Here is a 121,896-nt window from a genome sequence, read left to right on the forward strand (position 1 = left end):
GGGTCGGTTGGACCCCCCCCCTTGCCGTTTGGCCCCTGATCGAGCTAGAGCTTCGCGGAAAAAACGAGCGTGTTGCCCGTGACGAGAGGAAGCCGATGATACCCAATTTTAAGGTCCTAGGTCATTCACTGGCGGATCCAGGCTTGCATTTTGGGGGGGGGGGGCCAACTCATGCAGGAGCCAAACCTAGGGTACCCCCAAATCCTGTTTTCTCATCGGATTTAGGCCACTTATTTTTCGTCACAGCCCTGACACTATGAATTTTTTTAACTAAAAAGAAAAATATATAAATGGTAGCCCACCCGACCCATGCATTTATATTACTTTGTAAACACTTACCATTGTTTTTATCGACCAGTTTAAGGGACCCTCCCACCTTAACATTAGATTTGAGCTGAGATAGCCAAAATGGGGTCCCTGGCTCACAATTACCGGTTTCGGCACGCACTCACAACATCGAGAAATGCCTTAAATCGGAAATATTGAATTTCAAAATTGCAGCATTTTGATTCAGAGGGGCTAATGCTTTTGGATACCCCTCTGAATGTGTGACGTCAGCGGATATCTAATGATTTTTTAATATTTTACTAAAACGTTTGGTAGCATGCGGTGGTATAGGCTGCTTTGCGCGCAACAAATGCCGCACTTTCAAATAAAGTCGCTAGGAAAGGAACAGCAGCGGATATCCCAAAAAGTAAACAAAAATAAAAGTCTAATCTCTTGAAAACCGGTGAATATTTTTCGATAAAATTTGGTAGATATTCGTTTTCGCCCTTTCTGAACCTAGCGACATCACTTTCATGCCAATTCATTAACTTTTTTGAAGGTGGGAGGCAGGGTTGTGCTTGACTCATGAGTCGAGTCAGAAATTTGACTCAACTCTGACTCAAATGAGTCAGATTTGAGTCGAGTCGGATAAAATGTTGAGCTGTTGAGTTGAGTCAGAGTTGAGTCAGACAAAAATATTAAGTTGTTCAGTTGAGTCAGAGTTGAGTCAGTAAAATAACTTTTGACATTGAGTTGAGTCAAGAATATTTAGGAACATGAGTCAGCTGACTCAACTTTTTAGAAACAATATACCTATAGTACCTATCAGTTTTTCATCCTCTCCCCGCTTAACAACTTAGGCTTGGCCCTGCTGCCGGATTTTTTCACCCCCCCCCCCCCGCTCAACAACTTTTTTATCTGAGTCAATTTTGAGTCAACACACTTGACTCAACAAAAAATTTGAGTCAAGTCTGAGTCAACTCATATTTTCATTGAGCCGCTTGAGTCATGAGTTGAGTCAAGGGAAAAAATCAGCTCCTTGTTTGAGTCAGAGTTGAGTCAGGGTATTCTGAAGTTGAATGATGAGTCGAGTCGGCAAATTTTTTTGAGTCGAGCACAACCCTGGTGGGAGGGTCTCTTTAAAGGAAAAGGGCCACCTTTAACATGGGGATTGAAACTGAGATAGCCATCTTGTAGCCCGTGTCCGAAAACCTATCTGTCTACCTCCTTACGGCCGATTTCGGCCTCCATTCGTAGTTATCGGCAATTTTAAAAGAAAATACGCCAGGAATGCGTCCTTATCCCAGGAATGCGTTCTTATCCGACAATACAGCCACCCGCGGCGAGGCTTTGGTTTTTTACCAATCAGCTCCAACCAGCTCAGCTTTAACCAATCAGCTTATCTGACACAATCCGACGAGTCTGTCTTCTGAACGCTGATTGGCTTGAGTGTGACGTCATCGCTATGCCATCATACAGTAGGTGCCGTAGAGAGTATCAACATAGTACCAATATGTTATATAGTTTTAAATACTTTTTCGCGAATTGTGCACTTCTGGCACCATTTTTAAAAAGAAAATGAAAAATAATAATGTCAAAATGAAAAACAACGATATCTTCATATTTCACGAAGGTGGCCCTTTTCCTTTAACCCGCTTCGAGTCAGTGCTTGGGTCCCTTTGCGGGCCGGGAGGTGGTAAAACAGCCCTGTCTAACTCGGCTCCTGGGCCACGCCCTGATTGAACTATGTTTCATTATCGTTTGGGGAAGGGGGAAAACGGGCCACTTTAGGCCTCTGGGAAGGGGGCATGGCCCTAAATGCCCCCTCCCTGGATCCGCCAGTGTAAGAAGAGACCATTGGAGCTGCAGTTGGGTACCTCAGACATCAGGGTACGCCCTCAGATGTATGTATAGGACTCGCATGGAGACCTCTTATGCTATAGTGTACTGAAAGGACCCAAAGGAGCCTGTCTATATGGGCTCCCGGAGATAGACGTGGGCCCTCAGGAGCCCGCCAGAGCCCCAATGAGGGATAAGTGAGGGATACCAAGTGCCTGCAATTGCATATTGCATAAGCCATAACGCCTTTACAAATCAATATATTATGCATCAGTGGCAGATCCAAGGGGGGCCACATGGGTCATGACCCCCTTGGTGCCCGGGGGCACCACAGGCCTGTCAGGGGCACCACCGGCCTAGTAGGGGCACCACCAGCCCGCCAGGGGCACCACAGGCCTAACAAGGGCACCACGGGCCTGTGAGGGGCCCCACAGGCTTGTCAGGGGCACCCCAGGTCTGTCAGGGACACCAGAGACCTGCCAGGGGCGCCGCCGGCCTCGCAGGGGCACCATGGGCCTGTCAGGGACACCAGAGGCCTAGCAGGGGTACCACAGGCCTTACAGGGGCACCACCGGCCTTGCAGGGGCACCTTGGGCCTGTCAGGGGCACCACAGTCCTGTCAGGGCCCAGGGGCACCAGCGGCCTAGCAGGGGCACCACAGGCCTGCCAGGGGCACCACCGGTCTAGCAGGGGCACCATGGGCCTGTCAGGGGCCCCACCGGCCTCGCAGGGGGCACCACCGGCCTCGCAGGCATCACGGCATCACGCAGGGGCACCTTGGGCCTGTCGGGGGCATCACGGGCCTGTTGGGGGCACTTTAGGCTTGTCAGGGGCACCACAGTCCTGTCAGGTCCCAGGGACATCAGCAGCCTAGCAGGGGCACCCTAGGCCCGCCAGAGGTACAGCCCACCGCTAAAGTAATGTAGGGTTTTACCAAACTCAACGGTTGGCTTTGACTGGCGATTGTTTAATGCGAAGTGATTGAAAAGAAGATGTCAATAGCTAAAGTTGCAGCTGCAAGGGTGACGATACATATAAGCTACATTCAAAGTTTCATTGTAGTCTGGCTAATCGTTCCTAAGCTTCAGAAGCAGAACATACCCATGACTGAAACCCCACATTACTTCTGCTGTGGACTGTACCACAGGCCTGCCAGGGTCCAGGGGCACCACAGGCCTAGCAAGGGCACCACGGGCCTGTCAGGGGCACCTCAGGCTCCCGTGCCCCCCCCCCCCTCCCCCCCAGATCCGCCAGTGATGCCACACCACGCGAAACACCGCCAACTACCAGCTGCCGCGCCATAAACACGTGCCAACAACAGTCTTTTTTTTAAGGTCGACTCCGCTCGCGCAACTTTTGATTGACCCTCACTGCTACTATATTGCTTCCATATTATGCTGTGGAAAGCTTTACTTCACCAAGTGGCTAAAAACCTCCATCAAGGTATATTTTCTTAGCAATTTTTCTGGCGTTTTGGGGGGCCAAACAGGCCACTTTAGGCCTTTGGGGGGGGGGGCCATGGCCCCCGTGGCCCCCCCTGGATCCGCCAGTGAGGTCATTGGTTCACCTTCCAGGTCAGGTCAATGACCCAAAGTCGGGAAAATCGGGACCTGTTAGAAAGTCGTAAAGTGTGGCTGCTAAGGGGTTTGTCGGGGTGCTGATCACGAATATCGTGTTAGTTTTGATCACAGATGATGTCTTGAAGCATTTAGACCAGGTCGGGTCAGGTCAGGTCAGGTCAACCAGTAGGCGTCGTGACGGGTATTCGTAGTACGTGTCAACCGCCTCTGACAGCTTCGTAACATGTTACGAAGTCACCAAAACTACTTCGTAAATGTTCAAATGGTTGCTAAATTCGAATTCAGCTCCAAAAACTAGCCTAGAAACATGTAAAACTCGAAAAAGTGAACCGAGGTCACCCGAGGTCACCAAAGGTCAATGACCTGACCTGACCTTCAGGTGACCTTGACACACACGGGAGTAACATCAAATCACATGTTTGAACGTTTGAAACCACGAAAAGCTTGCAAACACGCGGCTAGTGCTAGCCGACATACGCGAAATCGCGATTCCGGCCAAACATGGTCTCTGAAAAGAGGTCACAGGTCAAAGGTCATTTGGGTCAGGGTCATGAAATTTTCAGGGTAGGTGTAAAATTGATCAATGCGAGGGTACTGAAAGTTTCGTCGCTATCGGCCGCTTTTTACGCGAGTTATTCGCGAAAAACCATGGGGGGGAGACCCCCCTACACATGCGAGGGTTAAAGAGCATGAAGTCCTCTCCTTGAGATAATTGTTAGGATTTTAGGGGCGCATGGGCTGCCTTGGTCACCAGCGCTGCCAGTCCGCTCCCAGGAACAATCATCGCAGCTGTATCCCTGGAATCCGCCTTTTGGCGGCACTCTACTGCAGCCCCTACTGACCACCGCCAGCCGACCGAGCCAGTGGAGAGCTCTGAGCTGCCCGCGGCGACAAAATCCCCGCTTTATCGCCACTAGCTCGCGAAATCATAACACTCCCGGCGGCGTCCACCAAAGACAGTGTCCCGCCGCGACGCTGCAGCTGTAATCTGCACTCAGACGCTAGTTTAGCCGTAACTTCGCTACTAATCCCATCACTGGCACCCACTTAAACGGCTCTCTGGTTCCTCAAACCTCCGTCCTCTTAGTATATCATCTCTCACTCTGTCTCTCGCCTGTTTCTCCTTGTGTTTTCTTTCTGCTGTGCCTTTGTCTTTATCCCTCTCCTTTGCCTTTTTCTCTATCCCTTTCTCCTTTTCTTTCTCTTTCCTCTCTCTCTCTCTCTCTCTCTTCTCTCTCTCTCTCATTCTCACTCTCTTCTTCCCTTTCCCAGATTTCATCCACCAATTACACGTTTCCCGTAACTATTTCTCAGCTTCCTCTCACTCCTCCTTTTTCTCCCCGCGTAACAGCGTGTCGCCCTCTCTGCTCTATTCCCGTCCCAGTAACAATACACGCCGACTGGCCGAGCGACAGCTCCCACAACGATCCATGGTGGACCTTCGCGACCTGCTGACGTCCTCGTATATTGGAATAATGCCTGCGGCGCGCCGGTCGGGAGCGGCCGACCCGCCGGCGCCACCCCAGGTCATGCGACCTTCCCACCGTCGACGGGGGGGGGGGGGCGAGGGGGCCGGATGGAGCGGATCGACAGCAGGACAACGGCGCTGGGTCGGTCGACAGCGAACGGCCGAGAGAATGGGTCAGTAGCTGGAGAGAGGAGCAGAGAGCGCTGGCAGAGGGGTGGAGAGAGAAAGAGTGGGGAGAGAGAGAGAGAGAAAAAAAGAGAGATGAGAGAGAGAAAAAAGAGATGAGAGAGAGAGAGAGAGAGAGAGAGAGAGAGAGAGAGAGAGAGAGAGAGAGAGAGAGAGGGGGGGGGCTGGGAGGGCGGCAGTTGATTAATTGGATCGTCCGGTATAGAAAACGAACGGACAGAACGGCCATGCAACGGCAATGAGCTCGGGACTGGCGAACACACGGTCATCGGGACGGAAGAACATACCAGCGCTGCTAAGTAGGAACGAAGTACGACCCGTCACTGCAGTCGGCAAATGCGTTCGACAGCCGACACTGTTACAAATCCTGTTCGCCGTACCGTGCTGACACCGTGACACAGGCCGCTGACACCGTGACACGTCCTGCTGACACAGAGGTCGGCAGCACGGCACGGCTCGCCCCATTGGCTGTGACGGAGACATCTTGCCCGGTGGCGGTGGCGCAGGACAGGCGCGTGGCGCGGCGCTGAACGGTGGCTGACCGGCACGCGACTCCTGCACTGGCGACCTTTACTGCGCTGACCGGCGGACGTGCCGCCCCTGGCTGCTGGCGTCTGGCAGAGGCGCGCCCAGCGTACGTACGGTCACCGCTCGTTTGTCACGGCAATGTGACACTATTGACCGCCTCGTGATGGAGGGAGTGTGTATGGAAATGCGCCGACGCCTTTATCAGCCGTGATCGATAGCTGGTGTGACGGCTGGGCCTCTTGCCCGCTGTGCAGCGCGCGGCCGCTCAAATCACAGAAGACTAGTCGTGGACCGTGACCTGCACGGCTGAGCGTCCCGAGCGTGCAAAGGTCAGAGAGCTGACCGACTTGCAGGGTATTTATGGTGGATGGCTTCATTCGGACCTGTCCGCACGAACGGCCGACGAGGTTCCAATGGAATGATTGTTCATGCTATTTAACGACGGTATTTCTGTCTTGAGAACTTCAACCTGTCCCGCGCTGCCTCTGAAGTGAATCGAAAAGCAAATGTTGGATTCAAACACGCTCTAAATGTCAGGCTGTTTTATTCACGTTCGCTTGTTATGCATAAATGAAGCTTATTACAGCTCTCAGAGCATATCTTGGATTTTTGCTTTGGAACGGCCACTATAACTATGTACACAGGGTGTTTTAATAACTACGTTACTAGTTTTAATAACTACGCTAGTTTCTGTTGGAACATCCGAGTCTCATTAGACACGAAAACCCGTTATTATCTGGACAATCGTCGCACAATAACGAGAACACTGGCATTTCGGAGGCGCCCTGCCATGATTATGGTCGAGCTGAGTGTATCGACTAATGACACGCGCGCGGCATAGCCGAGCGAGCTAGGTGAGCACTGCTGCGCTACTTGTAACTATTACTCTACTGTTTGTAAACGTTCAAGTTATTATTCTAACCCACTACGCCGCTTGAAGCCGATGCTTCGCTGTTTGTTAAGCCGTTATTCTGCTGTCTGTGGGCGTTAGTACGGTGTTTGAAGCTATTATTCTCTCTCTCTCTCTCTCTCTCTCTCTCTCTCTCTCTCTCTCTCTCTCTCTCTCTCTCTCTCTCTCTCTCTCTCTCTCTCTCTCTCTCTCTCTCTCTCTCTCTCTCTCCCTCTCTCTCTCTCTCTATCTCTCTCTCTCCCTTTTACCTCTCTTTCTTTTTTCTCTCTCCCTTTCTCCTTCTCTCCTTCTTTTTCGTTCTCCCTCCTTATCTATTAATTACATGCAAACCCACATTCCACAAACCTTTTTTTCACGGTATTGACAGGGGTGGTTTGTCGACCGTCGACCGTCAGCTCACTGCTCAGTGCTCCCGATATGAATTTCGGGTTCCTGTCTATGCATAATGCAGCGGTCGGCACCGAGCGACGGTGAATGGTGCACCTTGCAAGGCTACTTCCTCAATACTACGGTGCTTCAAGTGACGTTATGGACACACTGTCAATCATTTAGCCAGGTTTCTCAAAGGGCACTGCATTTGTTAATGAATTTTCAGTGATGCTCGCAGCACGGTTGCACGTCCGAAAAGCGGAACTGTGAGAGTATGGTCGTAAAACGAGGCGCCGCTGCATGCCTCGAGTACTTCGAACCGCAAACTCATGACAACTGGACTAATCGCCAAAAAAGCCACTGAAGCTGAACTGAATACTTCCAAATGGAATGCATTTTTTACATTTGCTAAATCATTGGTACCGGCTACTTATCAGGGTCGCCACATTAATCATTTTGATCAACTCATAATGTTTGTAATTCACACGGCTTTACTCATGACAAACTCTTGTCATTTTGAAAGAGCACTTAAAAGGCTTAAAGGCATAAACACTAGATATAGCTGCTAATTAACACACATCATTTCATGAAAAACTACTCAAACTCAAAGGCTTCCTCTTGCAAGCAATACAAATATCCAGGACTTTGCAGAATAAATGAAGATCACAGCCCTTCTTTAACAATTGACTTCATAATGGCCCCTGTTATGGCGCCTTTTCTCTTCGAAATCAGAATCGAGCAGCGCAGAATCTGCCAGTGTTCCGCCACTGTTCTTGTGGTGTTTGTTAAATCGACACCGACACGCGGCATGTGCGTGTCCGGTGGAGTTAGGTCACCCGACCAGTCTCTGCCATCTGTTTTTCTCGGCGCTGTTTTTGCAGCTGCCGTTTTCACACCACAAAAACGGGCACTGAGCGCAGCGGCCGCAGAGCCGCTGATCCTGAATCGCCGCCAGAAATGCCCCGGCACGGTACATTTGTAGCCCGTTTCCTCTTAAAGGGACCCTCCCACCTTCAAAAAAGTTAATGAATTGGCATGAAAGTGATGTCCCTTGGTTCAGAAAGAGCGAACACGAATATCTACCAAATTTCACCGAAAAATATTCACTGGTTTTCAAGATATTAGGCTTTTACTTTTGTTTACTTTTTGGGATCTCCCCTGTTACTAGCCAAGATTCCTTTACTACTCAGGTTGGTTCACTAGGGAAATAAAGGCGCCGTGGTGACGTCATCAGAGGAAATCCTTCACATTCAAATGAAGGGGTGATTTGAATTGCTGATTTTGGCTCGATATAGGCCTACTTTTTTAGTTTCAGTCCCATTTATCGTAATGAGGCCAATTCATTGTTACATTGGTACATCTTTTGATGACATATAAGCCTTGATTTTTTCTCCAGCTCGCCCGAAAGATGATGAAATTTGCATGCATGCCTATGGGTGAAGGGAGATTCTGCCGCCGTGGTGACGTCACGGTAAAGGGATTCTGGAGCTCGTGAACGGGGGCTGATTACTAGCGACTTTATTTGGAAGCAATAATTTGGCAGCCTTAACCTGCGAGTTGCTGGGGGGGGGGGGGGCGTTAAACGCCCCCACTTTTTTCGCCGGGCCATAGCATAAAAACGGCGCGCCGCAGGCGCGCCAAATTTTGGGTACCTGTAGGGAATTGATTGAAGCTTATTGTGACAAAGTTTCAAAAAAATCGGTCGGAAAATTTTTGAAATATCGAGGTTTTAGTGACGTCATGATTTCTGAGTTTTCGACCAAAAACGGCATATGTTCAAAAAATCATATAAAATCACAGAATAGACATACAGACATGCCGTAAACGCCATTAGACTGCCAATACCATGAACAATCAAATGGCTATCTTCGATTGTTGATTATCGTTCCGCATTTTCCAAAATCTTGAAGTGAATCTTGGCAATTTCTCGTGACTACTTCACGACCATGATACATGCATTTTTTAAATTGAACTTTTTTAGCCAAACACGTACACATATGGTAAAATGAATGTCACCATCGTGTTCTACGCCCCAAATTACCCATAAAACATGTGTCACAGGCTGCGAATATCAGTTTTGATTTTCGGGAATATGTGCCTGCCCAGTTGACCTGACCTTGACCCTGACCTATGCTTGACTGACCCCTACATGAAGCTGATACTCTTGTAGGCCTTATATGATGGATTGTGCACCGTTTTGACAGAGTTCATGACGAGAGGCGCCCTTTGCGAAGTCCTGAAGTCCATGCTACTGAAAGCCCGATTTCAGGTGTTTGACCTGACCTTGACCTGACCTGTGACCTCAAAATTCAACTTTTAAGTACTCATCTGAAGCGTCTCGTCGCGTTCTTTCGTTTGCCGCCTCGTGCGTTTCGCTGCGCCTATTGGTTCTCGAGTTATCGGCTGGGGGCGTTTAACGCCCCCCCCCAGCAAACGGTGGGTGGCGAAATACCCCAGCAACTGCCGGGTTAAAGTGCGGCAGACGTTGCGCGCAAAGCAGCGTATACCACCACGCGTTAACGATGGTTTTAGTCTAAGATTTAAAAATCGTTAGATCTCCGCTGACGTCACAAATTCTAAGGGGGCATTCCAATGCATTAGCCCCTTAGAATCCTAAAATCTGCAAGTTTGAAATTCCATATCTTCGAATTAAAGCATTTTTCGATGTTGTGAGTGCCCAAACCGGTATTTGCAGGCCATGGCCACCAATTTGGCTATCTCAACTCAAAACTAATGTTAAGGTGGGAGTGTCCCTTTAAACAAAACACAATGCGAGCATTTCGCTGTTGTCTTCTCAATTGTCTTTCCGAGTTCCAACTTGTAGCCTGGGTAAGTTTCTATTACATCCGTCGTCTGAATGTGCAGGGCTTCTCTTCCGTCCACCGCCTGGAGTAGCTAGGTCACTGCCGCGATTACCACTGGTCCTGGTCCTTATCGCTACCATCTACTCTGATTGATCGTGTGTCAATTAGCCCTCCCATGGGAAATGAGATTGCATCGATGGGACAGGGACCCGCCGGTACAGGTCACAGCGCGTGTGCAACGCTCAACTGGAGGCACAACTGGACGCATATTACTGATCCCCCAGCTGGACGCTCAACGATGCTTACACAAACCCGACTGTCAAAAGGTTTCCACCGAAGGGTTTCCTCTGGCGTGCCGTGGGTGGTGTGGGCGGTTTTCAGTCGAGGTCGCCGGCAGTCGCGTGCTGCCGCTCCAGTGACATTGAGGACATGGGTGGCGAGCGGCGCGAATGGGCGCGCCTCACTCGACTCAGCTAGATGGTGCGAATCGACTCGGCTGGATGGCGTGAATTGGGTCGGCTATGGCGCCAACAGCCGCCGTAATTAGGGTTGTGGGTGCTGATTGCTGGTAGCGTGACTGCAGCGAACGCGCAGCGGCCCGCCGCCGCAACAGTCCGAGATGGTGCCTGCCGGCGCGGCCGCCCGGTCAACATAGAGCAATCAGATTAAGTCCACTCACACCTCAGTTGGCAGGCAGGTCTCTGATGGAACCTGTCGGATGATTTTATTAATATCACTCCCATTCCGCTGGTTTTGTTTCCACTGCTCCGGTTTAATCATGGTGATGGCTGTGCGTGAAATGAGGCCACACAATGAACTTGGCTAATGGAGCCAATTTGAGTTCAGTGCAGACGTTCGCTCTTAAAAACATCGCTTCTATAGTGCTATATTCACAGTTTCAGGTTATGCAGCAGGTACACAATACTCCTATTGCCACCATATCGCTAGAATATCGCTGGAATGATGCTGGAATGATGCAATTATTCTGATATTTTCCTTTGTGGCTGTGTGTAAGTGTTTGGCTAGGTGTTGACAAGGTGGTTTATGTGAAGGTGCTTTCTTCACTGACTACATTCCAGAACACTTTGCACAGAGGCGATGAAAGCAAACAACACACAAAGTTTCTTAAAATGTCACATTTTGTGGATTTATAACGGTAAAGGAAGGGTAATAAAGGATTGAAATTACGACCAACGTTCCGCATCAAAACAACACTTGTGTGAAATAACAAAACAAAAACAAAAAGGCATGTACTATTCACAATGTAGTTTCTACTACGAGTATACCTATACAACGAGCAAGCTCACAGAACGCGGAACACACATTGACATGCGACAAAAAAAAAACTGCTGGGGCATTCCACGATAGATCGACCAAAAATAAATAAAATTTACACCCTAATATTTTATTTTTTGCTTAAAATTGGTCTAATGGGTTATGATGGGCGGGAAACCCAGCTGTGGCAAGGATTTTTTTCTTCGAACAACGGTTTCCGAGATATAGCCTCGGGCAGTTCCTGGAGGTCACACCGCAACCCTATGTTTGGCGGCTTATAACTCAGAAACTATTGGTTTTCTATGGTAAAAACTTTATATGGTTCAACTCGCAATCAACCAACAAACGTTTTGGCTATCTCGGATTTTCGTTTTTTGAAAATTTTGATCACGTGACATCTTGACCTTTTTTTCGAAGGTCAAGATGTTACATCAAGTGTCAATGTCAAGATGTCAAGATGTGACATCTTGACCTTGATATTATCCCAACTGAAAGTCGCAATTTTGTCTGATGACGATTAAAGCCTTATCAATTGTCATTCATATGCGATAATAAAAAAGTGGCTTTCGGCCTGCGTTGGCCTCAGGTCAGGTCTTTTTTATGACCTTCCCATAATTACGAGCGGGAGCGACAGCGAGATCTCGAGAACAAAGCAAGATAGCGACAAGTGGTAAACGGCACAAAGTACACATGGATAAGATCTACAACTTTTACTCAGGTCATTTTCAGGTCGAGTCAAAGATGACGTCACAGGGGTAAAAAGAAAGTCTAAATGGCGGCACTACATATATATGAAGTTTTTCTCGAATAACTTTCAAAGTATCACAGCTAGGAACAAACTAATAGCACCATCGTGATCCTCTCGTCGATCCACATCGAAACATGTGTATGTTGACCTCGAAAGGTCAAGGTCAAAAGTTGACCTTAGGTCACGTGACCTTAAGATCATCATATATATCATTCGATGGGCCTTGACGAGCTGAACACAATGAGCCTATCCGCACGGCTGTATCTCAAACCTGTAAGGAGTTATTAGCAAACAAAAACATTTGGTGACCTTTAATGACGTCACATGACCCAAGAGCAACGTCACAGTTGACCAAGAGCAAAAAAGGTCTCAAGGTAGTCAAAGTTAGTCGTATATGAAGTCACTCATGGTATATTAGGCAATTCCGACGCGTTTTAGTGTAAAAACAAGGGAGCTGATTTTTCCCCAAGTGACTTATAATGGGGTGGTCAAGAAATTGACATCTCAGGTCATCGGTATTGAAATTCAAAACGAACTGGCGCTAGGCGAAAGCAAACACAATGGTGCCTGTTTCACGTATCTTTCTTTATTAGATCAAAAGGTACAGCCAAAACTATTTTGACTTCCTTTTTACCCCTGTGACGTCATCTTTGACCTGACCTGAAAATGACCTCCGTAAAAATTGTAGACCTTATCCGTGTGAATCCTGTACCGTTTACCGCTTGTCGCTATCTTGCTTTATTCTCGAGATCTCGCGTCGCTCCCGCTCGTAATAATGGACAGGTCATAAAAATGACCTGACCTGAGGTCAACGCAGGGCGAAAGCCACTTTTTTATTTTCGCATATGAATGACAATTAATAAGGCTTTAATCGTCATCAGACATAATTGCGAATTTCAGTTGGGAAAATATCAAGATCACTCTTCGAAAAAAAGGTCAAGATGTCACGTGATCAAAATTTTCAAAAATCGAAAATCCGAGACAGCCAAAACGTTTGTTGGTTGATTGCGAGTTGAACCATATAAAGTTTTTACCATAGAAAACCAATAGTTTCTGAGTTATAAGCCGCCAAACATAGGGTTGCAGCGTGACCTCCAGGAATTACCTGAGGCTATATCTCGGAAACCGTTGTTCGAAGAAAAAAATCCTTGGCAAAGCTGGCTTCCCCGCCCATCACAACCCATTAGACCAATTTTAAGCAAAAAATAAAATATGAGGGTGTACAGCTTTGGTCGATCTATCGTGGAATGCCCCTGCTGCCCTTGTCACGTGCCAGACGAGGGCCGGTCACATTCGGCTCAGCTCGGACACGTTTCTCGGAGCGGCATGATCGGAGCAGATGACGAGCGTGTCATCTGACGACCCGGCGACGGGCCAAGACCGAGTGCTGACACCGGATAGCTCAGACATCCGAGAACGCTGGACAAGACGCTGAATAGTGAGGCGTCATCCGAGATCGCGAGAGAGAGAGAGAGAGAGAGAGAGAGAGAGAGAGAGAGAGAGAGAGAGAGAGAGAGAGAGAGAGAGAGAGAGAGAGAGTCACACAAATAGTTACAGTTACGAGTACACAGAAAGAGAGATGCTTCGCAGAACCGTCTGTGCAAAGGATCCAGGCTGAGAGCATATGTGCGCGTGAATTAACTACAAAAGGAGGCACGCTTTAAGATGTTAAAAGGCTTTTCCTCACTGCCTTTGATTGATTGATTTCTACCTGTAGTAAATGACTTGTTAACTTTGAAGGGCAATCAACAAGCCCATCAATATAACAATTATCCAGCCTCGCGTGCACCTGAAACATTAATCGCCGTGACGCGGCTGAAATATTTTTACCTGGATAAATTTCCAGTTTATGGCAAATGTTTCATTGTCGTGTTTTGTTTAGATCATAATTTTTTACAATCAGTTAAAATTCATCATGTTATAAGCCTTTCAAATCTAATTCTTTTTGTGGGTAAAATAAAAAGTTAAGAAATTTTATGCAGTCCTAATTTTTCCAAGAAGTTGTGAGATACAGAGCAGCAACAATATTGTCTACACTCAGTGAAGAACTGTACGTGTAAAACGACATTTATATCTCATATCTCGCCGCGAATCATGAGCGAATTTGCCAACATTTGCAAAGGAGAAACATGCAATTGCGCAATGATTTGCGTATAGGTCTTGTATAACTCACTGATAAACTAAAGTGTCTTGAAAGCTATTTTATACACTTCTCCTTAATAACGTTCAAATGCCACACTCATTTGATACTGTGTGACCCTTTCTTTAGCTGCCCTTGAGGGGTCATGTAGCGTTTTAGAGGCGCCCGCGCCCATTCCCTGAAATTGGCTCATACCTTTCAGTTGGATGGTGCATTGGCGGCGGGCCGAAATGTCTCCCGCTCGAAGATTGCTTCATGTCTAAAATTGCCAAGGTTAGCAGTGTTGATGGGATTTCAGTAATGGCCTTTGATGCCATCCCTTTCAGAGCCACTCGTTCAGAGGCAGACTACAGGATAAGATCAGCTACATCGTAGCAAGCCAGCGCCAAGTGCAGCGAAACTGATCGAGGGCTTCTTATTTTGGCTCGATTTTGATAAAGCAGCTCGGTTAAGGCGGCTAGAACTCGGCAGTGATCTATGTCGCACAAATCCCAATTGTTTATAAGGCGAGAAAAATATGTAAGAAAATCAGAATCACATGAATAACCATTTGACATTTTTCTAAAAGATGTCCATCATTTTATCAAAAACAACCATTTATCATTAAGTCTTTCTTTAGCTATCAGTTGAATATCATGTGAAAAATATGACATCTTTTAACGCTTTCTCAGGTGCATATCGGCGTCCAGTTATCAGCTTTCCTATGTACGAGCATCATGCTTGCACTGGACGTTGTGTGCACATTTAAAGGCGGCAAGGCTTAATTAACATCGCGAAACCTCTGCCAGTCATCCGATCTGACGTTATGCTCAGTTGAAGTGACCATCCCACCACATTACATAGTGTTGAGCTGAGATAGCCAAATTGGGGTCCCTGGCTTGCAATTACGGGTTTGGGCACTTACAATATCGATAATTGTTCTAATTCGGAGATACTTAATTTCAAACTTGCAGTTTTCATATCCTAGGGGGCTAATGCATTTGAATGCCCCCTTAGAATTTGTGACGTCAGCGGAGATTCAACGATTTTTAAATCTTATACTAAAACCATCGTTAAAACGTGGTGGCATATATTGCTTTGTGCGCATCATCTGCCGCACTTTTAGGGATGCCAAACTATTGCTCCCAAATGACGTCGTATAGGAACAGCGGAGGTCCCAAAAAGTAAACAAAAGTAAAATTCCAATATCTGGAGAACCAGTGAAAATTTTTCGGTAAGATTTGGTAGATATTCATTTTTGATCTTTTTGAACCATGGGACATCGCTTTTATGCAAATTGACTAGTTTTTTTTTTTTTACTTAAGTCCTTTCTGCGCAACGTATTGTTGTTTTAGCTCTCTCGATCCTAATTAGTTGTAATGCTCCCACAAGCTTCCATTCCATGTCGTTGTTCCTCAAGTTTGTTCCTGCCTCGGAAATTTCCATTCCGTGTCCTTACTCATTTATCAGTCTCAATTGTGTCAATGTTCTACCTGCCCCTACTCCGTGACCTTGCTAAACTTGTTCCCGTTACATATATGCTACACCTGTCTCCATCCTACTATCTAATGTTTACCGTCTCTTTTCAACCATTCCTTGTCATTGCAATGTCTACCATTCCTTCTTTTCTCCGCCCCGCACACACCACGTCCTTGCTCCTGCCTCCGTTCCCGCTCGGACAGACGTCGGCCGGTCGGGCCGCTCCTCGTCGATTGCGTCGCATCCGACGTGGGTCGTCTGTCGTCCTGTCCCAATGTCAGCAGATTCGGCCGCCGTCACGGTTGACCTGAGCCACTCTCGGCGGCGGACGTGACGCGATCCGACGGCAAGGACACGCCGACAGGGGTCCGATATCGTGCTGCAGCGAGTGGCGACAATACGGAAGGTTAGGAATTTGTCAGCGCTGGCCGGATTTTACGGCTCTCATATCAAAGATAGGCATCCCTTTTATTTATGCCCAGCTAATTTTGTCCGATGATTTTGATAGCGGGAATGATTATGAATGTTGCTTGAACGAATGAATAAGTGAATGTGTAACAGTTCTGAATGTTACCAAATGCCGTGAATGCACATTCACGGCATTTGGTAAGATTGGGCCCTGGTCCGCCGTCGAAGCCCCGGCTACTCTGTAACTCAGTATAGACATGTAAACCGGGTCCATCGCCGACGCCTCGGCTCCTCTGGAACTCGACACACTGCGCTGCAGACGCCTAGGGTAATCCGCAACACGGCATATACGCCCGTCGGCTGCCGACGCCCCGGCCACGCCGCAATACCACATGTACAGATATAAATGTCGTATTGCATGTCGGATATGCATGTCGTATATGCATGTCGTATATACCGGTTCGCCGCCGGCGACGCCTCGGCTACTCGGCCCGGCCCCACCAACCGCCTCTTGACCGGGCACGGCGGCACGCACGCCGGGGGTATTAGCGGACACACCGCCGGGGAAACGGGACACCCAGCCGGCCCGCCAAGGTCACCCGCGCGCCGGCCGCCCGGCAGCGGGGACAGGCATCGACACCGCGAGAGCCGGCAGCCGGGACCGGCGGCGAATGTCACCGCCGGGACAGCTCGGGCCCTCCAGCCAGGACCGTCCCCGGGGGCCACCGAAGCCTGTAGCGGGACCGCTACAGCCGGCCCCAAGGCGAGAGCGGCAGGGCGGCGCCGCCCGCCTCAACCCGACCCCAGTCGCCGCCGCGCGGCCCTGCTCCCCCTCCGGTCACACGCTGGCGGCGGCCGAGCGAGGCAGACGATGAGCGAACACCCGGGACACGGGCACGCTCCATCATCGGGTCGGGGTGCCCCACGCCGGTCGACAGTGATTCACTGGCGACACTGTGCGAGGCGATGGGGTCCAGCCACAGCGAGCTCAAGACGGGAGCCGACCTTGGGCGGAGGGACGCATACCGCCCCGGTTCACCCGCGCAATATCGGTCCGGCCCAATAATCACCTCAGGAGCGACTGCAGTCTATAAATCGGGCACAGGCAGCGGCACACTTGGGGACCTTTCTGCATCTGCCCGGATTCGTAGTTAACCCACCAGGTGCTAGTCAACAACCCGCACGTGGACGCTTGACGTTGGACCTCTCACAGCCCTCCGGGGGATCGGTAAACGACCGTATCAATCAAAATAGCTTTCGAGGCCACTACACCACCATCGCAGAAGCATGTTGACCGGTTCGCGCTCGATGGGCAGAGCGCGCTAGCAATAATATCCGGCCACCCTAAATTCCATTTGGTGCATTTGGCGTTTTGTAGGGGCTATCCTACCCTATAAACGAGCCGACGCGAGTGGTTCCGGCCACTGACAGCCAACTGGGGAGAATGACCGGTGAGATGGCGCGGGCATCGGGGTCCTAATCAACTCATAGCGGCGACGCGGCTATGGAAGGTTAGGACCCTGCCAGGGCGCCACCGAACGTGACCGTGGCTAATCGCCCCATCGACAGACGCAGGGCAGCCCTCGGAGGGGTGTCTGGGAGGGCGCGGGCCGCGGGACCGCCGGGCTGTCGACTGGAGTGGCACGAACGGCAGTCGTCGACGGCGACGGGCGGCGAAAGGGTCGTAGAGTGAGCGAGAAGTTTCCCACCCACCCTCACCAATTAAAAGATGCGATCTTAAAATAAGTGGAACCTTACATATCCTCAATCCAGACTACATCCCGTCGTTATCACTCCGGCGGTATCGTTTTGTAGGGGCTATCCTACCCTATAAACGAGCCGACGCGAGTGGTTCCGGCCACTGACAGCCAACTGGGGAGAATGACCGGTGAGATGGCGCGGGCATCGGGGTCCTAAGCTGTCTGTCTGCCGCCCCTGGCGTCTCGGAGGCTGCTAACGGGGCCCTCAGAGACCTCTGGCCGGCCACGGCGCTGGTCGTCTGTCTCTGGGGGCGCGGAACAGGTCATTAGGACACCCGCGGCTCGGCGCGGGGAGCCTGACTGCTCAGTACCGGCGGACAAAGGATACTCTGGGGACTGCGGACAGCGGACACCCTCATCAGAGCCGATTTTGTCGCCGCGCCGCTCGCCGCCGTCTCCGCGTGGAGAACATCGATTCGATGGCGCGCCGCGCGGCCGGTGGGCGGCGGCGGCGGCGGCGGCGGCGGCGGCCAGTCGGGTCCCGCCAGTAGCGCAGGCACCCGCCCCGAGGTCGTCAGTACGCTCCGCGCGACAGACAGTGCTGCACCTACATATACCGGGAGGGCTTATGATAGACAGTGTGCGTGAGACGGCAATTGTGATAAACGGAGCCACAAGAGCAAACGGTGATAGCGATTACTGTGACTTTGAGTGACCGGTGCTCTTGACTTGGACGACCGTGATCACGGTTGACCATGATTTTCGATGACCTTGATCTCTAGGACAGTGACCTCGGTGACCTTGACCTAGGCTCATGGCGTTCCAGAGTGACGTCATGCCGAGGTGTGTGTCAGTGTGAGTGGTGCTGCGAACGGAGTGAGGGACCGGAGGTGCTTCCGCTCCGGTGAACGGTGCAGGAAGGGAGCACCCCGGAATGGGGAGGGAGCACCGGCTCCCCCGGCCAGCCTCCATGGCTCTTGGGGTCCTGGTCGTCACATGGAGCCTCCTGCAGTGCGGTGAGTGGTGCTGTAGACGAATCACCCGTCTAGCAAAGCTCACGACAGTCTTTCATCGGGAGTAACAGACAAACCTCACGCAAACTTGTCGACTTTCAAACTGACTCGCATAACGCTGCTTTCCATGTTTACCTCTGAATATCATTATGATAAAAGAAGCATAAAGAAGGTTTCACATGCCTGACATACATCAGGTCCCAGGGAATAAATTTGTGCTCTCAGTTGTTAATGTGATGGTATGCGTCACGATGCGTACATTAGGATGCGGCGCGCATCGGTCCCTGTATTAGTCAACTGGCAGAACATTTGTCAACCAAACTACCGTAACCACGCGACAGTAACCGCTCACGTAGGAGTGGAACACTTCCAGAACTCGGATCATGCTCTCTGGTAAGGGAGAAACTTATGCCAGTGTGGGAATATTAGGTAATTTGCCATTCTACCTTTGGCATAAAATTGGTATTTCAGATAATTAGTTATAGGCGATGTCCTAGATGATTCTTGATGGACTTAATCAAAGAAAACAATATTCAATTATAGATCATTTTTTTTACTTGTTCTACACAGTGATTCACAGATATTCAACCACGGCGTTGTCCTGCAAGTCAGCAGAAGCACATTCATATGCCAACTTATTGAATGCTAGTACGTATCTCTTCCTTTGGTGCTGAACCGTTTGAATTAGGCTGATCATTGTTCTATGTCTTTTATAGGGAGAATACACCCAAATGCATTGTTCTTAATGCAATGTAACTATCAAAACGATTCATCAAACTATGCAAGGTGCATGACTTTTTTAAGTCTGGGTAAAGCCTTTCTTTTTTGCTGACCCCATAACGTAGGCTTGGGACATTGAATAAAACGCTGTGGTATATGCATTATGTAGTCTCCACTATTCAAAAATTGATGCCCATGCCTAATGCATATCATATTTTTTTTGACCATGGCACACATTAGAATGCTTAATCATCTTGCTCGTAATTTGCTAGAACTATATTAGAGCTCAATATTCGGGTCAGTTAAATTCATACATAGTCTGCGAAATAGAAGTGCCATGAATCAACATTCAACGCCATAGAATTACTGTTAAGGTAGGGTATGAAATGGAATAAACCCTTTGTTGATAGCAATAATATTCTGGTCTTTGATGAGGCTATTAGCAATTCCCAGTTTAATTTGACTGGGGCCTTGCATCAAGCAAGATATTTTCCATGTATGTTGGATGCATGTTTCAGAATATCGACATTCGTTGCACCTCATCCCTGCCTCCGGACACCATAGCAGTGCGTTTCCCCTGGAATGGCGTGCGTTCTCTGCGGGTCGTCTATCACTCTGTTTACCCACCGCCATTAAAATTAAATCGCTCTCATTAGTTCCACCGCCACACTGGTGGCTTCAATTCCATTGTTTTCAGCCGGTGATTAATCTCCAACTGGCATCCGTCCGGCTCTGTTCGCCCTGGCCAGCACCGCGCGGCTCTCTGTCCCCCCTCCCCCTCCCCGGCCCGGTGGCTTCCAGCCTCTATCTCACCCGACCAATGTTGACGCTCCGTGGCTCATACCATTATCGGCTGCCTTTCGAGGTGATCCATTTCAGAGCGCTCGCGTGTAAACGATCTGGGTGGCAAACAGCTCGGCCGGCGCGCGTCGGCCGCGGCGGCACTGATGGACGAGACGCACAGCCCCGTGTCCCCCCGACGGCGAGCGGCGTGCCTGGCACGGCGACCCCCCCGGACCCCCACCACCGTGTATCGGCGCTGCAGCCCAACAGGCGATCCTCGATTCCCCCCTCCCCTCCCCAGAGCTGAACGTCGATCACGATGATCTGACCTGCACCATTTCCGATTGTGTCCAATATGTGTCTGAAGGAAGGCGGGCACCGCTGTGACCGTGGCTCTCACGCGATCGTTGGACCGCCTCGAGCACGGACAATCTTCCGGGTCGGGGAGGCCTGTCACGCGTGGATCGACATCGCCCGTGTGACACGTGCTCCTTTCCGAGAGAGGTGGGCGTGGTGGGGCGTGACGGGCGACCGGCGACTGCTACAGAACGACCGTAACTAGAACTAGAAACTACTACAGGACGACCGTCACTCGAACCAGGCACTACTACAGAACGACTGTCACTCGAACCAGACGCTACTACAGAACGACCGTCACTTGAACCAGGAACTACCACAGGACGACCGTCACTTGAACCAGACACTGCTACAGAACGACCGTCACTCGAACCAGGCACTACTACAGGACGACCGTCACTCGAACCAGGCACTACTGAAGAACGACCGTCACTCGAACCAGGCACTACTACAGGACGACCGTCACTCGATCTAGACACTACAACAGAACGACCGTCATTCGAGTCAGACACCACTATAGGACGAACGACACTCGAACCAGGCACTACTGCAGGACGAACGACACTCGAACCAGACACTACTACAGGACGACCGTCATTCAAATCAGATACTGCTACAGAACGACCGTCACTCGAACCAGGCACTTCTACAGAACGACCGTCACTAGAACCAGACACTACTACAGAATGACCGTCATTCGAGTCAGACACTACTACAGGACGAGCGACACTCGAACTAGACACTACAACAGAACGACCGTCATTCGAGTCAGACACTACTACAGGACGAGCGACACTCGAACCAGATACTGCTACAGAACGACCGTCACCGGGACTAGACACTACTACTGAACAACCGTCACTCGAACCAGACACTACTACAGAACGACCGTCACTCGATGCAGACACTACTACAGAACGACCGTCATTCAAACGAGATACTGCAACAGAACGACCGTCACTCGAACCAGGTACTACTACAGAACGACCGACACTCGAACCAGGCACTACTACAGGAGTCACTCGAACCAGACACATCTTTAGGACGACGTCACTCGAACCAGACGGTACTACAGACGACCGTCACTCAAACCAGACACTGGCCACCTGAAGGCGTTCGTCTGGCCGTTAGAACGGCTAGACAAAGGCGCGCAGGCATAAGGCTGACTGATACCGTTATGTCACCGCCCTATACGATGTTTTGCAAAGGGTCCCCTGTGGTAATCCTCGGCCAAATAAAGTGACTTACCGCTTGCAAGTGCGATAAGCGTACAGTAATAAAACGTTGGTTGTTGTGCGTCGACGGTGACTAAGTCATTTATGACAGGCAGACATACTGGTGTTTGTCGCTTAAATTAATAATTGATGAGACACCACAAGTCTGAGCCGCTGGACGGAAATTGCTAGCTCCCCACTGGGGAAGATCTGGCAGGAAAGTCGTCTGGTAGATCCTTGCTCTTTGATGAGCCGGTCGCCAGATTTCCGTGCCCCGTCGCACCCTGCGGACTAAACTTTGTGAACTATTACACGAAATTACCTAACTTCAGTGGCCTTTTTGCCCCGGCGCACCATGCACGTTTTAGAGGGACGTCCGTGTCCATTGAAGCCGGACGTTCCGCACGTGTCTTGGCCCCGTGGCACGGGGTGGGGCGCCGGAAAGCAGTGCCGGCACGTGCCGCGGGTCTCTGAGCACGCACGAACGCCGGACGGCGCTGTCGGGGTCGATAGTACCTGTTCGGTCCGGCCACCGCCGCGACCTGACGCCACCTCGGCGCCGCCGCGCGACCTTTGGAGCAATAATGGGCCATTTTGGCCAGCACAGAAGAGGCTCCAGCCGCGTCACACATTGTTTGCATGGTCGTCTTCCCGCTGGCCTATTGTGTGAGCCATGTATGCAAACGGCCTCTATTTTGGTGCCAGTGGCCTTAAGCAGGGTGTGATTACGACACAACACATACAAAAATGGATATCCGCTGTCCATGCGCCAAACATTGGTTGGGTAACATTGCTTGATAGATGGTCGTGACCTACGAAATGTTGCCTGCTTCATAATTAATAACTAGCGGCTAGTTTTGACCATACACGACCATATGCGTGCATACATGTCTTGCAAGGATAATCAAAACATACGTATAGCTCAAGCCCAACATCTTTGTATCTATCCTCCAAGTCCAGCCTATATGTAGACATATTGATGCAGAAGTTTTTCGAAATTACAAGGCAAGTATAAGGAATGGCTATTCAACATCCATCTATTGCTAGCTTAATGAACGAACTAAATAATGGTAAATCATGTTTTGCTTGGTGAGTATTCATCAGTCTCCATCGCATTACTGCACGGTTTTGGTTGTTGGTACAATTTTGGTTTTGACACGCTTTTGAGGCTAAATGCACCCGCATGACCAGCGCAAACAAATATGCTCAAAACAGTTTTAGCCTAAATTCTGATTAGTTGTCTTACAGTCATTTTATTTGACACTAGCTGATTTTCAAGTCCAACAAATATAAATGAATTTCGTATGAAAAGCTTAGTATTCAAGGAAGTATTTCTGTAAAAGAACCTTATTATGTAAACCAAACACCTACGTCCTCCGGAAGGATGCAACTTTTCGATCAATCGTGTTTGGATCATGGTATCGTATGTATAGGATTCCATTACGTTTGTCTGTCTCTTTCGAACGTTGGCATTGTCGTTTCGAAAATGTGGCAACGGTTAAGTGCTTTGAACTATGATTCTATCCACTGAAACCGGGCAGGCTCTTATGCCTATGCGGGTACATAATGCTGTCGCTCTAAGGGAAATAAGACCTTTCAAGGGCGGAATCCATTCTAGTTGCTCAAGAAAAGATCAAATGGAATTATTAAAAAGCAATTAATAGCGACTATTTTGTGTTTTGTTGGCTCAAGAGTGGTTGATGCGCAGTATATTTCCTCAGAAACCCTGGAATTGAAGCACAACAATGTGGACTTGTCATAAACACAAGTTTCAGAGAGCCGACAGCTATATTTGTCAACGTGAAATGGATTTTCATTTTAACTACTCCTGCAATCCATTTATCATGCAGCTTAACTTATCAAAGACGTGCCAAGTTTCACCCGGCGTCTGATATGCGCTGTCGACTCCGATTTCAGAAGTTCCCTCCGGCACGGAACGAGAAAGAGCATCTTAAATCGCCCCCAAATCAGCTGGAGCCGGAGACGTCAAATCAAAGCACGCAACTTGGCCTGATTTCGGCTCCACCGGCCTGAAACGTTTCGAGTCTGCTCTGGCGGAGAAGCGAAAGTGCTCACCGCTCGGGCATGTTGTCAAGGCTCGTTTGTGCCAGTTGGACCGGGAGGATGCCTGGAATACCAATAACTCTTCCCATGACCGTGGCCTGTGAGCGCAGCAGCCGTCCCGCCGGGCCCTGCCACTCCGCAGCGACCGTTATCAAACCCGGAGAGTTTATGGTCGTCCGTTCCGGTACCCGGCTGGCCCAGAGCCGAAACGAAGCCCAATATAAATCACAACTGGCATCGATGCTAACTTTATTCATCGAGTGGCGGCCTTTAGAAGAGCGGCCTCTGGCACGGGCGGACGGCGTGTTTTCTCCTGTGTCGTCTTGGAGCTCTGCGAGTCGTCTCTGGCCTGCAGTTGACGGAGCGTCGTATACTGCAGGATGTGATTTGGACGTGATTTGGCTGGGTGTGACGATTGTGACGGCTGAATTCGGCGCGGCCAAAGCATCTGATGCTCTCGCCCACTCGGAAATCGAGGCCTTTTGTGCGACAGATCGACTCGATGACGACTGGACGCGACACTTCAGATGTGACAGACGGACACGATGTACGGGATGGGCGGCCGTAACGGCCTTGGAGGGGGGTGTACGGGGGGGGGGGCCGAGTGCCCCACTGGGCGGCGGCAGGTGCGGGTGCCGCCCGATCGATGCGTCGACGAGACCCGTACATTGATGCCACTGGGCCGTGCTAGTAGCGACAGTTTTACAGCCGGCCACCGGCGAGTAATGGAACCCAGGCCCACTATATGCCCGCCGCGGAGCCCGGCTCAGTGGCCGGCGCACAATAAAGCCGACATTTTTGACTAAGGTAGCCGGACCATTGGAATGGGCGCCACCCGGGTGCATGTCACCATAGCCCCACTGAGTAATGACCGCCCTTTGGAACGTGGCGACGCAACAAATCACGCATTCGAGTGTTGATGAATGGACAAACTTTGCGAGCTGATCTATCCACACGGTACAGATTGCAGTCATTATGATACATTGTGAGGCACGAGTAGCTCGGTTTTACCTTTTTACTAACTAGGCATCGTAAATACATGATAACGTGAGCCAGTTTTACACCATACAGTTTCAACAAACTGCACTGGGCTGGCATAGGTATGCTTGCATATTATTTTTATTTTTCGCTATAAATAATGTTTCATGCACTGTAGCTATTTTGTGACTTGGGATGCTCCAAATATTTTTTGGACGGTAGGCTTTTACTATCACGTATGACATGCTACAGTACGGTGGAAATCTTTTCTTTTTAAATAAAAGATTAAGCATCACTTAAACGCAATTTCATGCTTAAATAACATCACATTCATTGAGCAGAATAACAAATTGCTATCTCTCCTCTCTCTCTCCTCTCTCCTCTCTCTCTCTCTCTCTCTCTCTCTCTCTCTCTCTCTCTCTCTCTCTCTCTCTCCACTCTATTTGTCTTGTAACGTCTGCTAGTATGAAATTGCAAGCTGCATGATTCGTGTTGACACGCTTGCGTACTGGGTCATGTAATTACAATAATTATAAAAAAATACATATTTCAACAGTGCAGTGACCGGTTCTGTTTGTCATGCATTCGGTAGTAAGGGCTGGCCCTCGATGTGCTGAATACTGACCCGTGTCCTAACAGTAGGTTCGTTCAACAGTCGAGCTAGTTTCAGTGACAGGACGCACCTCACCGGTCGATCCACTGCATATTCACAGCCAGTCAGTCAACGGAGTGACACGGTCAGAAGCGGCATAAACAGCGTACTAGCCGCGCCGCCCACCGCCTCGCACAGTCACGCGAGGGTCAGCGGTGCCCCGAGTACGGTCAAGTGGTGCCCTGAGGCCGAATTATGGGTCAAGGCGCCATCAAGGTCTTAGTGAGCGGGATATGCGCTGCTACATGTCTGACATGGTTCATGCGAAGTTTACTTAGTAGCAGAGAAATAACCCAATTACACGCAGTGTTTTTTAATTATCAAGAATTGACTTCTTGCACTTAATTGAACTTTTTCGCTCCAGACATACACGCTTAACTTAAAGTACTGTTTCTTCCACATAATTGGTGCAGAATTGAAAATAATGGCAAGGTCAAATCATGAGTGTTTTTTAGCATTTTGTTCAACACTCGTATCTAGATTCAACTATACTTGGATAGCTTGAATACAAACGGTTACGTCTTCAGCTTACATGTGTTTGACTAGATCCCGATCAGTGAACCGTGGAGCTGCATGCGAGTCAATCTTTAGTCTTTACAAATGATCCCATCTGCAGATTTCGGAAATGTACGCTAAATCTGTAACGATATTTCGCCTAGTGTTTCTGGTACAGGTTTCATTATTTTCCCGCTGGCCTCTAAAGCCGCAGGCTGTCGTCGGCAGCGCTAGCGGCACTCACCAAGAGCCATAGATGCGTGTCGGGCACTCCGGGCACTCGGCCGACACGACACTCAAGGGACGCCGGCTCGGTAAACCTCATTCCAGTTTCAGAAGGCAGCCAGGTTCGCGGGGAGCGCTCGCTGCAGCGCGGCGCCGGCGCTTGTCCGAGAGGGCTGCAAGCTGTTAATCGCTGCACGCTGACCCCATCCGGGAACAGTCGAGCAGCCGAACTGGTGTCACCGTGACACGTCGCGTGCCGCCGCGACAGCCTGAGCTGTGGCAGCTATTGGGCTGCAGAGTACCCGGCGACCCTCCTCAGTTGGAGCCGGGTGACTGGAGGTCTCGGGTGGTCTCGGATTTATTGTTGGTCCCCGATCGGCACAGCGTCTGCCATGTATGGCAGACGCTGTGCCGACGCTGTGCCGACGCTGTGCAGGTCTTGGTATACCAAGACCTGCTATATCAGCCATACCTACTTCGGAAGAAGCAGTGGTAGCCTCTCCGGTGGCCAGTGATAGCTGGCATGAGCAAGGTTCCCTGTTTGACGCGGCTTCAGACCGGCGACCATCAGCCTGAGCCAGCCGGGCCAGCGACATATACCATGTTTATGTAAACCTGTAGGGCTATCACTCAGAACATTTTCTGTTGACCTATTTGGACACCCATCTCGGCATTCGGTAGTCATTTATTGTCACATCTGCTGTAAGTTTTCAAGATAAGTTAAGTTCTCAAGTATTTTTAAGATGATTTCTGTTGTAGGTATGGTGAAAACAGTCTACTCACAATCATTTACAAGTAAACTATCAACGTTTATCTCCGTTCTTGTTCAAAGTGCTTTGCTGTAGCGCTATTCTTGCTAAATGCGAGGGATACAACGGTGAACGGGGACCTCTCGTCTGCTTTCTAAAGTGGAAAGTAAGTTGACGCTCGTCCGAGCGTGCTTGGATGAATTTGAGATGTGAGGGGCTCTGCTGAAGTTTGCAAAGAGCACCATCAAGCTACTTCAAGGAAAACTAAGACATTCTTGTCGTGCGACAATGGCTCTAACCTTAACGATGCCAAACAATGGGTCTTTTTCTCTTTTCCATTAATGGTCATACGAGTTAGCAAACATCCGAGGCTGGCTCTCAGACCAGCTTTGAGGTAGTGTTATTTTCCTGGGACTAAAAAGAAAACATTGCTTTAGGCAGACTCCGACAGACCGACAGTTCGGCAGAACAACGGACCGACAGAACAACAGACAGACAGACAGACATGAGACAGGAGAATAGACCGTCAGACAAACACCCGAACAGACCGACAGACAGACATACCGACAGACCAACAGACTGGCAGACAGTCAAGTAGATTGCCAGACTGCCAGACTATTAGACAGACCGTGGGCGTCGGCATTCCGCCGCCCGTCCCAGTAGTCACTGAGCGCCCTGTCCGCTATGCATGGTAATTGATAGCCTTAGCGATCCAGTGCGCTGGTAGCTGATTGCTGCTGATGGATCAGCCCCCCTCCCCCTCCAGGCCACCCGGTCCGCAACTGAAAATACCACACAGGCCGTTGCCGAGGAATAGTTTGCTTTTGTGTGGTGGCTGTGACTGCGCCGGTCCTAGAGTAGTCTGGGCTGGATTGGTCCTTCAACACTCAACAACCAGTGCTGAATTGGCAAGCGTTTGCTTGTTACCTGGCAGGAACGGAGTTTGATACATAAATGATCCACATGCCTATGTACAATTATTTTCCGAGTACCTATACACTATGTATTTCTATTGTTATTTTGATAGTTCTGTCAATGAACTAAACTGTTAGCGCTACAGTTCAATAATCGATGGAAACAAAGAACTCGTCTTTTCATGGATTTCCGTGAAGCGATGCATACGTTGGTATATTCTTATCACAAGATGTTATTATTATGGACAATATTTCTACTACAGACCAAACACAATCGCCTTCTTTGTGGTGACATGTCACCTTACTCCGGTGGTGAATACCGTGCACAGCGGGCCACCGAACCAAAACAAGTCGTTACGGACTGCGTTGACGTCATAAATGCAATGACAACGTGCTGATAACAGGCAGACGGCAGTGATATACCTAGAACGGCGGCTGACCTGCGTATGGAACCCCGCCTCTGCCGCCCAGCTGACTCGCGATCTTACTACTCTGGCCAGAACATTTCTCCTCATACCGACCCAACAAACGGGCTACTTTGCAGGGTATTGCACATTAGTGATGACGTCATAATGAACTAAAGCGCAGCACTAACGGTTGGCTCATTAAAGCGGGCTTGTTTATCATGCGGTAGTGTCCATTACGCGACTCTGAGAGTGTCTTAGAGGCCTGCTCATCAGCATGCATAGTGTATGCTCAATCAGTGGTGTAGCAAACGACGTTACAGGGATGCACCTTCCCGCATTTGGTCATGTGTATTCATGGATATGTACCGCAGAGTCGGTGGTGCGACTGTGCCAATTTGCATGGTGTATTCGGCATTGACAATGCGGTGGCCGAGGAATGCTGCTGCTGACCAAAAATGCTGGTGGAACTTCAAGGCATCTCTTGTTATTCATCTGCTTTGAGAAATCCTACTAAAATGTGTTGCTGCTCAGAATATCGCCCTTGTTATTCTAAGAAGTTCATCTTCATGTGTGAGAAAGCCAAAAATCAGTCGAATCGCGACTTAAAACAATAAAAACCAACACAAATTAACAATATTATCAGGAGTATGAATGAATGAAATTAATAATATGAATGAAATATGAATGAAATTAACAATGGAAAATAATATAAATTAATATGAATGAAATTAACAATGGAAAATAAGGAAATGACCGTCCTCACACCACCTGCAGATAACTTACTACAATTATGTGATGGAATGATTTTTGAAACCAAAAATATACAATAGGAAAGTAGGCTTGCAAGCTAACATACCAAATATCAAACTCTTATTGATAATGCATGTGATTAATCGGCATCCAGCTGACAATGCCGAATCTTTCTTTTCGTTAGCGCGGCCAAACCGGCAGACTGGCCAAAGATGGCCGCCCGCTCACAGCACACCTGCAATGGTAGACTGTCCCGCAGGACACGCGTGTTGTGCGGTACACCCTACCTTCCAGAGTTCAGATTGATAAGACCGAGCTTAGGATGACCTGAAATCTCTCGTTATATTTGTGTTAACTGTTGCATTTGTATGAAAAGAAATAATCAGTGAGCAAAGGTTGATTCCGGCTTGATCCCAAGGGCTCGTCCGATGATTATGCTTTGAAACTCAGCCTGGCACTTCACACCTCATAACTAAGTCTATGTATTTTGTTTTCTTGGACTAAAATGTTCCAATTACTGATCGAACAAAAAACATCCCTATGTAGATGCTGCCTTTATCGTCCTGCCTTTATTCGTAGTGACGCAGCCTGGAGTGAGCTAAATCCACAGGTCCATGCTCCATTGTAATGCAATTTGAGGTAATCCAGAGTCAGTCACGCAATGCGAGCTGTTGTCGTACAGCCCTCGTTAATTATTTGCCGTAAGCTGGTTACAGGCCTATGAGGATTGCGATGTGTCAAACAAGCCTTTGATGTTTTCATGATATTCATAAATCGTATAATGTTTAACTATATCAAACATTTTATTGTGCTAAAGGACATAACTGAACAACTTATCCAAGACAAAAATAGCTACAATGAGCAGTGCACACTGCACTTTACGTACAGTAAACGTAAAACCACTTAAATGTTGCATTATGCAATTGACTTAACATTCCTCTGTACACGTTTATTATACATAGTATGCATATAACACCATATACCCATTAACAGCATGTACCAAATAAGCATATAGCGTAAGCTATATATGTTTTTGTCGTGGTGCTATATCAAACGCGCCTTCATTTGGCGCCCACAGACTTTCCTGTCAACTGAGCAATATTGGACTCAAACAAACTTTGAGCTCACTGGCCTGCAATATAAATTCTGATAACCACAATTCATAGTGTTTGCGGTGTCAACATTGGACAGGTATGAACTATGAATATTGAATGTTCTTCGTGGCGGTCATAAATAAAAAACTACTTTCTGCTGCCTTTAAGGTCCATTTTTTAAATTCATATTTCGTCCATTCAGAGGGAAGACATTCGCTTGTTATCAGGTTTTGTCTTTCTTCTCGAATAAAGCTGCTTCCCCCAAAGCAAGCTTAGAATAAGCATAAACTAAAATACATCTCTTAGAAATGTTTTATGCGTTATCAAGTTATCCTCATCAATTTTTACCTGCTTTTCAGTTTATGAAATTATGAAACATAAATGGCAATTTGAAAGGCGTTCAACTGTGTTGGACACAAATCCTCCGATTAATCGCAACAGCTGGAAGGATTTAGCTTGATCACTTCGGAAGTCAGCCGTGTGGTCGAACAGAGCCCCGAATTGAACATAATTTAAGCGTCTCCGACAGCTGACTGATGATCGTGTTTATCGATGTGACGCCCGCGGAACTGAACACGCCTGCAGGAGCCAATTTCACAAACAGCTGCCACAGCTTTGGTTGTGTTAACAGAGTTCCAAACAATGAAAGACAAGGCGGAAGACTTTCCAGGACATCACTTACTCATCGACTCTGTGTCATGCAACATAAGGTGATTTGAATACATTCAAGTTTTAATTTCCATTGTTCAATACAAGCCTTTGCTTGTCGTCATATAACTTGCACGGTAGGGCCTTAGAATGTCAGAAATGGCTTGGCGGCCCTGTAAGGCAGTCGGTCAGCCTGGAACTTCAAGCACCTACCTACAGCATAAGCAAACACGCCGTGCGACCTTTGGGATGGCCGTGAGACAGCATCTGTTGACGTATATACGCGGCAGTGTGCTGTCGTGGCCCATTACCGCGGGTCGTCTCAGCGGGGACCGACCTGACCTGACGCCAGAGGTGGGCACCGGCCCCCGCCGAAGTTCGTTGGTAGCACTGCTGCTCCACGGCGTACATTTCCTACCAGCCCATAGGGTTTACATGTTAAATGACCTGTTTTCGGCGAGCGATATCTCGGTCAACCTTTGAAGGAATCAATGGTTCTTAGTCTCAAATGATAGATCGATGAATTTTCTTTCGACAATTCCTCTACCATTTTTCACGAAACCCAGCCGATCTTCTACGGCGTACAGGGTAAAGATTTCTCTGCACGCCAGCACCCGCGATCCGCCTCTCCGATCGTCGGTTCGCGGTCCTCGGTAGCGCAGTCGGTAGCGTATCGGGCTACAGATCCGAGGGTCGTGAGTTCGAATCCTGGGAGCGCCGCGTGACTTTGGCTAGAATTAAATGATGTAGATCAGTGGTCGGCAGGTCATTCGGGGTCGTGCCCCCTTTTTGGGCGCCAGGCAGGGCCATTACCCCCACCTACCAGACCCCATTGCTGACACAACTATGTTTACTGAAATTCCATACCGTCCTGGAACTCTTTGGGTATTTGTGCATTTCCAATGCATCAAATTTAAAACATGACACTTCCTCCACAAAACATTTAATGCCTATATCCCAGTAGCGGCGGAACACCTTCAATTAAGGGGGAGGGGGAGCACTGCCGACTTTTGGTCCCATTCTTTCCATGCAACGCCCATAGGGCTAATGTTAAAATGCAAAAATCAAAGGGTGCACGGTGCCCCGGTGCCCTCCCCGTTCCGCCGCCTATGCTATATCCCATTTAACCCTTGTACGTATAGGGGCGGCGGGTGGTTTTTCGTTAAAAGCTCACGTAAAAGGCATTGGATCACGACCAAATTGTACCCTCGAGCCCATCATTTTTTTTTTCACCAGCCCGGAAAATATCATGACCTGAGACCAGTTTTACCAACAGAAAAATAACCGCCTGCCGGAATTTTTGCCTCAAGACCGCTTCACATACGGAGCGTAAACGCGATGGGCTCGTAAGAGGATAGGGCTTTACCGTTTACGCTCCATATGTGAAACGATCTTTAGGCAAAAATTCCGGCAGGCGGCTATTTTTCTGTTGGTAAAACTGGCCTCTGGACCCATAATGACCGTTGGCTTGTGAGCTTTTTCTGGAGATCATCTTGAGCCATAAAATCTCACTTCAAGAAGTTATAGCGGGTCCCGATTTTCTCGACACTTATCATTGCCCTCTTGAATGAGACGGAATGACCAAGGACCTTAAAAATGGGCAGCAGCGGCTTCCTATGGTCACGGGTAGCACGCTCGTCTTTTTTATGCACAGCTCTATACCAGAGTCCGAGAGGCCGCGGGGGTCCGATCGACTCCTCCCCCCTACGTTAGCGGCTGTTGAAACCGGCCCCCGCCGAAGTTCGTTGGTAGCACTGCTGCTCCACGGCGTACATTTCCTACCAGCCCATAGGGTTTACATGTTAAATGACCTGTTTTCGGCGAGCGATATCTCGGTCAACCTTTGAAGGAATCAATGGTTCTTAGTCTCAAATGATAGATCGATGAATTTTCTTTCGACAATTCCTCTACCATTTTTCACGAAACCCAGCCGATCTTCTACGGCGTACAGGGTAAAGATTTCTCTGCACGCCAGCACCCGCGATCCGCCTCTCCGATCGTCGGTTCGCGGTCCTCGGTAGCGCAGTCGGTAGCGTATCGGGCTACAGATCCGAGGGTCGTGAGTTCGAATCCTGGGAGCGCCGCGTGACTTTGGCTAGAATTAAATGATGTAGATCAGTGGTCGGCAGGTCATTCGGGGTCGTGCCCCCTTTTTGGGCGCCAGGCAGGGCCATTACCCCCACCTACCAGACCCCATTGCTGACACAACTATGTTTACTGAAATTCCATACCGTCCTGGAACTCTTTGGGTATTTGTGCATTTCCAATGCATCAAATTTAAAACATGACACTTCCTCCACAAAACATTTAATGCCTATATCCCAGTAGCGGCGGAACACCTTCAATTAAGGGGGAGGGGGAGCACTGCCGACTTTTGGTCCCATTCTTTCCATGCAACGCCCATAGGGCTAATGTTAAAATGCAAAAATCAAAGGGTGCACGGTGCCCCGGTGCCCTCCCCGTTCCGCCGCCTATGCTATATCCCATTTAACCCTTGTACGTATAGGGGCGGCGGGTGGTTTTTCGTTAAAAGCTCACGTAAAAGGCATTGGATCACGACCAAATTGTACCCTCGAGCCCATCATTTTTTTTTTCACCAGCCCGGAAAATATCATGACCTGAGACCAGTTTTACCAACAGAAAAATAACCGCCTGCCGGAATTTTTGCCTCAAGACCGCTTCACATACGGAGCGTAAACGCGATGGGCTCGTAAGAGGATAGGGCTTTACCGTTTACGCTCCATATGTGAAACGATCTTTAGGCAAAAATTCCGGCAGGCGGCTATTTTTCTGTTGGTAAAACTGGCCTCTGGACCCATAATGACCGTTGGCTTGTGAGCTTTTTCTGGAGATCATCTTGAGCCATAAAATCTCACTTCAAGAAGTTATAGCGGGTCCCGATTTTCTCGACACTTATCATTGCCCTCTTGAATGAGACGGAATGACCAAGGACCTTAAAAATGGGCAGCAGCGGCTTCCTATGGTCACGGGTAGCACGCTCGTCTTTTTTATGCACAGCTCTATACCAGAGTCCGAGAGGCCGCGGGGGTCCGATCGACTCCTCCCCCCTACGTTAGCGGCTGTTGAAACGCCAACAGACGGGCGAATGTTAAAAGTTGCAGCTGCTTTTGAACGACTGTACGGAGGGGTGAGATGGTGAGGCGAGCAGGTAGGTACGTGAAAATTGGTATCTAATCAATAGTGTGCTGTGCCTTTGGCCTGGGCTAATCTTTGAACCCTTGATGCAACAGTCACGATGGCTCCATCACTGGAGCTACAAACTCTAAGAAGATAGGCTTTCTCAGAATCCCTCATTACCCCCACCGAAAGGGCTCCATTACCCCCAAAGGGGGCATGCCCCACCATTTGCCGACCCCTGATGTAGATTCTTGAATGTTTGCATAGTCAATTATTAATAGCTAATTGAATGTATCTGCCCACTAATCGGCCCTTAAAACCTGTTATTTGAGAAATTTAAGAAATGATTGTCACGTGAGCGTCACGACTGCCAACCATAAGCGCTACCATATTCTAGATTGAACTAACTTTTTGCTAGTCCCGACCACATATAGTAGGTTTTCTAGTAGTTATACTAGAAATTCCTACCAAAGTTCGTCCTACCCTTCACTCAATATACCCTGGGTGGGCACACCGTGGGCCATCAGTACCACCTGAGCCTGTGATGGAGCGAGCAGCCGATGCAGCGCTGATGGATCGCAGGATCCAGCGATGGCAGCCGCAAATCGCATGGCTGATCGGTTATAACGTCACATGTAGGCGTACGGCCACGCACACATATGCTCGCTGTTGTTTCTGCAACCTAAAAACGGGCCAGCTTACTCGTACACTTTATCCAGATAAGTGATCGAGGCAGAAGGGGAGGTAGGTAAACGTCACGGATCGTTCACCGGTTACGGGACTGTCTCGGGCAGGCTCATGTCGTCCCCTATCTCCCTGTGTGTCCAAGTGCACAGATGACGTCACACGAAGGGGCGGAGTCGGGGGCGGAGCCTGGCGCAACGGCCGCCATATTTGAATTTGTTTTATTAGTTAGAATGTATCCTATATTTTGGGTTGCATTCAATTGTTATCGATAGTTTTATGAACGGTTAGCTGTAATATAAGTGATTTATCAAGAAAAAAAAACACATATTCTGCTTGCAATTTCGATTTAATTACGACCCGCGCCTAGATTCGAACGCACGATCTTTGGATTACGGAGCAAGCATCCTAACCACTACACTACCGCGGCGGCGCACACTGGGCCGGGGGTCCGGAAAAGTGCTAGAAATTATTTGTGATTGAGTTGTTGATCTCAGTGACAAGCAAACATGCTAAAAACGAAGTGGGGCTGCTTAAACACCCTCGCCGAACCTATTGTCGGACCCCCCACCCCCTCGGCCGTCCGAGGGGGAGGGTTGGTACGACCCCTTTTTGCCGTTTCGCCCCTAATGGAGCTAGAGCCTCGCGGAAAAAACAAGCGTGTGCGCCGTTTCAAGGCGGAACGATTGATACCCGATTTTAAGGTCCCAGGTCAATCGGTAACCTCTGAGGTGAAGTCAAAAAGCCCAAGGTAGGGTTTGGTTTTTGGCAAATAATTTCGCAAAAAATGGCCGCAGAGCAGCGATTTTGGCACCATCGTGTTCGCCTGGCTCAGGCGCGTCGAATGGTATACTTTTTGTTCGGGTGAGGTCAACTTAAGGTATTGACCTCGAGTCAAGGTCAGTTCAGAGCCCATCAGGCCACGAACTTAATCGAAGGAGGTCGTATCGCATATCATTCGATTCGGGAGGTCTTCCCGAGTCCATTGGTGGCTTTCCCGAGTCGCTGGCTCAATTTGATCATGAGTTATTGACGACAAACTCCTATGACCGGTGTGACGTCATAAATGACGTCACGGAAGGTCAAAAATGCAAAAGTAAAGCATCGGATCTTGCAAGGAGTGCACGAAATCACGATTCCGTGTGCTTGAGATAGTTTGAAATCATTCCATGCGCAAAAACAACAGTTTCCTTATTTCCCCATTCACTTTTAATGGTGAGGTCACGTGACCTCGAAGAGTAGCAGGCATTAGCAAAAATTGCGAGTAGGGCATGACAGAAAGATGATTGGTGGTTTGTATGGCATGGCCATTTTTAACGGCTCGAAATAACATTTCTAAAAAAGTCTAACTAAAGAGCAAGTTGTTGTTGATTATCACTGACTTGTGTTTAGGGGTTAATAATGACTGAATTGTTGAGTTTGGCCCAGAAATGTTGACAGCATTGTGTGCGTTGATCAATTCTGAGCTCAGGGACATATATTTTATTTAGATTATAAGCGTTTGTTTTTCACAACTTACAGCGTTTTAAAGAGCGCCGGGCCTTCAGTAGAGCGGCGAGGTGACCATTGCCCCTACATCATGCGGTTTACTGGCGCATATCTCGAAAAGTAGCAGGGAAAAGCAGCAAAGCACCTATATGGAACAAAAGATGAGTAAACAGAGGCTAGTATAAAATGTTCATTTTCAGCTGCTCGAAATAACGTTTTTATAAAAGTCTAATTGAAAAATTGGATATGATTTTAAATTACGTCTTGCGGCTGCTTGCAAACAGCTAGCTTATCTTGCAGAAAAGCGATGCAATATGTCAGAATGATGTTGGCACAGTGAACAACAGTGCCCTGAACTAGTCTGACAGGAAATTTCGTTCAAAACGACGATTGGTCAACTAATAAATTACCACTAAAGTTCATCATTAAAATCCGTAAATGTGGTGGCCTATAGAGAGTCTAAATTGTCTTGTGTTTGGTGACAACTGACGACCTCAATTTTGACCTTAGGGCAAAACTAGCATCGGAATCGTATTCTTCGATCAATTTGGGATTAAATGATACATATTTTGTTCATATTGCGGACAGTCAGTTTGGGGGAATTTCTAGCGCTTTTTCGGGCTGCCGGCCTACAGTGGCGGCGTGGCGTCTGGCGGAAGGGAGGCTGCGGAGGCATGGGGGCTTTTTTACGCATTTTTGGAAAAACTAATGGGTTTAGTGAAAAACGCTTCTTAGATAATTCGAAGAAAAATGTCTCGGCTTTCCGATGATGCACTTATTATGCATTTCAGACCCTGTGGAACAGTCCTTTTCCGCTTTTTCTCGTTGTATATGCGTTTGATTTTAACCAAACTTTGGTAATGGTAGTTTGAGATCCCTACCTAATTTTTATCAATATGGTCTAAACAAAAAATGAAAAATAAAGGCACTTGTCATTGATTGATAATGTTAAGGTCATCAGAGCCCTGCTTAGAGGCTGGCACCGGCCGGCGCTGTCTCCCCTCTGATTGGTCGTGACGTGCTAGCGCACTGCGGCTTGGCTCCGCCCACTTGCGGTCCAGCCTCGGGTCATGTCGGCGGCAGCAGGCGGCAGTCGCCGTCTGGCCGGCCGGCGTGCGGGCCGCGCACGCAGCGCAGCGGAGTGGAGCACTTGTTTGCATGTCATGAACTTTTACTACAACAAATAAGGACGGAGCAAGTAAGAAAAAGGAAGAGGAGACAAAGTGACAATGAGACGAGCGGTAGACGGTGGCTAGTGGACAGCAAACAATATGCATTAACGCTATGAGCAGAGACAGGAGACAAAGACTGTAGACGAAAGACAGACAATGATGGTAGACCAGAGACAAGTGACGGAGATAGAGATTAAAGAGTCGAGAGACTGACAAGGGGGAGTGAAGGATGGGAGATCAAGATCATTAACTCTCGATATTGCATATCTGCATTTTCAGATTGAGTCATCCTATCTTTCCCTGTTTTATTGTCTTTCAGCCCTAAGATCTATCAACAATATGCTTAAAGCATTGTGGAAATATTATGGAAAGATTGACTATTTTTACCCCCCCCCCCAAAAAAAAAATGCTTTCAAATAAAAAAAAACTAAACGCAAGTACATAGGTATGTGGATTGTGGATATTCTCAATTAAATAAGGCCGCTGAATGTCAAATGCGTACCTAAAGACAATCCGGTAGATTATGCCTCGTTACTCCTTAAATGCACCATAGCCTGTAGGAAAACAGGGCAGCGGAGAAGCTCGTAATAAATTATTGAAAATAACATTACTTTAATTTTGTAGGGAATAACATTCTGGAGCTTAATCTGTCGCTGGAAGCAGTGCTTATCGTTTTATATACACACCGATATTAGGGTGTTTCATTACACTATGGTAAAATAATGTTGGTTCAAAACTCAGCCATATCGACTTTGCCCGAACTCTACCCGTAAAACTGAATCGATTGATGCACTTGAAACCCAAATTTAAGTATATTTAGGGGTCGCACACTTTTGTCACCAAAACTCGTTACACAGAGAAGGGGGCACATCCTTCCTTGGTGCGCTTGGGCAGCGCCTTCCGGTTGACTTCCACGACTCGCAGGCCATCGTTGTTAGGGCCCTGCCGCCCTCAATAGACCGTTGCAGAGCCCTCAGATGCCAGCATAGCCCCCGCAGCCTGGTTGTGTTGGGGCCCTCAGAGGCCGTCGCTGGGCCGCCTGAAGCCAAATGGGCTCTCAGACTTGATTTGGGTCTAGGGCCGTCACGAGGGCCCTCAGAGACCGTCGTAGAGACCCTCAGGGGCCATTGGGGCCCCTGGAGTCCTGTGGGACCCTCAGCGGTCGTCATGAGGGCCCTTAGTGGTCGTTATAGGGCCCCAGGGGACAGAGTTCGTCGTGAGAGCCCACAGAGATCATCGTAAGGGCCCTCAGAGGCCGTCATAGGGGCCCTCAGAGGCCAGCGTGGCCCCTGGAGTCTCTGTGGGACCCTCAGCGGTCGTCACGAGGGCCCTTAGTGGCCGTTGTAGGGCCCCAGGGGACAAAGCCCTCAGGTGGGAGCCCTCAGAGATCGTCATAAAAGGGCCCTCTGAGGCCGTCGTGGGGGCCCTCAGATGCCGTGTGGAGCACCAAACGCGGCTCGGGTCACTTCTAGCCGGTGTGGAGGCCCCGACTAGCATGGGGCGCTCCTGACCATAAATAGACACCCCGGAAGATTGAAGACAATCAGTGTTCGTTTCCCGATCACTGGTTTTTTTTTTTCAGGAGAAAATGTATTTAATGGTGCAACGGGCCCCTTGTATGGATTTTGGGGGTGCAAAAAAGATATGTTTGCACCCCCATGTTTTTCGATGGGGGTGCAGCTGCACCCCCTGCACCCCCTATTCCGCCGCCACTGCCTGGCTTTCTCAACCAAATCAGTTCGCAGGAAGACTACTCATGTTCGGCCAGAAACAAAATCAGAGATGAAAAGTCGCAGATATGTGCGACCTCTAAACATCATCAGAATGAAGTGAAATTTTACACAGAAACTTATGAGCAGATGACATTTGAGGGGAACATCGATATGACTCGCAATATGGCACTTTGAAAATGTGAAACACCCTAACCGATATGCATAGCATTCTTCATCCTTATTCTCTCCGCCCGAGATACGGCATAAATTCACGCAAGGATACCTGCGTTAGCGTGTGTCTTGTTCCAATCCGTCAGAGCTCCGCACTGCTCTGACCCTGAGCGGCGAATGACCGGTCTCGGTGTCGCGGCGCAGTGGGCGGAGCTTAGCTGCGGCGCAACAGCTGACGCTGTTACGCCATGCTAGCCTCTACCACGGCGCAGAGTTTTCCGATCAATCTTTACCATTACAAGTCAATGACAAATGCCTTTCATTTTGACATTTTGTTAAAAGACCATATTAGTAAAAATTAAGTAGGGCCTTGAAACTCATTGTGTCAAAGTTTGGTTGAAATCAAGCGTATAAGTAACGAGAAAGAGCCAAAAAGGACTGTTCCAGAGGGTCTGAAATGCATAGTAGTTTGGTGCTAGCTTAAGCAGAGTTTGTTCTACAGCGCTTCAAAAATCACCCATTTGCATAGAACTTAAACGGAACTTCAAGACTTGCCCCCAGATGACGTCACGAGCTGACGTCACGATCAGGTAGAATCGCCGGACGACCCTACCTGGTATATAGGGCCTTGGTCTCGGGCGTAAAAATGGTGACATCTGATGACTCAGACTGCAACGCGATAATGCACGTTCAGCCAGATCTCCTTTAGCTACCCGCCTACCTATACCCATCAGCAAACGCCTAGCAATCTGCCAACATGCCCTGCCGCCTAGCCCAGCCCGAAATCTGATACCGACAGCCGGGACACCGATGAATTATTTCTAGTGCTTGCCTCGCCATCGATCCGGCGTCGCTTTAATGACTTCTGGTTCTCAGCAGGCAGACGCGGAGGCTTGCCTGTCGCCCGTCGTGCTGCCCAACTGCTGAGCAAATTGCAGCCGTTCGCGCGTCGGGGCATGGGCGATGGTCGGGCGTCGCGGACGGCGACAGTGACCTTACGAGCGTGACCGGGCGCAGCGCCTCGGGGCACAGAGTGTCACCAAGGCCGGGTCTCAGAAATGTGGACGATTCCGGGCCTCCGGTACTGGGAATATGGATATGGTGGTCGGATGCCGAACGACGGCGAATGGCCATACATATACGATAGTGCAGCTATTTATGGTGGTGGGAATTGTAAGTGTTGCTGTGTGGGCTAACGACCTACCTTGTCCCCAACTATGGTGACTTGTGAAGATGGACAGTTATATGATTCATTTGTGGTTACTTCAATCGATTTCTATGAATTATTTTGAGACTTTTTCCATCGTGGAAAATAACACTCAGGGATATTGACATTTACGAAGTTCGTGCAGGATAGCATTAGTTTTTCTTGGTGAACATTGACTGTGGAATAATTAATGCCAAGGGGCAATCTTGTTCATAGGCATTGGACATTGCTATAACGAAAGATATTGCAGTTGATGTTAGTGGATGTTTACAGTTGTAGACTTGACGAATGATGAAATCTGGCATTGATTCTGGAGCAGTAATCATGATACGGCTCATCAGTGACCCTCAGTAAAAGCTGTACTAAGACTGTGCCTTTTTAACTCTGCCGTAACTTGCAGCAGGAGTCCACGTCTCTGCTCCCGACAAAACCTAGACGAGTGATTTCGCCGTGACAAATTTCCGATGGTGGCCTGGGGTGACGGTCGGACGACCTCGCTCGGACGCGTCCAGGCCCGTAGTTTGGCGATCGACCGCCACCATTTGGTGCCACTGTAGGCCGGTATCCGACCGTTAGGTGCTGATGAAGCTCACGTGTCAACGGTGCCACCTTTCTCTGGGTAGACATCAGTCCAGTGTGCACATTGTGGGGGCTGGCGCCATTCCGAACCGTATCTCTTCCTGGGCAGATGTTGTTACATCGTGAACATCTAGAGATGGATAAAGGCTATTCCAACACGCATAGCTCCGGATAGATATGATTCCAACGTGCTCTCGCCTGCAAGCTGCATACAGACACTATTCCAACGCACAATGACCGAGACAGACAACGCACGCACACGCACACGCACACCCCGTTTCAGTGTAAGTACGTACACCAGTTTAACTTGGTTTGATGAGTGGACCAGGATATGATTGTAACCGAAATGATGAAAAACTACTGGAACAAATGACGGTTTGAATTGTATCAATTGGCATGTAAAACAGTTCTCTACGGTTCATTTTATGTGCTCAGTGCGATTTTCTGCACTACTTTTTACAAATACAGGAATAGTGCAAACTATCCCACCCCAATTAGATCAGGGGTAATCATGATTGGTTCCTTGAAGTTTGTCGAAGAATATCAATCGTGCCAGACGCCATCATCAAATTTTCATGTACGTGTGCCTCCACCGCTACTTCCTCGTCAGGGGGCACGGCTACTTACCGATTCATACAGGGAAAGACACCGTTCTACTGTGCTATTTGGAGTCATTACTTGTTCAGACAGCATACAGCGGCCGAAATGACTCCGTGTGACACTCCGGCGCTGCTCGTCCATCTACAATCACTGCTGGTGTGACCGGCCCTTTAGGTATGAACCGGATACTAACAGCCATGCCGTGAGGCTATTCTATCGAGGTGGTATTTCTGGGGCATTGGCGTGAGGCTATTCTATCGCGGTGGTATTTCTGGTATCACCTTGACTTTGACGACATAAGCGCCAGAGCTTAGGAGACCGAACACCGATTTCTGGAATAGAGGCCTTCACTCAGCCGTCGCGTGTTCGAGACATTGATTTGGACGCGCAACTGGTCAATAGGGGCGTTGGAGCGTAGCCGAACGCACTCGTTGATGCGGAAACAAGCCAATCTGCCACCGGCTGCAAACCGTCGTCATGAAATAGGCGCATCGAGTCGCATCAATTCACACGTAACGCCTCGTAAGAAAAATGTTGACTGGAGTGTTGTCGCCGGCTTTAGCGGAGTCGCTGTGTACACAGCGCTGGAAGGTTTTGCAGGAATGGCAGGGGCTGCACGGAACGAGCAGCGTGTTTGCATTGCATTGGCGAATGGCGGCGCCTGAATAGATATGCACAGGTGAACAATTTGAAGTGTTCGCATTTGAAAATTGCATTGTAAATATGCGCACATCCGTACAGAGCACTGGTGTGCGGTGAGTGATGTGCTTACTTACATGATGTTATTCATGCACAGCAAATACAGGAAAACTGTGCATTTTGATATATGTAATTTAAAACAGAAACTGACTATAGGCACATGGCACAATACCGAACGCGGAAGAACCCAGAGTCATTTCCTGATATAACGAACTTTGTAAAAGGTATAATTTGAAGAGAAAAGTACATTTTTTACGAAATATTTTTTTTTGTAATGGTTTTATGTTTTTTATGCTCAAAATGATCATCAAAGAAAATGAAACCTTTTAATAAAAAATATTATTTTCGATACTTTGATTTAGGAAGAACTATTCAGTTTCAAAAGAGGGAAATGACCCCTGCAAGGCACACATTCCTCAGCAAGGCAACTTTTTTCGGGACGAGAAATGGAATATCTTTGCCTAGGGTGATCGTTGGGCCGTAAAAGCTCCTGATTTGTGCTTGACTCAGCTCAAGCTACGGAACTGCTATTCCAGTTCAAAACCCCATGATAAAAGTGAACTATTTTCTTTAAACTCAGAGAGCACATAAATGACTCAGTTAGAGCATGTGTATTGTGTTGGGGTTAACAGTCTAACTACGCCAGACTTCTTGCTGTCACTCCCGTTTTTACAGCTTGGAACACATGTCGCTCCGGGACGCGACCCTTACAATTCTCCGCGTGTGGCAACATGTTACAACACTGTGAGCGCTGCTGCTAATGCGATCTCCCGGTATTCAGCGGCGAAGTTTGCACACTCAAAAAGTCACTGATCTGAAAATAACCGTCCACGGCACGTGGGGAACGGATCAGGACCGCGTGGTGCGTCTCTGACAGCTAGATGGGAGCGTGGGATGATTATGAGACAAATACATTTTTGAGACACTGCTGATCTTCAGATTAGATTGCATAGGGCATCCGGGATTGGTTTTAAAAGTTCTATAGGCCCTTGTATGGTAATCACATGAATGTCTTTATAATATTTATCTGTATATAAAAATATTTCTGCATAAGTAGAACGTAAATAATGTCAATTTCATAGTAGGTTAGAGGATTCCACAACATATTTATATATGTTTTGGTACTTTAAGATTTGCGTATTTTACATCGACGTGAAAATTGTGTGCACTTTCTATCCTTTGTCAACTTTGGATTCTGAAAGCTAGGGCGAATTAAAAAGATTGAACCTGAAACAAACTTTTCAGCCTTTTAAGTAAAGTACGATACGATATAAGCCGTGACCCAAACGTGTCAAAGCTGTTACACTTCTACTGCTCAGATTCTCAGCATTGCCCCTGGGCCTGGTCGGTATTATTGTGGTTGCAATCATTCAGTACACCTGCCAATCGCTCGTGCTATTGCACGAATATGATGAAGAAGTTCGGTGAAAGTAGCATCAGAGTCATTGCAAATTCTGCCGAAATGACAAATATCCTAGGCAGGACCGAGAGGTTAGATCATTCAGGTGGAACTATGCCGGCGTCTTTCTGGTGAGTGGTTAAGTGATCTGATTTGGCTGAGTGCTCCCGACTGTTAGGCTCACTTTGGAACTGGTTGGACGCATTAAATGGATTGTGCCCGCCGGACGAACCACCCAATGTCTTCATTAGTCCAGACCAACACACCGGGACTTGGCTTCACCTTTCTCTTGAAGGTGTGGGGCCAACCGAAGTTGCATGTGTGCATCTGTGCAACTGCTTGACAATTGAACAGTGCGATGGCTTTTGGCTCCCTGTGTCATTTTGAGATGAATCAACTCTCAACAACCTTTTAAGAGCCAGCGCTAGTCCAACACACAGCCTCTTCGCTGTTGCAATGCTCCATTCTTTCAGCCTCGGCTTCTCATCTAGCTTTATCACCTTCTTACCTGGAAGAGTAAACTTTTCACCTAATATGCCGACTTTTTACCGTATGTCGACGTGTCACCTGAGTATGTAATGTATCGTGTGCCGAGCATGTATCTGCACATGTATCTGGTGGCCTCCATTAGTATTACACACAATGCTTCCCACCCGATGGCCTTTGGCAGACGCTCTATCACGCACGGCGGTGACGTTTGCTCATCGTGGTTATGTCAAGTGAGGTATGAAGGTCACATGACGACCTCTGAAACTAGATTCCGAAAATGATGGATCAGGCATAGTAGTGGCTAATTCTTTTGAATTGTGTTTCTTGTGTTATGATAAGATCCTGCTAAAATTGTCATGGAAAGTCATATTTGCTAAACGAATATATTTCAGGTAATCCGTGGGTGTCGAAACATAAGTGTCTACCTGTTATATGTCAGACCATGAATAAAACATTTAACTGTAAAATTAATGTGAACATCTTTCATGCTATATTTCCACCACTCACAAATAGGTGAACTGTTAGCGTGCTATATACTGCGTGCTACTAAGAAAATGTCCTCCATACTACATATATCAAATGTATCATGTAATTGTCCCTAGCACATTGCCAATCAACTTCCGAACTGCCTACATGACGCAACGACGATAAATTCCAACGCAACGTCACATCATTGTTGATCAAAGTCTGACTGCGGTTTGCCATTACTTGACATAATTTAGGGCTGTCACTTGCGGCAATATTTTACGGCTGCCCGGCAAAGTTGGTACGCCGCCGCGCCGGCCGCCGGGCCCCCGACCCCCATTAGGCGGCTGCCAGTATTGAGGGCTGATCCCGTTACGGGCTCGGTCGGGTGTGCCGGCCAACTTTGTCCACGACCTAAATCAGTCACAGGCCCGCAGCAGGGCAGCCGGGCATGCCGACCAGGCCGCCTGCATACCCATTTTATTGCAACTTCATCGGACTGAGTTAAATTGCAGCTGGAGAAAACGGCAGTAGTCAGAATTGATACTTGAAACACTGTTTCTATTATTGTCAATATATTCGAAGCTATTGACAAGGGTTCACACAAGTTGCATTTTAAAGCGCATCCTGAGCACTCTGTCTTCACAGTTTTATCTTTCATTTGACTGTTTTGATGATACGCTGAACACTTCAGCAGTGTGCAGATGTATACGATGCGCTCCCTGACGTAAATGCAAATGAACCTTATGTAAATTATCCCTAAAGCACGATCACTGTCAACGCTTGCGTTGCAGTGATATATTTGTGTGCCGTTCGATTCGGTCTTGGCGGCCTGGCCATTAGTAGGTGGCCATTAGGAGGCTGTCGGCCTATTATCACTACTGTTCGAGCTGAGTGACTGCTGGTCAAAGGCACGGGAACGCAGGGTGTTTGAATTAGGCTATCTGCCCAACTGGACGTTTTCTTGAGCTCAAAAGTAAAGTACTGACTGGTTGGAAAAAGTAACACTCCAGTGTGCCTTTGATACAACCAGTAAGACGGTTCTCTATCACATCTGTAAACATTTCCTGTTGGTATTTTTCGGTTAGCGTGCACAGTTACCGGCTTTCACGAGTCATATTCTGATCTCAAACTTTCCTTCTAATCTTTGTATCTTTACTCGTCTTGACATGGAAGACAAATAAATAAGCTAGAAAATTGTGGTTTTGAATTATGAAAATTATTATTCAGCCTTCATTTGCGAACGTTTTTAACTTCCCGCACCAAACTGGGAGCCGCCAGCTGTATGCCACTGGCCGCGTCGCCTAGCAACAGCGCAACGGGTCAGTCTACCTGCCGGGCGGTTCAGCTGACCTTGACCTTCACCCGGTCGGCCAGCCGTCCTCAGGGCAGAGAAGACGGCGATACGGGAAAAGGCCGTGACTTCGCGTGGTTGGCAGTCAAGTGCCTAAAGTTTTATTGTTTTGACCTAATACAAACGATCTTGTGAATGTCAGCTCAAATTATCTAAGACGCACAAGTCATCGTGAAATTAACTAAGATTGTATTTTTTCCTTTGCCATATTACGCGTTCGTAGTTTTTCTTTTCGCTCCATATCCGGTCCATCAAAAAGTTACCTGCAATCGGGTACCACTATGCTCTCCGCTCATCAGGCCAGTGTCTCGTTTGTGCGACGAGGAATGTTTGACGTCATCTCGTTAGCGCATAGTTCAGACGTCTTTACACAGCTCCCATTCGGCTGTCGCCTGCGGCGCCGCGGGGAAAAGTTACCGGACAGCCCCGATGCGTGTCTGGACTGAAACATCAACAAAAGTCTGTCTCGCAAGTTGGCTGCCTGTTGAGCACGATTCACACGCACGACAGCTGACGTACGCTCATTTGCTGAGCAAATGCTGGGTGATTCAGTGTAGTTTGATAAAGCGCTATTGATAAATACTGCTTACAATTTTTTTACAACATTTTTACCTTTAACTTCACGCATTATGCTACATTGCATTAACGTTTTTTCTGTTTTACATTTTGTGGTTGAGGCTTATTGACAGCAAAATATCGATTCCGTCGGATATTTATTGATAGTTTTCAATAAATTTTACTTGCCGACTTTTTCTGTAAGCGACTATCCCCTCAGGGTGACTACCTCTACGCAAGACAATGTTTTGGGGCTAGGAATAGCCGCCCAGAGGTAGATCTCACGACATGACCCGCCCGACGACCATGTTCTGCTGAGTGTCACGGACCCTCGGACACGTTCGGACAGCTCTGAAGGACGGTGAACCACCTCCAACGGACAGCTCACCGAAATTGAAGGCCCGACGCCCGCACGCACTTCGCGCTGACGCTCTGCGCGCTCTCGCTAGACCACTCGGTCACGACCTGTTCAGTCGGGTCCCTTCTCCGGCTGCCTCTCCTCTCCCGTCCCAGGTTCAGCTCTTTCTCACAGTGCCACCCGAGAGGGACAGATCTGACAACTTTCTCAGAGATGCAAGGAGCTGACCACTAGGAGATGTTTGAAAGTTGTGCAGTGCCAGCGGAAAGGGATTAACAAAAGATCTTACCGACATTTAGTGCTGCGTTAAATTTGAAAATTTTGAACTGATGAATAAAAACTTCCCTAATCAATAGCGGTCTGTTGAATTATCATGCATGATATCATTGGTTCAAACCTAAACGTAGGGAATGCTGATTTTATCTTCTTCTTTTTTTCCAAGTCGAACAGCAGTCTGGGGCCTTGCAGTGGCACGAGCGGAAACGTGCACCTGCGAATACGGCGCCCATGTTTTCACTGCTTTGCTCATTGTTTGAAGAAAGTCCCGGATGCCTGCGCGTATTGTGTGAGCGTGTGGGAAGAGAACCAATACGGCATTTCCGTTCACTTGTTATTCTTGCCTTTGTGTGTTTGCACGCATATGCGACGAGACGACGAATGCGATGAATTATGTAAGAGTATAGGTGATGCTCTTCCCAGAACCGCCGAATTACTTTTCCATCACAGCAGCGCCGTCCGAGCGCACAAAATGCTGCCAATCTGATGAAATATGCATCGGAGCCGCAGTGAGTGTAGCATGGATCAAAGCTCGTCTGGGATGACGTGAAAGACCAAAGCGACTCTGCTCCAGACGATGGTGAATGCTGAAAGCGATTTCACCATTTAGGTGACGTTAGCACTAAAACCGTCTTCTGGCGCCCAAATTATCAATATTGCTCCTGTAGTTGTTTGGGTTTCTTTTCTTTCCTTATTTTCCACTTCTATTTTTCCTTGCTTGCCTCAATATCAGAAGGTCTGCTTTCCATAATGTGAACGACATAATCAAGCACTTCTGTGAAATTCCGAAGCCAAAATAATCACTTTTCCCTCTCTCTCTCTCTTTCCCCTCTCTCCTTCCCTTCATTCTCCCTCTTCCCCCCCTTTTCCCCTTTTCATTCCTTCCTCTGTCTGTCTGTGTGTCTGTCTGTCTGTCTGTCTGTCTGTCTGTCTGTCTGTCTTTCTGTCTGTCTGTCATCTCTCTCTCTCTCTCTCTCTCTCTCTCTCTCTCTCTCTCTCTCTCTCTCTCTCTCTCTCTCTCTCTCTCTCTCTCTCTCTCTCGCTCGCTCTTTCTAAATCTTTGTCTCTTGCGACTGAACCCTATTCATAGTGCAGTCTGAATGGTGATGAGTCGTTAATTAGTGCGTCAATTTTCAGTCCGTGTCATTTCCACTTATTCAGGAACTTTTCAGCATTCCGGCCTAACGCGCTAACAGCTGCCACAATGAATCGCGTTCATTTCAATTTTATTAATCCAACTTCACCGGAGTCTCATCAGTCAGTTAAAGCCCTTGTTACACTGCCGAATTTTGGTACACGAATGTGCACGAATATGCAAGTCATCCTATGTCGCGGACCGATTCGGGATCTTTCTTCCAATGTCTTGGCCTTTCGCAGACCAGTCGTTGTCCACCGCGCGACTTTTACGGTTCGTCACGACCGCCACGAATATTTCATGAAAAATGAAAATTTCGTGGCCGTTCGCCGAACTTATAATAAACGAACATGATCGCCAAACAGTCGCCGAGTCGCCGCCGACATGTCGCTGCGTGCGCCGACTTGTTGCCAAGGTATCGCCGACTATTCGCAACAGATTCGCCATTCATTCGCGATGTTCGCCGAATCATGGATCAGCTTCGACCCGCGCACGATTAGGGGGGCCCCCACCCGTTTTCTGCAAATCGGGTTCTGTCGGCGAACTGTTCGCCTCTGTCGGTGAACTGTTCGCCGATTTCCTACACGACGTGATTCGGCGACAGGGTCTTGGCCAAAATTCGGCAGTGTAACACGGCCTTAACGCGCAGATCACGTGAGCGGTCTGTCGTTGGGTGACTGTGTGGGACTGCTCTGTTCGCCGCCCGAACCATCAGCGCCCGCCAACGCTCACCGTTATTGGGCGGCCAGTGGCAACACTCCACAGACGAAGTCAATGTTGCGATAGCTGGCAAGAGGCGTACTGCCGACCCGCTCAGGGACACGGCGAGGTCGAGAGGGTGACGGAGCTGGCATGGATCCTGACACTGACACAGAGGTGACACCTGGCATTGGACTGATATCTGCCACTATGTAGATGACACCTGACATTGGCTGGCAACTGATACAGAGGTGCCTAAGACACGGTTTGCCACCTGACTCATGCGACAGGCACAGTCCTATGCATGACACAAACATGACACAGAATTGATGGTTGATACACAGCTGACACTTCACTCAGAGCCAACCCCTGACACAGAAATGACATCCATGGCCAACAGTCGCCGAGTCCGATTGATCAGAGCTCAGATTGTTGTCAGTTGGTCCCAACCAAACCAAATACAGACCTGGGACCACAATCTCGCTAACTTTAATCAACCCGAAATTAGCGCAGAGAGTAATTGTGTGAGTCGCGCTACCGGATGCTACCGAGAAAATTAGCTTTGCACTCGTGTCTGAGGTGGGCGGCCTCGCCGGGAGTGCAGTCGGCGCCGTGGCGATTGGACGAGGCCACTTCAATTACCGAGTGCGGCTGTAGAGAGGATCGGGCTGTAATGGGTGGCGATCAGCGGCGGCGGCAGGTGTGTCCTCTCGAGCACCTCCAAGTCGTCTCTCAAGCCCGCCCCTGATGTGGCTGGAATTGCAAGAGAGGGATGTGTGCTTTGCACGAAAAAAAAAGAAGCAGTTGCAGCGTATTACATCGTCAGGATTTTACGTGTTTGCCGAGTCGTTACTTCCGTTTTAGAAGCGCTGTTTTTCGTTTCACGTTTTAACAACGGATTCAACGTTATCAATTTTGTCCCACCTTTCCCCGTGGATGGCTATAAACCTGTGTCATTCCCATCACCATTTCCTCTTCACGCCTTCCCAAGGGGTCCCAACCGGTGCGTAAAGATCAATACTTCCAGCCCTTCCCTGGAGCAACGCACTACACACCTGTTGTTTCACTTTCACAGATGCTTTCTTTCCAAAAATCTTAAATGTGCTTACGCCACAAGCTTCACACCTATGGAAACAAATAAGTTTGCTTACGCTATAGCCTCACAGACTGTAACAATGTGTAGAAACACAGTCACTCTATCCTCCTGAGTCGTGCGCCGGGCGTTCCCGTTTGTTTGGTTCAGGTCGTTTGTGGTCGGACGGGTCATTTGTTTCCAGTGTGCCTTCGGACACCTCAGGGCGCGACGTAGCTCCTCGGAGCTGTGCCCGCAGTTGGTGGCAAACCAAACAACTTTACTAAGGTTGCCAGGGCCAGAGACGTATGAGATGCATATGTGGCTTGTTCTGTGCCACGAAACACAGAACGATGATGGCTCTCGTCTGTCATCACGCCTAGATGAAATTTTGGAACCAAAGCTCTAAAAATGTGACAGGAAGAACAATGAATACATAACAGACCTTTCTCAAGAGATAATAGAGTGGGTCTTCCCAAAATACAATGTCATGGACTGCTACATAAGTTGTAAGTTTGTGGGCTAGCCTATATGAATGATGATCATCGACCATGTCTGTATTTTCCTAAAAATCTGCTATGTAAGAGTCTAAAATGAAAATGCATTAAGCTCATCATTATTAAGCAGTCCCGGACTCGCAATCATGCTATATTTCTCAGTCTTTCGGTATTCATTTACAATATATCTGGGACTTGATCTGCTGTTGATGATGCTCAATTGACATTTACTGCTGGAAGGAGCATATTTTATGTTTGGTTCGACGCACGCGACGATGGTGGTGGTGATCACAATACATCACATTTAGGAGGAGCACGAGTCTCCACACTGAGAGGACGGCCCGATGCTCTCTGTTATGGGCGCAAGTTTTACGCCATTAACTCAGAGAGTAAAATTTATTAGCCATAAACTCCGTCATAGGAAATTAATAAGTCATAAAGTATTGTCAATGGATGGTGCGAATGCAGTCAATACTACTGAAAGTGCTAGAATGAATATTCATTCAGAGTTCTGGAAGTCCTAGAACAATGACATTGCGAAGAATTGTCTGACTGCAGCTGCAAGCTGGTTTCATTTGAATTCAGCATTACAGGGTATTATTACGATACCAAGGCATTACGGGGTATGTACCAACGCGAGGTGGTGTCCATGTAGGAGGCTGGGATCCAACTAAACCCTTATGGGCACGGAGGCCCTATGTTAGGCAACACTGAACACTGACTTGCATGTGAAATGATTGGCTCACTATGTCTTTGACCATGTGGGGCACTGACATCCTAACTTCATGTGTACGCCCTGAGGTACCTGACCTGTGTGCTTGCACTCATCTGACTAGATGGATATGGATGTTCAAAATAATTGATATATAGTATTGGGATCTCTTTCTCTCTCTCTCTCTCTCTCTCTCTCTCTCTCTCTCTCTCTCTCTCTCTCTCTCTCTCTCTCTCTCTCTCTCTCTCTCTCTCTCTCTCTCTCTCTCTCTCTCTCTCTCTCTCTCTCTCTCTCTCTCTCTCTCTCTCTCTCTCTCTCTCTCTCTCTCTCTCTTTCTCTTTTTCTCTAATCAAAACTGTCTTTTTTAAATTCAGTGCTAACCGAAAGTCAAAAATCGACCTGTAATGACATTTCCGTTTTTTTTTGCATTGCGCAAGGCACATCTTTCAATGGAATAATTTTTGGAGAGAAATGGGGCAACATTTTGTGCTTATAATTTGAGTGAACTAGGCAAATCATTTTCTTATTCCCATAGAAAAATTATTTGATGACGCTCGCATAACGTCATCGCTCATCACGTAAGCGCACGCATAGCCTCGACGATTGCATGCAAGTAGATGCGCAACTAGAGTCCAATATCCACTCGAGCGCTCACTTGATTCGTTTCGATTCCAGAACACGGAAATGTCAAATACGCAATCGACTCGTCAAGGCCGACCCAAATGGTGCGCCAATCACAGCTCAGAATTCTGACGACCGTGGCCGCCCAAAATCCTAAGCAATGCTAGTCGCTCATTGCTCGTGACTGCGAGCGCCTCCGGTCGGCCGAGGAAAGCTGTGACCATCCACACGGCCTTGGTCCGCCCCAGCGCCGCGCTATTGTCTGCCCAGAGAGTCCGTCGACGCTGCTGCGCTCCAGATTAGATGACGCTATTGGGAAGAGCTTACCGGGTCTATTCATTCGAGGGCGAAAAGTTTCGCCACAAATTTCGCCTCCGAGCTGGAATTTCACAATCTGCCCGACAGAGACAGAGTTCATTCGAGACCATTACTTACCGCGCAGAGTCTGTGATCTCATAAATCCCTCTTGACCCAAGCAGACATCTTTAAACAGATGGCACAGTCTTCAACATTTCCATAGAAGTGAATCTTATCTTCCACTGTTTACATAAGATGGTATAAATGAAAAATAGCAAGAAAATATGCATAACTTAACCCGCTCCCCGCTGGGCTATTCAGCCATACGCGCCCTGCTGGGGGCGGGGGGGGGGGCAGATTCTGCCCCCCCCCCCTGGCTAACTTCCGAACCGATGGTCGTAGAAAGACGGGGGAAAACGGCAATCGAAAGCTCTCAACAAGGCGGATCTTAAGAGCCCAATTTTTTTGCTTAAGTAGGTCAGAGGTCAGGTCAAGGTCAGGTCAAGGGTACAAAATGCAAGTTTCTACAGTATCGGCCTTGCACCGTAGTTGCCGAAGAATGGACTGAGACTGACTGCCCAAAACGCGTTCTTAGACTACCAAGACAATATTCGTTGCATACAATGTCATTCAAAGGCCAAGGTCAAGGTCAGGTTAGGTCAGGTCAGGTCACCAAAAACAAAATATAGAAAAGGGCATGTGCGACACATGTTTTATGGGTCATTTTACTCATAGAATTCAATAGACACACTCAATTAGTGATATGGACCACCTCTGGATGAATTTCAGGTCGAGGTCAGGTCAAGGTCAGGTCAAGTGAGGTCAAATTTTGAAGTTGGTTGTTAAGGCCTAAAAAGGTGTCTATCTGATGCAGTTTTTCACGGCGAATCGAATGGTGCTATTTTTGTTTCCGTACGAGGTCTAGAACTTCTAAAAAAAATCATTTTTCAAAATTTTTGTGTGTCGTGACGTCATAAAATGTTAAATAACTCCCACATTTTTGAACCGATTCTTCTAGAAATTGGTATGTAGGTGCACATAGACCACGTCTCTGACATATATTCCGGTTTTTTTCGATACACTCAAAATTTTGGATTTTATGATTATTTTACCAAAAAAGTCAGTTTTTTTTTAAAAAATTGGGACAAAATCCAAAATTTTCAAAAATCCGAGATAGCCATTTGATAGACAAAGTAGAATCACGTATAACCTTTTTTGTTACGTCTTGATTGCTTTAAAAATGAAGATGGTAGCGGCGTTTGAAATTTTGCCGTTTTTTAGGCGAAAATGGCGAACATGACGTCACTAAAACGTCAATTTTTCAAAAAATTTCCGACGGATTTCGCTCAAATTTTCAGGGAACGTGTCAAATTAATGTATGATAAGGTACTGAAAGTTTGACGTTGCTGGCGTAACGCGTTTAGAAGTTATTGGCGAAAAACGGGAGGGGGGCAGATTCTGCCCCCCCCCCAGCGGGGCGCGGGTTAAATGCAATAAAATATTTCACGCTGTCTACATAAACACATGCTGTAACACAAGTGAAAAACATTCAGATGTGTCTTGTTGAACAATCAACAGCCCATGTCTTGTAAGTACCTCTCCATGTAACTATATGCAATGTGCATCAGCAACAGGAAGTGAAGCGCAACAGTATCGAAAAATTTCCCCAAAAAGAAACGGCACCAAGTCAAGCATTTCGTTCAAAGCAAAAGTTGAGGTTCGATACCGCGCTTTATGCCAGGATAGTTGTACGGGCAAAGCTTTCAACAGTCTGTCATGTGCAGCATGTACGAGACAGTCATACACCACATTTATGCATGAAGACATGTCTGCAAACATGCGTTTATGCATATACTTATGCCTGTACACACGCTCACGTGCATTCGCCAGCCAGGGCGAATGCACACGAGTACCGGTGTGCACTGCACCTTTCCACAGCCGGTGGCCGAGCCGTCGATGAGCAAACGTTTGTTTCGTGATCCGCGGTCAGTGGCCGCTAAAATACGGCCCCGCCGGACGCGCCAGCCTCGATAAAGCAGACGGCATACACGAGTTTCCCGGCGTGCGGCCGACATTATTTAGAGAAGCGTGTCTCGTTGAGTTTCTGCCTGACGATGTGGTGCCAAATTTATGGACGAGCAACTGAACATTAGGGAATGGTGGAGGGTTCAGACACGCACACTTGGAATACAACCGGCGAGGCTGGACATGATTTAGTGATGCCGTCAACGGTTAGATTGTACATGGACAAACAGCTATATGAACGTATATTATGCTTGATGTTGAATGTAGAATGTGACAAGAGCAATTTATATACCGTATGAAATTCCAGCATCATGAAGCTAATGTTTATTTGACTGAAGCAGCTCAACCCTGCTGTTGGGTGGTGTGGGATTAGGGTCTTCTGGAACCAAAACAACGTTTGGCCACATAGAAATGCATGTGAATGAATTTAAACTATTTTTAATAGCGCAAGCCACGTCACATCCTAGACAGTATACTGCACTTGTTCACGTCCTATCCAATATCCATAAATACTTGAACTACAAGACGCTGCCCAAAGTTCACTATTCGAATATCTATATCTCAATATTTACGGACTACTGAGCTCTTTCCTCAAGTTGCGCGGCACAGCCTATGTTCCAGGCGTTTGTCACTAGCGCCATCTAGGCACGGGAGTCGTAGTCCAGCTCACGCGTCCCACAAAACGCCGGCTGGCTATCAGCAGCGTGGTGACATGACGCAGTGACAGTCAGCAATTATGTTTGCTGTAGTTTCCGACGTGGCCCACTGTGCTACACAGGTACACGTTTTGATATCTCCAAGCCCACAGGAATATTGATTCGATACCATTTTTCAAATCAAATTGTTGCTTAGACCTTGCAACTGTCCCTCATTAGTTACTTTTTAACTATAGGGAGAGTGCTGAAATGTTGTCAAAAGTATTCACCGATTTGATTTGATTCTGACCATGTTTTATTCTGGCTTAAATATAATACAAAATCTGACTGGCTATACCATTAATGGTCTTTTCTATACGCATTGCATTAAGGATTTACAGATTAATCACAAGTTACGATGCATTTATGTACTTATAAGATATAAGGAGGAAGAGTCATCCCTCTCCGGTGCAAAGTGTCATGTTGGCAGGCCTTTCTCCTCTCTGCTGGATCGACAGCTCCGTCATCTCTCTGCTGAATTGACAAGTCTGTCACCCCTCTGCTGACAGGTGGCGCGCTGATTCTGACTGCCGATGAGCCGCCGTCCCGTCCGCCGTGGCAGCGTCCCTCCATGCTACAGCCGGTGTTCATGAACAACAGCGTACGACATGTGGTGGCGTCAGTGGGACGACCAGCTCACCTACACTGTAACATCCAACACCTCGGAGATAAAGTGGTGAGTGCTGGATCTGAGTGGTTTTGACTGGTGCACAGTGGCTGCGATGCCTGAGCAAAATATCCAAAGACCTGCCTGCCATCTGGGTAATGATGAGCTCTAGATGACATCCACGGTTCACCATCCCTTGTCTATGTCCGACTACTGTTTGACCACTTCACTATTAAATATTTATGTCTCCACCTGTCTAATTCCATGTCTAATTCTAGTTCCATGTCTATTGTCTAATTCCATCGTCCAGTTTTCACACTTGTCAAAGCCTGTGCGCAGCGGCAGTGGTAAATCTCAGGATACCTGTCAAAGGCCAAATTGTTCGTGTCCTGTGCTCAACAAAGTTTAACACGACACAAAGTGACTTGCAGCAAAATGAACAAGTGCGCAGCACTGATTATTAGAATACTGACGAAGGCCACCACATTTTGGTACATTTGAGGCAAACGGTATCGTGGTAAGTGCCGTAGGCGTCGCCCTTGATGTACAGGTGCTCATCAACTTTGAGAGGTTGCATTCTGTGTGAGCTATTATTTTTGAAGCCTTTTTACGGCAAGTCTTCATTGGGCATGACATATTCAATATGCTAAGATAATGAAGCAGCCAAAACAGTTTATGTAAGAGGTTACTGAATGTTTACCAAGATAATTACAAAATTTAGTAGCAATAGCGTATTGTTTATGTTTCACGGAAGGTTGGATAGCGAAAATATTTGATATTTTATTTAATCAATTTACCGTATCTGAAACACACTTAATTGTTTTCCAGGCTGCTTCAGTATGAGCACTCATATTTCAATACAATTATGTTTTATCTCTGACATATCTTTTTTCTCGGTTGCCACCACTCGCTGTGGCTGGCATTTACAATTCAGTCTCAGAGCGGACCTAGCCCTACCGACGGGCCTGCCCGACGCTCTCGCCACCTCCACCCTCGATATCCGCCGTCTTCGCGCGGCGGCCGACTCCATTCGGGAGGTGCCGAGAGTGGTTCGTCTTCACACAGCGCCGCCAGATTTATTGACGCCGATGAGTTATTCACTGTCGACGTCGGCGCCCTTCGAGTCCTCTCGTGGAGCAGAAACCGCCTCCGCCGCGTATCCTTTCGCGGGCGTCTCGAGTGCCTCTCTCGGCACTCTTTGTTCCGCCACTGTTGCGTACCGGTAGGAGTGTTTCTGCTATGCTCAGTGGGGACAGAAACTGACTCGCCTCTTTTGGCGCCAACTAATAGATTATATCTGCTATTGAGGAAGTCCTAGCATAGCAACTAGGTCATGGTTTATTGCGATAGTAACCCTATATTTATATGTTTTACAGTGTACTCGTAGCAGTCAAGATATTGCGTGAAGTCGCTTTAATCGAAAACAAGTAATACCAACAACTTTGTGCGAGTTTCGACTTTTCCAGCATTAAACTAACATATTTTTCAGCAGTGTATCTATTGCATTTCGCAGAATGTTTAAACCACTGGTTTAGTGTTGGATGTATGTAGATGTTACATTTTGTGTTGGCTGAAGATAGGCCATTGCACGCATCCTTTTCCAGCCCACGTTGTTTTGTAACCAAAATATGAACAAAAATAATCGTTGTGCATTTCAGTAAAAGTCAAACAGCAGTGTCACAAGCAGCCGGACGAATTTGTCTACAAACACAGCTATTTTCCTAGGCTTTTCAGTAGATCTCTTTCCGTATGATTTGCACCTTTTTCCGCAACTTTTTCTGACTACGATAGGAAAACCTCTGAACGTCGTAGATGCTTCAGTCAGATACATTACAAACGGTCGTGCTCATTTGAACTGTAGACGTCGGGCAGATAACATTTATTAGTATGCGTTGATAAATGGCGGGACTGGATGAAAGCGAGCGATCCTAACGAACCCTTTTGAATGGTTATCGCCGGGCTTAATATCGGCTTTGTATGCTAAATAGCCGTTGCACCACCGTGATTTCAGTTGAGCTCTTCGCTTTTAATAGCTTGTCTTCATTTGAAAATATATGAATGCTGTATGGGATAGCGGGCAATAGTAAGAATTGTTGCCCCGGATATGACGTCACTATAGATCGAGTGTGAAGACCGAAATATGCTTTATAATGGTTGTTGAGGTCTTCACCTTCGGGCTACAGTGGCGTCAGAGAGGGCAATATTTTTCACCATGACCGTCTATGTTTATTGCATCAAAATATCACACGCAGTTTTGCTGTGTTGATATGAAAAGATTAAATAGAGACGTCTATCGAAAAAAATCAACTATGTGACATGCTAAAGAATAACTATTTACCTATAAAACTATCTCAAGTAGTACATCGACCAAATACAACATCCTCACGTTGAAGTTGACCATTGGCCAACAAAATGACACCTAGCACTTGGAGTCATTCAAATGATTTTTCCAGGTTAAACAACTCACACCATATCCTCTTTGGCACCGTTGTTAATGACGATTTACGACTTCAACGATCCCGAGTAAAAGTGCATTAGCAGAAGTGTTGTTATGCTATTCTCCGTAAAGTGTGAATAAATGAACCGTAACGATCAAAGGCTGCGGGTTGAGGCCACTCAAGCTGTGATTTATGATGTGATCATTCCCGTTGCACAAGCTTCAAGTCTTGCACGGATGAAATATAGCGGCTAACCACATATCCTCACAGCATGCTCTAATTTGTGAACGTTTGAGCGTTCATTCAGCAAATTTAGTAGCCCAAACGATATGACTAACTGTGGAATTTATCGAGTAGACAAGCCGCTCATTTTCTGGATGGAAATATCCGGATACTTTTTCTTTTTTCTTTTTGCTATTCCTTCAAACCTTCGGTCTGGCAATGCCATAACATTGCTACTCCGCATATTGGGATGCTGTTTAAACTCCTGTCGTTTTGCTGCAAAGTGTAGTTTTTTAATGGGATCAACATGGTCCAAATATTTTGTCAAAGTACTTAAGTACTTAAGAACACTATAATGCCGTGATTGTCCATTGCTTAAAGCCAAATAGTCCTATTATCAAAGCAGGAATCGAAACCAGCTGTATAATTAGAATTAGTCAAATGTCATACCGTGCTCTATCTAGCGATATTGAAGAGTATCTGAATTCCTTTTTTTTGTCGTTCATGATTGCATCTTAGTTTGCTCTTGTTTTGTTATAGTTTCGCCAGTAACGCCCTGTCACTTCCGACTGTGCAGTACGTCGCAGGAGTAATTCGCTTATCACCCGTCGTTCTCGGTAGCTCGGCGCTCAGCCATCTCAAGGTCTGAAATCACGACTGGTGGGACAGTGACCCCGTACAATTACACACAGATTTGTCCAGTGTAGACGACATGTATTGCACTATCACTCAGGCCAGGCAGGCCAGGCAGCATCCGTCTCGCTGTATGTCGTTGCTATGGTGTAGGTAGACATCCGTCTCCCGCCGCTCGCCGCTTGCTGTCTAGCGTCTGTCTGCCGTCTACCGTTCGTCTCCCGCCTACCGTCCCATATAATGTCGTCCACCGTCGTCATATGCCATCCCCCGTCGCCCACCCTCTCTCCCTGTCGTCCAGTGCCTTTCGCCCCTTGTCTGCCATCGCCTCTCGTCAGCCCTCCCCTCGGTCACACACCGCCCGTTGTCACTGCTCCGTCTGTTACCCCCTATCTGCAGTCAGCCTGTCGCCTCTTGTCTGTCTCGTCTGCCGTCCGCCATAGGCCTTGCGTCCGCTACTGCCCATCACCCCCTGTCCGTCGTACGTCCGCCATCCCTTTCCCGGTCTCCCGACTGCCACCCACCCTCGTCGGTCAGTGGGGACAGGTCTTCCGCTGGGCGCTCACCCATGACCCATCTGTCAGGAGATAAGGTCAACGCTGCTGTCATAATGGGCCCCGTGCCGCGCTCAGTCAGAACGGAATTGCTCTTCCGGCATGCGAGATGCATGTGTGGGCTCGCATACCTGGGTACATACCAGATTGCTGCCGCGTGTGTGTGTGTGTGCTTTTTTAGTAATGACCAGGACATCTTTTTGGGAGACAAGCAAAGAGGAGCTATGGTGTGCTCCGTATGTGTCCATGTAGAAGGTGAGACTCCCAACCTTGCAGGCCAACCTTCTATTAGGCCTCTAACATTGTGCCATCTTTTGACACCATCGACCCAGCTCTGCTTGAAATTTAAAAACGGCTTCTGCAAATGCACGGCTGCCAAGCTGCAGGACAAGCTTCAGTGCGATCAGCCGAATCATTGCGGAGTTATAAGTAAGCGGATCTAACTATTTAGCATTTCGACACACCCAAATGGCCCTTCACACAGTCAGTGACCTTCACCTAGATGCGGTGAGAATAGTCGGAAACGTGAGAGGGATTCCAACATATTTTTCATATGCTAGCCGGTTCCGCGTTTGCTGAGCATCTCAAAAGTGAACGCACCGCTGGCAGCCCGGCCACTGGATTATTACTCAGGCTTCTCTCTAATTTAAAAGCAGCAATTAGCGAAATAAGATTGTGCCATGTGTACTTGAACAAAACATCTTTCTGAAGTGCAGTGCGGTGGTTTGTGTGTCATCTTTTATTTATCCGTTATACCTGTAGGGAATCTAATGCTGTCAACTGAGTTATGGTAGGAATGTACGCGATAATTCATTATAAGTATAGATAATTTATAAATACACGCAGATAATTCATTCAGTCACTCATTCATTGCACTTATATTTATTCAGGATATTGTTTGAAGTTAATATTTTTATGTTTATCGTCAGGAATGGATTATTTTTACGACAAAGTTCCAATGTAAGGTACCCGGCTTCGTTTTAAATGCAACATTAATTCACCCAAAAGCAGTGTCGCACAGAGCGAGCAGATCATGGAGCTCAGGACTCCTCGGACTAATTAGACAATTAGTCGGCAAATTGGGTCATAACGTCCTCAATTGCCAGCGTATTTCAAGTGTGACCCACTCATGATTTCTCCAAGAATGTGGCCTGCAGCGAGCGCAGCTAATAACCGCCCTGGCGGCTCTGCTGAATGGTCAATTTGTTGGCTGGTCAGTCTGCGTGTGCCCGCTGAGATCCTCTGAATGGGGTGTGTCGCTCAGAGCAGTACCGCTGCCGGTGACAGGACGGCACCGGTCAGAGGGGCGCTCTGGAGTCCGCTCCGAGAACTCTGCACCGCGAACTACTCACACGAACGGAAACGGGCCAGGATGTGGGATGTTTATCGGTCTGGCGTGCGCCAAATGCGCCCGCAAAGGTTAAACGGAAATACCGACGCCATTTAGATATCTAACTATAGTAACCAGTACCCACACCTTTCTATGTTTATTTGTTTCTGTAAAATCATACATATCCAAATACAGATACAAGTATGCAGCTATTTGACTGCTTCTGGACCCAGCACACCACAGCATCTTCTAAACGTATGCACATAGTACTTATTCCTTTTCCATCAGATTTGTCTCATTCTTTCAGGATTGCGACTTTCGATGCACGATAAGTGGTTTCCCATTTGCAATAGCTCATCGATGGCACCCAAACGGGTTAGCTCAGTTCATAAACGTCCTTACCCGCGAGGTCACCCTGGACGATTGGCTAATAACTTTTGACCGAAGTAAATATAGCCTGAACCGAAATGCCAGGGTATTAGAAGCACTGAGGTGGATGGACATCGGGTGTTCCATGTCTGTGAAGATCATGGATTTTAAATAAGTTTCTATTCGTATGCCAGGAAGAGACTGAGATCAAAGGCATGAAATAGTGGTATTTCGAGTTGATTTAGGTGAGGCGGCCGAATATTCCAGTAATTAGTATGACACATATTTATAATGACCCATTTCCCTTATGCAGCTCCGACAAAAATGAGCTCTTCGGAACAAAAAGTGCGCATTGAGCTTCATGCATATAGCTATCTTTCTCTCTATTCCCGTCCCCTATTTTCTTCCTTTTCTTCCCAGATTAGCCAGCCATCCATGAGTCCACACTCTCAGCGTAGCGGTACCGGCTCATGATCTCGGTCAGGTGCCGGGCAGTGACTGCAACGTTTATCCGTGGTTTACCGACCGACTGTTTATTATTTACACCTCTGACCTCTGACCTGCACCTCCCTGACCTATGGCGAACACCCTGTGGACCCGTTCCTCCTTCTGAGCTGACCCCAGGTCGGTGCTCTTCGCCGAGTGTCTCGGTGCCGTGCGGCGGCGCCGGTCGGCGCTCCAGCCCCCTGCCGGTCGCGCTCGACGTCTGGCCAGTGATCAATCACTTCGCCAAGTCATCAGACCTCCGGCCGATCGCCGGCGACATTGTACGAAACTCAGGAGCAATTCTGACGCTGCTAGAGCCGAATCAATCACGGCACGAACCGGCCACCCGTGCCGTGCCCGTCGCTCATTGGGCTCGCTCTAATGCCCCAGGAAGCGTGTCGCTAGGGCGGAGCTACCGGGTATGTTCGTTACCCGGAATTTCCAGTCTGGTCATTTACACGGATTTTCGGTGACACGGCACTCTAAGCCGTGACCAGTGACCACTGGCCGTATGACAGCATTTCTAAGCGTGTCCCTTTTAAAAATTACCGGGTGTGCACTCCTTGCGCTGTGAACTCTGAGTGCTGTAGCCAGGAGGTAGGTACTCGGAGTTCCAGGCCGTGTTTTAGACCGCCGCGGTGCCAGGAATACTGTGATCAAAATGAATGAGTGATAAGATAGGCAGCTATGTCTGATGAGAAAGAGCCGTTTAATTAGTTAGCCGAGCCGAGACAGATCGCTCATATTCGCTGTATGCACATTTGACTTACCTCACCTCAGGCTGTTCACGTTGTTATCACTTTCCTACTGATGAAAGGAACTCACAATTATGTAAAATTGCCCTCGTGGGGCATAATTGCTGCAATAAATGAGAACCGGCTACAGCGCTAAGCAAATGAAGCGCAATTTAATGAGCAATGGGCATCCTGAAAAGTATATCGGGGCTAAGAACTTTCATAATTGTCGGTCCTTGGAAGTGAACCTTAGTCTTACTGCTGTTGCCATGCATAGGGACCAGCACTTTTTGGTAGTAGATAGATAGCTTTGAAATACGCAGTTAGACCTACACACAGAAAAATATTAACACCGTTAGCGGTGTAATTGCACAGTACATATCTGAGCACTTGAGGAAAGTTAATTTAGTCCCTTCCCCGCTTAAATTACTCGCGCTTCCAAATGAACACCAGGAAGAAGGTAATAGAACAGTCGTGTTTACATAGGGTTCCCTTAATCTTCCCCTATTTCTCCCCTATTTTCAGATCGAATTTTAGGCATCATAGCGCTCGCGTGTAACGTTGCTATGGACGCTGTTGTTGCTAGAAGCATACTAAGCATCGTTTATGCTGTAAACAATATAAATTGGGCTTATTTAATACACGAAATTCAACAATTCATATTTTGAAGTAATTTTATCCTGCCCTTCAATTCCCTCTTTAAGCGACAAATAGGGGAGGATTTGGTAGCGTAGCGCCTTTCCAAAAGCTGCTACGCTACCATATCCAGTGGTTCTCAAACTATCACATCACAAAAGCGGCGTGCTGATTGGCCGGCAGTTCCGAATCGTCCGACTGGTGGTCCCCGACTCGACAAGCGCACGTGCGCCGACTGAGGATTTTTAAGTGGCATTAACGCCATTAACGCATAAATGGCAGAAAGTCAAGGTGGAAATTCGACAGGTGCGGTGTTCTGATATTGCCGAGGATGTGATTACACCTACTTGAATAATAGCTCAGCCGTTTAAAGTATGTTAAATGCCAGATAGTTTTCTGATTTTTCTTGCTTTGAGCTTTCATGTGCTATCACTTTTACCTCAGTGTCTAGTCTGGAAGCTATTTGGGAGAGCCCTAAAGGTAAGTAACAATTGCAAACTGCTTCTAGAATGACTTAGTTGCGCCATATTTGTAGTGAAGCGAGGTAAAGGAGACAGAGGATTCCTTTATAAGGGACATTTAAGAGACAAATAGGGGAAGATTAAGGGAACCCTATGTAAACACGGTTACTGTTAGGAGGGTTGGGTGTTTTGCTACATGTAGGGGAAAGTGGGGTAAGACGGGCACCTTAACTTTGGAGCCATTTTTCGGCCGGTTAGAAACATCATAGAAACGGGAAACTGGGTGAAAACCTTTTTCAGACATTTTACTTTCATTTGCCAGAAGATGAGACTTAGACCTGATTCAACAAATAAACTGCAGCTATTTTTGCAAAACCTTGCAAAAACCCGTCTTACCCCACCCCATGGGGTAAGACGGTCACATGGGTAGGGCAAGACGGCCAGCTTCTTTCACCGATCAGCGCAGCTCGCAACAAATGCCCGAGATTAGCCGCATTTATACAGTCGCTCGTTGGTCTCAAGTGCTTCGGAAATGGCAGTATACGAGATTCGTGCAGAAGGCGTATGCTCCTATATAGGCCCTAGTTCAGAAGCCATGTAGAACCGTTTTTCACATTCATTATTCGAGAATAAACTGTGCCGAAGGAATATTGCTAACATGTCTGTGAGTATCGGAATCGAACATATTCTTATTAGAAATGCTTCTTTTTTCCTACAGCAACAAAAATATTTTCACCATTACAGACCCATTGGGTTCATAGTTGCCCGTCTTACCCCAAACTCAATGTCAGAAGTTCAGCACGATTTTTCGCTGTGGACAATTTGATGCAGACAAAGCAAATCCGCCGTAAATGAACACTGTTGGCATATGAGTGTACCACAAGTGATTGCGAGTTTTTAACTCTATAGTGCTGTACACAAAAGCTTGCACAATACATTATGGATGTTTTCAATGAAATGAGTGTTTTAAAGAAATCAAAATAAAAGATTATCGACTGAACACAAATTCACCAGACTTGAATGGTGGTGTGTAGTGGGAAAGGCAATTCTGGTCCTAACTTTTCTTGCTCGTAGCGCTATTGGTTTGGTCTGCAGAAGGGGTGCCCGTCTTACCTACCCTGACCGTCTTACCCCACTTTCCCCTAGTAAAACACCCAACCCTCCTAACAGTGTTCTATTACCTTCTTCCTGGTGTTCATTTGGAAGCGCGAGTAATTTAAGCGGGGAAGGGACTAAATTAACTTTCCTCAATTGCTCAGATATGTACTGTGCAATTACACCGCTAACGGTGTCAATATTTTTCTGTGTGTACAAATATACAGGGTGATTTTTTTTTTTTACTTGTTAAAAAGTAATGAGGTTTAACGGCGCTAAAATGCAAATATATATTGTAAAATTATATACCAGCATGACGAGCATTCTGGGACATTTTGATTTCATGCAGACACGATGTGAAGGAACGTCCATCGTGTATTTTACTTGTGCTTGAAGTTACCCCCTCTCTCACCAACACGCATCAGCCCGCCTGAGCACGTGTTGAACAGCACCATGGACTGTCATGCTCATTAGGCGGACTGAAAAGGCTCCTATCACCCATTTTCAGCTCTGCCAGATATTTCCAATGTTTTCTTGTTATATCTGCCATACCTGGGTCCAAAAACTAGAAGTCTAGAAAGGGCAGGTCGAGGATTTTGCTACTGGCGGCCCTGGTGGTGTCTGATTCGCTGTTTTTGTTTCTCCCTGAAGACTGATTATTCAGAGGCTGCAGGTACGCCAGATGGACCGTTTGAAGGTTATTCATGACTACAAGCTTGTTCGTGCATTATTTAACGTCTTTCTGAGGCATCTCCTTGATGATCGTATGCTTCGAACTGCCTCAATGCTTCAAAATCATCGTTTTGTGTCGTTCCTTACTGAACAGCGGTGGACCATGCGTGCCCGATTGGTGGGACATTTTCAGGCTCCATTGGGGCCGAGGCCTTCGGTTAAAAGGGACAAATCATGACACCATGCAAAATGTCCCAGATTTATCTATCACGTGCATTGCTTTTTTGCACAAGATTTTTCGATTTAGGGACCACCATTGACGTTTACTTTTTAACAGTTAAAAAAAATCACTCATGACGCACACGTTACGGTGATCTCTTTGGCCCAAATTTATTTTATTACTTAATTCAAAATCCTTTCAGAAACGTTTCAAAAGAACGTTGACGACAAATATCCTGGAATGGAATCCTCATATTTGCATCAATGACATTTCAGTCCTGCCTAAAAGGAACGTCAACTGGATACCAGTGTTTTGGTGCATCGATATAACACGATATAACACTATATCCATTTTTCAATTTCATATTTGGAATTTCAAGTCTAGAACTGTTGGCATAAAACTCTCGTTTCTATAAATCTTAGGGGTTGCCTCGGTTAGCCTTAGCTACATGTCGCGCGCTTTCTTTGCTCGCTGGCATGTAGTTTTCTACGCTGTTGGTTTTTGTTTGCAGTTCATTCCGTCGCCAAAGGCATGCAGTGCTTTCCGGCGCCGTCGTGACTTTTGCCATCAGCACACATACTGCTGGCGGCACACTCCGAATGAGTAGACAATTTCCGGCGGTTCTGCAGAGCCAACGGCCGCCCAGAAATGCAAAGCAGGGTCAAGCAGGCGTAATTGGTGCGTCAAGCCGAAAAGTTTTAGACGACAAATGACCTTATGAGGTGTAAAAAGTGTGTCGTGATACGGCGGCGGTAGGAGCGGTTGAAACAAGCAGTGCAGTCACGTTCACTGCCGCGATTTCCTTTTGACCTGAACCGGTCATCGCTTTCCTCGTCTTCATAAGTCGCGTCTTACTAGATAAAAAATGTTTTCAAATTATACGTGATATATAGTTTAATTGCATCCTAGCTAGAGATAAAAGCAATTTGCTTTTACATTCACAACATATCTGGACTTACGATGAACCACTTCTGTTCACTCGCTCACCAACTGACTGTTTCCGTGCCCTGTTTCCCTCGCAGGTGTCCTGGGTGCGGAAGCGGGACCTGCACATCCTGACTGTCGGCATGTTTCCGTACACGACCGACACTCGCTTCAAGGCGCTGCACTCGGACGGCACTCAGGAGTGGACACTCAAGGTGCTGGGTGCCACGATCGCCGACAGTGGCGTCTACGAGTGCCAAGTGAGCACTCAGCCCAAGATGAGCCTGAGCTTCACCCTGCAGGTGGTCGGTAAGTGGCCTGCGATCGTTGTCCGGTGACCAGTGATCCACTCCAGTGTCAGTGACCAGTGACCCACTCCAGTGTCAGTGACCAGTGACCCACTCCAGTGTCAGTGACCAGTGACCCACTCCAGTGTCAGTGACCAGTGACCCACTCCAGTGTCAGTGACCAGTGACCCACTCCAGTGTCAGTGACCAGTGACCCACTCCAGTGTCAGTGACCAGTGACCCACTCCAGTGTCAGTGATCAGTGACCCACTCCAGTGTCAGTGACCAGTGACCCACTAATGACCTACAATCTTACTTTAAGCTTCATGACCTTGGCATTGATATTCTGAACAAATGCACAAAGACATTGTCTGATGTCTACTAGTTACTACCATTAACCCTCGCCGGCCGAGGGGGGGGCGGGTGCCGCCCCCCCATAGGGTTTTTTCGCGATAGCTCCGAACACGCTGGCGATAGAGAGCTGAAACTTGGCATACCTGACCTTTGATCCAAGCCGCATCTTTTGACACCAACCGCATTTTTGGGTCAGGTCAGGTCACTGACCTATGACGTCATAAGTGAACCTCTGCACGGTCTTCAGATGTCGCAACTTCGCAACGCCCTCACTGCCAGAGGAGATGTCACAGGGAAATGAAACTTGCAGGATCTAGTATCCATTATGAGTCCCACAACTTGTATATCTCGGATTTTTCCTAAAGGTCATATGAGGTCAGGTCATTTTCGTGACCTCACCATTATAAGTCAATGGGGAAAAATTCAAACTGCTATTCTGGCGCCGGGAACGATCTCCAACTATCTCAAGCACACAGAATCGTGATTTTATGCACTCCTTGCAAGGTTAGATGCGTCACTTTTGCAATGTTGACCTTGCGTGACGTCATTTATGACGTCATCAAGGTCATATTAGTTTTTCGTCAATAACTCTTGATCAAATTGAGCTAGCGAGTCGGGAAAGCCACCAATGGACTCAGGAAGACCTGCCAAATCGAATGATATGCGACATGACCCCTTTCGACCAACTTCGTGACCTGGGGGTGCTGACCTGACCTTGACCTGAGGTCAACACCCCAAGTTGACCTGACCCGGACAAAAAGTATATCATTCGACGCGCCTGAGCGAGACGAACACGATGCTGCCAAAATCGGCGCTCTGCGGCCGTTTTTTGCGAAGTTATTCACCAAAAACTGAACCGTACCTTGGGGCACTTGACCTGACCTCAGAGGTCACGGGTTGACCTAGGACCTTAAAATCGGGTACCAATCTCTGCGTCTCGTAACGGCGCACACGTTCGTTTTTTCCGCGACGCGCTAGCTCCACCAGGGGCGAAACGGCGAGGGGGGGTCGTACCCGCCCCCCCCCCCTCGGCCGGCGCGTATGTAGAAAACCAATAGGTCCGGCGAGGGTTAATCTACATACGAGTTCACAGAAATCGGCAAATAATTCGACATCATTTTTTTAATGTATTCAAATATAGATTCATGGATAATTATAATAAATATTTTCCTCCAAAATATATCATTGAACATAAGCTTTAAATCACGTCTTTTTTAAATAAACCCAGCAATCCTGCATCACCTGCCTTCAGCTATGACATCATTTCAGATAATTCAGTAACGGTTTGTGGACCTGCTCGTCTCTCTAACGCAGTTCTCTTTGTACGACCAGTGAATTAATTAAAACAGCCAATAGCTCTGGCCAATTGAGATAACGTCTCATACATTCTAGTTTCCCTGCAAATCTTGCCAAAATCTGGCGTACGATCCCGTACCGCTCTGAGGAGCCGGAAGCAGCCGCTCGAGAGAGCTCGACATGGGGTGATATATCTCCTGCAGTGCATCGGCTCTTTCTGTCGGTCTGCGGCCCACTCCCATCCCCTCCCCCTCCATCTGCCTGCCCCGGCCACCACTCGAAAAGACAGCGGAACGGACAGCTCGCTTCCAGCCGGCAGCCGCCGGCCGGCCCCGGTGTTATTCGCCCGTTTGAAAAAGGAGCAGAAGATAATAGTGGCTCAGTTCGCCATTCTGACGGCAGGAGAATAAGGCAGTCGGAATGGCTAATGGTTTGAATATTATAGTTAATCTTATTATAAACTTAAGTGACAGATATGAGCTTTTATTGCCTTGGCTTAACCCTCGCCGGCCGAGGGGGGGGGGCGGGTGCCGCCCCCCCCATAGGGTTTTTTCGCGATAGCTCCGAACACGCTGGCGATAGAGAGCTGAAACTTGGCATACCTGACCTTTGATCCAAGCCGCATCTTTTGACACCAACCGCATTTTTGGGTCAGGTCAGGTCACTGACCTATGACGTCATAAGTGAACCTCTGCACGGTCTTCAGATGTCGCAACTTCGCAACACCCTCACTGCCAGAGGAGATGTCACAGGGAAATGAAACTTGCAGGATCTAGTATCCATTATGAGTCCCACAACTTGTATATCTCGGATTTTTCCTAAAGGTCATATGAGGTCAGGTCATTTTCGTGACCTCACCATTATAAGTCAATGGGGAAAAATAAAAACTGCTATTCTGGCGCCGGGAACGATCTCCAACTATCTCAAGCACACAGAATCGTGATTTGATGCACTCCTTGCAAGGTTAGATGCGTCACTTTTGCAATGTTGACCTTGCGTGACGTCATTTATGACGTCATCAAGGTCAAATTAGTTTTTCGTCAATAACTCTTGATCAAATTGAGCTATCGAGTCGGGGAAGGCACCAATGGACTCAGAAAGGCCTGCCGAATCGAATGATATGCGACATGACCTCTTTCGACCAACTTCGTGACCTGGGGGTGCTGACCTGACCTTGACCTGAGGTCAACACCCCAAGTTGACCTGACCCGGACAAAAAGTATATCATTCGACGCGCCTGAGCGAGGCGAACACGATGCTGCCAAAATCGCGGCTCTGCGGCCGTTTTTTGCGAAGTTATTCACCAAAAACTGAACCGTACCTTGGGGCACTTGACCTGACCTCAGAGGTCACCGGTTGACCTAGGACCTTAAAATCGGGTACCAATCTCTGCGTCTCGTAACGGCGCATACGCTCGTTTTTTCCGCGACGCGCTAGCTCCACCAGGGGCGAAACGGCGAGGGGGGGTCGTACCCGCCCCCCCCCCCCTCGGCCGGCGCGTATGTAGAAAACCAATAGGTCCGGCGAGGGTTAAGACCTGACTATGACACCTATCTTAACCAGACATCAGCATGCATTTCCCTACGTTATGGCTATTAGATCCGAAATTATCATTTATTACCTTTCCCACTTAAGAATCGAAAAATCATAATCTTTAGATGGCTGATTAGATGCTAACTCCAATTCGCTCTTACTGACGTGCAACAAACTGCAAGCAGAGTTTCACGCTTTGTATGTTATTGTCCTTGCTATTCAATAGTTCTTTTATTTCAGCAAACAACGCCAACGTATGAAGCAAAACACAATATGTAAGCATCACAATATGTCTCCATTCTTTGTAACCAATGGATCGGACCCACCTCAATGTATGGATAGTTCCTGAGCCAGAAACCCACTGTGTGTAAAGCCCTTTCATCGTGTACCTACTTCTAGCCTCGAGCTCCACTGTGCGTCCGCTGTCGACATCATGCTGCTGGTAGCTTGTCCGTTCGTCCATATTGGGCAAAGTAGACTGAGTCGGCTGGAGAAGGCCCCGACCGAACAGACGACAAGCGCTGACTAGCGGACACTCTGCATAAATTTCATAGCTGAGCACCAAAGTTTGTGCTCGCCTAACACAGTCGCCCCCTATTAGTTCCTCCCTCTCTCCCTCTCTCTCCCCTCTTTCTATCTCTCCTCTTTTTCCCTCCTTCCCTCTCTCCCTCCCTCTCTATCTCTCTCTACCTCCCTCTCCCTCCTCTCTCTCGCTCCTCTCTCTCTCTCTTTCACTCTTCCTCACTCCTCCTCTCTCTCTCTAAAATTTATTGCTGTTAAATGCTGAGTGTATGGATTCTTTCTTTCCAGGCCGAGAATCCTGAGCTCGCTGACATATTTTTCGTTCGTACGAACGGTTAATACTCCTTCGCCGGGCCGAAAATTGTTGAGCGTGCTGGCTTTTGGGGTTCTGTCTCGGCTCTGGGCTGTGGGTGCAGCGCTGGGGCGGCGGCGAACTGTCGGAAAGCGGTCGAGGAGCCGACCGCCAATGGCGACGGTCACATTCAATGAGCTCACTTGTATTCAGCGCCAGCGTCGCCTCCCATAAGGCGCAGATTGTCGGAGGAGGGCAGCTGCTTCAGGGTCATGGGGTCAGACTCGGGGAGAGAGAGGGGGGGGGTCTGGTAATTTGGGAGGGACAAACGAGCTAACTTGTCCTGAGTGATACCCCAGGTCACGGCTTCAATTCGGTTAGTGGCAAGAGATGCTTTGCATGGAGACAGCAGTGGTATTTGGCGACTACGCTTTGTGGGTCTATCGGGTCACATGCCAGCTAGAACTTTGTAAGTTATCAGTGTCAACATACAAAGGCTTTTATTCCTACATTAATTGCTACACCATAGCGCGAACAACTTACATACAGAACAAAACGAATTCACCAGCTTGACAACGAAGGCTTATTAGCTGGCGTGGTTATTTAACCCTCGCACGACCAGGCCATTTCTCATAACACGAACGACCAGGGGGGGGGGGGGGGTTGTTACGACCCCCCCCCCTGGCGTTTCGAAACGGAAGGTCGTAGAGCTTAGCGGAAAAAACCAACGGATTGCTCTCAACGAGATCTCGCGATTGGTGGTATATTTTTTGGTCCTAGGTCAACATTTGACCTACTTTTGACCGGTCAAAGGTCAAATTTTCGGAAAAATAGACTTTTTTTCAACTTTCGGCGGTGATTGCGGCAAAACGGTGGGAAATATCGACTTGAAACCTTCACTATCGTGTTCCTTGATCAATTTTCTATCGTTTGGTATGTATTTCGCTTCCCTAGCTCTAAAAATGGCGCGTTGGGAGCGCCGGAAGTCGGCAAGGTCACAGTCGGCGGCAGAAATTCGAAAAATCAAAATTTAATTTTTTGAAATCTGATTGTATTTTTGGATTTGGTAGGTCCATTTGCTCCCTATAGAAGCTAATATTGCTGCATATTCCCATTGAGGTGACAAGAATTAGCAAAATAGTGGTTCGGGCGCTTTTCAAAAATATTACCGGACGCTGTTCCTCTTGTGACGTCATAGCTCCGTGACCTGACCTGACCCGGTCAAATTTCTTATACCATATGATAGCCAATACTTGCCCCAACATGCATGGGAAGTTTCATCACGATCCATCAACCGATGTCCGTACCACCGGCAGGAAACCTCGGGCGTTGGCACTCAGTTTGTGAAAATCCGGCCGGAGGCTGTACCTCTTATGACGTCATAACTCCGTGACCTGACATGACCCGATCAAATTTTTTTTATCAAAAGATGCGCAAAGGTTGCCCCAGAGGGTATGGAAAATTTCAGCCCGCTACGACAAGCCGTTTAGCGTGCACTTTGAAAAAACCTCAGGGGGGGGGGTTGATACAACCCCCCCCTAGGCGTTCTAGGGTTAAAAGAAGTTGTGTTCCGCCAAGTGGTCGTGCCTTATCGCTCGGGCTGGCCAATTTAGGCGTGTCACCTCACCCAAAGACGCTGTTTTCGTGAGAATATAGCCCCGAATCACTTTCGCACCGTCTTTGCTAGCGCGTAGGAGCATTGGAAAAAGAAGTTGTGTTCCGCCAAGTGGTCGTGCCTTATCGCTCGGGCTGGCCAATTTATGTTGGCATCCCACGCAAGCGGTCACCCTTATTGTGCACGCTGACAGCTTTTCCATGAAATGGTCCATGGCAGCCATCGGGCCGCCGCTAGGGCGGCTGCATTACAAAGCCCACGCGCCGGGCAGCACATTGTGTGGTGTCGCCGGACCGGCCGCCCAGCCGACCATGTCGGACGGTGCACGGTGCCGTCGGAATTCGGCCGCGGCGACCGTCAAACGGCCGTCGGATCTGAACGGCTCATGGAGCAATAACGGGCCAGATGATCAGCAATAACGGCCAGATGATCAGTGCGGACAGCCGGACTCTGGCCACCGGCGAGCCAAATTTGACAGCGCCCGACCCGAGCGGGACGTATATTGGTCTCTGTGACATGGCACGACGCCATTGCTGTCTGCAGTGTCTTTGCCTGTTCGGGTCGGTAGTCTGTGCGCCCAGCAGAGCCGTCCGTTCAGCACACGGTGTATTACACAACTGCCAGCCCCCCGCTCGGAACTCGGGGTTGGCCGGCACACGCACAACCGTACGGCAACGCCACCGCTAGGTGTCGTGCCGTGCTGACACAGATGTCGCGCGAGTCGCCATCGCGCCACAACACCACCCCCCACCGACTTTACATCTGCATCACCAGGCGATCCGGGGGTCGGCGCACCCGGGTCGATCGACGTAACGGTTCAGCTTCTCTTCTCTGACCTCCGTCTTGTTTTCTTTCCTGCTCTTCTTTTCTTTCTTCCTCTCCGTCTGCTCTTCTATCTTGCCGTTTTCCCTGGTCATTTCCTCTCTGATCTTTCTGTTCTTGTCTCATCTCCCCTCTTTCTTGCTGATCTGTTCTTTCTCCCCCATCTTTTCTTTCTTCCCTTTCTTCGGGTTTTTCAGCTTGACGTTCTTCATGATCATCTCTTCTTTGTTCTCTCTCTTCTTGTTTCTTGTCTGGGTTTCTTTCTGGGCGGTCTTCCCTTCCGTCCTCTTTCTCCCGTCCTCTCTCTTGGCTCTGATCCTCTCTCTCGTGCTCTGTCTTCTCACCAGCGTGGATAAGCTGGTCTGCGTGTCGGCTCCATACGGCTACGCCAACGTCTACTTCGTACGATACTGGTCCTGTCTTTGCTAGTATCTTCCCTCGTTTCCACTTGGGGCCTGAGTAGCTTCTCGCCCACACTTCTTGACCTTCTTGGAAGAGGCGGTGGCGTCCACCAGCATCTTCGATCATCTTTTCTTGAGCACCTCTGGCTGTCGTTCTGTCATCCGGTCGGAGGAGGTCGAGACGAGTCCGGATGTTCCGTCCGTATAGCATCTCTGCTGGGGTTTTGCCAGTAGCAGCCACTGGTGTAGAGCGGTGATTCATCAGGAACCGGGCCAGTCGCTGCTCTACACTGCCTCCTTCTCCTTGATTGGCTCGTAGACCGTTCTTGACCGTTTGTACGGCTTTTTCGGCTGCACCATTGCTGCTTGGGTGAAACGGCGCTACTCGGATGTGCCTGATTCCGTTTTTCTTAGTGAACGTCGCAAACTCCTCCGACGTGAACTGTGTCCCGTTGTCTGTTACGATCTGTATGGGCAGACCGTGTCGGGCGAACAGCTTCCTCAGCTCCTCGACAGTTCGTTCTGCAGTCGTCGACTTCATTGCCGTCACTTCGATCCATTTGGAGAAACTGTCTGATACGATCAGCAGCATCGTTCCCTGAAATGGACCGGCGAAGTCAACATGTATGCGCTCCCAGGGGCCTGAGGTCTGCCCCCATGGGTGCAGAGTTGACTTTGGTGGCGCTGCTCTCTTCTCCGTACAGGCTGAACAGCTGCTGGCCAGATTCTCCAGCTCACGGTCCAAACCTGGCCACCACACATGTCGACGGGCCAGCTGCTTCATTTTGCTGCTCCCCATGTGTCCTGAGTGTACTTCTTGCAGCACTCTGTTCCTCAGTTTGGTCGGCACCACCAGTCTTCCTCCCCAGAGTACGCAGTCGCCCTCCGTGGACAACTCGTCCTGCCTCAGGTGGAACGGCTTCAGCGTAGGATCCACCGTTCCCGGCCATCCGGTGCGCACGTACTGGAGTACTCTCCCGAGTACTGGGTCCCGGCGAGTGTACACCTCCACTTCTCTTGTGTGCAGCGTGGGCCCCTCGTTCTCCGTGTTCAGTACCTGGGGGCACCATTCCTCTTCCTCCTCTTGTGTGACGATGCTCAAAGGCAGTCTCGACAGTGTGTCGGCGATTCCCATCGCATCTGTTCTGCGCAGCTCGACTTCATAAGAATGCGCGGCCAGCTGTAGCGCATATCGCTGCATCCGTGCCGCAGCCAGGCTCGGCAGCTCACGGTGTGGGTTGAGAATCATGGACAGCGCTCTGTTATCAGTGACCAAACAGAAGCGACGTCCATACAAGTACTGATGGAATTTCTTGATTCCAAAGGAAACAGCCAGGGCTTCCTTTTCCAGCACTGAGTACTTTTTCTCAGTTGTAGTCAGTGTTCTTGAGCTGTAGCACACCGGGCGCTCCAGTCCGTCAGACAGGACGTGGACCAGTACTGCGCCTACTCCGACTGAGCTGGCATCAGTGATCAGTTTGATGGGCATCTGGGGATCGTACCTCATCAAAACTTTGTCACTGGACAGCACTCGTTGGATCTCTTCCACCGCTCTCTTGCATTCACGGCTCCACTTCCACTTCACCTCCTTCTTCAACAGGTTGTGGAGAGGCGCCAGAGTTGTTGCCATGTTCGGGATCAGTCTCTGGTAGTAGTTCAGACTACCGAGCAGTGTTCGCAGTTCACTGACGTCCTTGGGCTCTGGCATCTTCAGGAGAGCCTCGATCTTCTCCGGCACTGGCTTCAGGTCGGTCCCTGAGATCCGCCATCCCAGATACGTCACCTCCTTGAGGTTGAACTGGCACTTACTCCTCTTCAGTCGCACTCCATGTTCGGTCAGTCTCGCCAGCACCTGGTCCAGCGACTTCAACATCTCCTCCTCTGTGCCTCCCATCACCAGTAGGTCATCCAAGTAGTTGACACATCCATCCAGCCCCTCCAAGATTCGGTCCATGGCTGACTGGAAGATGTCGCCACAGGAACTTATCCCGAACGGTAGCCTGTTCATGCGGAGAAGTCCCTTGTGTGTGGTGACAGTCGTCATGTTCTTCGACTCGTCGTCGAGCTTCATCTGCAGGTATGCATCCTTTAGATCTAGTTTGCAGAATCTCTTCCCTTTTATCCTCACGAACAGCTCTTCAGGTGTGGGCAGAGGGTGCTTCTGTACCATCAGCTGCGGGTTGACTGTGATCCTGTAGTCTGCAGCTAGTCGGACACTTCCATCCGCCTTCGGCACAGGGACTAGCGGCGTTCCCCAGCCTGTGTTGAGGTTCCTGTCCACTTTCTCTGCCACACCTTCTCTCAGCCACCTGTCCAGCTCTGCGTCCACCTTCTGAAACAGAGCATGTGGGACTTGTCTCGCTTTCCGGAACACCGGTCTTGCATCTGGCTTCAGTGTCAGATGAGCTTTGATGCTGACACAGCCCAGTCCCTCTTCAAACACTTCCTTGTGTTTCTCCAGAACCACTTCCAGCGGCTCTTGTTCCATCATGTTGACTCCAACACATCCTGGCACTGTCACCTTCAACGTCTGAATCCAGTCTCTTCCCATCAGGGCCCTCCTTCCAGTCATGTCAGCCACCACCAAGCACAGCTTCCTTCGCACTCCCTGCTCTGTGGAGACTTCCACATCTGCTTCACCGACCAGTGGAATCATGTGACCTGTGAAGGACTTCAGCTTCAGCTGTGATGGTCGGATGTCGAGACCAGCTACTATCATGTCCCGGCTCACAATTGACACTGGGGATCCTGTGTCAATCAGCATCTGCAGCTCACATCCATTGACCAGCACGGACACCTTGCTTCCCCTTTCCTGCAGGTCCTGCTTGTCACTGACTTCCCACAGGTTCAGGTGCATCTCTGTCTGTCCTGCTTCGACTGCATGAACTCTGCCGCCCTTTTGCTGTCTTGGCATCCTAGTCTTGCAGCATCGAGCAAAATGGCCGATACCACCACATTTTGCACACTTCTTCCCTCGTGCTGGGCACCGCGGACCACCAGCACTGTGTCCACGGAACTGACAGGCCGTGCAGGGCTTGTCCTCCTGTCCTCTGTTGTCCTTAATGTGAGTGGCTGGCCTGGTCCTCCGCATCATATGCACATGCTGCTCTTCCTGGTGGCTCATGTTCTTCAACATGTTCACAGTATGACCCTCTGGCTGTGATGACATTTCTTGTGTCACACGTCTGGTTTCCTCCCACACTCTTGCCATGGTCAGAACTTGCTGCAGAGAAAGGTTGTCACCCTTCTCCAGCGCTTGATGAAGCAGCTTCTCTTGTAGGCTGGGCTTACATCCAGCGATAGCTCGGTCACGCACTTCACTATCTAATCCTGAGCCACTGAAGCCACATTTGCGTCCTTGGATCTTGAGACGGCTGACATACTGCTCAAACTTCTCATCCACCTTCATAGTCATCTTGTGAAACGTCATTCTCTCAGCGATCACATTTTTCTCTGGAGCTAAATAGCTTTTAAATCGTTGTACAGCCTCCTTGAAACAATCAGTCTCACCTGGCATCACCACGGGCTGCAGTGACTCGAAAATGCTTTGATAATCTGGCCCCATCATGTGCAACAGGACAGCCTTCTTCCTTTCTGGGCCCGATATGTCTGCTGCTATGAGATATATTTCGAGACTTCCGACCCACTTTTGAAAGTCATCACCTGCTACATATTCCTTAACACCCGGCAATCCAATTCCAGCCATGTTCTGCTCACTGTTCTTCTGTAATTCACTTTTGGCGCCTTGCCAGACCGCTCTCCGTTCCTCTCTTGTAAACAACTTTCACTGACCTTGGCCGCCAAACCACACAAACAGCTGACTGGTCAGCTGATTTCCTCTGACCGCTCTGACCAGTCGACCCGAGATCAGCTGTTTCACCTCACGAACAGCTGACTCGTCAGCTGATTCCCGATCACCAGCCGACCCGCAATCAGCTGTTTCGCCACGTCCTCACCACCGCCCTGTCCACATGGCACACCGCAAAAACTCAATTATTTCCCGGCGCCGGTATTTCTTCTCTTGTGTGGCCTTTCCTGCATTCCACCAACAGGCACGTAAAATCCGTTTCTTCTTCTCGTCGCCACGTGCAGTGTCTTTGCCTGTTCGGGTCGGTAGTCTGTGCGCCCAGCAGAGCCGTCCGTTCAGCACACGGTGTATTACACAACTGCCAGCCCCCCGCTCGGAACTCGGGGTTGGCCGGCACACGCACAACCGTACGGCAACGCCACCGCTAGGTGTCGTGCCGTGCTGACACAGATGTCGCGCGAGTCGCCATCGCGCCACAACACTGTCAGAGGTACAGCAATGAATGGGGACTGCAGTGTAACGACACACGTATTTATGAATAAGCAGCACAACAGTTTTTCAAGGCAATTGAGTTTCCAACATACGAATCTTGAAATGAAATTCGCGTAGTGAGGGTTCATGGTCTGCAGCTCAAACACCGAACATTAAGGCCCACAACTGACGTCTGTAAGCCTCAAGGCCATTCAAGTGGACATTAAACTGTTCAAGTGCCGTACAGTATATCTAAAAAGTATGTCCCCTGGTTTGGCTCTCCCACAGGAGGCGAATCGGTAACTTGGCTGAATCCCAGTTGCGGCATCCGGCCGCCAGGGTCGCTGCCGCGCGAGCGGCCTTGACCGCTCGCATGTCATTGGCAGTTCGGTCCCTCCCCATCTATACCGAGGTGGGGAGGGGAGAAGAGGGGAAGAGAGGGGAGGGAGGGGCATCCGCTCGGCACTTGGCGATACCTGGCTGACCCCGCGCTCCCTCGCTGACCTTTGTCCTGCCCTCAGGCGAAGACCGACTCCCTGGCCTGTAGCGGCCCAGCGGAAAACCGAGCTCGCGGGGCGCGACTCCATTGGCCCAATCTTATAAATGGAATGCTGTCGTATTCACGGCATTAGATAATATCAATAGTGATACCAGCAGTGGATGTGGTAAAATACAGTCCAAAATAAACGAAAGCACTCGATTCGTGCATAATGCGCCCTCCCATTCAAATAAGCCCGCCCACTTCGATAGATGGTGTAGTTTCTTAGGGCGTAAAAGATGCAAAACACTACCTACCGATTTTTTTTTTTAGCTCGGCCACTGGGACCGACAATATACAATTGACTGAAATGCATGAAAACCATTTTGCATTTAGGTAATAGCCGTTTTCTGCACCCAAACTTTAGCCAGTGACGCCCTGTCCATTCTAAAGCGTTTATAAGATTGGTCCCAGCACCCGATTTTATATGAGGAAGTCGTTTAAAAAGCATCTTATTTCTAACGAATTTATCATTATGGCCACTTTTACAGGACGTCTATAGAGCTTTGACTTTTACATTTCTTCCTCGTTCAGGAGAAACGTTTTAACCCTCACCGGACATTCAGGTTTTCTGAATACCGAGGGACGTTGGGGGTTGGAAGTGAGGAAACAACCCCCTTCACCGATTCGCCCCTAATTGAGCTAGAGCCTCACGAAAGAAACGATCGTGTGCGTCGTTACAAAATGCAGCGATCGGTCTCCGATTTAAGGACCAGGGTCAGCCGATGACTTCGGAGGTCAGGTCAAGTGGCCCAAGGCACAGGTTCGGTTTTTGGTAAATAACTTCGCTAAAAATGATCGCAGATCCGCGATTTTAGCAGCATCGTGTTTGCTCAGGCGTGTCGAATGGTATACTTTTTCTTCGGGTGAGATCAACTTAACCCTCGCCCGTATACAGGGTGTCTCAAAAGTTCGCTTACACATTTCCCATGTCAATAAAGCATATAAGAACCGGCCAAAAATCTAAGGTTTTGGTGTCCGTGTGTACACTAGACAAATATGCATGCTTTGACAACTGATTCGGAAGGTTGGAAACCAAACCATTTGCTGTATCTCCAAAAATATTTGCCCATACCGATTTTCGTCACTCCGTCAGCTGCCGGAGGCTGATAAAAGGTTACCAGCTTTCAAGCTCTTGTAGGGGAATCCCCCGCAGTTTCTGCGTCGGATTTAGGTTTGGCGAGCTCCCCGGCAACATCCGCTTCTCCCTGAAAGCCGATAGCTTGCATCGACACCATCCGTGAGTATTTTGTAGGTCTTCTCTGGCGCTAACTCCTTCATGAATGACTGGCGCCGACCTCCCAAGCACCATTTTCCTTTTCAAAACAACCCCATTCCTGAACAAATGGGAAGTGCCAGGGGAAATTTTTCGCAGCATATCGTAGCAGAATGTGTCGGCCATCTGTTTCTTAGACACATTTTGCAAAATTTGCAAATCCCGAACGCTCGTCATTCCCAATGCCGAGACCTTCGCTGGGTTCCGGAGTGTTTTCCTCAGGAGAGGTTCTGCTTTGTAAACGGCCAAAACCTGTCCATCGTGCGGTTTTGTCCGGATTTTGTGTGTAAAAGAAAGCTATTTGCTCCAGATCTGCCTCTTGAAACTTCGTTAGATAAAACTTTACATTCATTGACACTTTTGGAGGGTCACTTGTCTTCGGCATTGACGATTTTCGCATTATTTTCCCTCAAAATTTAGCGTTATAGATATTATAAACAATTTTAAATGATATTTTGTCTTTATTTTATGATGACCTGCAATTTTTGAAACTGGGTAACCTCTGTCTGTTAGCTTCTAGTCAGTTTTCAATAGTTAGGACTGCATTTTCAGCTGCTTTCCGGAGCACGAGTCTGCTGCGGTACAAGGGTCGTTCAAAGCGCTGTTAGTCTCGCATGGTTTTGTCCTTCAAAAATTTTAGCCACCGTTTTTATTTGATGACCATCATGTTGTACTCATCCTCGCCGACACCTTGCCATGTGTCATTTCCGACCTAACCATTCCCATTACTCGTGAAGCAGAGAGTTTCTCAGCCGACCCGAGTATGCGACCTCCATTTTCATGCCTGATCCATGGTCAGAGGTGAACCCTTTTTGTGTGCTCATGAAGGGTCGAATGCGCTTGAAAACAATGAAGCTGCTTGAGGAAGGTTGTTACCAATGTCCATGCAAAATTTCGACTGTTAATTTCATGTTGATTCAGAATTATTGACAAAAAAGCATGGCTGGTACCTGTAAGCGAACTTTTGAGACACCCTGTAGAGGGGGGGGGGGGTCGAACGGACCCCCCTCCCTCGGTTTTTCGCGAATAACTCGCGTAAAAAGCGGCCGATCGCGACAAAACTTTCGTTACCCTCGCGTTAATCAATTTTACACCCACCCTGAAATTGTCATGACCCTGACCTTAATGACCTTTGACCTGCGACCTACTTTTCGAGACAATGTTTGGCCGGAATCGCGATTCGGCGTATGTCGGCTCGCATTAGCGGCGCGTTTGCAGTCTTTTCGTGGTTTTAAGCGTTCAAACATGGGATATGATGTTGCTTCCATGCATTAGGGTGGGTGTCAAGGTCACCGGAAAGTCAGGTCAGGTCATTGACCTTTGATGACCTCGGTTCACTTTTTCGAGTTTTACATGTTTCTAGGCCAGTTTTAGGAGCTGAATTCGAATTTAGCAGCCATATGATTTACGAAGTAGTTTTGGTGCCCTCGTAACATGTTGCGAAGCTGTCAGAGGCGGTTGCCACCTACTACGAATACCCTTACTGGTTGACCTGACCTGACCTGACCCGACCTGGCCTAAATGCATAAAGACATCATCTGTGATCAAAACTAACATGATATTCGTGATCAGCACCCCGAAAACCCCATAGCAGCCACGCTTTACGACTTTCTAACAGGCCCGATTTTCCCGACTTTTGGGTCATTGACCTGACCTGGAAAGTCAACCGATGACCTAGGACCTTAAAATTGGGTATCATCGACTTCCTCTCGTCACGGCCAACACGCTCGTTTTTTCCGCGAAGCTCTAGCTCGATCAGGGGCGAAACGGCAAGGGAGGGTCCAACGGACCCCCCCCCCCCCTTATACGTTTGCGGCTGGAAAAACACCAATATGGTCGAGAGTTAACCCGGCGGCCGCTGGTCCTCCGCGCCACCCGCCGGCCGCTGGGGGGAGGGGGCATATAGTTGCCCACCCTTTACTTCTGCGACGATATCGTCGCAACGCGAAGAGATAGAGAAGCGAAACTTTGCACACATCTTCCTGAATACCTAGCTGAGGTTGTGTCCAAATTTGGTGTTGATGCCATTTGAAATGGCGTCACAGTGACGTCATATGTGAAATTATAGATTTGCGACTCTCATATTCCTCACGATACATCAGATATATGGGACCGAATATAAAGGACCGATTATTGGTCAGAAGCTAGATGGAAGTGTAGTTAGATGTTTTAGGATGACAGCAGGTGCTGTCTAGTTCATTTACAGTTGAGTTTCATGCTCAGCGTCGTCAGAAACGGTCCATATCGGAAAACGGCAAAACTTTATGGCGTCACTGTGACGTCATCTTAGGTGCTACAACCACCAAACTTTTCTCAAACATTGCCTAGGTATTCATTTGAAGCTATGCCAAGTTTCACGTTCGTAGCTCATCAGGTTTCGGAGATATTTCACAAAACGTAAAGGGGGGGCAACTTTATACCCCCCCAGCGGCTCGTGGGTTAAGGTGTTAACCTCGGGTCAAGGTCAGGTCACAGCCCGTCAGGTCACGAACCTGGTCAAAGGAGGTCATGTTGCATATCAATCGATTCGGCAGGTCTTTTCATATCCATTAGTGGCTTTATCGACTCGGTAGCTTTAGTTGATCGGGAGTTATTGACGAAAAACTGATACCCTTGGTTACGTGATAAATGACGTCACGCAAGATCAACAAAGCAAAATTAAAGCATCAGACCTTGCAAGAGCGCATGAAATCGCGATTCCGTGTGCTTGAGAATTTGAGATAGTTGTATATCATTTCCGGACCAAACTAGCAATTTCCATATTCCCCTGACTTTTAATGGTGAGAGACTGACCTGATCTCAGGCGACCCTTCAGAAAATCCGAGATATACATTTATACAAGTTGTGAGACTCTCGATCATACTATAAGATCCTGTAAGTTTCATCTCCCTATGAAAGCTCTGCACTGAGGGTGTAGCGAAGTTGAACATTTTAGGAGTGTGCACACAGTCCTAAAATGTTGAGGACAGTTTAGGACAGTTTCACACAGTTCATTTTAGGACTGCTCATTGATGACGTCATAGATCAGTGACCTGACTTGACTTAAAAATGCGGTTGGCGTAAAAAAATCTGACTTATCAAATCCCGACTAAAAAATCGACTTATAATCCGGTTAATCAAATCCCGACCATGTCTTTACCTGGCCATTAATGTTCTAGCCTTACAGGTGATTGTTTGAACGCGGAAGATGCTGAATCTTGGTTAACCCCATACTTACCGCATGATAAAGAACGTCAGTGTTAGAAAGTTAATTAACAATTTTATTTAGGATAGTTTAATTCAAGTGGGTATAATCCGACTTGACAATTTACTAGGAGGGTTTTGTAGCGCTATTAGTTCGGCATTTAAATATATCATTGCTAATTTCGATCCGGATATCGTTATTCAATGCTGGCCTTTGCGTCCTCAGAAAGTTGTTTATAGTCACGAAGGCTTGCATTGACCCATACTTTCCATTTTTCAGCACTATTATTCGCGCTAGTTGACCAGGTGTTTTCTTCAGCTCTCCCCTGAATCCTTTGGCTTAGACCTGGCGTATCACCCGTGCATCGCAAGACGCACCTACCACACACAAGTTCATGATCCCCACGAACCCACATCAGCGTCCGTTCGCTTGGTGTGTGACCCCTTGACCTTTGGCCGCGACAACTGCCAGCTTGCTGGAGCACCCCTCCCTACACGCGCTGCCCCGCCCGCTCCCCTCCCTCCCCCCCCCCCCACGGGGTCGTGTCACGAAGGTTCGGGCTTACGCTACTACCGACCGCTGCGCAGCTGTCACCTAGCGCCTGGGAATGTGTGGTCTGGTGCGGATTCAGCCAACTACCGGCTCGCGACACCAGCGCCACGTAGTGGCGACGGTACATTCTTTTTAGACACACTGTACATAGGTGGAACCAAGCAGCACATTGATTCAACAGTTGTCTTATCAAAAGGTCAGTCTAAGTATAGTGCGCGGCACATGGGAACACATTTAACTCGTGATAAGAATGAGTGTCCTGCAAAACTAATGCACTCCGTCTCTCTGTGTCCGTGCTGCTGGATGGATTGGTCTGGGTCCATGTATCTCACGCAGTTGAACCATCAGCAATGGCCAGATATCCAGTACTGGTTGAATTCTGTCTGAATTCAACGACGCGCAACTCGTTCTGGCTGCCACATCCCAGGAGACGCCCTCCTATTCACATCTGTGATTTCCCGCCGGAGTCTGAAACTCAATGGCTTCGGCTGACTTTGCCATGTGGTGCTGCTCACAAACGCTGCTGGAGTAGATATTTGTGTTCCATCCACCCCCACAACAAACCAACTGCACAGACTTTATTACGTTCGGATCAATAAACCGACAGAACCTCTCTCTGCAGTGTGAACTATTCATTCCTCAAGCCTGTTTTTTTTTTTCTCGAGCACCACGATTCTCCCTTCTGCCCGTTTCGACTCACAATCAACAGATGCACTGGATTGGTGTGACCCGTCCCAAGCCCATCCTCGTCCCCAGTCCAATTCCTGTTCATCCTAGTACAACATCATCTCTGGCTTGCCCCCAACGCTTTACCATCTCTGATCGGTCTATGCAACCCATCCTAGTCCCACTCTCGTCCATGGTCCGTCCCTATAGCCCATCTCGCCCCATGTCCGTCCCATTCTCTCCCTAGTCCCACCCTCGTCCTCCTGCCTGCTGGCCAGTGACCCGGTCCAGCGCGGGGCCGTTTTACCGGCTGTTCTCACACCCAACCGCCGTCCGACACGGAGCACACGCGAGCCGAGCCGGTCCGCCGCCGCGCCGGTCCGCCGCCGGACTCCAGGCTATCACGAACAGCGCCGACCGCCCGCCCACGGCTCCGGCCGTAACTCAGCGCCACATGCAGCGAATTGTGCGGGGAGCTCGCGGCAGCTCGGGTCCCGGTCCCGGCGGGCACTGACCCGTGCGTGCGTGAGGGTGTGAGGGCCTGAAAATGTATTACTGAACTGAGTACTGGTATTTGAGGGTTGGAAACACCTCAATTATTTCCATGAAAAGTTGAAAAACCGTTTTCTATTTGATAAGTCAATTAGCTCGTATTAATAATCCTAGTAGATAATGTGATAGGATGTACTTTGAAAAGGATTTTGTGCTCTGTTACAGTGCATTTCGATAGAGCTGATAGCCAGCAACTGCTGAGTTTTGCCATGTGAGGAATGAGAATAGACTCTGTCATTCGAAATCAGTACCATTGCATTGGAGCCGGAGGAAGACCTTTACCCGACTCAGCTTCAAAGTTTTGAATAAAGCTTCCGACAACTTAACTTGGTATCAGATCAGACAGTCCGCCATTAGATCAAACGGTTGTGCATTTCATGATAAATTTTAGCAATGAAACATCGAGCGATGCATGCTTTGCTTTTAACTGATTCTATATTTGGATTTGACAGGCACGAATTCTTTATTTATTTCAAAGATAACCGGAGGAAAAGTTTCACCATGATGCATTAAGTGTGACGGGATGGCAGCTCGCGTTTTTGAACAGCGGAAAAGGCTTTTAGAGCGGAAACAGTGATATGGCCAACTACGCTCGCTTCGTAAATGCATTTGACTGATTATTTTCCTAGAGCTATGATCACATCACTAAGGAAATTTTGGTAGCAATGTACAAAACAGAACGTTTAAAAACGATAATTCCTTATAATTATAAGCCAATTGTTAACGCAAACTTGAGTGCCTTTTGAGCGTTATACGGTTATCAATTTTGTAATAATGTGGATCAAAGTGCTCCTTTTCTGCGTACTACTGATATTAGTAAATGTAGCCCTTATTAAAACAAAGCCAGATGGTGGCTCCAGCCGTCACTTCTTCATATGAAGCACTCAGTCATTTTCTGCCGGTCTTCACCTCCCCCTGTTCTCAATCCCAGCCGGGCCTTAAGTTGCCACCCACCGTCACCAGCCAGGCTTGACGGGTCGGTCGCGGGCCGGCCCAATTGCATTAGCCCGGCCTGGACCCGACTGGACCAGAGCCCGCAGTGCAGGTCACGCAGAATGGCGTGGGGCCGGGCCGCCCATTCGACGTCACAGCGGCGGCCGACGCACACCGACAGGGCTGCGCGCCGCACCCGGCACCGCTACTGCCTCTCGAGTCGTCAAACAAGGCATAACTTTCCGGTGCCCCGATTAGGGTCCTGGCTGCTTTATTACGCGCCAGGCTGCGGCCGGCGAGCGCTGCGGGGATGCCGTCGAGCCGAGTTGTAAAACACTGAGCCCGCGACGCGCGCCGGCATTAAAACTTTAATTTGTTCTAAGAATATTTATTTAAAAATGTGAGTGATACTAAACAGAAGACATGACTACTCAACACACACTCACAACGCACATATGTCGTAGCACATTTCTTCCACAATAAATTCTTAAATTCGTGCTCCATCCTCAAAGTTTTCTGTTCAGGGGAAACTTTGGAACTGCTGCTGTTCTTGACCCAATAAAATCGCCTTCCTTTTTATTGTTCTAACCTCTCTATCTCCTTCTCATCCTCTCTCTCTCTCTCTCTCTCTCTCTCTCTCTCTCTCTCTCTCTCTCTCTCTCTCTCTCTCTCTCTCTCTCTCTCTCTCTCTCTCTCTCTCTCTCTCTCTCTCTCTCTCTCTCTCCCTCCCTCTTTCTATCTCCCTCCCTCCCTCCCTCCCTCGCCCTCTCTACTCTCTCCCTCTCTCTACCATTGCAGTCGGCTCCGCTGCCGTCGCCGCCGGTGCGCCGGCCGATGCCGTATGGATTTTCGGTGCCGGTCGGGTTGACCGTGGCTCCGGCGACATGTCCTATGGCACTGGGACACGGCACATTCATCACGGAGGAGCGGGGTCAGTGCGGCCCGGCGTGTGCCGCCGACAGAACGATCACGGGTGCCGCGCGCGACCCGCACACCAGCGCAGACGCGCTAATTAAATAGGATGGTGTGCTTCGGATTTAGGCCAACGCATTTTAACGCATTGAGGGTGAGCGAGACTGTTTCGTTTGAAATGCACAGAAAACTTCCTTGGTGGATTGGTGGAAAGCCTGGCTTGGTTTTGACGAGTTGAGGTAGATTTTAACCAGTCCAGTGGGAAACGATTAAGTTGCCTTATGTGTTATTGTTAAATTGAATGATTCTGTTCCATTTTTCTAGGCAACAAATGAAGCCCTGAAGTGTGCACTCACCAGCATTCATTTCGGTCAAGGCTCTGCTGGTCCTTGGCTAATGACACGTCCCGAATGACACGTGAATGGCCGGTAAACATGCAAGTATCGACTCGGTAGGGTGTCATGTGAACCTTCATTGGCCACAGGCCAGCTATTGCGCGTAGATGATCGTTGAGCCAGGCACGGACTGCGCTAATTGAATATAAAACACCTTGTTTGTAGGTCACGGGCTTATGCGATCAGACAAAAGGCATTATAAAGGGAATGGATTCAAGATACACTGGTTCTATGCGTGTTGAAGGGTTATTTAGAATTTTGACGTGATCATCGTGCAGAGCTCAACGAGTAAGCAAGTGATGTTGGTAAAAGCAAAACAGAACAAAACAAACAACTAAAGGGTTTAATTGCGTGGTGAATTTTATGGTCTGCACTGTTTAAGCGCTACGTCGAAACCCTTCAATGGAAAGGTTAAAGGAGTATTTAAACTTTATAGCACCTCGAAGCCTAGATTTATGAAAGTTTTAGTGCTATCTGACATTACTAAGATCTGCTTGCACATTGCACAAGCTATGAAAAGATAAAACTGACAGCACAATCAAATATAACCATTTTGCCAAATAATTTATGGGACTATAATAATTGCCAGAGATTTCATTGCAACTGAACGTATGACTTATAGCATAACTGTGCACTATGCAGTTTGCATTGAAAATGCAATGCTATACATTTTTGAAATACATAGCACTGCAAATGAAATCCGTGATGTGACTGAAACCTTAATATCTTAAAAAGATTAGCTTATTTTTCAGCTTTGTCAGCATGAAGTTTAAATGTGACAAGCTAGAAATGCTCAATACTTACGTATGCCATGCGCCGTTTCAGAAATCACCGTGGCGAAAATAAATTGATATTTTACGCCCCGCCCCTTGTGACAAGTTGAAGTTTGTTTCCACAATGTTTTGATCAAATCCCAATCCAAGCAGTGTCAATGGAAAGCACGATCAATGGTTTCGCACTAATGCAGCCGTGCTGCCTCAGACCCGCATTGTTTTCCATCATTCTCCCTAGATGTCGCTAGCAGTCGACGCCTGCAGTTGTACGCTGTGCCGCAAAACACCGGAATGCCACCACAGCGCTGCTGGCGATGGGCGTGGTTAGAGAACTGAGAAAATCAATCGGTTGCAATCGCTTCGGCACCGAGTAATAGCGTTAGATTCCGAGGAGCTCCACGCCGTGTAATACGACGAGCGGAGTCTTATTATTACTGTGACGTCGTCGAACAGTTGTTAGCATAAAACTCGTTAGTCATTGGATTTGACTGTTTTTGATGTTAGAATTCCGAATTAGGCACTCATTCGATTGACAGTGCGTCCAAGCCATGTGTTGTGTACGTAACAATTTACAAGCCTAACCGTGATTGAAACCGAGCCTCATTAACGACACATACCTAGTACCTACGCAAAATGATTTACATCAACCTATGAGGCATGTCGGAGCACAAGAGGATATCTCTGCGCCCCTGTAAGCCTCGTAAGAACTCTTTGTATGCCCCACGGCGTAACTCTTTGCTGATGACGCGTGTGCTCCCTGCTGTTTCAGTCGCTCGCGCCCGTATCGTGGGCAACCGGGAACAGCACGTCAAGTCGGGCAGTGACGTCAATTTGACATGTCAGTTGAGTCACGACTCGAGCGCCATCTATTGGTACCACCGCGACAAGGTGGTGACCTCAAACTACTACCAGCCGGGCAGCCAGAGGATACGGATAGAGACGGCGCCCACCTACAGCAGGTCAGTGTGACGTCACAGCCAGAGACGGCGCCCACCTACAGCAGGTCAGTGTGACGTCATAACCAGAGACGGCACTAACATACAGCAGGTCAGTGTGACGTCATAAACATAACATAGAGACGGCGCCCACCTACAGCAGGTCAGTGTGACGTCGTAGCCAGAGACGGCACCCACCTACAGCAGGTCAGTGTGACGTCATAAACATAACATAGAGACGGCGCCCACCTACAGCAGGTCAGTGTGACGTCGTAGCCAGAGACGGCACCCACCTACAGCAGGTCAGTGTGACGTCATAAACATAACATAGAGACGGCGCCCACCTACAGCAGGTCAGTGTGACGTCGTAGCCAGAGATAGCACCCACATACAGCAGGTCATTACTCATTGTAACGCTACAACAACGTTTTACATCAAGCTGTTTAGTGTCAAGACATCAATCATAATTGATTGAGATGCACTTCTCGTTTTATTTAGTGCCACATTTGTCGTGCATCTGCCTCGATCACGATTACAAAGAGAACAATCCATCCCGTCAATCAGAAGTAATTGTGCCCATTTAGGTACTCGTGATTTACGGAGATGTGTTTTAGAGCTTTCTCAACTTATTTTTAGATACCTACCTCATGCCAATGGTTGATTACAGACATCGCTGACAAGTGCATACATTTTATTGCTGCCATGGAACAGAGGCCGTTGTGCAATATATTTAGTTTTGATTTTTTCTCCATTTATATCTCTTTTGCCTCAGTCTGGCATGCAATATTGTCTTTACACTGTGCCTTATAACTTCCGCAGATGGTAGCTGAGCTACGGTGGCTTTTTAGTGCTTAGCCTACCGTGGAATAAAATGGGAAACACTGCTACCAAACTGAGCTTACGACATGAAGTTAACGATTCTGACTCTTGTCTAGCAACTCAAAACTTGCTGCTTATAGCTTCTTGGCATAGAATGTGGCTCCAGTGACGAGCAATGACGACGAAAGGTCATGCAAAGGCACTCAGCTTCCTCATTCCTCGTTTCATCGCCATATTAGGGGTATGCGGTCTCATTCTTGAGTAGCTATAAACAGTTTAACGACAATCTCACAGCTCCGGTGCATCGTAAACCGGGCCGGGGAGTCTTGAAATATTTCTTCTTGTGGCGCTTGGACGGCAACAAAGAAAAAAGATTGCAGGTGTGTTTATGCAGTGACCTGCGGTTCTCTGTGCCTAGAAAATATTAGACCGAAAACTTCTGTCATTCATTTCATATGGAATAGACTTCAGAACATTCAAGTGATTGCACCATACAAATAACCTAATCCTGACCTTTTTGCATCATTTTGTATTGCAATTAGGACACTTCTTTTGTCAGCGTGCCGTGCTGGAACATAGAACCATAACCCCTCCCCCATTGATCTCAAACTCTACTCTACTCACCACTTCCATGGATGCACCACAGAACCACCCCATGAACTCACCATTGCATTGTCCAATCATTGTCCCATAGGATCGCAAATCCATCACAGTCGCACTGACCTTCCACATCCCATAGATCCCCTTCCCATCAAACCCACCACACTCCCCTCTCCCATCAAACCCACCACACTCCCCACCTCCCCATCAAACCCACCACACTCCCTCTCCCATCCACAGACCCAGTACTGCGCAGCTGGCCGTGCTTCTGTTTGATGAACCCGGCCCGTGCTGGCGGCACCAGTAGTCCCCGAGGTGTATTAGGCTGCGATCAGTGCAGCTCCGCAGGCGGCCACCGATGCCGCCGCGACACAACTCCGTCGGAAGCCGGCGGCGGCCGGTCGACATCAGGGTGTTTTGCCGCCGCCAGCTGCTGTCGATCCTCATTGAAACTCGACGCTGTCACTTCTCACAAGCCAGCCAGGCCTCAGAGACGATAACTTTTTGTTGCCGCGGGAGGTGGCCGTCACAAAACGCAGCTCAGATGCCGATTGGAGAAGGCTCATTGGCAGGCGACGTGGCGGACGCCTGGGCTGTTATACTGGCCCGCCGGGCACGGAAGACCCGTGGTGTTGTGGTGGCGGTAGCATGCTCGTCGGGTGCTCTGAGGTGCTGGGACGGCAGGGGGGGGGGGGGGGCGGCGCGGTGGAGGCGGCAATCAGGCCGAGTTGTCGCTGAGGGACACCAAAGTCGGACCAATTAGGGTTCTAGAGCTCGTTACCTCCCCAAACTAACCGAGAGCCGTCTGACTGGGATCGGCCGGCAGCCGGATGCCGGACGGGCGGATCGACGCGGGCTGCAGACAGTGGCGAGCGCTAGCACCATCCGCGGCTAGATGAACGGACGGAGAAGCCTATTTTCACCGAGACGGCGCCGTAAAGAAAGCCGACGGCGACCGAAAACCACAGCCTCCGCCGCGACTGGTGGCGACGCGACAGCTGCGGCGCGGCGTCTCCGACCGTCGCAGAGTGCCGAATATCACCCCAGCTGTGGTGAGCGGTCCATCGGGACGGTCTGCTTCTCTCCTGGGAGACGGCGGAGACGGCTGATCTCGCCGCCACAGCCGCCCAGAGAGCCGTAACAGACCCGGTCCGGCCGGCTCACCAGACGCCAGCCGAGACCCATGCCCACCAGCTTCGATGGCATATTTCATGCCGGGTGAAACTTGGAGCCAGCCGCCGGCGCGGGAGCTGACGCCAATGCAGACACATGGGGGCAATGCTGGAGTCGACCGGAGCGGAACTGCACCCCATAGGTCACGGGTCACGGGGCGCCGGCTGCTGACGGATGGACCGCCCCCCCCCCTCATTGTCCCGCCGTGTCTCGACCTGGGAGCGCTGCTGCGCCTCCGAAATGTCTGCGTGGGCTGTTTAGTACCTACCGTTTTCTGGTCTCGCAGCAATAAGCTGATTTATATCAGCTACTATATTCTGCTATGCGGGGCTATTCGCTGCTATTTCAGTGATGTATGACAATATTTTGAAGGTCGTAATGCTCGCGGAACCACAACCCAACCGCCACCGACTAAAGTCGCTATATGTACAGCCACCGCTGCTTCGGTCGCGCGGCGACGCAACTTCGCAACTGTTAGAAACTACTTTTTTCACTGTGTCACTCTCACTGTCACTGTTTTTGCCACATGACTGTGGAATGTGACGACAAAGCTTTGCATAACTACTTTTATTGCTAGCTAATCTGAAGTCAAAATCGTTCTTATTTATCACGTACCGACAATTACGTATATATGCTATAAATTTCCTGCTTACGCCATTGCCTGTTAGTCTTACCTGGGCCGATTTGCAAAACGATCGGCCACTAAAGATTTATATTTCATTCTCCTGTCAACTCGGCACAGATTGCAAAACACTGCATTTGTATTTAGTGCCTGTTTGTTTAGAACGACATATAAGTGTCCGCCTTTACCCCTTTTTTATAAGATCGACTTCTCCCCCCCAACCATAGGCTGGGGAGGGGGACCTCGACTGAGCTTGGGGTCGTGGGGGAGGGGCAGATGCCGGAGTCGGCCCTCTGATTTACAGCCGGCCTAACGCCTCCCTGATGACGCTTGATCAGGCACCGGATGTGGGCGACGCCTGGCGAAAGCACCAAATAATTCCGCCCGCCCACCCGTTGTCAAATCAAAAACGCTCTAATGCGTTCAAGGAAATTGACATTTTGACGTACCAGCGCTAGCCATTGGCTACACATGACCTTAGCTGTCGACTGGAAGGAATGCAATTCAAGTCAGCCATCGGGTTAGCCTCAACTACTCGAATGCAACGTATTGGCGTTGCTGAATATATGCATCGAAACGTGACAGTTCGATGCATTTAGGGAAATGAACTTGCACGTTGTTAATCATATCGCCGTGCTGAAAATATCAAATGAAATCCGTCTTACCAATTGCAACCAATAATCACTAAATCATCCACTCCCACAGCACCATTTCTCAGCCATAGACAACTCGGGACGTTATTTTTCAAAGAATTGCTCGGAACAGACGTCAGACGACTAATCTTTAAACAAACCACCCGACTTTATTTTGTTTACGCTTCGACATAATGGCTGTTTGCTCTATAAACTCGCTCCAGTCCATCTTCCGCCAGCCTGTTGTGGTCCCATTAAAAGTGAACAAACTTCCCCCGAGGATAAAAACTCGGGTGATCTCGCTCGCTCGGCGGCGCAGCAGAGAACTCCAGCCGCGTTACCAGGCTCGTGACGCCTCCGCGGCTGTTCAGAGCGCCACCGTCCACCTGCCGATGCGTTGATTACAGGCGATAGGAGCCAATCGCAGACGATCGGTAGCCACCCCGCCCCTCCCCCGCCCCCCGCGTGGGTGATTATCGCCAGGTGCGTGCGTCCAGCGCCGATGGCGACGGACCGCCGGCGGCACGGGGGGTGCACAGTGGGCGCCGGGCGGCGACAGGAAAACCGCATTACGGCCGCGCGCGGGGCGCTGGCTCCAGTCCCCGGAGAGGGGCGACGGTGACAGCGGGAGACTGATCGGCGCCGCTGACTAACGTCGAACCCGACAGAGTCGATAGCCAGCGCCGGCAGGCTGATGTCGGTACAGACAGTCGATGGTGACAGGCTGTTGTAAGAACAGGCAGACTGCTCACCGGGCTAAAGTAAATAGCAGACACCGGCGTGTGTCTAACATTAGCGTTCTACTACAGTCAACGCGGCAATTCTAAAAAAAAACTCCTGACAAACGCACAATGGACTGATAAAGCCCGGCGTTTGATCTTTGATGTATCAGTTTCAAACGGTGCATTTCAACGCTGGTGAAACTGCATTATGCATTGGCTAAATTGCGCCCTGTCATAGAATGTGAAATGCGTGGAGTGTGATAACGTGTTATCATCATTGCGAATAATTAGAAGGTGTCATGGCACGATGCGTCTTAAAGCTGTTTTATCAGGAGGGCGTTGATAATAAATATATGTACATGTTGACATTTGACCTGTAGGGTCATATGTCCTTTCAATAGCTGAGGAGCAGCCTGACAGCTTTGTAAGACGACATTGTATCACCTAGGCCGCCTTATACCTACATACCTTCTGCCACGCTCGATGCTGATGGCCAATGGCCATGTTCGTTCCCTGTCCAAACGTTCCCATAGGACCGGCACTGACTGCCCGACAACACGACGAGGGAGAGACGAGACGGCAAGGAAGCGAGGGACGAGACAGGGATTCCACGCGTAGCGCCAGACCACCGATCACGCCTAGTTTATATGCAGATGCGTTCACTCAGTATGCAGATGGCAGCGACAAAAGTCTTATCCTTCCTGTCGCTGTCCCCCAAAGAACTCGGCTGATCGGTGAATCATCGGCAAACTCGACAGGGTGCTGACGGTGGAGGGTAGATTGGTGCTTTGTCTGTATGGCTTTTTAGTCTACATGGCTTTTAGTATGGCTTTGTAGTCATCGGTCAACAATCTGAAGCAACAGGTATACAAATTGTGCCACGGACAAAAATTAGACTTGGACTAGCGATTATCAGTACCGTTAGAATTGGTTGTAAAAATCTGGTGTAGGTGAATAGTCACTCTCGCGATATGCACCGTGCGCAGACAATAAAATGAAATATCTAGAAATAACATCATCTGCTATATGATGCTTCCTTTTGGTTTCTTACAAACAAAGTAATACCCGACAATATTCTTTCCATTTCAGAGCTCAACTGATTCCTCTTATCCAATGATCTATTGATTTAGCTATAGAGCGAGATGGCCCACTTTTTCGGAGTTCGGATCCTTTTTATATCTAACTTCATGTTCAAGTTCATATTCCCCCAAAATGTGTGTTCCTCTTGTCTCTTGCATTAGGCGTCTACATTTGTCACCATTTTAACTGATGTTTTCTGGCCGTGTTCCAGGCTGCACATCACCGGTGTGGTGGACAGTGACTCCGGAGTCTACACATGCTCCCCGGTCGGCATCGACCCCGTGTCTGCCGTGCTGCACGTCATCAACGGTACGTCATCGGCGTCAACACCGTCATCAGCGACAACAACACAACACAGCACGGCGACAATGCACCGGAATCGAAATGCACTGTCACGGAGTGCACGAACTACGCTGACATTTCCAGTTATGGGTGGATTTGGATGCTTTGCTTTTATTGTTATTTGATCTGAAACCAACCACACTGCTGTGACTGACCTTAGTGGCCTGCTCGATGCCCCTTTGTTCTGGTAACACAAAACTATTTCTGTTTTTCTCAGAACCCTCCTAAATCTGGACCAAACACTGTTCTTAATCCACGTTATTTGCGAGCGTGCTATCCCGCCGGCGCTGAGGTATTTTCGCTCACCTACTTACCGGGGCCGCATAGATCAGTAGTTTATGTGAGCCTCATCGGGCGCGGGCATGCCTTTAGCGGCGAGGGCGCGTTCGGTCGCTTTACGGGCCTTTCTGTATAGGGTTGGGGAGGCGATGACTCCTCCCGAGAGACCGAGCGTGTGCTACCGGCAGTGGCGCAGGAAAAGTTGGCCGATAACCCTTCGTCCTTTGACCTGTCGACCCTCCCTGCTTGCAAGAAACATTGTGAGACCCCAGACTTCCTGGTCGGCCGCCAAATTTATCGCCCAGACTGTTCGAATATTGATCATCCATGCAATCGATCGCATGCACGGCTCGCAGTCCACTTCACATATTTATCAGATTGAAGAATGGACGATGAAAATCGATGTGAATGTCTGGGGAGTGCGTTTCTGCTGTGCGTTACGATTTTCGAAGTGCTGTTTGGTACGGCAGCAATCACAAGCAATAAGGTCGACGGACGTCAGCAGTTTCAACTGAGCCGACAGTTCTCGTCGGATCATCATGAGCCCGAAGCAATCGTTTAATGTCCATAGCGTGCCGTTTCGATTTACGAGGCGTTCTAAAACGCACTTAAATCTCACAACCGGTGCAATACTTCCGAGAACGAACTCACACACCCACAAAAGTCGCCATCCGATGGCAAGATATGGGAGCGAACGCTTACTCGGCAACTGGGTCGGTCGTTCCCTTTTGTAACTGCGTGGGCGACTCGTAACGACACCGTCGTAGCGGCGCCGGCGACCCTAGTGTGCCCAAAAAGAATTGTCGAACGCGCCACTGAACGACAGTGTTTGTCTCTCGGCGGAGACCGGCGCGGAGCTCCATTAACGCAGGACGGACCAATCGCGCCGCCGGCCGGCCGCCGCCAAAGCCTGTCGGCTTAGCGAGGTCCGGCTCGGCCCCAGCGGCTCACGGCTCATCTGTGGTCTGGCCGCGGCCCGCCAGGTTAGCTGCCCGGCTCGGTCGGACGCGAATGAACGCGGCCGGCTCGGCACTAACGCGGCTCGGCGGTTAGTTGGACGTAATTTGACCCGTCTGGCAGACATCCTGACATTCAGGATGTGAAATACGAACACCTCGAGGGTAATGATGCGGACATGGCAGACGATATCGACGACAGATATAGCATTCGTTCACTTAGCGTGTTGGGCAGGTCACTAAAATGAGCATGTACAGGGTGATTCATAGCCGTGTGACCGAAAATAAATGAAAACTACAGGAAATGCATTCGTGTTACATGCCATTGCCAAGTACCATATTAAACAGCCAAATCTGAAGTTTTGATCCATGTATAGCATCAGTCACAAATACTTTTCCTTCGACTCCCACACTTCTTTTAGACAAGATGTTCAAAATGGCCACCTCGGCGACGGATGCACTCCAGCGCCAGAGCCTAGAGTTGGCGATGGCGCGGACGCACAACATTTCTAAGGAAATAGAACCAAAGCAGCTTCCAATGGCATCCTTCAGCCCCAGAATATCCTGGGGACTCTCCTCATAGACCTCGGACTTTGCATAGCCCCAGAGGAAGAATTCCACGACGTTGAGCTCCGGCGAGTGTGACGCCCACCTGACCTCAGCGCTCTTTGAAATCAAGTTTCCGAGGAATCAGTCGTGAAGAAGAACATTACTAAGACAGTGTCTCAAAGCGATAGCTTAAGATTAGAATCGCAACTTACAATGGAAGAGTTAACTAACGCGTTACGTTCTATGAAAAGAGGGAAAACACCGGGATCAAATGGCTTTCCCGTTGAATTTTTTAGAACTTTCTGGGCAGAACTAGGGCCATTTTTACACAGAGCTTTTATCGCATCACTCACACAAGGCCAAAAATTAAATTCTCACAGAGAAGGGATAATAAAAATGATTCCCAAACAAGGTAAATCACCACATTCATTGAAAGGGTGGAGGCCGATAACATTGTTAAATGTCGACTATAAAATAGTTTCATCCGCCGTAGCTATTCGTTTCAAGAGTATAATAGATAAAATAATTAGCTCCTCCCAAACTGCTTATATATCTGGAAGATATATTGGAGAAAATACTCGCTTACTTTTTGATACAATAGAGTCAGTAAAAGAAAAGAATATGGACGCAATGATTCTAGCTGCAGACTTCGAAGCGGCTTTCGAGTCAGTATCGTGGACATATTTAAGATCAGTCCTCCGATGTCTAAAACTCGGCCCCTATTTCTTAAAAATGATTAACTGTCTGTATCTTAATCCTGAAAACTATTCCCGAATTATGATCAACGGACACTTAAGCCCGGTTCTGACTGCCGTTTTTCGATCGTTTGGTGGATCGTATGGTGATCGTATCGTGATCGTATGGTGATGGGATGGGGATCGGCACGCCCGTTTCCCGATCGCCGCGATGGTAATCGTATGTGTGCAGTGAGAACCGGGAAAAAACGTGACTGTGCGCGTCGTTCGGTAGCGGCAGATCGTACGTCGTAGTGCGTTCCGTCGAAAGATGGATTGAGTTTATCTTTTGTCTTGATCGTATCGTACAGTTGACATCGTGTGGGGAACTCGCTGTGCTGCAGCTTTTCTTGCTGCTGTCTTGTGGAAGGTTTGCGCTAAAATATTTGATATAACTTATCTTATTAGTAAATCACGGTGACTATAAATAAATAAGCTTGATTGACATACTTATAATCAAAGTAGGTACTTCCACTTAGAAGATACCATACGAAAAATCATTGATTCGTTCAGGTGCGTCAATTACATCAAAGTATTAATTTTATTGCACGAAAAAGCCTTACCCAATAATGTTAATTTGATACTTAAATTCAGAAATGTTTTAACTACATTTAACCTCTTTTTAAGTCTGAAAAGTATTAATTTCCCTCTTTATAGATCTCGTCCCGTTCATGGCGGCCAATCAACACGCTTCCCTCAGATGACGTCATCTGTGCGCCTGCGCTCTGCCGAGCTGGCAAGCCTCGTGGTGACCGGCGATTTACCGGCGACACTGGAGATGGTACATAGATATCTTACCAATGAATTTCTGTCAATTTCAACGAACCGATTTTCAAGAAAACCGATGCACAGCATTCACAATACTCACTTTTAGGTTGTAGGTTACTTTCCAGGACAATTTGACATGATTTTCTATTTTTCCACGCATTTTCAAAATTGCGTACCTTCCACGGCCGAGAATGGTTTCCGCCGCCATGCTGCTCCAATCAAGCCGAAATGTTGATTAACTTCACGGAATAGTCAGAGCCGACTACTCAAACTAAATTATTGAATTAGAGAGATGTTTTAAACTACATTTAACGTCTCTTCAAGCGTAAAAAGTATTTATTTCGTTCTTATCTATCACCGCCGGCAGTAATGGCGGACGCAGACTCCCACACGATACCCACGATTCGCACGATACGGTCTACCAGTTACCAGATCGTATCGGGCCTAGAGATTTTTATCTTTTTCCGCCAGCCACGCTCACCATACGATCACCATACGCTTACCATCCGCTCCGATCGATTTCGGCAGTCAGAACCGGGCTTTAGGCTCAGCGATAACGTTACAGCGTGGAATCAGACAAGGCGACCCGTCTTCAGGATATTTGTTTAATATTGCAGTCGAAGTTTTAGCAGGGTTAATAAATAAATCTAAATCAATTAAAGGAGTTAATGTATCCCCAAATAAACAAATCCGAATTTCACAATATGCCGATGATACGATCTTGTTACTTGACGGAACAAGCACCTCGATATCAGGCGCCTTAGAGATATTGATGAAATTCGCTAAACTATCAGGACTAAAAGTAAATCTAGACAAAACGTCATGTCTACCAATAGGAACATTAACAACAGACCAACTATCTTCCAGGTGCCATATAAAGGTAGTGAAGGAACTCAAAATTCTTGGGATTTATTTTAGCAACAATACTGACAATATTACGCAGCGAAACTTGGAGGAAAAAGTTCATAATATTAACAGAGATATCGAACAATGGAAAAGAAGAAATCTCACCCCAATAGGGAAAATATGCATAATTAAAGCCTTACTAATATCCAAGCTAGTACACATATTTATGGCACTGCCAAATCCCCCTGCCCAACAGATAAAAGAGATTGAAACCCTTCTTTACAACTTCATATGGTGTAACAAGGGGGATAAAATAAAACGCACCAAACTCATCCAAAGGTATGAACGCGATGGACTGAAGATGGTAGATGTTAAGGCATTCATCGATAGCATGAAACTAGCATGGCTGAAGCGGTTAATGATATCTAAAGCTGAATGGACACATGTGGCGTACACACAGATACCCGATGCGACAAGATTGCTCACTTACGGGAAAGAAAAACTGTCTGTGGAAAAATCCAAGATAACTAACACTTTCTACAAAGATATCATAAACGCCCTTATGAGACTGGCTACAGTTTATAAACCAACCGCAGAAGAAATTTTATCGGAAACAATCTGGTTCTCGGATCATACTAAATTTTCCAAAACCATCATCACTGCATGGGAAAGGAAAGGACTTCGTTTTATTTGCGATTTGTTTGACAAAACAACCGAAAAATTGTATTCTAGAGAAGAAATAGAAAATAGTTATCAAATTAAAATGTCCTTTCTCTGCTACGAGGGTTTAGTACGTAGCCTCCCAAATTGTTTGCGGTCCGGTGAAAAAATAACAATTGATAATCCAAACATACCTTTTAAAATAAAATTGGTGATGAATGAACAAAAATTTTCGAAGTATGCATACAACATATTTGTTCAATCCCTTACCCAAAAACACATATCAGCCGACCGGAGGATTAAAGAAAAGTGGGTACGAGATACCGGTAGTCACATCATAGGAACGACAAAAAATGTATTACTTGCCACCATGTCCACTTATTTTATGTATTTTCATTATAGAATAGTTACACGCTTATTTCCAACAAACAAATCGCTACATCTAATGAAAATAGAGCCGTCGAGCGAATGTTCCTTCTGTCGAGAACCGATCGAAACACTAGTTCACCTCTTATGGTTCTGCCCAAAAGTTAAAATATTTATCAAAGAAGTTTTATCACACATAAAGCAAAGATATAACAAAGCTATATACGTTAACATAACAAACTGGTTCTTTCTTAACGATATGCAAAGCATAGATATCATTGTCATAACAGTTTGTAAATACGTCGTACACAGGGCCCGATTGAATAAAAGCACCCCTTCTCTCAATTTCATGCTAAATACGCTGAAGATGGAAGCGCAAAAAGAATACAATCGATATAAGTCAAAGGACAAACTGAACGAATTTCAGACAAAGTGGGGAACACTCGCACAAATTCTGCAAAGCAACTAATTGAGAAAACAAGGTCGCCGCGGCATCCCCGGAGCTTCCGGCCCACGCACCCACGCACACACACGCACGCACCTATACACACACACACAAATGCAAACACACACCCACACCCACACCCACCCACACACACACACACCTATACACACAACACAAACATCACACACAAACACATACTCTCACATGCCCGCTTTCTCTAAGAAACGCCTCTGTTGCATAGCGTGTCCCGCCCGCCCCTAACCCAACCCGGCTAACCGGAGGCCGGCCCTATTAAGGGTCGGCCGGCCGGCCGGGCGCGCGGCTCGCCACCCTATCAGGGTGACGGGTCGCGGGCCCGGCCGGCGGCCTGGGGCATCGCCCCAGCGAGAACGAGTACATGTGGGATTCGCGGGGCGATGCGGGGCGGGGCGATTTTTGTGAACGTTTGGTGCGCTCGCATTGTGACATGCCCAATATGTGCAAGCATCCATATACATGAGTGACATGTGATTCACGATGTACGTGTACCTATACATCATATGTGCGTATATGAACGAAATAAATTAAAAAAAAAAAAATCCCAAAAAAAAAAGTTTCCGGGGTTCGCTTGCCATTTTTTTTTGGGCCGTGTTTATCACTGAACCGTGCCCTCTGCTTTTAATTGATTAACGATTCTATGAATTGTTATTTTCTTTGGAGTTTCCCTTGGGTGCAAGGCGCCCTCAGACGTGCAGAAACATCTTTGTGTTTGCTTGACGGACTGCGTTAACCTATACAAATTACACATCTTTACTTTTTGCTGCGCTGTGTACTTCTTGAGCGATACACACAGACCAGACCAAGATAGAACAAAACTTCATAAAATTTTCTACTAGCACGTGAAAATTCACGCGGAAACATGCAATCGTCTTCTCAAGAGAGATCAACTAAATAGGTCACATGGCTATGAATCACCCTGTATGTCATGCATCAAAACTACTTATATCAAAACGTTACATTGCTGCAAAAACTAAAATCGTTATGGAATACCAATGCTTGTTTTTCCGAATGTGTCGATGTTTGGCGTCATCACAAGCAAAAATGGCTTTAAGAATATCTCTAAGTAAGCGAAATTTATTGACATCTCTTCCCAGCACATTGACCCAACTCCACTCTCACACAATAACTCTCCGCTATTAGACGTACAGGATGATTTTTGCTGTCAGTTGGACCGTTTGATTTTTTCCACCTCGAACTTTTTCCACCTCATCCTGGCTGCCTCAGTTCAACTCGTTCCTACCCGACCTCACCCGACTCATCCCTATCGGCCCGTTCTGAACCGAACCGTCTCCGCTCAGTGCCTGTTTTCGGACCGTCTGGAGGGAAAGGTACTCCTTCTGGCGTAGGAAGCACTTTGTATGTCGTGGAAGCACTCGGTCTGACGCAGGGAGCACACCGTCGTCTAACGCAGAAAGCATAGACAGTTTAACCCGGCAGTCTAAGGCAGGAACGCTCCGTCTGCCGCGGGCCCCTCCTTCTAACCCCTGCAGCACTCCGTCTAACTCCGACAACTGAGCCTAACTCCGCCAGCACTCTGTCTTACTCGGGTGACACCCTTTCTAATTCCGGTAGCTTTATTTCTAGCTCCGGAAGCACTCTTTCAAATTTCGGAAACACTCTAACTAATTCCGGTGGCACTCAGTTTAACGTGGGTGGCACTCTGTCCGCCCAGCCAGGGCTGGAAAAAGTGTTTCGGTGGTTGTCGTCCAAAGGAAAACGGGCTTATTTGGTTGTCAACTCAAGATGTCTAACCCGCGCCCGCTGGGGGTCCTTGATTTCCACGCCCTGCTCGGGAGGGGGGGGGGTCAAACACCCCGCCCTTTTAACTCGGATCCTGGTCACGTAGTGACAAGCAGTAAACGGCATTCGAAAGAACGTCCAAAATAAGGGCGAAAATATGACATTCGTTTTATAGGCTAAGTCAAAGGTCAGGTCACCGGAGGTCATGAAAGATATTGCATTTCAATTTTTTTTAACACCGGCGCACAACTCGGGAACCAATCATATAGAGCTGTACAGCGCCGCGGAAAAGATTAGACAGCCCTTTTGACCCTTTCGGTGACCCTTCGACGGTGCCACTGGTCGACTTCCACTCACCTTTGAACAAAACGTGCTCAAGTTGGTACACTTCAGTCGTGCAGACGCCACGTACCCTGCGTGCGAATATATTATGATTCCGCTCCTTTTTGATAGCGCAGGGCGCTCAGCCGTCAGGCTCAATTGTCCGACGATCCGTGTTCCTCGACCTCTGAAGTCCTGAGCCTCCATATCCTCGTGGGCATGACATGGCGTGCCCTCCCCTCGGCCTCACCAAAACATTACCGGCACTGACACGGTCCCACTCAAGATGTCCCGCCGCGGACCTACCCCCAGGCGCCACCGGGGTGGGTTTTGACGTCACAAAAGGAGCCCCGGCGGATTAGAGGGGACGCTAACTGGCCGCCGGCCGGGGGCGGCGCTGAAGGGTGCGGGCAGGGGCCGGCCGAGTCCTGGAATGTACTAGATTTGCCAGACACGTGTTGCCAGCGGACAACCACGGCGACCACTTGGTATGCCATTGGTCGTCTTTATGAGGGTCGCCGATCGGCCGTCTGAACGATGGTCGAACGACGCAGCTACGGGGAGCTGCGTACTAAATAGCTACGGGGAGTTGGAATATGTCTGTAGCTACCAGGAAATTTTCCACTGGGATGCTGCCGCGTACGGGAGGTAACGGACTCGAGAACTGCGAGTCGATGTGATGGGAGGGACAGAGAATAGTTTGCGTGGGCAGAGGCGATTGGGTTGGGTGGGCAGAGGCGGATGGATTGCGCGCTTCTAACCGCACTAAGCGGGAGGTCTTAATCAGTTCAGGCGCGGCGCGTGGTCGCCATAAGATCGTCTTCTCGGTTGTCGTCGACAACGACAAAACGATACAATTTTTCACCCCTGCGCCCAGCCAATAATGTCCGACCGGGTGTCATTTCTCTTCTGATGCCCCACTGCAGCCGGCGCCAGCTCATAAATGTTTCGTCGCAGATGAACGAGCCCTGATTGCCGCGATCGTTACGCGGCTGGAATCGGCTCCATAACGACCGGCAATGCATTGTGGGCGACCGACGCCGAATGCCGTATGGTCAGAACTGATATTGGGACGTTTGTTCTCTGTGCCGGAGAAGTTCTCCAGCTTAGGTATTTGTGCACATCCGGCAATACAGATCACAGTGAGAGGTGGTCTACAGCGCAGCTGTTGACACTATAAAGAAACTGTTGTTGATATGACGGCTAAAAATAGAAAACGTTTTGTAATAAGCACACACGGCTCATGTGAAGACGATGGACCTTGGGACAATGAGAGAAGCCAGCAATCGTTTCGCAAATAATCTTGTAGCTTTAAAAGTAACGCGTCATTTCTAGAAGTCAACACATGAGCAAGTGAAATAAAGATTTTATCTTGTTATCTACTTGTACATTTCACTCATCCATCTACGCATTGTATTCGCTGTTCACAAATGATAATATGTAACAACTCCTGGACTAACAGCCTCCGCTGCTGCTATAACTCAATGGCCTAACCCTAACGTCTCAGCATTGCTCTCTGTTTCAGGTGAGCATCCGGCAGCGATGCAGCACAACTCTGCCAGGTGCCGGCAGTGCGGCGGCTCTCCGCTGCTGGTGCTGGAGCTGGTGCTACTGATGGTGCTGGTGAACCACTCGATCCGCCGGTGAAACTGCGCCCAGGCCACCGGAGTGCGCAGTCAGCGGTCAGATTATGGGACGTGACAGTCCAAGTGACGGGACACTAGAGGACGGAGTGAAACATTGATCAGTGACGCAGTGACCGCAGCGCAGTGACCGCAGCGCAGTGAGCAGTGACCTCGTGTGGGAGCCCCATGGGCCGATGGGCCACTGACGTAATTATGACGTAACAGTCACGGCAGGGATGTCTGCGCCCGGTCCCTGCCGAGTGCCCTCTACAGCTATAGAAACTAGCTTATACATACGAAGCCCATTACACTCACTGAGCCATGCAAGTCTCCTGCGCTCCACGATATGCGCTGAATCTGCCATAAAACCTGATCACAAAGAAGGCGGACAGCTGATACTCGAGCTCCGTTGTCCTGTTTATGTGCTGTTTGGTGTTCGGAGAAACTGTGGATTGTGAAAGATTGTGGAAGAGTGTGGTGCGAAATTCGAAAATGAACTAACGTTCTGTGGTGACTGACTGCTCCCCCGCACTTTCGAGCCCTTCCCCACCCTGAGTCCGGAATGGTGAGAACTGGCAATATGGTCCGATCGACTGAGAAGAAGCGTGGGCTGCCCTTTGAGCGCTCCGGTGGGGACAACTGGGCCGGCCATCGGAGGAAGCCGTGAACTCGGAGTTACGGCTGGTCTTACTATGTAGATAACTGAGACGCGCAGTGGGTAATAAGTGAGTGACTCAGCAGGTCTGGTCGGGAGAGACACGAGACAGCAGGCAACTGATGAGAAATCGGTGAACATTCTACTGGGAGACAAATGCAAGGCAGCAGGAAGCGTCCTGTGTATGGCCACTCGTGAGGCATCAGGATTCAGGATGCAATATGCAGAGAGACACTAGCCGCGTTTACATAGGGCTAGTTGCCAGATAGTGGAATTCCGATACCGAGACATTTATTCCACTAACGAGACATTTCAGGCACATTCCGCTAGTTCTGACGACCTATCCAGCCAGAAGGCCGGATAGTTCTTCAGAACTAGCGGAATTTGCATGACATGTCTCGTTAGTGGAATAAATGTCTCGGTATCGGAATTCCACTATCTGGCAACTAGCCCTATGTAAACGCGGCTACTGACAGCATTGAGCATTCTGCGATGCGGCACTCGTGTGGCAGCGGCGAGTGCTGATGCATGCTCCTGAGACAGCAGTCAGCGTTCCGCTTATAGACCCGGATGCTCCACTGTATCCCAGAACGAACAGCGGGGGCCGCGCGGTGTGCTGACATCGGCAACAATGGCAGATTGTGTATGTGTTCCGTATATATGCGTCAATGTGAAGTGGAAATCAATGGTATTTGTGCTATGGAAAATGGACAGAATTATGCTATAAGGACGCCGCCAAGTATGTATTCGGCAAACACTCGGCCGTCCTTAAATAGACTGAAAGTGTGCAATATGAAAAGTTAGATGTCAAATGAGACACGGTGTATGCAATGTATGTAAACAACATAAATACCCAGTGCAGTTTATCTATGACTGTCGCTAAATGAGAAATGCAAAACGCAACAAATAAACCAGAACGATGCATTGGCAAAATTGATTCATCTGCAGAAAATTTGTTTCTTTGCTTTCAGTGGAAGCGATTAGCATAAAGTTTTCACTTTGAAACTTGAAACTTGTTATTTTATATGATAGAAGTGAATTTGAAATATGTATTCCGTCAAATGTCAGGTTTTCAAGTTGATACGCATATCTTCCTCATCGATGGTTGTCCTTAACTTCAATGTTGTTTTCCTGCTCTTGTTTAGAGGTTGGCTTAATTTCTTTTCTATTTAGTCTCTGTTTTCGAAAATGTGAATAAACGTAGACCTTTCAATTGTCGAAAATGAGCAACTACATTTCCTTGTAAAATAGAATATTTTCACTAAGAAGAAAAACAGCCACAACACAGCATTACTTTCGTCGATCGTAAATAACAATGTCGCTATAATTACAATTGTATGATATGTGTATTGTGTATCGTAATAAAGTGACCGTTGCAAGTAACGAATGATGCGCAATGCGTGGAAGTTTTTGACGAATGCAATGGGGATTGGTCAGTGTGCGATGTGCGAAAGCCAGAAATGTGTTTGTTGTCTGTTGATTTGTGCCCAGAAAATTATGAGAACATGAGAGAGAATGAAAATACAGCCACCCTATGTGAACTGTGTTTGTGCTATTATTGCCGTTAAGGACATCATTTAACTTGACTTTATCAAGATGTGGAGAAAATACTCGTCACACTTCATTTTCAAATCGATCTGCTATTTCATATAGGTACTGAGAAATGGATAGCTCACCAGCAAACTACACGTATAAATAAATGGTTAAGCTGACCGCCAATCACGTTGGCTGTAAGCAGAATCTCTGACATAAGAAAATTATATAAATCGTTCTTAAACAAACAACATTGTATTGAGCAAACGCAAGCAGCTATGAGCTCATTTTTGTGATACATAAATCAGCATAAGCTGCATGAAAAACGCCGCTTTCATAGTCATAAAATACTCAAAGTGGTCGGAATGGAAGTCTGATTCCGGCGTAAAGACAAACGTCCGCCATCCGTAAGCTATTGGATCTGGCCCGCTGTTTTATTACTGCGGTAGACCACACAAGGCATTTTCAGAGGTTGAGACAAACGAGCGAAATAAATAATAAAGGAGTTCCATTGCTGATAAATGCAAGTACGCTGCAATTGGCTGGCTTGATGTTAAATATAATACAGTTTCCGGCACATGATGCTATAATGTACTCTTGTTTTCTTTCTGTAAATATTTTTCCCGTCCTGTTCGCTCTACATCTCCATTCTCCATGTCTTTTTCTATTTATCTCTCTTCTTCACTCTCTCTCTCTCTCTCTCTCTCTCTCTCTCTCTCTCTCTCTCTCTCTCTCTCTCTCTCTCTCTCTCTCTCTTCCTCTCGCTCTCCGTCTCTCTATATCTGTCGTTTTCTCTCTCTTCTTATTTGTTGTATTATTTGATTTTATCTGTTGATTTGTATGGCTCTGAACGAGCCATCAAGACGACCTGCTGGGCGGAAAATCAGCACCGGTACCGAATACAATAATTTGTGGCGGCCCGTTAGCAGAATAAATCAAGAATCAAGAATCAAGAATCAAGAATCAAGAGTCAATAATTCAGTTTCATGAATATCGCTATCGACATCCGCTTTGTTGTAAGCGATAACTCATAACGAAGTAACAAATGCAGAAACCAATAAGGCGATGATAAATAAAACATTTCTTCCAATACGATGCCGGATAATTAAATAAAGACATAAACATACGGTGGCTGCATTTGACATGACACGAGCGTCGCATCCAATTAATATCGCGGATTTTTGGTGTACCTATCCGTTCAGGGCAAACTAATGTTATAAAAATGCCTATCGTTGGCAAACAAAACCTTCATTGCTTTTATCTTTTTAGAAAAGCATAAATGTACGGATAGTTTCACTGTTCACATATGGCCAACGGTGGCCTAACATCAAACATGCGAAATGAAGAATCCGAATTGAAAATGTTGTAACGAGAAAAGAAAAGAGGGTCATTAAGATTGCAGTATGGAAGGTGAAATGAGACCGACAGCTATTCTCTCCTGTTTATTATGAATGTTATTGCTGATGAAAAATATACGGAACGGCGCGCCTTTATAAAAAGCGAAGAAAAAGTTTGAAAGCACTTGTAGACCTAAATTCTAATTTTAATTTAAATCTATCGTCTGGCAAAAAGAAAAACATAAGCTCAAATGGGCCACCGCTGAAACGTACGGCACTATAGTTCGTTTATTTTCAAAAGGACGCTGGCTCCAAGTTCATTATCGAAGCTCTCACGTGAGTTTTGGCAGCTTCAGTGTCTGGTCAAGAATTTCTTACCGAAAAAAATTATCGATTTCAAATTTTGCACGGTAAGTAGCTGGAAATTGTGTCTTAAAAAATGAACGAACTGTGATGACGTCATTGGCGGCAGCAGGCACCCAGGTGTCCGTGCAATGGGACAAAGTGTCGACTAATTCGGGTGAAACCTCGTTGTTCAATGTTGCCGAGGTTATAATCGAGTAAGCGGTTCCGTCAATGACACTTAAACGTTACATTGCAATACAAGTTCGACAGCATGACGTCACCACTGTTTTCATATCTGGTTCCAAAACGCACATATGGAAATTATCGGGAAGAAATCACATGTTAAAATAAGTCGACGTTCGATTTTCTTAAGTTCAGTTTTTGCTCGTTTTGCTCGCTAAAACACGTGCTTGTTCGAAAAACATGCTTGGAGCCAGAGTCCTTTTGAAAAAAAAACGAACTATAATAAATTCATCCTTTGAGAACAATTTTTTGACTTCTTCTTTTGTCTTCCCATCAACAATTATCTTATCTTATACATTCCGCTATCTGTATTCATCTATGGCAAGCATATTTAATGAAATCCTAATTAACCTTTTGCGTTCCTGCCTCCTGATACTGTTTTGGGATTACCACGCAGGTAAACGACGCGAAATCAGTACAGGTAATCAGGCGCCATGGGAGGGCAGAGCCTTATCAAGATCCAGGAGCGCGGTGCCGGCTTGTTTGCCATTCAGGGGGCCGTGTGCGTTCGGTTCATTTGCGCAGTCGCCAATGGGCCGACATTAATGAACACTGAGGTAATGGGTGTATAGTCCAGCGATCTATGCTTGATAAATTACTGATGGACACAAACTGGCAGAGAACGCGGCAATCTATAGCTCTTCAGCCTCTGGGCAGGCAGTAGCAAACACGGAAATGCCACAGCAGTATGATAAAAATCATTCCAGTGGTTCGCTGGTTTTGTAAAATCAAATCTGTCGAGTACCTAACAATAAAACCATTCTTTTTGCAACTCAAGAAGGTCGGGGACTTTTCTGAAAAGGGATTATTGTTGCATGCATCAATGATATCACCAATCAATGCATACGTAGATAAAAGTTAAAATCAGGGTGTATTTACCCACGTAGTACGCCTATATGTATATACCTATAAAGTACCTACGTTTTTCAATGAACGCCCCATTAACCCGCGCCCTGGTGGGGTCTGTTTATAACGCGACCTGGTGGGGGGGGGGGGGGCTATTTTTTGCCCCCCTCGTATCTCCGAAACTACTGGACGGATCCGCAAAATTCAAACGGCGTTCGAAAGGCCTGTCAAATTTGTCGAAGGAAACCAAATTTCATTGACCTCGGGGTCACCGATGACGTCACAGGCCAGGTCAAAGATGAAATGTTTCACCGTTCACGGGTCTTCTAGGGAATGCGCTATAACACCGAGGAAAACGCATTTTGTCGAGAATCAGCGATAGGGCGTCAGTTGCCTAGTCGATATGTTGCTATTAGAGGTCACTGACAATACCAGGTCAGGTCACATGTCAGGTCACCAAGGGTCACAGGTCAGGTCACATGAACCCAACTTTACTTAGGTTGTGTGATGCATGTTTTATGGCCAATTTTTCATTTCCAACTCAATGGTGTTGGTTATAAGACTATCAGGTACGGCTTAGGCCACTTTCTGGTGAAGTTCAGGTCAAGGTCAGGTCAAGGTCATGCCAAAAAAGGTCAAATTTTAAAGTTGATAGTTTTGCATAAAATGGGTATTGATTCGATGCAGCTCGTCACGGGGAGTCTAATGGTGGTCATTTTTTTGCTCTACGGGGTCTAGAATTGCTAAAAATTGAGTTTCAAAATTTGACGTCATCAATTTTGAACAGTTTTTTCGCTATAACTTCGCCAAAAAAAGAGGTATCAATCTTAAATTTGGTATGTGGATGAAAGGCGGTAAGGACTATCACATATATTCCGGTTTTTGCGAAATTCAAAAAACTTTTTGGATTGTTCGATTATTATATCCAAAAATTTACTTTTTGATTTTTGGGGGTCAAAATCCAAAAATTTCAAAAATCCGAGATAGCAGTTTTGTAGCCCTGTTGATTCTACATCTTTTATGTCCTTATCATTTTTCTGTATTTGCAAAGCTATAGGCCTGACAGCTCTTCCCGCGAAACCCTTTTTTGGGTCGAAAACGGCAGAACATGACGTCACTCTGACGTCATTTCCGGCCAACCTATCATAGCTTTTGGAAAAAATTTTGGTCACAATGTGTAAAATTGATGTCCGGGAGGGTACTGAAAGTTTGGTGACGGTCGGCGCAGCGGTTCTGGAGATATAGCGAAAAATCTGGAGGGGGGGGGGGGCAAAAAATAGCCCCCCCCCCCACCAGGTCGCGGGTTAATTGTTTTGATGCTGTCGTTGAAAAGTGATCCTTCTCCACCTCCCACCATAGCACTGCTTGATAGAAGAGTCGAGTTGTTAATGCTAAATATAGTTAATGAGTGCCAGTTATAGCTACAAATGCTTTGGCTAGGTAAGCTCTATATTATATGGCTTATAGATTCACAAAAAAAATTGAGTCGATTGTTGCTTGCAGTCAAAAATAAATAAATGAACAATGCCACACATTTTTGATTAATATCAATAACAAGTACCAACCCAAAGTCATGCCATAAACAGATTGCATAATAGCCGTTTACACGACGGGCTATCCGGCGAGTGCACCTAATTTTGTTTTTGTTTGTTTGTTTTGTTGGGTTAGGCCCTTTCGGTCGACAAGACCATTGCAGAGCCGGAAGGATGATAGGAATTAGGGGGAGACATTGGTCTGGGCAGGCACCCTAGTGAGTCGCCGGGGCTGAGCCCGTCCGAAGACAGGCCACCCAGCCCCAAGGCACTCACTGCACCCGGCTACGGGGTGCGCTCCCTCGGGAGCAGCGGTGCCGCTCCAAGAGAGCAGCCCGCATGAGATAAAGTTGCCTGTCCAGCCCGGAAGGGGGTTGCGGTGTGGAGGAGAAGGATTTCAGTATCCTGAGGATAGAAGCACGGATAGGTGCACCTAATTTGACCAAATCTGCACCTAATCTCTTTTACAGCAAATATCTTTGTTTTATGAATTTATTTCAGTGTTTTAATCGATGAAACTCTCTGATAATATGACAAAGCAGAGATATAAGCAATTAGTGCAGCCCTAGCTGATAGCTTCTAAGAGACACACTGAACCTAATTTGACCAAATCTGCACCTAATCTGCACCAAATGTGCACCGAATGTGTACCAGATGGCCGTCGTGAAAACAGTTAATGTATACCGCATGCCAACGTTGCTAATAAGGCAAAAACAAAAATCAGACCGATTTTTTCCCTCATATGAGCTATGCCCAGCAATGAGCATAAAGACATAACGGAATGACGGAAGGACATATATTCAGAGAGTAGCTACTATGCATTTCAGACCCCATGAGACCCTGTTTTTCGGCGATACTTTATTTAATATTTGTCCAATTTGCTCCAAATTTTCACAATGCACATTTCAGCTCAAGCGCCAATTTTTGTCAATATGGTCTCTTAACAAAATATCAAATTTTAGGGTACTTGTCGTTGCCTCGTAATGTTAAAATTGGTTCCGTAAATCCGTCAGTGGAGTAGAGGCTATCCGTGCGTAGGTGTGACGTCACAAACACGTGACCATTAAGCTCCGCCCTCCCGGCGGACGGGGCGGTGACCTTGGCCGGTCAGTCGGCTGCGTGGAGCGGGCGGCGGTGGCTGCCGCACCGGGGCGGCTCGCATGGACCGTAGCTGCCGTGCAGTTGTTGCAGCCGTAACTTCATCGAATGAGCTAAATAGCGCGCATAAGTAACGCACTAGCTGAAGCCCTCGACTTTGTATTTATCACAAATGTACGTACACCTTGTCACAACAAAATATCTATTTCCACACAAGATTCGGGGCTTGTGAAAAAACGCACATAAAAGACGCTGTTGATTTCAAATGATTGCGTAAAATTATGTATCGCGTCAGACTACGTCCAAATTGCAAAAAAGAATCACCATTAATAGGATGCAATTTATGTGTTTGATATATGAAATTTGATTAGGAATGTATGCCGGCGTGATCGATTTATATCATCCCGGTGCAACATAAGCAATGCATTGAACACCTTCAGGAGTAATCCATTTTGTCATCGACTTAGGTTGAGGAGGTCGCCGGACTAACTTTACCCCCAGATCCTTTGTGTTGAAATGCAAACATGAAAAGTAAAAGCCTAGAGATAGATACCTCACCATTGAGGACATACCTACTGTCACATAAGTTTTACAAAAACATACGTGTTCATAGGTGTCGATTTCTACCGAGTTGGGGGTGCCCGAGCGTGCAGCAAATCCGCCGCCGCCCTAGCGGTGACCTTGACCCGCGCGGTCTGTTGAGGCTCCAAAGCCAAGCCGGCCGAGCCGGCGGGGAATTTGGAGAGCTCGGGCACCCCCGACTTGGTGGAAATGGACACCCATGTACGTGTTTCTTGATGATCGTTCTCGTGTAGTGCACAACGTCCGTCTGCCACATTCCTATTTCTTTTTGTGCACGTCTTAACAATATAACACACACATGACACCGCGATAAAGGCCATTTCTACCATACGACACATTCGCTTTTGTCCCACCCGGCGCCCCGCACCGCTTCACGAATCACGAACACGGTCGTCTCGCTGGAACGATGCCCCAGGCAATCGGCCGTGCCCGAGACTCTTCATCCTACATTGTTGTTTTCTGCGCCTTCCTCAGAAACATTTATTGACGCTGCCAAATATATCAATATTTCTAGGTCATGCAGAGGCTTACACATGATCTTATAGGTAATCGGGTAGTGACCTGACCCAACCTGACGATGAGATAGGTGCAACTCCGGCGTAAATAAATGCTCAGAGTCCAAGAGTCCATCTATCTTTCCTTCTACGGCCGGTTCCGTCCCAATAGATCCTACCTTGATTCTGATCATTCTGAGTATTCTGAGCTGGTTCGACGTTTAAATACCAAAATAAGGAGAAGAGGACACCAAATGCCCTCGAACGGATAATTTTTTGGCTTTCGTCCCGAAACAACTTTGCCAGCTTCACTTGTCTCCATTATGTGGTCGCGCTGCGTCCTCTCCGTGGTACTGACACCGACTGAAGCGGCATAGACCCATCGCGGTCACGGCCGGTGGGCGGAGTCAAGTTGAGCACGGCGTAACGTGATTGGCCAGCGCTCCTATCCAATCCGGTGCGGTAGCGAGCGAGCCTCTATCCGGGTGCAAAAACTGATTAACATTACGAGCCAACGACAAGTGCTCTAAATTTTGATATTTTGTTAAGAGACCATATTGAGAAAAATTGGCGCTTGAGCTGAAATATGGCCTGCCAAAATTTCCAGCTAATTGGACAAAAATTGAAGAAATTATCGCCGAAAAACAGGGTCTCATGGGGTCTGAAATGCATAGTAGGAGCAGGAGCTTCCAGAGTCCGGGGTCAAATAAGATTGCACAACAAACTTAAAGGTAGTGTGCCACCTTTGAAAGATTTCCCATTTTATTTTTCCTAGGATAAGAAGCTTCTGTTTTTACCTAATATCGCAAAAAAAATCAAAAATGGGCCTGGAATAGTGCCTTTTTCGCCTAACAGTTTTTCGGTTTTTAGATATGTATAGCAACTGTAGTGGGCTCACATGCAAACAGGCGTCGGGCAACAATCGCGAATGCGGCGCACTTGTGACAATAAGCAAAGGTCATTATAGTGTTACGACCATACGACGTACGGGAATGAGTTATCAGCTGTCTAATCGCAGACAACACAATGTCGAGCCTTAAACTGTAAGCCCGTATTGGTATTGTTTCTTTTATTTGGCTGTCGAACATTATTTATGGTTTGAAATATGATTTTATGTAAAATAATTGATATGAAAAAGCCGTCTTATAAGTTATGACCCCATTTCACCACACGCAAGTGGCAGAAATGACAATGATCAGCTGACGCATTTTTCTTGGCCGAAGTCAGAGCGCGCGGCCCGACGCACCACGCGTATTTGGAAATTCCGACCTCGACGAGCATCAGAAGCCACCTAACAGGCGTGTTCGAAACCGCAGGAGATGATGATGAACGGGTTTATCGAAACTTGATTGGATGAGCATATCGGTAATAGCGATTTCAGTGTGTGCATTTATTGTTCATAGTGGTGTGAAATGTGGTTGGGGTACGACCGACAACCCGTCGGGGCGAATTTCGCACTGGGGTACTCAAAATTTGAAGAATTTAAGACGTTTCCATGAGTTTTGAAGGTATGGATAAGTTCAAAAAATCCGGTTCTCCTTATCTGGGCCATTAACTCCATACGGTCCAAGAAAGCTGGCACACTACCTTTAACTCCAAATTTGAGCGAGCATAACCATTTGACGATTTTGCGATGGTATACTGCTCACAGGTTTGCGCTACGACAACGATAAAAATGCACATCATCCAGTGACGTTACTATTACGATCCAATGACGCCACTATCACAGTCCAGTGGCGTCACCACCGACCTCGATGCGGAAGCCTAGCCTTGCTGCCGTCAAAGTGTGGCTCATATTGCCGGAGGGCCGTGACACGGGTCAGTGCCACTCGCTAGTTAGTGTCACGCTACTGCGACTCGGTGCAGCCCACCCCAGCCTCCAGCCCACGCCCCGTCCCTTCACCTTCCCCGCCTACCTCCCTCCCCCCCTCCTCCCCCACCCGCCCGGCCCCACCGAGACGGCACGAGGTGCCGGCGGAAACAGCCGCCGAAATTCCACGTTCGGTGCAACAGCACCGACACACGCGACGCACGGTCAGAACCAAGGTGGTGAGATGTGGTTCTAACTTCTGAGGTATGCTTCTGCAGAGGTGGTAAGCACAGGTATCAAGGTGAACTTTGAAGGCCTTTCAGCTTTGAAAATATGGACGCTTGGTGCGTTTAGAAGTTATTTTAACCACTACTATCAGCAAACGATAAAAAACTTTGGAAAAATATGTATATAGGTTACCATCAGATAGAATTCTGGAGGCGCACACACAGAAATATTGAGCGGAAAAACGGTGTAATTGAAAGTACCAAAAGGAACATTTTTTTTGGTGTAAAATTACTCTGTTTTCTGGGTAAAAGAACACTTATATGTGTGTTTTGCTAGCTTCGGAGTGCTTCACTTTTGTGTAGGAGAACCGCTTTCAGTGTAACTTTACCGCGGATCTCGCGTTACATTTACGCACAAATATGTGTTTTTGGTAAAAAGTACCAAAAGGAACACTCGCGTGGTAATCGTACACAAATTCATGGCGGTAAATCTACACAAATATGACGGTTATTATAACGATTTTTTTTCTGGTAAAGCGCACTAAGCGTCAGACGTTTAATGAGTATGCAAGGCTTAGGTATTGGCATGACTTTGAAGTAGGTATCACATGCCTACGTGTTTGATATGAACAGTTATTTTGATATTTTATGACAGATAGCCATTTCTCCTGAACTGAAATTTCAATCAACGAAAAGATTGATCATGCACCTGTAAAGCACAGCAGAAAATTGTTTCGGTAGTAGCGCACATTTCTCGGATTAAGTGGGCGAGTTCCTCTCAACATCGCCCACCAATCAGATTTAACCCTCTTGTCCAGGCTTTTACGAGTAACCAAGTCCACATGCAGCAGCAATAAATGTCGTCAAAGAATGATAACCAATAAACCAGAAGAGGTTTAACTTATCTCGTAAATATTGGAATGTCTTATAAATTGCAAGAGAATGCCCATGAAATAAGAAATGAAAAATAATTGCTGGCGTTCGAAGCAACAACCAAGCCTAAAGGCAGGGCCAGAATTGTCAGGAGACCTATATTCAAATACATATTTCCTTATTTAGACGACAGGCAACAGGCAGAGTCCCGAGAAGCGCTTTAATCATACATATTATGTGATGGGATAAAGCACCATCCCTTTGACAGATTATTGTTATGTCAAATACTGCCTAATCTTTTGTCATCGTTATTTGTCAGCGCGCATACATGGTGAAATGCGGATAAGTGCTCCCTAAACATTCTGAGTATGTTTTTGGCAATCGTATGCGGATTGCGGATCATGACAATAGCCGTTTTCACGACGGGCTATCCGGCGAGTGCACCTAATTTGACCAACTCTTCACCTAATCTCTTTTACCTACAGCAAATATCTTTACTTTATGATTTTATTTCAGTGTTTTTATCGATGATGCTCTCTGTTAATATGACAAAGCAGGCATATAAGCAATTAGTTTAGTGCAACCTTAGCTGATAGCTACTAAGAGACACACTGAACCTAATTTGACCAAATCTGCACCTAATCTGCACCAGATATGCACCAAATGTGTACCAGATGGCCGTCGTGAAAACGGCTAATAAGTCAAATTGATAAGGAGCGCTGTTATGAAGACTTTGGACAATGCTTGTCAAAGGAAGTTTATCAGTTGATGAGCCCGGATTCATGCACGATATAGAGCGCTGGTACTGTTAACCTGGTATTGGTTTATGCCTGCTGGTAACAGATATTCGTTTACATCGGTGCTTCGGTGCCCTAGTGATGGTGCTATTTATATCGGTATTGCATGGTGGTGGTACTCTATACATCGGTGCACTTTGATAGTGCTGACGTTTACACATGGGTCGTTTCTGGTAATGGTGAAGTTTCCGCCGGTGTTCTGGTGGTGATGGTGATGGTGCTGTTGGTGCTGACAGCCGCACACTGGCTGCTATAAGTCTCAGAAACATGTCTGACGTTACTGAGATCAGTCGACCCGCCCAGTTCAGGCTTGTCAGCCTTTTTCCGCAGTCCATTGCTGACTTTAATGGGAGTCGAACTCAGTGTGTTGGACTGCAGGCAACTGAGAAGCCTGGCCAAGAGTGATAAGACAGCTAGCCTAACTTTATTTCACGTCTGTCGACCTTCTTACTAATATTTCTTCAACGGGCTGTGTTCATTTTTAGCAACACCTATAAGTACTCCCTTTGGACCTCCGATACTGAAAATTTAGCTTTACCTCAAAGGGCACAGGAGCACTGACATCATCGCCTATTTAAACTGGAACGTATGCTCATGTGCCCCAATTGATTATCCATAGTAATAGCTAACGACCCATTTAGGTGTTTTATGGGGCCATTTTCGAACAGGTTAATGAGCGCAGCTATTGGAACCGAGGTTGTGGTGAGGGAGACTTGTTGCTGACAAAGGATTCTTTAGCATTCTTTAGCATATGATTATTCAAATATTCCGCTGGGATTTAATGTCCCAGGCAGCTAGAGCCTTTGGGGGTAATAGCTGTCGGCATTTCAATGCATGAACCTGCTATGTGACGTCATGGTGTGTCCGCTGTAGCTCTGCACTTCAGGTAACATCATACCTTTCCGCTATAGAGTTGCAATTTTGATGCATGATTTATCAAAGATTTGTTACGGATCATACTCCTAACTGTACTTGGCAAAGGAACATTGTTCCCATTACATATAACTATGTAGAAGCAGAAAAAGAATATTGCGCATCGGACTGCCAGACTGGTGGCACATGCACATTGTGACCAAAAAATTTTCCAGAGGCTATGATAGGTTGGCTACAAATGACGTCAGAATGACGTCATGTTCTGCCATTTTCGACCGAAAAAAGACCTTCGCGAGGAGAGCTGTCAGGCCTACAGCTTTGAAAATACAGAAAAATGATCAAGACATAAAAGGTGTAAAATTGACAGGGCTACAAAACTGCTATCTCGAATTTTAAATTTTTGAGTTTTGACCCCCAAAAAATCAAAAACGCAATTTTTTGGATATATTAGCCAAAAAATCCAATTTTTTTTTTAAGTTTCGAAAAACCGGAATATATGTGATAGTACCTACCGTCTTCTATCTACATACCAAATTTCAGATCGATATCTCGTTTTTTGGCTAAGTTATGGCGAAAAAACTGTTCAAAAATGATGACGTCAAATTTTCAAACTCAATTTTTGGCTATTCTAGAACTCGTAGAGCAAAACAAAGACCACCATTAGACTCCCCGTGACGAGCTGCATCGAATCAATACCCATTTTATGCAAAAATATCAACTTTGAAATTTAACCTAATTTGACCTGACCTTGATCTGACCTTCACTAAAATGTGTCCTAGGCTGGCCCCAAAGGCTGCCTAACCCACAAAATCGCATTTGTCATGTAAAATGGATCATTAAACAATAAACATGCATCACACGACACTTTCATATTGTGACCCCCCAGTGACCTGACCTCTGTGACCTGACCTGGTATCAGTGACCTCAGAAAGCGAAGTATGTGTTTGACGAACAATGTACATACCATCGATGGTTTTCAATAACTTACCAATTTACTCGATTTCACAACACGTTTCTTGAAATGCCTGTGAACGGTGAAAATTCGACCTTTGACCTGACCTGTGACGTTATCGGTTTGACCTAGGTCAATGAAATTTGGTCACAAGGTAGTTCCCGGGTGGGGCTATCGAACACCGCTTGAGTTTTGAAAATCGGCCGGTAAATTTTCGAGATCTTAGGGGGACCGAAACGCCCCCCCCCCCCCTACGGGTGGTAGGGTCCGCCGGTAGCCCTACGGGGCGCGGGTTAACCTGACGTCTTATTTGAAGTTATTCTACGTTAACAAATACCTAAATCGCTTGAATCTATCAAAATCAAGCAGCTTATATGCATTTAATTGCCTTCTGCATTGAGCTATATGTTTGGGAACGTAATGAATTGTTTAGATTGAATGCATCGCCATTTGAAAACCCTGGAGGTGCCTATTGTCGGACACATAAAGCCGATTAATATCGAAAGTATGCTCAATGAGGATACTTTGTTTCAGGCTTATGGCAATTTACAAATGTAATGGTCTGAATATCCCGTACCCGCTTCTCCGTAGTACTCGTGAAAGAGCCCGGCTTATTGGTGCTATTGCTGACAGTGCAATTGGACGCGATGATCAGTCATCGAAGACAAGAGCGCGGGCACATGACACAAATAGTGTTTTGTCAACGCTATAACTCTCAGGAACGCTAAATTAGCCTGCAGTGGAATCGCTGCTAGGGATATCAGCGGCTTACTATTGTTGATGAACTATCGAAAGAGTAGTTGACGAGTGACGATATTGGAGAATTCTGCTAATGGCCTAATCGTGAAAACAAAATATGAAGCTGTTGGTAGTTAAGCCTGCTTAGCGATAATGCTGATAAAAGGGTAAATATAACTAAATTAGAAGCTTGGTAGGTTACATGCAAAGACATTGTGGCATGCATGTAATAAGAAAGTGTTCGTACCTTTTATTCCATTCTTTACTTCTTTCCTCCATTTCACCTTTATAGATCCGTGGAACAGGCCAAACCATATACCAAAATCTTCAGAATCTTCACCCATCGGCCGATGATGGCACTGACGTTCGTTTTGTGCTGAGCGGGGACCTTCTCTCCGGAGGATTCGATGCTGACCTAACCTCACCTCAAAATGTAGCGCTTCTGACATGACCTCTTCCCAAAGTAAGCGCTGCTGACGTGCCCTTTCCCCAAGAGTAGCGTTGCTGCGTTGCTGACGTGACCTTTCCCCCTAGGCAGCGCTACTGACGTGACCTCTCCTCGGAGGCAGCGCTGGTAAGCGGGCTGTGTCACGCCACCTGGTCGGCGCTCTGTGAATGTGTCACGTCTCCGGGCCGGTGGCACACATCTGTTCACACGCGGCTGGATAGGCACCATCGATCAAACGGGTCGCTCTGCAGGGTACCACAGCGGGCCATCGGACGCCGCAGGAATAGACAAAACTACACACGGAATACTGAGACAAGGTCAAGGTCAGATACCCTCTCTCTCTCTCTCTCCTTCTCTCTCTCTCTCTCTCTCTCTCTCTCTCTCTCTCTCTCTCTCTCTGGTCTCTCTCTCTCTCTCTCTCTCTATCTATCTATCTCTCTCTTCCTCTCTCTCTATCTCTCGCTCCCTCTTTCTTTTTTTCTCTCGCTCTCTCTGTGTCACTTTACCCATCGTTTTCTTTCTCATACTCTCTCTTTCTCTCTCTCTCTCTCTCTCTCTCTCTCTCTCTCTCTCTCTCTCTCTCTCTCTCTCTCTCTCTCTCTCTCTCTCTCTCTCTCTCTCTCTCTCTCTCTCTCTCTCTCTAGCTTTCTCTCTTTCACTCTTTTATAGGTTACGCTTATAAGATAATTACCAATATAATGATCAAATGAAAATAACTGCATCACATATGTATGAAAGAAGACGCAAGCCGCTATACATTCTACAACACGACTTATCTCTATCGGAACCTTAACGGCCTCAACCGCTTAGCCATTCACATCATATTGCGCATGTTTCACAGTTGCTAAAGAAACCAAGCGCATGTATGGTGCGTGTCGTATTTTACGTATCCCATATTACATAACCCGTATTTGGTCATTTATGCTGCGTGACCCGTCAGACCTGGTTGATTGGTGACAATGGCGCACGAAATGACCGCGCCTACGACGCTAGGTCACTTCAGGCTGGGACTGCAGGTCATTTCAGCTGGGGCTGCAGGTCACTCCATTGGAGCTGCAGGTCACTCCACGGAGGCTGCAGGTCACTCCACCGCGGATGAAGGTCACTCCGCCGCGGGCTACGGGTCGCTTCGGCCGGACTGCAGGTCACTTCATTCACCGGACTGAACGTTGGAGGTATCTCACTCCATCCGACGAATGTGGGTCACTGTGACCCGGGGTAGTGGGTCATTCCACTAGGCCGTCAGCACTCCGCGCACAATAATGAAAGACACCTTTCCAAAGCATTGCAATCAAAGTATTTCAATCTTCAAGAACATGAATGCTATGACATAATTCCCTACAATCACAAAGCTGCTCTGAGATGTCTGTAAAATATAGTGTAGCAACACGATTCTATTGACGATTGGAGAGGTTATATGGACACGTAGCGTGCGGATACGTAATGAATAATGCACATAGTCATGTAATTGACCCATACACTCGAGTGTACCGAAGAATTACTTTATGAAAAGTAAGAATTTAATCGCCCGAAATCACAAATCAGCAGTCGTGTTAGCAAATAATCAGTTTTGTTTCATAATTACAGCACGAGACACTTTCAGTCATCACTGCTATTTAGGAGGCTGTGAATCATACATCTGTCTCCATTTTCTTGTCGTCTCCCCACACCCCGTGTGTGAGCCAACAGACACCTCTCGCACCACCATCGCATACCGACCTCCGGCCGAGCCAGCCGACCGCGGAGGGGCGTCGGACGTGACCCCGCCGGCACCGGGCCCGTTCCCACGCGCCACGGACGTCAGCACGCCAGCCGCCATTGAGAAGCTGATCCACGGCCACATCCACGGCGATCGCCGCCCGGTCCAGTGACGTCACGCAGCCAGTGACGTAGGCGTCATCACGACACGTCATCGGGTGAGCGAATCTGTCACATCCACGATAGGGTGTCGTTATGGGAAGCTTCGGGAGGACATTGAAGACGAAAATAGTCAGCCGCCTCTGGGGACGCCTGTAGCAAATATAGGCAAAGAAATATCGGTGATGATGGCTTCTTCTCGAAGACACGCTATGCATTAAAAAAGCTCCAGAGCTTGGTTAAAAATATGCGTATAGAATAAAACAAAGGCCAAGAACAACAAAAAAGACGAACTCTTATGTGTCATTGCTACCTTTGCATACCCTTGCCATCAGAAATACACACGTCACTTTCTTTGCATGGGGGATTCCGTAATGCCCACATATAGGTATAGATTGTAATACGGTGTTATTCGTTACTACGCAATACCTACCTATATGTTTCGTGAAATCAGTCCCACCCATTGATTAGTTCATTCACGCCTACGATCTGCAATCGGCCTGGAAGCGTCGTCTAATCAGCAGCAGTACCTATATAAATGCCTGAGGTAATTTAGCTGCGCAAGGTCTAGGCTTCTGGATCATCGCATGTCGTCACCAATAGCGAGCCAATCGCCAGTCACCAGTCATTTAGTCGTTCATTCTAGTGATCTAGTCCCTCAGTCATCAGTCACCAGTCGATCAGTCCCTGGTATCTCAGTCACCAGTCCCTCAGTCACCATTCATCAAGCACCAGTCACTTATCGCCAGTCCCTCAGTCACTAGAGTCCCTCAGTGATCATTCACCAGTCACTTTTCACCAGTCCTTCAATCATCAGTCATCACTCATTCATTCGCTCAGTCCCTCAATGAGTAGTCAGTTCACCATTCACCAACCACTCAGTCCTCAGTGGGTAACTGCATTCACTTTATTCCGTCCCTCAGTCACCGCTGTGCCCGGCACCAATCACCACTCAGTGGTGCCGGAAATCACGACAAAGCGCGACCGGTCGATGGTGC

General features: G+C 47.8%; 1 protein-coding gene across 1 annotated transcript; it reads left to right on the forward strand.

Moving 5' to 3' along the window:
* The first annotated feature begins 18,034 nt into the window (after window positions 1–18,034).
* Window positions 18,035–105,854, forward strand: LOC122392948 (obscurin-like). Its single transcript, XM_043388330.1, has 6 exons — window positions 18,035–18,696; window positions 55,352–55,518; window positions 66,322–66,532; window positions 88,175–88,364; window positions 94,200–94,297; window positions 103,559–105,854. Exons 1-6 carry the CDS (start codon window positions 18,615–18,617, stop codon window positions 103,678–103,680), a joined length of 870 nt encoding a protein of 289 aa, XP_043244265.1. The 5' UTR covers window positions 18,035–18,614; the 3' UTR covers window positions 103,681–105,854.
* The last annotated feature ends 16,042 nt before the right edge of the window (window positions 105,855–121,896 follow it).

The sequence above is a fragment of the Amphibalanus amphitrite genome, unplaced genomic scaffold (genome assembly GCF_019059575.1).
Source record: "Amphibalanus amphitrite isolate SeventyFive unplaced genomic scaffold, NRLGWU_Aamphi_draft 000508F_arrow, whole genome shotgun sequence".
In the NCBI taxonomy this organism is placed as follows: domain Eukaryota; kingdom Metazoa; phylum Arthropoda; class Thecostraca; order Balanomorpha; family Balanidae; genus Amphibalanus; species Amphibalanus amphitrite.

What these genes read in the sequence shown, in the direction of transcription:
- LOC122392948 (XM_043388330.1), top strand. Translation starts at nt 18,615, where the DNA reads ATGGGGAGGGAGCACCGGCTCCCCCGGCCAGCCTCCATGGCTCTTGGG. An exon ending in ATGGAGCCTCCTGCAGTGCG is followed by an intron (nt 18,697 to 55,351) that starts GTGAGTGGTGCT and finishes CTCTGCTGACAG; the next exon opens with GTGGCGCGCTGATTCTGACT. An exon ending in AACACCTCGGAGATAAAGTG is followed by an intron (nt 55,519 to 66,321) that starts GTGAGTGCTGGA and finishes TTTCCCTCGCAG; the next exon opens with GTGTCCTGGGTGCGGAAGCG.